General features: G+C 40.6%; 1 protein-coding gene across 3 annotated transcripts; it reads left to right on the top strand.

Moving 5' to 3' along the window:
- The first annotated feature begins 14,742 nt into the window (after positions 1-14,742).
- LOC105479988 (mohawk homeobox) lies at positions 14,743-89,708 on the top strand. 3 transcript variants are annotated; one of them, XM_011738360.3, is made up of 7 exons: positions 14,743-14,873; positions 17,101-17,370; positions 19,091-19,250; positions 25,628-25,781; positions 26,210-26,545; positions 87,025-87,058; positions 87,164-89,708. In XM_011738360.3, exons 2-7 carry the CDS (start codon positions 17,183-17,185, stop codon positions 87,348-87,350), a joined length of 1,059 nt encoding a protein of 352 aa, XP_011736662.1. In that variant the 5' UTR covers positions 14,743-14,873; positions 17,101-17,182; the 3' UTR covers positions 87,351-89,708. The 3 variants fall into 3 exon arrangements, with proteins under 3 accessions (XP_011736662.1, XP_011736665.1, XP_011736664.1); XM_011738363.3 differs by having other exon boundaries at positions 87,169-87,238; XM_011738362.3 differs by lacking the exons at positions 87,025-87,058; positions 87,164-89,708 and adding an exon at positions 73,362-74,448.
- Positions 89,709-117,908: the final 28,200 nt, after the last annotated feature.

Genomic DNA, 117,908 nt, shown 5'->3' on the forward strand with positions numbered 1-117,908 from the left:
CAATACAATTAGATTCAAGATGTGGGCCTAGATTTGACTCTAGTTTGGACAGACTGGTTCTGAATGGTGCCTTGAAGACAATGAAGATTTCAACTACGGATAGATTATGACATAAAAATTTATCGAATTTTAAAGTTAAAGCTCATTAATGTAGAAAACCAGGTTACAAAACAAGTTGCAAAGTATTTTCTCATTTACATTAAAATACAAACATATGTAAATCATCTGAATGAATCATTGAAATAGTATTAACAGAAATAATTCCTGGGTGGTAAGAATATGGTACTTTTATTTTCTTATTTTTGCTTATCTTATTTTCTAGCTTTCTTATTGCACATATATGGCTTCTGTAACAATAAAATTTATTTATTGGTTAAGAAACTGAAAGAATTGTGTGCTGAGGGCGGGAGTGCCACAGTTCAATGACATTAGGGTTTTAGACCTTTCTGAGACCTAGCGCTGATCAATGCAATCATTTTCAATGACTTTAAATAGAGAATTTGGATTAGCAGAACAGAGTTGAGTTATAATCAGCAGGTCCAGAGCCAGGTCAGCACTTTAACTCTTCGTGTCCACAACTGAAGTTGTCAGCATAGCCCAGATTTGCTGGACTCTTGGCTTTTATATGACCTCGAGCTCAGATTTTCATCTGGAAAGGACTGATAATGAGACCGTGTGCTTAGGGTATTGCCTTACATGAACAGATACACATGAGAGCCCTAGAACAATGCCTAGCATCTAAGAGCTCCATAAACATCAGCTCTTGTTCCTGTGATTGTTCTCTCTCACAGTGAAGGATTCCATTGTCCCCTGAGTCACTTAGAGCTGCAGGCCATCCTGGAGGCTCCCTCACTCCTCCCACAATGACCCAGTGGCATCTGTGGCTGCTCCGTTCTTATAGGAAGAAAACCAAAACAATGGACATAAGATACAGGCCTTCCATCATCTAGCATTTGCCCATTTATTGGCAGTCTTCTCATTTCACTTTCTGTTACGCATCCTAAGCTTCAGCCTTAAGCCACAATAATTTTTTCACCTTCTTGAGGATGTGACTATCATCCTCAAGGATATCTACTTTATAGTTATATAAAAGCAAAACACATATAAAACACTCTTCATCTGCCCCCTTCAGGTAAAGATGACATTTAACAGTAATTGAGAAAATAACTGCCTTCCAAAAGACACTTAGGATTTAGAAATGTGCCTTTCATTCCGTAATTTTGTTTCTGAAAATAACTTGTATTATCTATTGAAAAACTCTGATTTTACTTAAAAACTTGGAAAAGGAATTTTCAAATCTACTTTAAAATCTCTTTAAAAGTTGCAGGGAATATGATAGTCATTTTTTTAAATTGAAGTGCCACACTTTCTGACCAATTTATAAGAAGAACTGATTGATATCAAGGAAGACTTAAAAGCATGATCTCAAGCAAGCCCCTTTGTATAATTTGTGGATGGGGCGGTAAATATAGTCAGAAATCCACTTCTTCTGTATGAATCTATGTCTTGTCCTGAGATATCTGGGATTTTAGGGATGACAGCAGTATGAAAAATGAAAAAGAAAAAAGGATGCTAATGAGCAACATGAAAGTTTAGAACTTACTGGTAAAAGTAAGTACATAGTCAAATTCAGAATACTCTAATACTGTAATGGTGGTATGTAAATTACATGTATCTTTAATATGCAGGTTAAAAGACAAAATTATTAAAACTAACAATAGCTACAACAATCTGTGAAGGGATACATAACACAAAAATATGTAAATTGTGACCTCATAAACGTAAAATGGGAGTAAAAGCATAGAGCTTTTATGAAATCAAAGTTAAGTTGTTCAAAACCAAAAACTGACAAATGGGATCTTATTAAACTAAAGAGCTTCTGCACAGCAAAAGAAACCATCAACAGAGTAAACAGACGACCTACAGAATGGGAGAAAAGTTTGGCAAACTATGCATCTGACGAAGGTCTAATATCCAGCATCTGTAAGGAACTTAAGCCAATTTACAAGGAAAAAACAAATAACCTTATTAAAAAGTGGGCAAAAAGCATGAACACTTTTCAAAAGAAGATATATATGCAGCCAAGAAGCATATGAAAAAAGCTCAACATCACTAATCATTAGAGAAATGCAAATTAAAACCACAATGAGATACCATCTCACACCAGTCAGAATGGCTATTACTAAAAAGTCAAAAAATAACAGATGCTTGTGAGGTCGTGGAGAAAAAGGAACACTTCTACACTGTTGGTGGGAGTGTAAATTAGTTCAACCATTGTGGAAAACAGTGTGACTATTTTTTAAGTATGAAGCAATTCAAATTACATTGGTACAGTGTGACTATTTTTTAAGCATGAAGCAATTCAAATTACATTGCTTTCACTAAAAGTAGCCTTGTTGATAATATTAATAATTATTTATTGACATAATATTTTGGTGGGAACAAAAATATATTTGTATCATTAATAGAAAAACTTGTTTTAAAATATTGTTTATCTCATTGTTGCCTCTTTAAAAACCTTTCCATTTTTGAATGTTTTATAATTTATAAAATATATTAGCCCGGTTGTACATCTGTACCATCCATTACCAGTAAATGACTACATATGTATTAGAGCAGGCCGCCCCTAAATATTTTCTACTGATAAGAGTGTACAATAAAAAAAGTTTGAGGGCCATTGCTCCAGACCAATTGTCCTCAATGTACAGTTTGATAAATATCCGTATCAGCACCATTATAGAGCCTGAAGCCCAGAAAACCTGGCTTTGAGCATCTATAGTTGGGATGTGGAATCTGCATTTCTAACAAGTACCCACTGCTTAAGGTGGTTCAACGGCTTGAAAAGCCTAGCATTGAGGAAATAAAAAGCATGCCGTGCAGACCACGAGTGCCTAGGAATAAGGCATTCTACTGACAGCCATAGGCTATATACAGTGTCCACAGTCAGCAGTCTCCTTAGTAGTCTTACTGAATTTGCAAGTCCAACCTTAAGTGTATAAACTTCTTACCCTCAGCAAAGAAATTATTTCCTAAAGGATGATTCTGCAACAATTGGCTCCGTAAAAAATGTATGTGACATACATAGGGCTTTATAGGGACTGCTACAGACTGAGTGTGTCCTCTCAAATTCCTATATTGAAACTTATTCTCCAATGTGATTAAGCTAAATGAGTCCTCTGAAATTCATATATTGAAACTTAATTGCCAGTGTGATAACATTAAGATAAGTGGAGCACTTAGGAGGTGATTAAGTCATGAGGGTGGAGCTCTCATGGATGGAATTAGGACATTATTTCCTAGTTAAGGCCTTGAATGAGTGGGTTCATTCCCTTCCCATTCTTCTGCCATGTGAGATGCAGCAAGAAGGCCCTCACCAGACACCGGATGCTAGCACCTTGATCTTGGACTTTTCAGCCTCCAGAATCGTAAGAAAGAAATTTCTATTCTTTATAAATTATCCAGCCTCAGATATTTTGTTATAACAGCACAAAAGAACTAAGACAGTGGCCCTGCCATTGCAATTCCAGGGGCTGAATTATGTGTTAATCATTGTGGGATCATCAGAGGATAAACTCATGGAAAGGCTTCAGTTACTGCAATTTCTTTTTCATTAATCAGAGGGCCAAGTTTAATAGTTTTTTAAAAAAAAATAAGTAGATAAATAAACACTTCAAATAACCATGCCACCCTTAAACCCAGGCAAAAGGTTACTGCCCTGAATCCTTCTTTTAAAAGGTCTGCAACACACACACACACAAACACACACGCACACTCTACCATTTGGGATTGCGTGCCAAACAGGGCATAGTGCAATCTAAACCTAAATGTCTGCTCTTGTGACAACATCATTCAGGCCCACGGAAATTGTTCTACACATTGTTTGCTTTATGTCCTCATAGTAAAAGGTGATCACATTCAAATGTTGTAAAGGTTTGGGTTGCACTGCTGAGAACACTGGAGGTGAACACTGCAGTGAACACTGCTTCTGACAGCTGGGAGAAAAGACCAATTAGTTAACTCAACAGATCCACAGAGAGGATGAATGCAATATATCTTTGCCTCATGCAATATTGTTTCCCAGTAGTGCCTGGCATCGTTTTTTCTTGCTCATCCAACACGTGGTTCTGGAGGTATTCAATATTTAGCAAAGCTTTGCAATAGTTGCAACTGGTAGCAAAAGAACGTTTTGCAATATTAAATAATTCATCACACTTAAATCAGTAATTGTATAAATCTTGACAAATCAGTCAGAAATCTGATGTCAATACTTTGCATTGAAACCAGCCATGTATTGAACACTAGCAATGCAAATAATTTCATTTGTATAAAGATATTTTAAATTAATTTTCCAAAGATTAAATAAAACATTAGATTTATTTGAAAGTTTATATTCATTATTTTTATCTTTTAATTTTATACATAATTATTTTAGAATAAAAATAGCACTTCATAAATGACACATGAAAATGAATTTAATTTTCAAACCTGCCATATTTACTTTAATGTACATTCTTTATAAAAACATATTCATATTTTAAACACTTAATAGAATTGCATTTACTTGTAATCCTTCGGAACACAAATTATGAGAAAATATTGATTATAATAACACAATGTCTTTTGCTGAAATAGAGACAAGAAAATTAAATTTAATATAATAAATATATTTTATATTTCTTATATTTTATTACTCGTCTAAACACCGCAAGCTTAACAGCAAGATATCCAGACATGTGCAATAACAATTAAATCTGATTGCCTTTAACATTTTTCTAACCAAAGTCCTAACTTTCTATACAGTTTTTGATTTTCCAGCGAGATGGTATGTTCGTCAAAGTAGAAGGATGGGGCATATGTTACTTAAGTGTTTTAGCTTGATTTATAGGGTTTAAATATTTAGACATATGGTACGTGGGCGTCATTTGTACTCTTGCCTTAGGCTTCACAAATGTTAGGGGTAAGCCTGACGACGGTAACAAATGAAAACAAGACAAAACAAAACAAAACAGAGACAAAATAACCAACGAGGATCATGAAGTTTTAGGGCCACTGCCACCTTCCTCCTCAAAGCTACTGGTTTTCACCCCTCTTAGAATCAGCCACTTATAAATGTGTCTACTCCCACAAGAAAACAACATTTCAGGGTCACTGAGGCTATTCCAAAGCATGTTATTTTTCATTGTCCGGTGGAAAAGATGTTCTCCAGATTTCGAGAACCCTTAGAATATTCAGCAGCAATTGGCTTCTGGGTGTAAGCCCAGCCATGAAGATGAACATGAAGTGGAGCCTTTCTACCATGATGCTGAAGCTCTTAAAATCATCCTATTCCGGGTGACACTGACACTCCCCTACTCTCCACCTAGAAAAAGTGTCATATACAGAATGAAAAGCGAACATATTGGCATTGAGTTTCTACCTGTGAAGTGAGGAGTTGGAAGGTGTGTAGCTGCATGTTTAGCTGTGCCTGCAATTATGGAGACAAGGGTTTAGAGTTCTTTCTGTCTACCCTTCCTATATACCTTCAAAGAAGGGGCAGAGTTAAGTGATATAGCACATGAGCTCTAGGGTCTGCCTGACATGGTTCAAATCCCAGCTCCACTAGTCACCAACTTTGTGACTTAGGGTAATCCTATGCCTAGATGTCCTCTTCTACAAAACGGGTACTAAAGGGTAGTTGTGAGAATTACATGAGTTAATTGCCTAGAATAGTGCATGGATTCATAGGAAGTGCTTTGTATGTATTATGTATTTTTAAAATATACTTTACTATGTCACCATTTATGAGTCTGGAAGAGTAGTATCAGGACATATGTCTTGAGCTGCCTGCTACTGCAGGTCTAAGAAAAATTTGTGACATTTGGATATTGCAAGACTTCCCCTATCCTACACTTCAGGCTGTTTAAATTATACGATTAGGCCTGGCATGGTGGTTCACACTTGCAATCCCAGCAACTTGGGAAGCTGAGGCCAGGAGTTTGCGACCAGTCTGGACAACATAGCAAGATCCCACCTCTACAAAAAAAAAAATTAAAAATTAGCTGAGTGTGGTGGTATGTATCTGTAATCCCAGCTACTCGGAAGGCTGAGATGAGAGGATCTCTTGAGTCCAGGAGTTCAAGGATACAGTGAATTATGATCATGTCACCGTACTACAGCCTGGGCAACAGAGCAAGATCCTATCTCGAAGAATTTACATTAATAAATAAATAGTATGCAATTAATTGGCCTAATGCCTTTTTCCTTTTCCCTTTCTACTAGTCCAAACTCCTTTCTCAGCAGGATTTATGGTAGCCTACTCCATCAAAGCACTTTTAACAAAGATCAGTGAAAAGCAGGACAAAAAGATGCTCACGCCTGCTGCCTGGCCTGAGGTTCCCTGGCCCAGATACTTGGGCAAGAATTAATCTCTCTTGTGCAGAGAATGACTGGAACCCCAGGAATGACTTCACTGCCACCCATAACAAGTTTATGCACAGAACACCTCTGTTCCAATACATCTTTCCCTTTAGCACTTTTCCAAAACAGGGGTTTTATCAAAGTGGGGTGCAGTGAGGTAGGTTAGATAAAGGCACGCACAAGGAAGAAAAGTCACAAGCTAACTTCTGTGTGTCTACCATTACTGTATTTTTTTTTTTCTCAACGGAAGTCCTAAAAATCTTTCTTGAAACCCAGAAGTTTTTGGCATAACATTCAAAACAGCCTGATGTAAGAGGTGAAAATACTGTTTTTCAATCAGGCTCAAATTTCTAAAATAATGCTCTCTTTTTGCATGTTTTCGGGAAGGATGTTGGTAATATGGTTACAAAATTTTTAGCAGACACATAAAATGGTCATTCTATCATCTTTAAGCTCCCTCATGCATTGCTACAGATGACTTATAGATTTACTGGATTCAAGCAATCTTTATATCAGATACCCTAAAGCATTTTAGATGAGGTATATTTATTTTCCGGTGCTTTCTTAACAGGTTTGTAAGCTAGGCAAGGATCGTGTCTTTTAAATCAGATTTGATGCAGTTCTTGGCACAGAACTTCGCATGCAGGTGCTCCATAAATACTTATTGTTGATTATTGAAAAGAAAACAATAAAAAATAGCTCAAATTTTGTGAGTTTTTTGGGGTGGTAGTGGTGGGGTATCGGTCAGAAAACAGCAAGCCTTGAAAATTAATCAGCATTTTCCATGATTACATAAAACATAAGCATCAAAATCCAAGTACCAATACTGCACCTAAAGGCATATCATATCAATAACAAAGGCATATCGTATCATATCAATAACTAAGAAGTGGAAGAAAGAAAGGAAGAGAAGAAGGGAAGAAGGAAGGGGAGTGAGGGGAACCATGTAAGGAAGAAGGGAGGGAAAGAGAAAGAACGAAATGAAGGAAGAGAGGGAGGAAGAGGGGAAGAAAAGATGGAAAGAAGGGAGACAGAGAGGAAGAAAGGAAGGAAGGAAGAGAGAGAGGGAGAAAGAAAGGAAGGAAAGAAGGAAGGGGGAAGAGAGAGGAAGGAAGGACGAAAAAGAGGGAGAGGAGGAGAAAGGGAGAGAGAGGAAAGAAAAGGAGGAAAAGAAAGGACAGGAAAGGAAAGAAAAAGTGAAATAAAAAAGGAAAGGAAAGAAAGGAAAGGAATGGAAAGGGAAGAGGAAAGAAAAGGGGAAAGGAAAGGGGAAAAGAAAGGAAAAATTAAGATTTTTAAAATGAGCATAGCACCAAATAAACGTAAAAATAATTAGGCTGATTCTCTAAACACATGGAACACAGTCTCAGGAGGCAAGGGGAGGAAGCACTTTTTCTTCCCATCTCCTTTCCAGATCGCCCTGGTGTAGCAGCCTCTAGGCATCTAGAAAGCACTTTTCTTAAGCCCACCTGTGGCCACTGGGATCATTTTTTTTTTTTACAAGTGTCTATTACTTAGGGTAAAGACTAAGTTCCTTTAGCAAGGAAGCCCCCAAATACAGTGACTTAAATAAGGGGCATTTGTCTCCTCTGCAATGAGAGCTGAGTAGTGTAAGTCATAGGTCAGCAAACACAGCCCCTTCTCTGGCAAAATCCAGCTCATGGCCTGTTCCACCTTCTAAGGTAAGAATCACTTTTACATCTTTAACTGGTTGGAAATAAAAAATAAAAGGAACAACGCTATTGTGTGTGTATGTCTCTTCTCGCGCTGCTAATACAGACGTGTCTGAGACTGGGTAATTTATAAAGGAAAGAGGTTTAATGGACTCACAGTTCCACATGGATGGGGAGGCCTCACAATCATGGCAGAAGGAGAATGAGGAGCAAAAGAACATCTTACATGGTGGCAGCCAAGAAAGCTTGTGCAGGGCAGCTGCCCTTTATAAAACCATCAGATCTCATGAGACTTACTCACTGTCACCACTATCACAGGAACAGTACAGGAAAGACCTGCCCCCATGATTCAATTGCCTCCCACTGGCTCCCTCCCATGACACGTGGGAATTATGGGAGCTACAATTCGAGATAAGATTTGGGTGAGGACACAGGCAAACCATATCAGTAAGGATGAGAATGACATAAATTCAATCTTCAGTGCCATTCAATCAAGTCTTATAGGAAAACATCAACCCTCATTCCTTAACTCATTCATAGTCAAGTCTTGTCTACGGTTGCTTCTGCACCACAATGATGGAGTTCAGTCACCATGGGGGAGATCACAGGGCCCAGAAAGGCTTTGCTATCTGGCCCTTTACAGAAAAAGGTTTTTGGACCCAGATTAGGTTAGCCTGACAGCTCTCGCTGGAGTGGTCCATTCAAAGCCACAGGTTCCCTTTATCTTGTGACTCTGCTGTTTCTTAGGTTGTTATCTGCTCAGCTGACATGGTTCACTGCCTGTTATGGACTGATCTGTGTCCCCTCAAAAGTCATATGTGACACCCTAACCCCCAATGGGACTGAACTTGGAGACAAGGCCTTTAATGAGGTGATTAAAGCTAAATGAAGTCAGTCGGGCATGTTAGCTCACTTTGGGAGGCCGAGGTGGGTAGATCACTTGAGGTCAGGAGTTCGAGACCAGTCTGGTCAACATGGCAAAACCCCATCTCCACTAAAAATACAAAAATTAGGTGGGCGAAGTGGCAGGCACCTGTAATCCCAGCTGCTCAGGAGGCTGAGGCAGGAGAATCTCTTGAATCTCAGAGGCAGAGGTTGCAGTGAGCCTAGAAAGTGCCACTGCACTCCAGCCTAGGTGACAGAATGAGACTCTGTCTCAGAAAAAAAAAGAAAAAGTTAAATGAAGTTACAATGGTGGGATCCTACTTTGATACAACTGGTGTCCTTTTTTAAAAGAGGAAGAAGTAGCAGACCTCTCTCTCTCTCTCTTCCTCTCTCTCTCTCTCTCTTTCTCCTCCCCTCTCTCTGACCCCAGCCTGAGCACAGAGAAAAGGTCATGTGAGGACACAGCAAGAAGGTGCTGTCTGCAAGCCAGGGGGAGAGAACTCACCAGAAACCAACCATGCCAGCACCTTGATTTTGGACTTTGAGTCTCCAAAACTGTGAGAAAATACATTTCTGTTGTTTAAGTCACCCAGCCTGTGATATCCTGTGATGGCAGCTGGAGTGAACTAATACCCTGCCACATCCATGCTCCAACCCTTGGACACAGGAAGAGTTTAAAGGGGAGAGAAAGACAGCGATTTCCTTCTAAGCTTGTTGAGCAGAAGTTGCACACATCACTCCTGCTCACATTCAGTCCTTTGGTGAATTTATTCAGTTGTCCTACACATAGATCGAAAATGAAAACAGAGAAGATGGATTTGGGGAGGGTCAACCAAAAGCATGACACATTTTGGAGCACATATCGTGATTAAATTATTTAAAATCTACTGATTTCCTGAAGTCCATTAGGCTTCATATGTAGAGCCCTAATGGCCTAGGGACCAAAGTCTTCACTATTTTTATTCAAAAGGACACTTTTTGACAGAAAGGCAAATTGATTCTCAAGCTAGAAGAGTCTTCTGAAAGTAATTCTAGTATTTAAGTGTAAATGAACATTTTCAGGATGAAATATTCCGCCAGTTCCCGTCAAAGCCCCAATGTATAGTATATTTTCTTGTGTATAATACAGTGGACTCTAATTTGAGGTCACTGAAGATACTTTGGTATCAAGAGAAAAAATAGGTTGTTAGAGGTCACTGTCACATCAGGTCCTGTCTCAAGCAAGACCTGGAGTAGAACAAGACATTAACCCACTTGGATCTCAGTTCTATTGATTGCTTATTATGTGTATTTTCTGCACTTATACATAGCTAATGGTTTTTAAAATCATGGTGATACAGTACTTGCATTTCTGGCCAGAATGAATTTGACTCATATATAATCATTATCAAAGGTTCCTATCTTGACTAGCTGCTTTACGAAGAAAAAAAATTAATTCCCATTCCATGAAAAGTTAAACAAGGAGAGAAATACATTTTACTTTCAAACAGTGGGTGCTTTTTCATCACTTTTACAAATAACCTTATATCGCTTGTGAAAGGTTATCCCTTCTTTTTTACATGATGTTTTTGAAAAGCTATGTGCAGTCACACTGTGCTGTGGAAAATACAGCTGCTGGAAACTGCTCTCCTGCTTCTAAGCTGATAAATGACTTCATCCTAGAACACCATTGAATCAACCATCTCAATCTGAACCATAACTTATGAAGAAGCCAAGTGGAAGCAATTTTTTTAAGTATTAGATGAAAATACAAAAAGAAAAAAAAAAAAAACACCTTCTTAAGCAAGACACAAAAACCAGAATTCAAAGAAGGAGACTGACATACTGATCTATTTGCATTTAATCATTTTGTAAGACAAGGACAAAACAGGGAAAAGGCAAGCCACAGACCAGGTAACATATTTGCAACATGTAAAAATATATATCCTGAAAAAATGATTTATAAATAAGCATTGTAAATCAATAAGGCATCTCATAAGGATATAAGCAAAGGAAATTCAATTGAGAAATGCAAATGGCTTATAAAGGAATAGGTTTTCAAACAGTGTGGCATTATTTTACTCATCATTTAGGCAAACATGAAGATTGAACATATGCAATGCTGTGTGGCATGTGAGGAAATTGGAGCGTACATGTGTCAGCAGTGGTATAGGTTGGAGAAAAATTTGCAAGTATCTATCAACATTTAAAAACCATGTTTCCTTCAACCCCGAAATTCTATATCTGGGTAACTGTTTTCTAGAGAAACACGTATACATATATGGAAATAATCATATGCAAGGATGTTTGATGTTCACAATAGTGAAAATTGGAAAGACAGACATGTTCATAGGAGAATCGTTAAGTAGATTGTGGAGTCTCATGTAACAGTTTAAAAGAAGGAGTTACATGTATGTCTACTAATACACAAGTTCTTTAGGACATCACGGAATGAAAAAGCAAGAATTAGTTTAATACTCGGTGTGTATATGTACACTTATATACAGTCTCATTTAGCAAAGCTATAATTTATTTGTTTTATTCTTGTATGTAAGTGCATAGAAAAAACTTAAACAGATGCATATCCAACCTGCAACTGCCAGCTTTGGGTGATTCCTCTGCAGAATGTGATTGGGTGGAAGTGGCTGAGAGGCATTTTCACTTGTATTCCTCTTCGTTTGAGAGTGGATTTATGCAAAAGACCCTCCCTGTAAGGTGTTATTCATTCTGCATTATTTATGGAACTAAAATTAACTTATAAACAAAGCAGAAACATCTTGTGAGATACTTCGTGGCCACCCATTCTACTACTTAGCTCAGTGTTTCTGCAGCCGTATGTGTCACCACTTGTTCTGTTGTTCCCCTTACACACTCCAGTATGTATCTCTGCCATCAAACTGGCCACATGTGAGCTGAACCTGCTGTTTGTTCATTAACTTACTATTTTATGCCATTTGAGCAGGAAGTTGTAGTCATTCTCTGGTTTTGTAGTTTGCTTTATTGCTTATAAGTAATAACTGGAAAAAGGAGTTTTAAAACACTCATTATTTTCAAACACTTTGACCAATATTTATTCTGAAATGTCAGGGTACCTTGGTAAAATATCAAAATGCTAAAACTGAAGACTTGTTCTTTTTCTTTACCAGAAAGTAATAATTACATATATTTATAACTGCAGAGTCCAATACAATGAATTAATATTTCTTCCAAATGTTCTTACTTAACGTCTTTCTAGCTTTAGCAAAGCAATATCTTACTTTCACATTAAAAAAAAAACCACAAAAAACCTTCATAATAGTGTAAGGCAGTTTGTGGAAAACTTATTATTGTCATTTTATACTTTAGTAAATTCAGGCTAAACCAACGTCAAATTAACTAGAATTAAGATAGTTGATTCTAGTTAATCAGGGCTCAAGTCTTCTGATTTCTGGTCTAAGTTTTTAGGTGTTTTGGGTTTTTTTCCCCCCTGCATAAGGCCATCTTCCACAAACTACATATACTTTCTTAAATCTTCTAAAACTTTCTAAAACTGGAGGTTTTACTTCTGAGGATTATATATAGCATTTCATATACTGACATTGGATATAGCACAAGAAGCTGAGTAACATTTAATTTAGAAATAGGTGTAATTTAATTATGAATGTATTTGAACTGTGGGTTAAAACGAAGACAACACTTCCCTTTTGCATAGAGGATAAAACTTGTAAAAATAAAATAAATGCTCATTTGTATATTACAGAGGGATATTTCACACCATTTCACTTCTAGAATGGATCCTTCACTCTTCTTTCATTTTTAAATGGATTTTAATTATTAAATCATAGTCTAAGGGAATTACCATATGTTAATTTTTTAGTGAATTGAGGCTTACTCAAACGTATTTTATTCCTATATCAAATGAAAATTATTTTTGCATTAAGACTTTTGCTGTATATTTCATTTCAGAATTTAAGAAAACAAATATTACCTGTAAGAATATCTTAAATAAAAGCGCTCTAAATGCATTTTTAAATTGAGTAAATATAGTTAAGTACTAAAACAACAAAATTCATTTGTCCTATACTAACATGTACTATAGCATATAGCTCAAAAAGTTAGTAGAATACTGAGAAACTGCAAGTAACTGTATCATGCCTATTGCTTTACCTGGGACAGCTGACCAAAAAAATGTTTCAGGGGTGTGTTAGAGCTGATTTCATTACAATTGCTGGTGACAGCACCACTGATAGAGACCATAAAAGAGAAGATGGCTCTTTCGTCTTATGAAATCAACTAGATCTGCTTCTGTGGTGAAATTTGTTCGCTGAAAATTGATGGCTGAAACCTTAGGATTTACCCCTGTCTTTAAGTTCCTACAGCGAGGTCTGTAGACCAGAAGAAGCCTGTACTGAACTCACACCACAAGGGCAGCGCCAAAGACAAGATGCAAGCGCTGCAACAGCAAGTTATATAACAAAAGAGAACCGAGGACATCAGAACGTGCTCCAATGATACTTTGTATCTTCCTGGTGCGCAAAAATGTAAACCGGCCTTCCTTTATGGTTTACATTGTACCACTGCACAACGGTTTGCTATCGCGTAATTTGGTAGATGATACATATGAAATTTGAGGGTGTGATTAGTCTTTAAAATAATAGCTTTCGTAAATATTTTAACCACTTCTAGGCATCCCCGCCCCCTAAACACACACGAAAAGAAGATGCTAAGGTGGGCCACTGCCCCGGCTCTGGCCAGCCACATTTAGAGGGGAAAAGGACAAATGGTGCTATTTCTTTAAGCTTGGTGAGGGGAAATCTAAGTTTGTTCTTTAAAAAGGGCGAAAGTTCCCTGGGACCACAGGGCCGGCGGCGAGAGTGCAGGCAGCTTCGTTGTTGGCACCTTGGGGATCTTCTGGGCTGCCAGTAGCTCTGAGCTTGCAGTTACACCTAAACCGCCGATTTTGCTACTTATATTTGCAGTAATGCTAGGAAGCAAAGTATCATCAATTAGAGAATCTGGAAGCCATTCTCTCTTTGCCCTGTGTCCCAGCTTGTGATTCTTCTAAGTTCCATCTCCTTTGCCGAGTGCAGATTCCTGGCTCTGGCGCGCCTCCTCTTCTACACTCGGGTCACCGCGGGTTGGCCACCTGGGCTCAACTCACCCCATCCTTGCTTTCCCCCATCACTATACCCAGCGGCGAGGGCAGCCTCACTACTCTTGCCCCGGAGGTGAACGTGTGCCTGGCTTTGATTGAGACAACCAGGACCCCAGAAGCCCAGTGACATCAGAAAAGAGGCTCCTGGGCGCTAGCACTTTCCGCAATACGCTCCAGGGCTGTAGGTGCAAAACCAAGCTCTAACTTCCCTCCGAGAGGGAAATACAGGGCGCGTCACAGTGGCCTCTCCCGCCTAGCCACGCGCGGTGAAATTTCCGGCAATCGGGCCAGCTAAGACACGGGATTTGCACCGCAGTCTCCCAGCTTCTGGAGCCGGAGCCGAGAGCTCCCGGCAGCTTCTCCAATTTCTCTCCTAAAGTGCGAAGGGATAAGCCCCGTCTGCTCCACGCCTGCGAGGCCGGCGGATCTGGGAGCCGCGCCCGGCTCCGCAGGACTCGGCGGGCCCGGGGCTCCCCGGCAGCGGTTCCTCTGCTAGGGGTTAACAGCAGCCCCCGCGGCCGGGCGGGCGCGGATGCTTCCTCTCCACCCGCCCGGGAACGTGGATACTGCGCCCGCAGGATGTTCGCCGGCTGGGCCGCGCAGTCAGGAAACATGAGAAGGCCTCGCTATTCCTGTTCCCGGGCCGCGCGCGCCGGGCTGGGTAAATAAAGCCGAGACGACAGCGGTGGCGGTGGTGAGCGCGCCGGAGCCCGCGTGGAGAACATGCGGCGGGGATGGGAGTGCGCCTAGTCTCGAGGCGGGAGAGCCAGCCGCCCTGCAGCCGGCCGCCGGCCCCGCAGCCACAGGTACAGCCCCCGCGTCGCCGAGTCCCAGCCGGCTGCCGGGGAACGCCAGGCTCGCTCTGGCCCCTGCGCCCCACCTTCCCTGTGCCCCGGGCGCTGGTGCTCTCCCCGCCCTTCCCCCAACTTCCCTCCAAGGTCTGGTGGAGACGCGCTCGGGTGGCGGCCAAGCCTGACCCAAGGGCCTGCGCGGAGCCTGGGAGCCCACCTGGCCGCGCCTCCTTTGCTTTAAAATTATTCGCCGGCGTTGGGGGGAGGGGGACACTTCTGCAGGGAGTGACCTCCCCGGCCACAGTCTGGAGTGAATCCGGGTAAGTGATTTGAGAAGAGGCGCGGGTGGCCGCGCGCCGGAGTCCTGGGAGGGTCAGGAAGTGTGGTTCACACGCCCCCGGACCCCTTGCGACAGGACAGCGCTCGGACCTTTGCCATCGCTTGCCTCTGAGCCTGCTGCCTGCAGACCTAGAGCGCGCCGGTTGTCTGTGTCTGCGATCTCTGCGTGGGCTTGGGGCTGCCGGGGAAGGGTCCGAGGTGGCTAACCTCGTGGTGACTTCGCTAGGAAAAACACGTCGTCGCATCTAGGAGGACGCACTGGGGTGGCGCGGAGAAGGCCGGGCCAGGGAAAGGTGTCTTGTACAAATAAAGCAGCATGAACGCACATCCCCAAGGGCACTGACGTTAAAAGAAAACAGCAACGCTAGTCTTGACTGTAGAACAGGGGCTGCGAGCGCGGAAATTCTCTTTGACACTTATTGCCGAGGCTGTGTGCACACCCCAGGCACGTACCTGTCTGCGCGGGAGGACGCAGTCCTAAGGGACACGCGGCATCCAGCAGAGGTCTGACTTCACTTCCCTACGAACACAGACCGTAGCCGTAGTTTGATCGCGGTGGCCACAGTCCTAAATGTCACGCGTGGCCTCTGCTGCGGTGGCCGGAGGGCGGGGCGGGGGCGTTGGCGAGTGTGGGCACTCGGCGAGGCAGAGGGTGTGTGTGTGTGTGTGTGTGTGTGTGTGTGTGTGTGTGTATGCGCGCGCGCGTGTGTTAGTGGAGTAGCAGCCCATGCCGCGACTGGACGGGCAAAGGGGGCGCTGGCAGCGAAGCGGAGGCCGCTCGGAGGAAACGGGAGCTGTCCCGAGGCGCGAGGCGGGGAGATGGGGCGGGCGAGGGCGGCTGCGCGCCCTGGGGCTGTAACTCTGCGGCTCCGCGGCCGCGCGGACTTGCCCCTGACGCCCGTGCGCGGCAGGCAAAGGCTCAGGGTCTCCGCGACCCCAGAGGTGAGCTGCTGGCTCTCCCCGACAGTGGCAGCCGCAGCCCGGGAGGTGCGCCGACCAAGCTGCCTCCTGACCTGGGCTTCTGACACCTTTACGGCCTCTGAAAGGGTCCCCGGAGACCCCAGAGAGGAGCGAGTGTCAAGGGGCTCCGAGCCCGCGACTGACACCCGTGCTGCGGAAGAGAATGGCACTGATTGAGGGCTCTCGGGACCTGGGTCCTGGCGCCTTGGACCTTAGGACCATGCACGTCCCGGGGCGCGTTGGGGGATGATAGGAAGATTCGGGGAGAGAAGGGGGAGAAGTGGTGCTTTCGTCCTGACACCACTTAACTTTTCCCTGTCCTTGAACCCAACCTCACCCCGGGGGACCTTATCGGGCAGAAGATGCGGGGGTTGCAACCAAACCATCCACTATCTAGAAAACACGAAAATCCTCCAAATTCCGGTATGGCCTGGGACTCATGAACTGGGCCTTGCGGATGCGGTTGGCACATTATCCCAACTCTTCCCTTCCATCCAGTCCCTCCTGACGCCCCGAGATGGGGGTCCCAGAGGCTTTAGTCTTCTGCTGTGATTGAAGAACCACGCGCGGCCTCACGCCGGTCCCGGCTCCGCAGTCCGGAGTATGCCTCTCCCAGACACAAACTGAAACCCAGAGGCTCGTTTGGGAATTCGTTTCCTTTGCCTCTGCGGGTGAATGATTCCCGGTTGTAGTTCTGGGGAGTGAGGGGAAGGGGGGATCGATCGCCCAGGCAAGGAAGAGGGCAAGTACCTGTCCAGGGAGCCTGCAGGGGCGGGGGCGTGTAGCCAACTGGGGAGAGCCGCAGGGTCCCTGCCATTTGCGGCGGCGCCGCTCCTCCCCTCGGCTCTGCAGCCCGGCGACCCGGCCAAGTTCAAGGCCCAGGACCTGCAGGGGTCTAAGCACTCTCAGCCAGTAAGTAACGAGATGCACCTTCCTCTCCTAGAAGCCGAGCCCTGCTGCGGAGCTCCCGGCGGCCAAGCCCCGAGGCTCTGCGGCCGCGCAGCGCGTCCCTGCCACCCGGCACCATGAACACCATCGTCTTCAACAAGCTCAGCGGTGCGGTGCTGTTTGAGGACGGAGGCGCCCCGGAGCGGGAGCGGGGTGGCCGGCCCTACAGCAGTGTCCTGGACAGTCCTCACGCCCGCCCCGAGGTGGGCATTCCCGACGGCCCGCCCCTCAAGGACAACCTCGGCCTGAGACACCGGAGGACAGGGTATGCGCACTCCCGGGGGCAGGGGGCGGTGAGCTGTGCTGGGGTCCCGCGGCAACGCGGGCGGGTTGGGGGCAAAGGGCCCGGAGTTCCCTGGATGTGCAGGTCTGCCTCTCCAGGGCTCGCGCGTTCTCATGTTAACGGGCTCCTATCTCACAACATGAGGGATCAATTCGTCGGGGCAGCTCCAAAGAGCTTGGTGGAGACTGAGGGCGCCAGGAGCTGCCCCTCGGTCCTCGCTGCCTGGACCTCGGATTTGGGGGTTATTTGCCCCTCTCCGGACTGCGGGTGCCGGTGCGCGGCTGAGGGCGAGGAAAAAGGACTGAGCTGGGTGCAGAGAAACAGGCGAAGCCAAGTAGTCGGGGAGTCCCGGCTCAGACTCCGCGGACTTCTCTTCGGTCACCCCAGCCCCTCGCCAGGGCCCCGCGGCTCGCCTGGCCCAAGGAGTCGGGAAGGTAGCCTCCCCGCAGGGAGTCCCGGGCGCGCGCGCGGCTCGGCGTGGCCCGCAGCGAACCCGGAGGGGGAGGCTCTGGGCCTGCGGGGCAGGCTTTGGGTTTAGCGGGGTGAGGGTGATGCTGGGGGGCGGCAGCTTGCGGGTGGGCCAGCTGCTCAGACTGCCGGTGAGTGGAGGGCAGGCTATGCCCGGCCGGATCCCGGCGGCTTCCCGGACGCCCAGCTGGGGAGGGGTGGCAGTCCTGGCCGCCTCCACCTGAACGATTGCATCAGCTGCTTGTTCTGCGGCGTCGCTGCTTAGTAAAATAGAGATTCGGTTTCGTCAAAATGTTACTACCAGTCGCTTCGGGTGGAATTGCATTTCAAAGTGTTTAAAGAGGCAGAAACCCAGGACGCTCCGGCGCAGGCGCGCAAGCCTCGAGGAGCGGCTGGGCGCGCCGGCGGCCGCGCGCGACACCTCCCGGACCGGTGCGGGAGCGCATCGCCCCAGGCTACGCTCCAGGCTCCTGGCTCCTGGCTCCAGGCTCGTGGCTGCCTCTGCCTCCTCCTCCTCCTTTGAATATGCTTTTCCTGAGGTCTTTTTACTTTACCTGATGTGACAGAGCTTGCCGTACTTTTAACCCTCCCTTAGTCGGGAAACGGCCCGACAGTGTTTTTGGGTTCTGCAGCCTTCCTCCACAAACCACCACCTCCTTTGGAAAGTTTCCCCCTTTTCCTAAAAGATTAAAGGAAATAGAGAGCTTAAAGAGAGCGGGGGAGGCAGTGCTCCTTTGCTTTATTCCCTCTGTCCAGTCGGCGACCTTTCCCCTGACCACAGGCGACGGAAAGCCTCTGGGAGCAGACAAGAGATCCCCGAGGAAAGTTTCGAGAGCCAGCCACATACCCTGCCAGGCCTGCCAGGCCAGGGTCACTCGAGGGCGCGGCGCCAGCGGGCGAGGGAAGGGTAGCAGTTAGCCCCGCTGCCCAGAGCCGCGACTGGAATAGCCGTTTTCTTCAAATCACTTGACCTTCGTCTCCTAAACCTCTAACCTTGGGGTATTGAGTTCAAAATATCCCCCTACTCAAGATAAACCTAGCGAAATGACCTCCCCATCCAGAAACTTTGTGGCTCCCACTTCCTGCCTCTCCCAAACTCTGGGCGCGCGCGGAGCAGGGGCGCAAGGCAGGACTGCGCAGCTTGGATGTGGGGTTCGGACTCGGCCGGTACGTGGAGGGGCCGGGCGGGCAATCGTGTCGCTCACCAGGGCCTCCTCCTCTCCCCATGTCCCAGCGCCCGGCAGAATGGCGGGAAGGTGAGGCACAAGCGGCAGGCCCTGCAAGACATGGCGCGGCCCCTCAAGCAGTGGCTTTACAAGCACCGTGACAACCCGTACCCCACCAAGACCGAGAAGATACTCTTGGCCCTCGGCTCGCAGATGACGCTAGTACAGGTAATCAGGACTAATTAACCCCCTGATCCGTTTCCCGGCGAGGGGCTGAAGAGCGGGCACGCTTAGGGTTCGTGAGGCTCTCCACGTGGCGCTTCTACCTGGAGAGGGATGGAGCCGAGCTGTGGGAGTTTCTGAATTACTTCTCACCCTCATCCCTCAGTTCAGTGCGGATGCTCGGTGCAGGAAGGAATGCAGGAAGCGCTGTCAGGGAGGGAAGTGAAAAGTAAACTGCAGACTTATGAGAAGGTAACTGGGAATCTGGATTCAAGAGCCACATATAGATGAATCCAGATGATGCCATCTGCGGTGATTTTCAACATTAGTGAGCATCAGAATCGCCTGGAGGGCTTAAAACACAAATCGCTAGACTCCACCTCCCAGTTTCGGATTCAGCAGGTCTGGGGTGAGACCATCATTTGCATCTCTTACAAGGCCCCAGGTGTTGCTGCAGCTGAGGCTAGGAAGGAATCCCACTTTGAGAACCGTGCAGTGTGACACTCCATATTAAGGCCCAGTATTAAAGCTCAGGTACAGAGTAACTTTCAAAATTACCATTACTGACAGCTAGGAGTAGGGGATAGAAAGATAAGAAATGATGTTTGGATCAACACCCCCCCCCCCACTCCCCCACCCCGAAAAACTTTTTTTTTTTTTTTTTTAATAGGAAGCATCCTAAGCATTAGCTGCAATCCACAGCATTTTGCTCCTGATGCTTTTCTGCTGGGCTTAAGGAGAGGAGGCAGATTTCAGATGGTTGAGTTACTTTGCCAAGTGTGGAGAAATGGTGCTAAGTTTGTGTTCTCTGGTGAACAGCGTTACTTTACATTTGACTAGCTTTTCAAAACTGAATCTTACTGTTCACAAAACCACGATGTTGTAGGCAGTTATTATAAGAATTTTACACTTGACATAACCAAGACTTGGGGCAGTTGGGTCAGTAAAAGACAGAGATAGGCCTGGAAATAAATAATTCCAGATCAAATGCTTTTCCCATCATGTCATAATTTTTTTAAAAAAATAAATATGGTGGCTTGAACTTTCTACATGCAAACAGGCAAATTTATTCAGAAAGAAGAGGAGGAGGAGCTACATCAGGTGAGAAGTTTTGCACATTACAATAGCATTACCTGATTGTGAAAATTTGGCCATTCCACTAAATTTACAGTAAGCAGGAGCTCCAAAAAGAAAAAAAGGAACTAGTGGATAAAATAAAAATTGCTTTCCGGAGTATTTAAAATTTCCCTTTAGGAATTACTGGAAAGTTTGACAAGGTGTGAAACTTGACTTATAGTCAGGCTATCAATACTAGAATATGTAATTTCTGCTTATTTTCAGAATATAATTATATACAAAAACATCTGTTTCTTTTATATTATCAGGCAATGGTATTAATAGTGATTTGCTGCAGCAGTGGAGGGGAAAATTAATTTAGTGTTCTTGGCTTAATAACTGTTTAACATAGAACTATGAATCTTTTAGCGATTTACCAAAGTAGTTTCTAAATAAATTATTCCAGTCAGAAAAACCTGAGTTATGAAAATAAATAACCTATGTTAAAATTTCGTTTAAATAAGTATGCTATTTATTTTTAAAATACACTAATTTATAGAGTTATTTGAATATTTCACATGATGTCAGCAATGAAACACTAAGTTATTCTGGTTGATATAGAGCTTTATATTTAATAGTGGCTATTCTTTCATACAGAAAGCAAAAGAACATTTATGACATGTGTTAGGATGTTTTTAAATTACGAAGTAGCATTTGTCATTAGGAGAGCCATTTAAACTTTCTTATGTAGTACTTTTGTTGAGTTGCAATACAAGTAGTTGTAATTTTAAATTATTTGCCACCTGTAATGATAGTTCAAATACAAATAAAAATGCTTTTTACATTCAGATCTTGGTGACGCTATTACATTTTTAAAATATGCTTTACATGAAATTTTCATTCAAAACACTTTTTTTCTCTTACACTAGTCCTCAGAAAATAAAAATGCACAAACATATGTAATTTTAAGTGGGGTAAAATAACTTTTATAATAATAAATGACAACTGTATAATGATTTCAAATTTTATTATTCATGAAGCTGGTTTCTGAAGCTTTAAAGTGATAAATGGAAAAAATTAAAATGTATAGAATTACCAATGGATCTTATGGCTGATCCTATGGCTGATCATTGTTCAAATGCTATAGAAATACACTCTGGGCCGGGCGCGGTGGCTCAAGCCTGTAATCCCAGCACTTTGGGAGGCTGAGGCGGGCGGATCACGAGGTCAGGAGATCGAGACCATCTTGGTTAACACGGTGAAACCCCGTCTCTACTAAAAAATACAAAAAACTAGCCGGGCGTGGTGGCGGCGCCTGTAGTCCCAGCTACTCCGGAGGCTGAGGCAGGAGAATGGCGTGAACGCGGGAGGCGGAGCTTGCAGTGAGCTGAGATCCGGCCACTGCACTCCAGCCTGGGCGACAGAGCGAGACTCCGTCTCAAAAAAAAAAAAAAAAAAGAAATACACTCTGTACTCTCAAAATATAAACAGCTTTGTTGTGGAATAGTATAAAATGGTATGTGATTGGGGTTTGTATTATTGCAGGATATGGAACTTACCAAGGAACAATGAGTAGATGTTAATGCTTCCTCCTCTAATAATGGAAGTCTCATATTCCTGTGATCTGTCCACATACGATTTGTTAAAACTACTATGTTCCAAGATCCTGTCTCCACTGTTGACATAACTCTGTTTTTCGTTGGTACTGAGTGTGCCTGCTGAGATATATATGCTGTTATCAGCTATAAGGCTTATAACAACTGTTAAATATTCAACAAAATCTCAGATTGGTCCTTATTCATTATTCCAAGTGTTATATTACATGGTGTGGGAATGAAATGCTCAATATTTCAGTTGAATAGCTCAGAAGTTTGTTAATTCAGTGTGTTCAAAGATGGACAGATGCCAGTTTATCCCTTTGGGTGTACTATAACAATTGCTCTGTCAACATGATGAATGTAAACACCTTTGTTAAAGTAGGATGAATATTAGTTTTCCCTCCCAGCTTCGAGACAGTTGACCCTCTAATCTTTCACTATAAAATATGGGAGATAGATAGACAGATAGATACCAATATAAAATATAATTATATAAATTAGTCGTATCTAACTATCTCCCATATTTTATAGTGGAAACTTAGAGGCCCAAACATCTATACATATATACACACATAGCATTCAGTTTGACAGTAAAATTCTGTTCCAGAACCTATCCTTGGTAAGGAGACCTGTTTCATGTAAAATACAATTTGAAGAGAATATGAATGACAACCCGAAGGAATCCATAGTAGATTAAAAGTAGAAAATTTGAACCGATATTTTTACCTTCAGTGAAACAGATGGAATTTGCATTAATTCATCAAGAAAGTAATGCAAAACAAGAATATGCAAATTTGTTAACCAGCTATTTGCTGTTTGCAGGACCTACTGCAAATACACATTAAAGACCTTGGAGTGTATCTATCTGTTAGGTTGTACTGAAAAAAAAAAAAAAAAACAAAAAACCCCAGCAGAATACATATATTACCAGATTGGGTGGTGGTCAATTTATGAAATCAGTTTTGAAACAGTCTATATTAGACATCAGCAAATCTTTCTGGAAAATCACCTAATGTGTAACTATTATAATATGGTAAAAAATAAAAGACTATGAGTATATAAAACATAAAAGAGATATGACTCCTATGTATGAAAAGTTAGTTAATCCCCTATGACATTTAAATCATTTAAATGTTCCCCCATTTTTGTCTGTTAGAAGGATAGTGTAGTACTTTTTTTTAAATTAGAAGGCCATTGCATTTTCATTATAAGAAGAGTTTCATAAGAATTGGATTTTACACTGTACTATGTGTGGTTGCTGTGTGAAGATTTAAGGTTAGTCTGAATTATATCCTGTTTAGTAAAGAAAGTTACAGAAATGTTTTGGAGTTGAATTCTAGTAAATATGAATGATCTAGGGGAAGTTGCAGGCTGTACTCTGTGTGAAAGGAGCAAAGAAGGACAAAAACACTCTTGCTGGAGACAGTACTGGTCAACAGAGGGAGGTTAGTACCTAGTGTAAAGGATATTAACATTGCTGTAGGGAAACTTGGGCTGTATTCGCCCATCTTAATTTTTAGAGCTAACAAGGATATTAGGAACCATCAAATCCATTTTAGAGATGAAGGATTCAAAGTTCAGTAAAGTTGAATAACTTATCCAAATTCATACCGCATGGTTTTGGCAAATTCAGAACAGGAAGCCAGGTCCTTTTCCATTGTATGGTGATTATGGGATAACAGGACATTTATGAGGATTTGAAGGAGTGAAGTGATTAAATCAAAATGGTGCATCAATTCTTGAATTTGATGATAGTTGCTAAGATCGATTTAAGAGAACAGAATGGAAGAGAGGGAAGTTAGAAAGAGAAATGTTTCCAAATTCCCAGTTAGTAGTATAGTTGGATAAAGTAGTTGGATAAAGATTTTGACAGTGAGTTGAAGAATCCAAGGAAAGATTGAGAAATTTCATGAAGAAAGGGATCAGGCTCCATGTGCTTCCACAGCTAATGTTCACCGGTGTATCCCAGTTAATTATGTGTAGTTCTTTTCTGCTAGTCCTTCTGGGAGTGCAGAAGACAAAGCTTATTCATTCCTAGAACTTCACACCATGGCTAAAGTACAATAGTCACTCAGTAATTTTGTTGTCTGTCTGTAGAGAATGGGAAGGACTGAGAATTCGAATTCAGACTGAGAATTTGAAGCCAGACCGAATCATAGTCATAGTAACATAGCTTAGCAGGAAGAAGTGTTGATGAAGACTGACTTCTGAAATGCCATAGTGAGATTATATGTCATTGCATATAAATTTGAAAGGATAACTATCATTGCTTCAGGTACAAAGAAGATAGTACTGACTATATTGAATATTAAATACATATGGGAAACCCAGCATGTGTTTACCCATGAGGACAGGGAGAAAAAGTATAATTTGAGGGTTTTTTAAAAGTAGAATAATAAGAATTTGAGTAATGCACAAAAAATGTGTATTTATGGTATAAATCTAGAAAAAAAAAAAAAAGGAGAAATTTCCAGTACAAACACTGCCACACAAACCATTATAGTAATCTGGCCTTTCTTCAAAGCCTAGCTTAAATTCCTCAGTTTGGTCATGTTCTGGACCAAACTGGCAGAAAAACTTAATTCTCTTCCCATGTTTCATTCTTTTAAAGGCAAGTATTGCCCTTTTGAGTTTCTAAAAATCTCTGCACTGATGATAGCCTGATATTTTAGAAGAAATCTCAAGTACAAATCCAGTGGCATCTTCAAAAAAAGAATGGAAGTATCTTTTCTTTGTCTTGAAATGTTTCTTTCTTTGCCTTCAACTATTTGTCTAAGCAACACTTGACTTTTGGCTTAAAGTGAGGAGTTCTTTGGTTTATTTTCCTCCTCTTCACCGATGGCTCTGCCTCTGCTTGTTTTGCTAGCTCATCTTTTGGAAGCAAACAGGTCCCACCTTTTTCATCTCTAATGGTTTCCAAAGCTTGGTCTTTGACCCTGCTTTCATTCTTTCTACTCTTGCAACTTTGACAATTACCTCTGTGCCTTTTCCTCTTGAATTTGGTCATCCCCTCCCTTCAATCTCAGATACCACTTTTATTTTCTTACCAGACATGTCACCAGTATTAGCACCTCAAACTAGACATTGCCCAAGCCAAACACATCATTTTATCCTCAAAAAGTTTTATCTCTTTCCCCACGTGCACTACCTTTCTCTTGGTTACACAGGTTTGATGACTCAAGGTCATCTTTAACTCTTCCCTCTTCCTCAGCCCCTACAATTTCTCTGGAATTTCACTTCCATTTGTTCCTGTGTCCTCTTTATTGGGAATGCACTTCCCTTCCCTCTCAACCTGACCTATTCTGGACCTTCTTCAAAGCCTCACTTAAATTCCTCAAAAAGGCTGGAGTCACATATGAAAGTAACCCCTTTTTCTTTTGGACTCCTGTATCATTTTAATGTCTTGTATGCCATTCATCACATTCTTTCTTATATTAGCTATTTGTATACCCTCCTACTTCTCTGACTGGACTTTTCTCTTACTAGAATTTTTTGAGGTCAAGGCCTCTTCATTTTTCCTTATTCCACAAATACACTAAGTGCTCAGTGTCTGTAGTAAGCAACATGTTTGTCGAATGAATGAATGGATATGAATGTCCAGTATTCTTATGTCCTGAGAATATTTAATGATCAGAGGTGCTGAGAGAGGCTTAGCTCCTTTGTGAGAAAATAATTGCACCATGGATAATGTTTTCAAGTTTTGTTAATTGAAAAATAATACCTTTTTAGGTGTCAAATTGGTTTGCTAATGCAAGACGTCGGCTTAAGAATACCGTTCGACAGCCAGATTTAAGCTGGGCTTTGAGAATAAAGTTATACAACAAGTATGTTCAAGGCAATGCTGAACGGCTTAGCATAAGCAGTGATGACTCGTGTTCTGAAGGTTTGTTAATATTTTTATTTTGCTTTCTTTGTTTTGCCTCTATAGCAAGTTCACCATAATTGCTATTTTTAAGGTTGCTCTCACAAAATATGATGGTGCCATAACGGTTCTTTTTTATTGCATGAAGTAACTTCACTTTTATAATACTATAAATGACCAAAGGAATGATGGCCATTTCCTCTTGTTTATAGATATACCGTGTGTCAGAATAACATATTCAGTGAAATTCATTAAAATTAAAATACCATAAGTGAGAGATGACATAAACATTTGCTTTCATTGCCTAAAAATTAATCTTGAATATCAAAGATAATTTTATATACTTTAAATATATTTCCTTTATATATTTTTAAGGATTAAATATAAGAGTTGGGTGGCTGGGGGAAACTGTGCCTACTATCCTACTTAGTGATACTGTTCCACTGTAGATGGAGAAAATCCTCCAAGAAACCACATGAATGAAGGGGGCTATAATACCCCAGTTCACCATCCCGTGATTAAAAGTGAGAGCTCAGTCATCAAAGCAGGAGTGAGGCCAGAGTCACGGGCCAGTGAGGACTACGTGGCACCCCCCAAATACAAGAGCAGCTTGTTGAACCGTTACCTTAATGACTCTTTGAGACATGTCATGGCCACGAACACTACCATGATGGGAAAAACAAGGCAAAGAAACCACTCGGGATCTTTTAGCTCCAATGAATTTGAGGAAGAATTAGTGTCTCCATCGTCATCAGAAACTGAAGGCAACTTTGTCTATCGCACAGGTAAGCCCATGTTTTCTGTAGTAATTCCTGTGATACCTTTTTAAAGTACAATTAAAACTGCATCAGAGGGGTTTATTTTAACAGGTATAAAGGCATCAGATTATTCACATATTGCCCATAATTCAGTTTTAAAGCTTTCATTTTGTTTATAATTGCCAATGGATAAATTTGTTAGTAGATTATGGTCTTATTGAGAAATTTTCAGTTTTCGTATTAAAGATAAGAAGTTTTATTTTTCTATTTTTTAATTTTAATTTTTTAATATTTTTGTTTTGATTTTATACAAAAATTAACTCAAGATGGAAGAATTTTCATTCTTAATGATAATTTTAATCTTCATAATAACAATGTTTAGGGGAGGTATATACTGGCTTTTATGAATAATTCATAATAGAGGATAGTGCCAGATTGTGGCCAGTCCTGCAAATACTTTGTATTATGTCTTTTCTGTTAAATGCTTTGATTGCTAAATAGTGATGGTAAATGAAAACAAATTAATAGGGGTGCCAAGCTTTTGTGAAAGAAAAGTATAGGTCTGGCTTCCATTGCTCTGGAAATTTTACTCTCATTCCTGAAAAGCATAAGCAGGGCTGAAAGATAGCTTTTAAAATTTTACTTTCCTTCCAGAAATAAAGAATTGATTCCAACCTGTCCAAAACTTTCAGATAGAGTAGTAGGTTTGGTAAAAATTTCTATCTTGACTTCAGTTCCCAGAGAGGTTTGCTCTTAAGAAGTGTATGAGGTGACTTTCGAACAAGGAATATGCATGACCTACATCTACATCTGGTGTAGACAATCTGGGTCCTGAAAATGCCAGCAAATAGGATTTAGAATATTAGAGCTGGAAATAACCTCAGAAAGCATCTATAACAGGGACATTACATCACAGATAAGAAAACCCAGACCAAGAACACATAGTAGGTACTCTCCTCCAGATCTCTGAGTCTGCACGAGAGATAGGAAGAACATCACTACTATAATCACTATTATTATCCCAACTACTACCAATCATGTATACAGTAGTTACGGCACGCTAGGCCCTATGATATAAACTATACACATTTTACTACATCTTTTCTTCATAGTATCAAGAAGCTTGGTCTGTGAACAGTAGGGCTTTATTAAGAAATCTAAAGTTGCTCTGTTAATATACCCTGTAGATCATTTTGCCAGCAATCTGATTTTCAAACATCTACAAATATATATGAGACAAATGATCTACAAAGATTCAGAGAAAATAGCAATACATTTCTAAAGACTTAAATCAACCTCATTTTCTCTCTGCATTACCAACTCAAACAATAAAAACAAACTCTGAACACTCAGAAATACAGAAATCGTCTTATAAACAATAATTGGGTCTAGGAAGAAGAAAAAATAAAAGGAAATTTAGCCAATAAGGAAAATGAAGCTGGGCATGGTGGCTCATGCCTGTAATCCCAACACTTTGGGAGGCAGAGGCAAGAGGATTCCTTGAACCTAGGAGTTTGAGACAAGCCTAGGCAACATGGTGAGACCCCCATTGCTACAATTTTTTTTTAATTACCCATGCATGGTGGTGCATACCTGCAGTCCCAGCTACTTGGGAGGCTGAGGTGGGAGGACTGCTTGAGCCCAGGAGATCAAGGCTGCAGTGAGCCGTGATTGTGCCACTGCACACCAGCCTGGGCAACAGAGGGAGCCCCTGTTGCAAAAGAAAAAAAAAGAAAATGAAGACACTACATATTAACATCTAACTATTGTAACCAGAGAACTTGAAAGTAATTCAGAGTTTTATGAAGGTTTATTTTTAAAGAAAGGAAATCACATTGTTCAAATACAGATAATTGAAAAAAAGTAATAAAAAAACAAAAAAAGGTCAAATGGAAAGCTGAAAAACAAATAAGAGTTGACTCTTTTAAAACAGTAATAAACAAGCAAAAATCAACACAAATTAAAATTGGAAATTACAAAGGAGGAAACAGCAATCAATAAATAGTTATTAAACAAAAAAGGTTTTAAAAAATTATGATGAAGTACTATGCACAATTGTTTGGCAATATACTATATGTAAATGTATATTTAAATAAATTGGCATTCTCCACACAAAAGTTCATAAACATGAAAAGTTTTAAATGGCCAATAACTCACAAAAAATTAAGATTTTTAGTCAATCCAATTCCCAAAACACATGACTTAATTCATCCATTTTTTTTCAAACTTTGAAGAATTAATGCTTGTGTTTTATGCATTTTTCTGGAATGTATAAAGATATCAAATTTTTAAAAAAGTAAATGTTATCTTATTTCCAAACCAGATTAAGACTCCATAAAAGTCAAAATCTTTATTTATAATACTGATACTATGAAAATACCTGAGAAATATTTATAATGTAGTATTAATTGAAAAACAATTCAAAATTGTGGGAACAGTATAATACAGTTATAACAGTACAAATGTGCATAGGCAAATACAAAAAAATGACAAATACATTAATTTTAATGAGACACAGTAATTGGTAATTGGTAATCTTTTATTTAAAAATATTTTTCTTATAAAATATTTAACATTGTCTAGTAAAAACATAGGTTAATGACTATGCAATTTGCCCAGTGTGGTGAGTCTTCTGAAAATGCATGCTCTTTTCAAAAGTGACAAAATATAAAGCCAGAATGAATAGCACGCCTGTGCAGTTGATTCTTTTCAAAATTAAATGTCTCAGTGGCTTATTTTTATTAAAGCATTCCAAAGGCACTTTGTCCAATGTATGGACTATTCATTTGCCAATTCTATTTTTAAATAAAAGCCTATTTTTTTTAGTTATGGAAGCAAAGAGAAAGCAACCTAGACATGTAAACTTCTGGTTTTACACGCATGTGCATCAACTTAAAAAGGGCAGACTAAATGATTTGTTTTTATGGTTGGAGAATTAAGAAAGACTAGCAGCCTAAGACTGATCTGCTAGGTTTCAGATCAAAACAATCAATGGCTGTCTTCTGTGGGAATTGAGTGACAGCGTTGCTGCAGTTGTAGCTGGGTTACCAGGCATGTATAAATAGTAAAACCGGGGATTTCAAGAAATACTTTCTGAGCAACTGCTGTGGTTTTCTCTGGCATACAACCTTCTTCTGAATTCTTTCAATTCCATCTGGTTATATCTTTCTTTCCTCCCTCACCTAAATAGAAATTTTCTAAGTCTGTATTATCACCCCCACCCCCAGTGCTACAGTAGTACAAAGATTCTGAACTTTCAAATTTTTTAAAAGAACACTTTACAATTTATTTGTTTTTGTTACAATTTATTGCTAAGGAACTTTTTTGTTTGTTTGTTTGTTTGTTTGTTTGTTTTTAGATGTAGTCTCGCTCTGTCACCCAGGCTGGAGTGCAGTGGCGCTATCTCGGTTCACTGCAAGCTCCTCATCCTGGGTTCACGCCATTCTCCTGCCTCAGCCTCCCGAGTAGCTGGGACTACAGGCACCCGTCACCACGCCAGGCTAAATTTTTGTGTTTTTGGTAGAGGCGGGGTTTCACCTTGTTAGCCAGGATGGTCTCGATCTCCTGACCTCATGATCTGCCCGCCTCGGCCTCCCAAAGTGGTAGATTTACAGGCGTGAGCCAGCGCGCCCAGCTGCTAAGGAACTTTATCCATTTATTCATCCATTTTTGTTAGAGTGGCTGTTTTGTAATGAGTTTTATTAAATACATGGAAGCAAAATGCCAGTTGAGGCCAGGCACGGTGACTCACACCTGTAATCCCTGCACTTTGGGAGCCCGAGGCAGGGAGATCATCTGAGATCAGGAGTTCAAGACCAGCCTGGCCAACATGGTGAAACCTTGTCTCCACTAATAATACAAAAATTAGCTGAGCATGGTGGGAGTCGCCTCTAATCTCAGCTACTAGGGAGGCTGAGATACGAGAATTGCTTGAACCCAGGAGACAGAGGTTGCAGTGAGAGGAGATTATACCACTGCACTCCAGCCTGGGTGACAGAGTGAAACTGTGTCTCAAAGAAAAAAAAAGGCTAGTTGAAAGTTGGTATGAGAAAGGATAATGTATCACTGAATTTTATTTCACTTATTTTTATTAAATTCTAGGGGGCTGAAGTCTTATAGATTATAAAGTAGTAATCCTAATTGAAGATATTGCTAGAAACATCAAAGCAAATGCATACATATTTTTACTGATTTTACATAGACATTATTTCTCTGTAATCCAGTCTTTGGCTTCATGCCAGGTGCACAGCACACTCTCAATACAGATGGGTTGAAACATTTTTGACAGCAGTAGTTATACCATCACAATTGATCAGAATTATTAAGGTCATTGCATCTAAATGTAATTATTACTCAAAGGAAATTTAGTCACTCAGTGTCATCCATTGAATTAAGTCATCTAAATTAAAATTATAATTTGTTTTTATCATGTGAGCTTAGCGAATGTCAATTTTCAGATGTCTGACTGAGTGAATTTCCTTACAAACTGACCTCCAAGCCTGTAGACCTGGGGGTCATCTGCTCTGGGAGGTGCCAGGATAAGGACCCCCAGTGTAATATCCACCTTCATTCCTGTTGAGCCAGGTTCAAATTCTCCAGATGGAACCGTCTTTGCCACCTTACAGAGTGGGTTCTCACTGGAACCTTTCCTAGCTTGGATTAGAATTTGACTTTATCCTCAGAACCAAGCCTATGGCATATCTTTCTCTACTGAAGAGGAAAGAGGTTTCTAAGAAGGAGTAAATCAGGCAAGTCTTGAAATAAAACCTGTGGAGTTCCCCTTTTGTTTTGCTCGACTTGAAGACAAGTCCCTGTTGCATTTTTCCCTTTCACAGATCACAGATGATTAGTTTATAAAGGCCTAGTGCAGGCCAGGCCTGGTGGCTCATGCCTGTAATCCCAGCACTTTGGGAGGCCGAGGCCAGTGGATCATCTGAGGTCAGGAGTTCGAGACCAGCCTGGACAATATGGCGAAACCCCATCTCTACTAAAAATACAAAAAAATTAGCCAGACATGGTGGCGTGTGCCTGTGATCCCAGCTACTAGGGGGAGTGAGGCAGGGAGATCACTTGAACCTGGGAGGTGGAGGTTGCACTGAGCCAAGATCATGCCACTGCACTCCAGCCTGGGCAATAGAATGAGACTCTCTCTCAAAAAAAAAAAAAAAAAAAGGCCTAGTGCATTAGAATGGTTGCTCTATGAGCTCCATGGCTCTGTCAGTATAGGCTTCATAAATGTATCCTGCTCCCAAGAGGCTGAATGTTTAAACTTCATCTTGTTAAACTCTCTAAAATCTCTCTTAATTAGACACATATGGTATAAACCAAAGCATCTAGGCAGATAGGAGTCTTTTCTATGTTAGTATGAATTAATTGGGCTAACTTCCCATCGCTTGACGGAGGTGAATATCCCTGGGAAGAAATGAAGATTTTGATTGAGAGAAAAAAGAAGTCATTTATTGGTGCATGGGACACTTTGGGAGGTAGGATCCATTTGGATGTCCTGCTGCAGTTGGAGATGTGGAACGAAACGAGAGAACAAGGCATTTTGGTTACTGGGGAAAGAGGAACAAGGACGTAGAAAGTTTGGGAGGATAACAAGTCCAACTGCCATCTCCAAACCTTTTTTCTTGGCTCATAATGACCCTCAGGGGAGAAAGTGTTCTTTTTTCTTTTTCTCTCTCTTCCTGCACACTGTGTACTTCAGAATTTAAGCTGGTATCAGTAGTAAAATCTAGATATGCTCATGAGTTCAATAAACCATTGGATCTGCCTGGGCTTCAGGCTTAATTTATGGCATAGTTTCTTCGGAGAAATGTACTCTCCGTTCTAAACAAGCAATGTAACAAGGACCCTTCTGGGACAGAATCCATTGGTATATGAGGTGCTGCTCCTATGTGCACTCATTCCACGTGCAAAAATGATAATTAAGAGCCACTCCAAGAAGGCTCTGGCTTAGACTCACTGGAGGCCTGTGTTTGGTGCTGGCCACTCTATCCATGAAACCATATTTAAATGAACCAGAAGAAAGGTTTAAAAAGATGCCTTGGCAGATCTTTTTGAGCAGTGAATATTCCCCTGACAATATCTGTTTCATTCATTTCAGCTTTTGTTTTGGGGGGTAGCTTTAAAATAGTCTTACGGCGGCATCAAGAGCCATCTGTGTTAAGGGCCCTGCATCGAGTGCCTCGGTGCACACGCACGGTTTCTCTTTTGGGCTTTTGTTACCAGTAAGTCTACCTCGGACACTTATTTTCTTATTTTATTTCCCTTTCTCTGCTGTCACTTTCTTGGTTTTAGTGAAAGAATTAAGCTTTGCCTTTTTGGATTATTCCAGACATTCTTTTCCTGGCATGCAAATGACTGTTGATGTACTCCAGCAGAGAATAATAAAAGCCTCTATCAACAGTCCAGCGAGTGACATTTAAAGGATACTTGAAAGGTTGTCCAATTCCTTGTCTTGTACCTTACCTAACAAAGGCCATCTGGGAATGAGGTATTTCACATAAGTCCAATTTCCAGATAGCAGAAATTTAAGGACCAATTTAAAAAATAGAGAATTTTCTTCTCTTCTAAACTTACACTATTCAGCACAGCTTTGGAGAGGTACTTTAATGATCTTTCTATTCTCTAAACTTCCTCTTCCTTGTATTCCTTATATTCTGTTCCACCCTTTCAAGTCAGTAACCTCAGGGTTAATCACAATCGGAAACTTGCCCCTCACTCCTTTGAATAACGAGCCTTGTCTTCCTGACAGCCTTTTTAAAAGGGAACTTTTCTAATTACTTATTTCTAAGCAGAATCTTTTAAAATGAGATTTATACAAATGCTGACCCTTTGAATATGCATGGGCTTACTATAGAATTATAAAAACTTAAGCACTATTCGGAATACCATAGATTCTTAGCAAACGTTTATGAGTCATGGTAGAAGCAAAACACATTGGTGTGGATTCTTTCTGAAGTTCAAATTAATTTGATGTTTGAAAATCATATTTCTTTCCGGCTTCACTTGCAAAAATCCAAATGCAATTGTACCAGGGTTTCACCCATTGTGAAGAACTGAGAGATTAATGGCAGACAAGAAGAGAAAAAAAGAAGAAATATTGGCAACATGAGCTGTGTGCTGGCTCCTTCAGGGGTGGCTTTCCATTCCCTTTTCTTTGTTATTTGGTGTCACATGAGAGCCCGAAAAATCCTACATGTAGATAGATGCTGAGACTCGCACTTTCCTACTATATGGCTTACAAACAAATCGAAAGTATGAGGCAGTTTAGCCTAGAAACTGTACAGATATTTTAGGGTTGTGTTAGCTTCTGACATTTTTGTCATTTTACATTGTGGTACCTAAAAAAGATAGCAACGCTGATTTCATATTCGGCTGAATATGGGCAGATTGTTTTCCAAAATGCAGCCGCATCCTATCTCTTTCCTTTGGTACTGGCTCTCACTGCCTTGTGTGTATTAAGAGTTCCTGGAGACCCTGAAATGGTGTTGTATTAATTTTTATAATTCCCCTAGCGCTTACTACCGTGCCTTTCATGTATTTACTCTATAAATGTTTCTCAAGTGAATGAATTCATGTTTTGATGATTTAGTATGTCTGCGCCTTAAATCATAAAAAACATTTAAATTTACTTAAGTATATGTTGATCTGTGTTTGTGAAGAGAATAAGAGGAAGGGTCCTGAATAAGTTTGAATTGGTTTTTAAAAAGTTTTAAAAAGAAGAGAAACGTAAAGTAAAAACAAAAAGTTAAACAATGAAGCTGAAAACAATGAAATGTTTAAGAGAGTCAAAAGAAAAACATAGAAAGAATAAAATGAAACTAAATCGATTTTCAAGTAAAAGAGTAACTTCCAGAGAGATGCAAGGATGAAAAATGGAAAAAATTAGCTAGTTTAAAGAAAATCCACCAAAGAATAAAAAGCACAGCCGACAGACAAATAGAAACAAATGGAGCTTTTACAAATTTGACTTCACTAAGTAGTGGGATTTATTGTTTACCTAGTACCATACATAGCCTTGGAGGTGAGACTTAAGAAATAAAGCACAGATCTAAATCCACTCATTTAAACCCTACTGCCACCTTTACTGTCAGGGTTGACAAGAACCCTAAGTCAAACTTGTGACTTTTTAAGAATGACTATTTTTAGCTGCATATGAGACTAGGAGAAAGTCCATACAGAAATTTTACACTTTCTCTCTCATCCATGTGCAGGAGCAAAGATCCCGTACATTTTTGATATTTTCCTGTTAAGAACAAGTTACCAACCTGAAATTTTGATCTTGCAAAGCCATTCTCTGTATTTTGGCATTACCGTTCCACTGATATTTATCAGCAAATCGATCATATTTGACTTTCTGATACTCAGTGCATTTCAGACTTGCTTCAGTGGTCAGTCACATCCTGGGGCAGCTTCATAGAAGTCCTTGTTCATGTCACTATATTTAAGACTGTGTCAGTATTTCCATTAAGAGACTTTCTCATTCCCTAGGGCTTCTAAATAAGTCATAAAAAATCAAGCCAAACTCAAAGCTGGCATAAAGGGGTCCTTTTTTTTTCTTCTCCTATATATAAGGAATATAAATGCTTAACTACCATTAATTCTATATTTAGTTAGGTTTGTAAACGCTTTATACACTGACGAGACCAAATAAGATCCATTGATGCTTCTGTGGCCTAAGAGTAAAAAGAATTTCAAAAAGTTTTTACTGTCTGTGAAAACAACAAGACATTCTATTTAATGAATATAGCCCAATGAATATAGAGGTGGTTTCTTTTCTCCCTTCTTCTTCTTCTTCTTCTTTTTTTTTTTTGTTAGTTGCAGTTAGTTTTTTCCCTTCTGTCTCCCTATTTTGTTTCTAAAATTAAGAAGGTATTTTTCTGGGTTAAGATTTGTCTTGTTGATGTAACAGAATTTTTACACAGGGTAAATATGTGCTTTCTTCCAGTCCAGAGTTTTGGTACTTTTAATTTTGGAAGACTGATTTCTTGTTTTCTATTATAAATGATATCATTTATAATTGTGAGTTTTGAGGAAGTGAAAAAATATAATAATAAATGTGTTCACTTTGCCCAATTTCCTTCACAAAATTTGAATATTTTTCTCAGTTTTCAGTTTAAATGAAGGGTGGTGTGTTTAAATAACAGCTGCGTAATGAACTTTTTCTCTGTTTCCTCTTTGACAGCTTCTGTTACCCAATTTCTCTGTTTCATTGCACTAAACAGGTAAATAGTCAGGGATTTTTGTAAATCCAGCAATCAGCTTTTAAAGGATCTTCCAGATCAATCTCATATTTTTCAGGTTAGGAAATGGCTTTGGCCTCTATACAAGGCTCTGAAAATGTTCACTTTTGGCCATGAGTTGCTCTGTTGCTTGGAGATGTGATCCTGATCCTTTGTGTAGTAAGTCTAACAATTTTTGGCAGCTTCAGGCACTTAAACGACTTTTACTTACAAAATACTTAAATCATTAGTGTTGAACTTTTGAGAACTTGGAGTAGCTGTGTATGCCTTTCTAAAAATTTCTCTGTTGTAATAGCTAGAGTGGAAAGGTTTTTACACAAGTTGATATTATAAATTGTGGGTTGTAATAGTGATATAGTACCTAGGGATCATCTTTGGTTATTATGGGAAATAGAAATGGTTTGCAGAAGATCCCACACCATTAATACTGGTGGCCAAAGGTTTCTGCGGTGTGTATGTGTATGAGTGTGTGTGTGTGTGTGTGTAGTAGTAGTAGTAGTAGTAGTAGTAGCAGTAGCAGTAATAGAAATTGAACATAGTTGGAAAAACAAGGTCGCTTTTGAAGACGATCAGTGGCATCTCCCCTCCGCCTTGTACATAACACTGGAGACATTGAAGTTATTACCAGGAAGTGGCCAGAAACAATTTGAGGGATAACAACCCAGTTGGAAAGTGGTTTTGGGGAGATAGATTAGTCTCAGTTTCAAGCAGCAACACCACTCTACTTTCAACAGTTTGGAGTCTTCCCCAAAGTGAGTCAGTAACTTTTTCCAAGCCCAGTAGGAGGTGCTACAGGGTGAAATTCACTTTTAGCATTTGCTCAGGTCATGCAACCAAAAAAAGCAAAATTGAAGTTTAGATTTCACAGGCTCATGGATTTGGGTAGCACCTTAGCAATGGGCCATGATTCTCTTAAGCACTTTTTTCATGTCTTTCAGAATTGCTGGACTGCAGATAGGGGTAAAAACTGCCCCTTGCCCACTGACTTCAGTACTTTTGAGTGTCTTTGATACAGTGATGAAGACATACATCTTTTACACACTGTGTTCAATTTTTGGTCACTTTGTGTTCATTTTTTGATCACTTTTGGCCCAAAAACACACAATTTTGTTTTTTTGTGTGTGCTGTGTTTGTTTTAAATGAAAATTTTGATCAGTTTTCACTTAAATAAAGAGAACTTTTTTACAATGTGATTTAGAGAGGAATATTTTAGTAATACAAAATTAAAATGGAAAAGCAGAACTCAAACGATAATGAAACCTTTTAAAATGCTGAAAGGTGGTCAGAGACAACCATTCATAAAGTGATATTTCCAAGAAGCAGCTTGCTTCTTAAGTTTTCACATAGTTGCCTGTGTATTAAGAACTGATAGTCCCTTCAGCCGAGCCAGTCTCAGGTGATGGTGAACAAATCTCCCAGTATGGCAGAGACATTTCAAGTAAGAATGCCCTGTTCTGCCAAGACTGTCATGATACTAAAATGTACCCTTTTGCTAAGGGCCAAAATTCAGAGTCTCTCCTCCCAGTTTCTACACTGATGTAGACAACAGATGCACAAAAAGGCAAAGTGGTATGTCACATGGCTTCAGAGCAAGAGGATGGCTATCTGGCAAGGGAGAGAATTCCTTAAATGTTACTGGGGCTTACATTTCTAAATGTAAAATTCCTAGCCAGAAGCTATTTGGTGCCAAGTGTCTTTGCTGTGATGCCTGAGCCTAGCAGGAAACTGGATGGTTGCAATATTGTGGCTGCTGTTGGAATCCACACACCCCTTGCTAATTTGCAGCCAAGATTGAGTGATATGATTGTTTTCCATTTTTTCTTATCATTGTTTTGGTTGCATCTAATCTTGCTGTATTTTCTTCTCCTAGAATTCTCTTCTGAGTGCTAAATCTATCCAGATGGGTCAAGAGTTTCTTCATAACCTTGTCACTAGTGCAACTGGTCTTGTTTTAGTTTTGATGGTGTCTCCTGGGTTCATTTATTTTAGACCTTTTTAGAAATATGGCACCAATTCATATTTATGCGGCAACCCATGGGGACTCTGGCTTATCTAACTGTGTACTTTTTTCTTTCAGAAGATTTTGTATGTATATATTTTTCTTAAAATGTGCTTGGAAAAGTATAAACATAAATCATCTGGAATAGTAATTCTCAACTATCTTGAAAGGTGTTCGAGGACTATTTCATGGTTACTATGATTGAAGCAGTAAAATTTAGTTTATAGTTACAATAACTTTCCTCTCATTAGGAAAATATTAAAAAGCTCAACTTTATGATTTCACGACATATTACCAACCCTTAAATTCCATTCTAATCCCCACCCCCTAACACACACAGACTGGGTGAAATGCTCATAGGAAGCTCAGAGAAGAACCGTAGAGGCATATGACCCGTCTGTGCTATGTTTGACCTCACCTTTTCTCTCAGCTGCTTTCATAAAAATGACAGCATAAAGGTCTGGGCAGAGGCTGGGTTGAAGCAATACACATCGAATGTATATTTTGATTATAGTAAAGTTCTTGCTGCATCAACTTGTGATTTGGAAAATGACTTTGCAGGGCCCCAGTTTTCTCTCCAGCCAGCCTCCTTACCTACATGAAATTTTCCACCTGTAGATGAGACCACAGGAAGCTCTAATGTGGATAGAGCAGAGAGCAGTGCCTCAGAAATCAGCAGCTCTGTGTGTTGGCCAGATCTGTTAGCAACTGGGTATGTGTTCTAAGGCAAGTCCCTTTATTAATCATGGCTTTTGTCCCTTTAGCCGTAAAACGAAGATGTATGACAAGATAATCCATAAGTACCTTACACCTCTGAGAGAGTGCAATTCTGTGCAATGCATAGGGAGACAAGGAAGCCCACAGTTTATAGAAAGTCATAGCTAAATGCATATCACAATGTCTCTATTAGAACAGAACTTGGGCTCTGAGCCACAAGACAGGGACATTGCAAAGGAGCGTTGGGGAGCATGGCACCAGTAAACCTCCCTGGTGGCAGATAAAGGAATCTGCCCAGCGGGGGTGTTGAGCCCTGAGCATGGGGTAGGAGGCCAAGAGGGTAGATGTCACGTGTTTAAATCTGGCAATGTTTGCCTTATGTCATGTGTCATTTTTAGGAGATCTCTCCCAAGATTATAGAAGTATGCTGTGTTTTGCTTTTTCTGATAATTTTTATCAGAAGTGTATTTTCTGACATTTTTATTTTAAGTACATATTATATACTTATAATCTACCTACAATTTATTTTTGTAAATTATATGAGATCATGATCAGACTACTTTTTTCCCCACCAAATGAACAGCCAATTGTCCCAACACATTTTACTGAATACTTCTACCTTTCCTCATTGATTTGAAATGCTACCCTTATTATATACTGACTTCCTTTATATGTATACCTATTTCTGGACTCTATTGTATTCTATCCAACTATAACATATATTAATAGCATAACATTTTATTTCCTTTTTATTTTAAGTTCTGGGACACATGTGCAGGATGTGTAAATTTGTTACGTAGGTAAATGTGTGCCATGGTGGTTTGCTGCACCTGTCAACCCCTTACTTAGGTATTAAGCCCAACATGGTTTAGCTATTTTTCCTGATGCTCTCCCTAGCCCTGGACCCCCCACGACAAGCCCTAGTGTGTGTTGTTACCCTCCCTGTGTCCACATGTTCTCATTATTCAGCTCCCACTTATAAAAGAGAACATGCTGTGTTTGGTTTTCTGTTCCTGCATTAGTTTGCCAAGGCTAATGGTTTCCAGCTCCATCCAAGACCCTGCAAAGGACATGATCACATTCCTTTTATGGCTGCATAGTATTCCATAGTGTATATGTATCACATTTCCTTTATCCAGTCTATCATTGATGGGCATTTGGGTTGGTTCCATGTGTTTGCTATTGTGAATAGAATAGCATACCATTTTCGTGACTGTAGTTTTATTGTCCATTTTGATGTATGACAGGGTATGTCTACTTTCAGTGTTTTTTTTTTCCAAAATATTCTCATCTAGGTCCTTGAATTTATTTTTCTAGTAGAACTTTAGAATAAGTTTGATAATTCTATTTTTAAAAATCTTGTTAGAAGTTAATTTGGGATTTCATTGACTCTATATGTTAGTTTGGGGAATATTTTTGTCCATGATATTTACATCAAGTCTTCCCACTGAGGGCATGGCAGATTTCTCCATTTATTCTGGTCATCTTTTATGACAGTTGTTAGTTTTTGTAGTTTTCTTTATATAGGGTTGGCATATTTCTCATTAGGTTAATTTCTGTTTTTTTATTTATTGTTCTTATTGTTTCTGTTGCAGATGAGTTCTTTTCAATAATAGCTATAATTGATATACAGGAAAGCTGTTGCATTTTGTATATTTTTCTTATGTCTAGTTCCATTGTTCAAGTACACAAGTATCTCATCTTCAAATAGTAAGTTTTGTGTATTTACTCTCTTTTTCTTTCCCTTCCTTCCTCCCTCCATTTATTGTATCATGTTGGCCAGGTCCTACAAAACGTCATTGACTCACAGCAGTAATAACACACATTAATGAGAATTTGTCTTATATTTTACCATTGAGTGTAATGTTTGCAGAAGGTTTCTTGTGTAATCACTTTATTGAGTTAAGGCTTTCTCTTTCCATTCCTAGATTATTTAATAAGATATCTCCCTAACCATACACTTAACTGAATAGGTCATTGCATTTACGACAAACTGCTATTTATATAGTTTTTAAGATTGTCATCTAGTTGTCCTCTTTTCATCTATTTAAGTTATTTACAGTAGTACATTTCCTAATGCTTAATCATCCTTGAATTCAATATTCTTTTAATATATTTCTGGATTCCATTTATTAACATATTATTTAATAATTTTGCATTGAAATTCTTAACTGAGATTTATCTTTAGTTTTCTTTTTTTTTCTAATGGTCTCCTTGCACAGTTTTAGTATTAAAGTTATGCTAGGCTTATGGAATGAGCTGGAACATATTTTATCTTTTTCTACTCTAGGAAATTTTAAATAAAGTAAGGATTAGCTCTTCCTGATGCCTTGAAAGTTTAAAATAATTCACCTGTGAAAGGATCTTAGCCTGAGATTCCTTGGTTCTTTACTTTTCCTCTTACGTTTCTCATCTTTCTACATGTTCTGAACAGTTTCTGCTTTATCTTTCAGATTATTATTAATAATTTGGTCTTTAACTTTTCCCCCATTCATTCTTTAATCAACTTTTTTTTTTCTTTCTCTCTCTAATTTTTTTTTTTTTTTTTTTTTTTTTTTTTTTTTTTGAGACAGGATCTCCTTCTGTTGCCCAGGCTGGAGTGCAGTGGCACAATCATAGCCCACATCAGCCTCAAACTCCTGGGCTCAAACGATCCTCCTATCTTGGGCCTCCAGAGTAGCTGAGATTACAGGCATGTGCCACCATGCCCCGCTAATTTTTAAACTTTTTTGTTGAGATGGGAATCTTACTATGTTACCTAGGCTGTTCTGAAACTCATGGCCTCAAGCAGTCCTGCTACCTTGGCCTTCCAAAGTTCTGAGATTGACAGATGGGAGCCAGCATGCCTGGCCCTACAAATCAACTTTTCTACTGCAGTTTTTCTTTTAAGTTGGGTATCTTATTTTTATTCTCCAAGAACATCTTTTTTATCTTATCACTCATTTGTCATAGCAGCTATGATCCCTGTAGAGATCAGAAGTTACTAGAATCTCTACTCTGTACCTCTTAATGGCCTTAAAGCCTTTTCTAGGAACTCCCTTAGACAGGTCCCCTAACCTATTTAAAGAGTATTTGTAGCAGCTTTATCCTGGGGTTAGATGACCCGGAAAGCTCTCTGTGGACTCAGAGAGGAGGAAGAGGTATGCCCTAGCTCTTCTGACAGCTGTCTCGTATCTGATAACCTTCTTGATTCCCCTGGTAGGCCACTTATTCTCTGTGAACTGTGCACTTGGAACTGTGTGCCCTTTTGGGAGAGGCAGCTCACACTCTCCACGGTCTTGCCCTCCACCTGTTTTGAGTTGTGGTTCCCCGTTTGGATTTCCCCACCAACTTGATGCCATATGTATTTTCCTTTCCATGAATTTCTCAACTTTTCTGACTTGGCAATGGTGACTTTTATTGTTTTTGAGCCCCATTAAGCATGTATTTGTTTTCAAATTTATATTTTGCAATTTAATGAGATTTCAAGGGAGAAATTAATAAAGCTTATTCAGTACCCCCTCTTAAAGGGTGATTCCATAACATAGACTTTTAGCAAATGATTTTATGGTAAAAGATGTTTTCCTTACTTCCGAGAGGTTTTATGGAGAATTTGCACACATTCAAAATTAAGCATAGATTCTGAATATCAATGAATAATAAATACAGAGTAACTGTGCACACAATGGAGCAGTGGGAACTGTTGCAACATTCCTGGTAGGTTTCATGTACATAAACATGATGCGTTGTGATAGGTCAAGACTTCCTCAACTATGGTGCTGGAATAAAGAGATAACTATAATTTAGTTAAATAAAAAATGCCATAATTATAACATGGTGTATTATTATTTGGCAGCTGTGCACCTAATCTCTACTGTACTTTTGAAACGTGACTGGAGTCCAGGTGGATAATGTTTTACTGTGTCATGAAGCATGTAGCACGCTAGACCTGACTTTTATTTTTGTCCTTCCAGTGGAAAACTTGGTGTTTTGTTTGAGTGCGGACTGCTGGGATTTTTTAAAGTAAAACAAGGAGCTAAGAATTTCACTCCTTCTTGCCAATAGTTCCTTCAAGCAAAATTATCAATTAATGGAGCGTTAAATATCATATGCTTCATATTGTTTTTTTACCCTTTTGTACTTGGGTTATTTTAATAATTTTCAGCTAGTGCTACAAATTGACTAAATATTATTGACTATAATTGGCTATTATTGACTAAAATTATACATCAAAATAAAACAAAACCATGGCAGGGAAAAGATTATCATATTTGGAAAACATTTCAACAAAGTACATATTTAAATTTGCATATTTGGCTTATTGTGAAAATGTCAATATAGTTTTGCTTTCCCCTAATACCTTCATTATTATTTCTTCTTCTTCTTGATAATAATACAGTGCGTTGTCTTTGCTCAGAGCATTAGATTCTTCCTTGGTTTGTTCGACTGTGAATGAGCTGACTGAGTATTTCACCACACTTCTACATCCCTGAGCAGTGGTGAACTGACCATAGACTATTTTTCTATGAGTTTTCTTTCTTCCTTCAGGAACAAGTTTGATTGTTCATCTGTCAGCAGGAGGAAACTGTGATGCTTACATAGTAACGAATTTAAAATAAGCCACTGTTCCCAAGATCTTTCCAAGAGCAGCAAGCTTTCAGTGGAGTAACTAACATTTCTAGAGTTCTTTGCTTGCAGGGCACTTATCATCATTGTGTTAGGCAGTCCCTGTTATGCTGCACGGGTCTTTCCCTGAATTATAGAGCTAGTTCTCTGGTTCATCCTTTAAGGTGCTAAAATCACTCCGATGAGCTCGAGTTTTACATGTTATCACTAGTTGATCTCGCCACTGGGCAAAAATCATAAACAGCAAATGTCCAGACCTAATTTCTAGCAAACAATTGCAGCATACTCCTCCACCAGGCTTTCCCGGGGAATATGGGAATTTGAAGGGTTTTCTTTTCCAATGTTTCTGTCTATCCTGTTGGAGATGGTGATGGGCGGCGTCATCTCCACACACATATTCTATGAACATATTAAGTGAAGCCTCTGCAACTAAGAAGGGCAAAAGAAGTGCCGGACGTCCGGCCTGAGATCATGGCACCTACATGGCCAGGAACAGACAGCTTGCATGCAACAGTCAGGAATGCAGTATGTGGTTTCTGAATGCGTTAACAATGTCAGGTTGAAAACTGATGACTAGAATTTTAAATCAGAGAACAGTTTTTATGCATACGTATTAGTTTTCTCTTGCCGCATAACAAATCATCACAAATTTTGTAGTTCAAAACAGCACCCACTTATAAGCCCACAGTTCTGGAGGTCGGAAGTCTGGCATGGCATAGCTGGGTTCTCTGCTCAGGGTCTCACCAGGATGACATCAAGGTGTCAGTCATTCTAGGCTCTAAGAAAGAACCCATGTACAAGCTTATCCAGGCCAATGGCACAGCTCATTTTCTTGTGGTTATGGGACTGAGATCCACATTTCCTTGCCTCTCAATTTCTAGAGGCTGCCCAGCTCCCTTCCCTGTGGCCTCCTGGCACTTTCAAACCAACACCCGCATGTTGAGTCTTTCTCAGGCTTGAATTTCTCTGACTTCTCCCCCTGCATTCCCCCAGGAAAAAGCTCTGCATTTAAGAGTTCATGTAATTACATCAAGCCCATCCAGATAATCTTCCTATTTAAGGTCAACTGATTGATCATCTTAATTACATCTGTATAGTTCCTTTTAACATGGAATGTAACATATTAACAGATGTAATACCAGGTTGAAAAGTCATGAGGGCAAAATTCTTCTACCCCAGCCTAGATCATGCGGCAGCGGGATTTGGGTAAGGTTTTGCCCGTACAACCACAAATGTTTAGACAATTAACATTATGATGAGTGTGAGCTTATAATTATAAAGTATAAAAAATGTACTGCTTCAAATGCTTTTGGTATGGCTAATCTATAAATGGAGTAATCAAATTCTGTCTAAATAAGTTAGTTGAAATTTACATAATTATTTACACATGAGCACAGAAAACACGTGTTCTCTTTATCCATTCAGTCAATCTTGCTTTCCTTAAGGTTATTTGTATTTTATCTCATAACATGAAGTAGGCATTTTCACATGCAGGCCAGCATCAGGCAATTGACATGTGCCTTTTTTTTTTTTTTTTTTTTTTTGGAGCCGGGGGCAGAGTCTCACTCTGTCACCCAGGCTGAAGTGCAGTGGCATGATCATGACCCACTGCAGCCTCAACCTCCTGGGGCTCAGGTGATCCTCCCATCTCAGCCTCCCTAGTAGCCTGACAATGTGCTTCTAAGGTATCTGGCTAGATTATTCCCCATGGCATGATGAATGTTTATGACACATAATAATGGCTGCTATTTATCAAGCACTTCCTATGTGCCTGGCATTGTGCTATGTGCTACACTTGCAGGTATTATTTTAGTTAGTCTTTACAATAAGCCTATGATGTATATATTATTGTCCTTATTTTAAGGACGAGGGAACAGACTTAAATAGCATGTAAGCTCATGTAAGCTGAGATGTTGCAGAACCATGATTTGAACTCATATCTGTTTGACTCTAAAACCTTCTTCAGCACTATCTTTTACTTTTTCCCAATCCTGGGAAAAGATGGCAGTTTATTTTTGACAGATCCTTCTACCCGCTGTTATAAGTCTTCCTCTACCTTTTTTCCCCACTATGCCCAGAGCAACCTATGTCTTTATGCTATGCCCAGCCCCCAGCCCATCCCATAGGTCCTCTGTCTGCCCTTCAGTCTTCCGGAGTAAGTGCTTTTCCATCTGTCAATCGGTAACGACAGGTCCTCATCTCAGGCAGCTGATGTCAGTGAAGTATGAAAACAGCACCATCAAAATAGCTTATACCAGGGCATAATAATGACAAAAATAGCTGGGGATCCCTGTGCCAGGCACTGCACTAAGCACCCTACATGTATTTTCTTACTCAATCCTCATAATACCACACGAAGTAGGTACCTTATTATCCTCATTTCCCACAGGGAATTTTGAAAGCAGAATTTCTAAATCTCTGAGGGGATTAACTGTGTGAGAGAGTTTGCAGGGAGACTCCTTGCCTTCTCTGGGCCACCCTAATCCTTTCCTCATTCTAGAAGATTAGGATCAGCCGCATAGCACCCTCATCTTCAGTAACAGCCTTCAGTCTAGAATTTATTTCATCCTTCCTTCGTCTTACTTCAGATCCTTTCTCCCAGAGTGCCACTGTGAGCATTTGAGACTGGAGAGAATGCCATTAGGACCGAGCCTTCTCTGTAGCACAGGCCAGTGGCATTTTGGTCTTAGAATCCCAGGAGGGGACATTGAATATCTCTGTAGAGAGGAAAGGGACTCCAGGAATATAACAGATTGTCCAGGGCAAAGCAAGCATCTGCCTGCAGCAATTCTCCTGAGGACCATTGAGGCCAAAACGATGATAAAGGAAAGTACAGCAATTGCATGGAACAAGGGTTACAGGCTCCTTATTAATAGGGAGAGCTACTTCTTTGAAAGGGACAGCAAGTCTGTTAAGAAAACAGGACCGCAGTCTAATTCTTTCTTACGGCCTAAAGATCTGAGTGGTCTCAGGATGCCGAAGGCAGGAAAGGAAGAGAGACCCTGCCTGGGGTCTGGGGTCTCAGTCACTTCCCCAGGCCCTCAGTCACTGCCCCTGCCTGTAAATTTGACTTACACTCTTTACTTCACATCACTCTGTAAATCCACAGAAAATAAAGTTGCGCCTTGATTTTCAGAATAGATACATTTCAAAAACAAAAGGTTTACGTCTAATCAAGGTTTAAGGACAGCCCAGACACTTGGTGTTTTAAACTAACCTTGCCGTAAATCGTTTTGTTATATGTGCAGCATAAGTCCACCTCTGTTTCATAAGTTTAGGTTCTCAGATACTGAGTGTTTCTTACATTTAATGTTAACCAGCAATATCAACTTCCTTTGGTTGAGTCTGTCATTGTGTCAGCAGTAACGGCTACTAAAATATTACATCCTGGTTGTAAAATATAACTGAAATCACTGGAAAATATAATACTAAGTGGGCGAACTGTGACTACCATAGTTTGAAAACCACAAAAATGTTGTCTTGATGAGGAAGTGCATACTCTGTTTTTGATCAGCCTATATTAATGAAGATTGTTACTTTAAGAGAATAATTAATTTTTAAAAAGTCAAGTGCTTTCTCCAACAGTGGGACTCAATGACATTCCTTTAAAACAACTTTCACTTTTAATCCATCATTAAGGCCAAAGGTTTTTTTAATTTTTAAAAGCTTGTCCTTGAGCTAAAATAACATGGAACATTTTAAAACATGGCTCCAAGCTGCTCTACATACATTTTATTTAAACCACAGAGACTGCAGTTAGATTTCTCAGTGCCAGACAGACTGCAAATTATAACTGTAGCAGAAGCGACTATGAATTTCTGGATGTTGTAGTACCAGTGAGCCTGGTTGTTTTTTTGGAGCTGTTCCTCCCTTTGGGCTCTACTCATGAATGACTTAATCCCTGTGTCAGATCAAATGTCATGCCTGTTGCCATGCAGAGAAAAAGCAAGCAAAGCCTCTTTTTTTTTTTTTTTTTTTGTATTTGCACAAATTTGCTGTACTCGCCTGCGGAGGAGCAGGCGAGAGGTAAGAAAAGTCACAAAATAGAAGTTGTAAAGTGAGGCCAGAACACAGTGAAACTCCAAATGTTGGATATATGATGAAAATATCATCTAAAGCAGAGCACCATTGTTTATTATGGCAAGAAGAGGGGATAATATCCACGGTTGAATAGTAAAAATATTTTTACTAAGGTCATTTTTGTACTTACTATTCTGGTATTAGATTAGCAAACCTAATGCCAGATTAGATCTAATAATATCTTATGTTGTGTTGCACTGTGTACTGTAGAAAGTACCTGAACATCTGTTATTTTATTTGATCCTCATTATAACTCTATGAGGTAAAAATAAGGATAATTATTCCTGCTTTCACGCAGGGTGGGAGGGAGTGATCAACTCTTGCACAGCTACTTAATGGCAGAGCCAGAAAGAAAATTTAAGTCTCTAAGCTCCTGGTTCGGGTTCTTTCCACTCGATTTTACTGTGTTTTCCATCCTGGTTAAGTCAACTCAAAATAAAATAAAAAAAATCATTTAGAAGAATAGAACTCTCTAAAGCAGTGACTCTTCCTTTTGTACATGGACTGCTTTAAAAATTGGGTAAAAACTTTGGATCCTTCTTCAGAAAAATGCACATCCACCCCCTTAAACCCCCATAAACACACAGACACTGTTGTGTAGCCCAGATGGCAACAAGGGTATCTCTGATCCTTTCCATCTAAATAGCAATCCCATAGATACTTGATTGCACACTATGGAAGGTCGGACACTTCTGAAGACTTCTAGAGATGCCCAAGGGCTCTGTCTTCTAAGCATATGGTACATTTGGTGCATGAGTCGTGTTGCCATTGCACATATGTGCTCCCTGTTCCGCATCGCGTGGATTCAGATGTGAAATGTACTCCCTTCCTCAAATGCCAGAAGATCCCCAGTCTCAGAAAGCCTGTGCAGGTGGTACACTTGAAGGAAAATTCAGAGGGAGTGAAGGAGGACCTTCTATCACAGCAATTCGTATGACTTTATTATTGCTTTTTTTAAGAGGCAGAGCCTTGCTCGGTCACCCAGGCTGCAGTGCAATGGCACGATCACGGCTCACTGCCACCTTGAGCTCTTGGGCTCAAGCTATCCTCCCACCTCAGCTTCTCCAGGAGCTAGGACCAGAGGCATTCACCACTGCACCTTGCTAACTTTTTATTTGTAGAGACGGGGTCTTGCTGTGTTTGGTCTCAAACTCCTGGCCTCAAGCAATCCTCCCCCATCAACCTCCCAAAGTGCTGGGATTACAGGCCTGAGCCACTGTGCCTGGGCACAGCAGTTTATATGATTTCCTACAGACCACTACTTGTCTTCATTCTTTAGTGCCCTTTGGCCACCCCAATATGGGACTCTTCCCTGCCTGCTTCATCTCCCAGGGTCTCCAGCCTCACAGCACCTCACTGGCTCTACTCTTCCCCCTGCCACCCTTTCCTGTTACCTCCTAATCCCCAGTTGCCTCAAAATCCCATGTTCTTTACCTGTAGTGGAACCCAGGTCTCTCCAGCTTCAACTCCCAAAGTCTGTTCTATGCTCAGATCACTTATTGAGATGCTAAGCAAAGTTAAGAAACTTAAGGGGCTTTCTAGGTCCCCTTCCCCTTCCTTATAAGGCGTTTGGGACATTAAATGGTAGTTTATTTTCTTCATACACACCTGTTTATAATTGTAGGAGTTTCAAGGATTCCCTAAAACATCACCCCCCTGGCTTTAGAATCCCATTCGAAGACAGCAATGGGAGTGACTGGTTTTCTTGGATCTGTGAGTTTAGAGCTTTATTCAGGTTCCTCTTTGGAGCAGAGTTGATGATTAGGGACAGAGTGCTCTTTTGAGCACTCCAGAGCTGTATCCAAGCCAAGACAGCTGGTGTGGGGCACCACGGGATCCCATGCTTATGGTCCTGCTTGTCTCCTTCACCTGACCAGTCTAGAAGCAGGGAGTAGTATGGAAGCTTCTAGGAAAAAAGAAAACAGGTCAGTTGATCCAGCAAAAATCTACCTTGGTTCATGCTTATAGTCTACCTGCTTCTTTTCCTTTATGGAAAATGATACCTGTTTTATAAGAAAAAGTGAAGGATGGACACAGTTGTTCATGCCTGTAATCCCAGCACCCGAGAGCAGGAGGATTGCTTGAGGCTAGGAGTTCAAGACCAGCCTGGGCAACATACCGAGACCCCATCTCTATAAAAAAAAAAGTTTTAAAAATTAGCTGAGCATGGTGGTAGGCGCCTGTAGTTTCGGCTACTGGGGAGGGGCTGAGGCAGGAGGGTCACTTGAGCCCAGGATTTCGAGGCTGTAGTGAGCTATGACTGTGCCACTGCGCTGCAGCCTGGACAATAAAGCAAGACCCAGAAAAAAAAGAAAATAAAAAGAAAGAAAAGAAGGAAAGAAAGAGAGAAAGAGAGAGAGAGAAGGAAGGATGGAAGGAAGGAAGGAAAGAGAGAGAGAGAGAGAGAGAGAAAGAAAGAAAGAAAGAAAGAAAGAGAAAGAAAAGAAAGAAAGAAAAAGAAAGAAAGGAAGGAAGGAAGGAAGGGAAGGGAAGAAAAAAATAAAAATTAAAAAAGTGACAATTATGAAATAAGAATAGACAATGGCATAAAATAGTATTTTAAAAGTAGATCGTGCTTTTAGGAAAGAAGTGTTTTAAAATATTAGTATATTTTTAATTTGATTCAAGTTTGAAGCTATGTTATTTTGAGAGATGCATTCTTTTCCCAGTGATAAAGCTTCTCTTCTTGTTGATGGTCTGTGACTTTAAAGCACTGTTGTCTGAGTATTCTAGCACATCTAGTTTTGTTCATACCTGTGATTGGATAGTACAAAATAATTATTATCATCTTACTTGAAAAGTAATGACATGATTAGGCTAAGGTTGAACACGTTTCTAAAGGAAACTCTTGCCAGTCCAATGATATGACTTATAAATATAATTGGTAAGCACAAATGTTTAAAAACAAAAACTGGCTGAGCACAGTGGCTTACGGCTATAATCCAGCACTTTGGGAGGCTAAGGCAGGCAGATCACTTGAGGTCAGGAGTTTGAGACCAGTCTGGCCAACATGGTGAAACCCTGTCTCTACTAAAAATACAAAAATTAGCCGGGTGTAGTGACTCATCCTCTAGTCCCAGCTACTTGGAGGCTGAGGCACAAGAATCATTTGAACCCAGGAGGTGGAAGTTGCAGTGAGCCAAGATCATACCACTGCACTCCAGCCTGGGTGACAGAGCAAGACTTTATCTCAATCAATCAATCAATCAAAATAAAAAATAAAAAACTAGCAGAAGTATGGAGTTAGAGATAGACCAGAAATGGAATTAGACCCATTGCTAATTCTGAAGTTGTGTGGAAAATTTAGAAATTCTCAAATTAGGAATTGGCCCTGCCCAGGCTGCCCCCAGAGGAGGAGTCCCTTCTGTGGGCCTTAGGCTTTAGCTTACACTCTGATTGATCTATTGGAGGACATCGGGGAGTGTGTCCTTCTCATGCTAATGCAGAAACTAAAGATAAGCTGGTGAGAGGAGGAATCCTGTCCTTGTGACCAGTCAGTAATGAAACCAGAGGAGGAACTTCCTTTAAACCAGAGATCAAGAATAGGAAGCAGAGTACATGGCCACAAATCAAGCCCTAGCTCATCTTCAACTTTTTCATTGCAGGACAATTCTAGGAGTCTCTGCTTCCACAGGATTTCTTTAGGAAACTCTGATATCTCTGTACTTCTGAGGCATCCTCAGAATTCACTATGTCACTATGAGATTTAAGGGACAGCCCACAGAGTGGCTCACTTGTTCATTCTGCCTAGAGAGCCCTTAGAATTGTGCTGTTCGATATGGTAGCCAATAGCCACATGAGGCAACCCAGCACGTGAAATATGACTAGTCCAAATTGAGATACGTTTAAATATATGAGAAAAGAAAGCATGGAAAATATCTCATTGATAATTTCTATATTAATTACATGTTAAAATGATACTATTTTGTATATATTGGGTTAAATAAAATATTTTATGAAAAATACTTTCACCTTTTTCTTTCTACTGTAAGTGCATCTACTAGAAAATGTTAAATTACTTACATGGTTTGCATGTAGCTCACATTATAATTCTATTGACAGCGCTGCCTTAGAGTCATGGGGCTTGCCAAATGGTGGTGGTGGGAGGAAATTTATGGAAAGGGCTTTTATTCCAACTCAAAGAAGAGGCATTGAGAGGGAAGTCAGAGTTTCATTTGGCTTAAAACTGGCTGGTATCCCTTTAATCCCACTCCAGAGGGGCACAGAATCTTCATCTTCAGGAATCCCTGCTGTCTTCCTGGTCACTCACGCATGGGGAACAGAGCCACATCCTCAGATCAGCTCACCCTTGTTTTGTTATTGTTACCAGTCCTACCAGAAATCAGTGCAAAGAACTGGTTTGTTCCCCTCATAAAATGTCGACTACCCTACAGTACAATAATCCCTCCATATCTTGGGAGGCTTGGTTCCAGCAACTTACCCTGCTTCTGCCACCAGTACCAAAATCCACAGATGCTCAAGTCTCTTATGTGAAATGTCATAGTATTTGCATGTGACCTGCACACATCCCCCTGTATCCTTTAAATCATCTCTAGATCAGTTATAGTACCTAATACAATGGAAATGCTATGGAAATAGTTGCTATTTTTAATTTATACTTTTTGTATTGTAAACTGTATTTTTTATTTGTGTTTTTTTGTTGTATTGTTGTTTATTTATTTATTTATTTGCTTTTTTCTTTTGAGACAGAGTCTCGCTTTGTTGCCCAGGCTGGAGTGCAGTGGCAGGATCTCGGCTCACTGCAACCTCCGCCTCCTGGGTTCAAGTGATTCTCCTGCCTCAGCCTCCAAGTAGCTAGGATTACAGGTGCCCACCATCATAACTGCCTAATTTTTTGTATTTTTAGTAGAGATGGGATTTCGCCATATTGGCCAGGCTGGTCTTGAACTCCTGACCTCAGGTGATTCACCTGCCTCAGCCTCCCAAAGTGCTGGGATTACAGGCGTGAGCCACTGTACCCGACTGGTATTACTATTTTTTATTGTCTATTTTTTTCCAAATATTTTTCAATTCACTGTTGGTTGAATCTGCAGATGCAGACATGGAGTTCCAACTGTATAGATTCTGTCTCATTCATCCCTGGTACCCGACATATTATCTGGCATATAGTCGATTTTTTTTTTCTTATTTTTTGAGACAAAGTCTCCCTCTGTCACCCAGGCTGGAGTGCAGTGGCGTGATCCTGGCTCACTGCAACCTTTGCCTCCTGGGTTCAAGTGATTCTCTTGCCTCAGCCTCCCAAGTAGCTGGGACTGCAGGTGCATGCCACCATGGCCAGCTAATTTTTTTATTTTAAAAGAGATGGGGTTTCACCATGTTGGTCAGAATGGTCTCGACCTCCTGACCTTGTGATCTGCCCACCTCGGCCTTCCAAAGTGCTGGGATTACAGGCGTGAGGCACCGCACCTGGCCTATAGTTGATTTTTTGATGTGTTAAAGAAATAGAAAATGTATAGATGAATAAATGAACAAATAAATTAATGGTGCACAATAAACCATTATTAATTTCTGTGGGCTCAGGTATACGGGAGAAGGCTTTGTCATGGTCAGTGAGCTAAACCAGGGAAAAAAAGTGTGAAGTGAGACGTAAAGTACTTTTTACAAGGGGTGAGATACTTGCCAGGATGCACCGGTGGTCGCCCTGAGTTCTCTACAGCCAGCATCTCTTGTGATTGTTTGATGTGAATGCCATACTGGCTGTTAAATATTTTAATATTCTCTGATTGGAAGGATTTCTTAGTTTTTTGTTTGTTTGTTTTTTAATTAAATCAACTAAGAGAGGTAACAGTTTCCTTCTTTAGGAACAAAATGTAGAAGAACGTTATTTAGAAAATGTATGAAGGTTACCATTTCCCACTCTCCCATTATTTTAAGGATACAAAGTTGGCTTTGGTTTAACCTGTTCATTTCTGATAGAATAATGCAGAGACCTGTTTAATTTCATCTGCACGTGTATGACGTAAGTCACTGTACTTTCAAACAGAAGCATTTTTGTTTAGAGGATATAAGCTTCTATCTAGAAAAATATGCTTTTTAAAAAATAAAATGCCCTTAAAAACACAAATGGATTAGCTAGAGGAACATTTCAGTTTGGGTGGAAGGAAAGTTCTATTTTCCTTTCATTTTTCTTTGAAATGCAAAACTTACTAAGTTAGCTTTGCAGAATTAACCCATTCTTAGTGCCAGTGGATGCTAAGTGCTGCCGCCAGTAACTGTCAGAGAGGATGCAGCGATGTGGATGCAGGGCGGCAAACCTGGAAGCGGCTGAATTTTTATGTTGCTTTTATTAATACCTCTCCTTTCCACAGCTGTGCTGGGTTCCCACATCCTCATGTTGCCCCCTAATTACCCAAGACCACGACCTTGGGCATTACAAACCTGATTTCTTTAAGAGATACCCACATCCACTACTTTTTCCTGGGTTACCTTACCCAAGGCCAACTTTCCAAGTTAGGCACAGTAGCATGGTGCCTAGGGTCCACGAAAATGTTTCAATTTCAATTTTTTAATCAAACAAAAAATGAATATAATAATAATGAATACATCATAAGCCTGGATTATATGCACCTATATACCAATGCATTTGTAAAATATCATTTAAAATTTTTTTTATGTAGGAAAGGGCGCACCAAAACACAAGTACTAGAGCCTATGAAAGTCATAATGCAGGCCTGACCCCCACTTTTTTAATCCCCTGGGGCACATCGTTTTGTTTTCCAAAGGGACTGCTTTTTTGTCATCTGACAGTTTAGCATCCTAATAACATGCTGTATGGTAAAGTATTAAATTAATATCTCCCCATCAGTTCATTAATCTCTTAACAAATAATCATTGAGAATCCCTTCTGCTGTGAGTTGGGGCTGACGCAGTGACCAGGACAAACGGTACTTTGTGGTAGACGAGCATAGAACAAGGAAGTGTGCAAAATGCTACACGGAAATACAGCGTGCATACAGCACGGGACAGAGAGATCTCATCTAAGTACATCTTTAAAATATTTAACTTTTATTGTGTTCTTACAGAGATTCTGTATGGATTTAAGAGCAAGTATAAATATAGTTTCTTCTTTTCCCCTCTTTTATATAAAAGGTAGGCTATTCAACTCAACACCAAAAATCCAAACACCTCAATTAAAATGAGCAAAGGGCTTGACTACAGATGTTTCCAAAGAAGATATACAAATAGTTAATAAGCACATGAAAAGATGCTTAGCATTACCAATCATTAGAGAAATGCAAATGAAAACTACAATGATATACCACCTCACACCCACTAGGATGGCTATTGTTAAAACACACACACACACACACACACACACACACAGAGAGAGAGAGAGAGAGAGAGAAATTAACAAGCGTTGGCAAGGATGGGGAAAAATCAGGATCTTTGTGCACTGCTGGGATTATAAATGGTACAGCTATGGAAAACAGTATGGTGTTTCTTCAAAAAATTAAAATTAGAGTTGTCATATGATCCAGCAATGCACCTTCTGTGTACATACCAGAAAGAGTTAAAAGCAGGGACTGAAACAAATATTTATATACCCATGTTTGTAGCAGCGTTATTTATAACAATCAAAAGGTGGAAGCAGCCCAGTTGTCCATCGACAGAAGAAGGGACAAACAAAATGTGGCTTAAACAGGAAGGAAATTCTTTTTGTTTGTTTGTTTGTTTGTTTGTTTTTGAGGCGGAGTCTCGCTCTGTCGCCCAGGCTGGAGTGCTGTGGCGCGATCTCGGCTCACTGCAAGCTCCGCCTCCCGGGTTCACGCCACTCTCCTGCCTCAGCCTCCCGAGTAGCTGGGACTACGGGCGCCCACCACCACCCCAGGCTAATTTTTTGTATTTTTAGTAGAGACGGGGTTTCACCTTGTTAGCCAGGATGGTCTCGATCTCCTGACCTCGTGATCCGCCCGCCTCGGCCTCCCAAAGTGCCGGGATTACAAGCGTGAGCCACCGCGCCCGGCCAGAGGAAGGAAATTCTGACACACGCTCCAACATAGATATACTTTCAAGACATTGTGCTGAGTGAAATAAGTCTGTCACAGAATGACAAATACTGTATGGTTCCACTTGTATGAGGTACCCAGAATAGTCAAATTTATAGAGACAGAAAAAAAATGGTGGTCACCCAGGGCTGGGGGAGGGAGGAATGAGGAGTGATGGTTTCATGAATATCAAGTTTCAGTCTGGAAGGTGAAAACATTTCTGGAGATGGATAGTGGTGATGGTTGCCCAACCATGTGAATGTACTTAATGCCACAGAACTGCAGAGTTAAAAATGGTTAAAATGATACATTTTATGTTATGTATATTTTACCACAATTTTTTAAAGAAAGCCTTCATCAGAGCAATTTCAGATCATACAGGCTGCTAATGGGCTAGAATTATCTGTCTTTGATTTGGACTATGATGACTAGTGTATTTATCCCATAGCCAGAAAAAACAATAGTGATAGCCACAGTTTATACTGTGTCGAGATACTAACAATAAAAAAATTACTTTGTTTTACATTTTTCAAAAAGGTAGCATATGGCTGGACATGGTGGCTTACACTTGTATTCTCAGCACTGTGGGAGGCTGAGGTGATAGGATTGCTTGGGGCCATGAGTTTAAGACCAGCCTGGGCACCATAGCGAGACTTTGTCGCTACAAAAAATTTAAAAATCAGCCAGGCATGGTGATGCACATCTGTAGTCCCAGCTACTTGGGAGGCTGAGACAGTAGGATCACTTGAGCCCCAGAAGTTTGAGTCTGCAGTGAGGTATGACCGTGCCACTGCACTCCAGCTTGGGTGACAGAGTGAGATTCACTCTGTACAAAACAAACAAAAAAACAGATATATATCCCTTTACTTTGATATTTTAAATTTAATAATGTATGCTAGAGATGTTTCCATAATAGCACATGGAGAGTATTCACATTCTTTTTCTTACAGCCGCGTAGCATTCAATCCCAATTCCAAATCGCTCTCTGTAGGTTCGGAATCAGTTTGCACTCTAAGGATGAGAATCCTTGTTTCCTTACAGCCTCTAGATGCAGTGTCATGAAACTCATTAATTATTTTATCCATCTGATTGGTGAACAATGAGTCTGAGCATCTCTATATGTTTAAGGGTCGTTCATAATTCCATTTTCCCGTGCACACATATTCATACTGCTTTTGATAAGGACTCTCATGGATAATGTTTTATTAATTTGAACAGCTCTTTATGGAGGGAGATGAGCCTTTAATGTTCATTAACAAATATTTTGCCCAAGTTAGTTATATATCATTGTATATATTTATTTTAATGAAGATTTTTTTCCTTATGTAGCCATTTTGAAATGTCATTACACTGATTATTTTTTATAGCTTCTAGAATTTAAGTGATAGCGAGAACTTCCTCATTTTAAAACTTTAAAGGGAGTATTGTAAGTTTTCTTCAAGGATTTCTATGGTCTCAATTTTCACTTCACATCTTTCATCAATTTGGAATATCTTAGTTTGAGGTATAGTATAATATGGTGTGACAAAAATGTCCAACTTTATTTTTTTCCACACAGTCACCCAGTTATTCTAACACCATTTATTGGCCAATCTTTCTTGTCCTCCCTAATTGGAAATATCGTCTTTTAAACTGAGTTGGTCTTGTCTTTCTATTCTCTTCTATTAATTTTTCTTTTTACTCATGTTTCTGTCCTATGCAGTTTTAATTATGGAGGTTTTAGAATATGTTTAATGTCTGGTTGTGCTTATTCTTTCTCATTGTTCTTTTTTCATAGTTTTTCTAACCAGTCTTGCTTATTTTTGCATATTAACTTTAGGGACAACTTGTCTATTTAAAAAATCCTTCTGTTATTTTTAATGAAATTGTGTTACATTTACAAAGTAATTATAGAAAAATCAATATTTCTAGGATGTAGAATCCTCTTATCCAAACACTTGGTATGTCTGTTCATGTATTCTTGTGTCACTTTTAATAGTGTTTTAAGATGTTCTAAATTGGCCTTGAACATTTCTTATAAAATGATCCCTATGCATTTTATCTGTTTTATTGTTATAAGTGGGTCCTTTCTTCCATCGCATTTTCACATTTCTGTATATTAATATTGTATTCTGCTACCATCATAAATTTGTTTATCATTTTGGTAGCCTTTTAGTTTATTTTTCTGTGTTTTCTTGTATTTTACTATCCTCATAAATTTGCTTATCATTTTGGTAGTCTTTTTTTTTTTTTTGGATACACAGTCTTGCTCTGTCACCCAGGCTGGAGAGCAGTGGTGTGATGTCAGCTCACTGAAACCTCCGTCTCCTGGGTTCAAGTGATTCTTCTGCCTCAGCCTCCCGAGTAGTTGGAATTACAGGTGCATGCCACCATGCCTGAATAATTTTTGTATTTTTTAGTAGAGATGGAGTTTCACCATGTTGGCCAGGCTGGTAATGAACTCCTGACCTCAAGCGATCCACCCACTGCAGCCTCCCAAAGTTTTGGGATTACAGTTGTGAGCCACCAAGCCCTGCCAGCTTGGAAGTCTTTTAGTTGATTTTTCTATGTTTTCTAGCAATACAATCATATTTGCAAAGAGTGATGATTTTACCACCTCTTTGATTTTTTTTTTTTTTTTTTTTTTTTTGCCATAGATGTATTTCTCTAGCTTATTACATTGAATTCTATTTCCATTGACCTTAGTGGTGTTATGTAAGTTGCTGGCCTTTGGGTTTCAATCAATGCCTGCTCAGATTATGGTTTTAGACTTGGAGGATCTGGGTTCCAATTTTTCTCTCTGCCACTCACTGAAAAACATTAGGTGAAACATTTAACTTCTCTGATTTACATTCATCTCTATAAAATGAAGAAGGCAATACAAGTACCTACCTCCCAGGGTTGTTTCAAGGTTCCAATATGATAACGATGGAGAAAGCACTTAGTAAATGTGCTATATAAGAGTTCCTTGTTATTCCCATTTCCTCCTACAGAGAATGCTTTTCTACAGCACTCTTTTAGGAATTATAAAACTGGACTTCCTTTTGTGGTCCTGCGCCTTTTTGTAATTCCATTTTCTACATATACTCCAAGGCTGGAAAGGAAAAGTGTTTTTTGAACGATGAGCAAATTCCTTTGCTGACATTTAACCAAAATGTATTCCAAACCTGAAGCTTTTTGGAAGCCTAAGAAAATGTTGGTCACCTTCTTGTAAAAAAGTGAAATAAAAAATGTTTATGTACCTCGGCACTTCCTGACTGAGCTGGAAGTGAGTGCACTGGCATGTTGTTATTTTGTGGTGTTTCAGTTCTGGGAAAAATGAAACCAGAAAATATAGCAGATTTTTCGAGATTTTTGGTTGTGAAAAACTTTCCTCACCCCCGCCCACCGATCCACTTTGGTTAACACTGAGAAGGCCATGTAAGTTTGACTCAGCTGTAAGTCTTCTGCAAACTAATTCTGATCTGTGATCCTGCATTAAATTTCTTTCTCTTTCCTTCTCTTGCGTTAAATTTGGTCGAGAATGAACTGCATGTCTAGAGATAGGACAGTGGTTCTTCTTTCACCCTTAGACACAACACTGCCGCCTGATAGCCTTGACTGAATGTATAATAACTTCGGTATGTAAGATGTTTGTATTCCTTTTGAAAAATGAGCTTCCATAACTAGTTTCTGTGCGTAGTTTTGTGTCCTGGTCCAATCTGATAAAATTTGCAAATTTGCTTTTCCTTTGTAAGAAACCACCCAGCAAGTGGCTTCACTCCTTCAAGGGTTTTAGTTACATGTCAACTGCCCCCGCCCTGCACCTCCCATGCAGGCATCTAGCTTGAAAAGTAATATGTGTGGTCATTGGTATGTCCCTGTGTTTCCTAACACCACTAACCTTCCTATTTAGACAGCTCTCTCTCTTAGGACCTCGCATCCAGCTGGGAAAGTTGTTTTTCCAGCAGCAGCCGCCTTTTCCCTTGGCTTCCTGGCCTATCAGTGGCTTTGGGAGATGCTTCTGGCTTTGTCCGTGCCTGGCTTCAGAAGAGAGTTTCATACTCCCTCATTTTCCTGGATTCAGTTCTACAGCTAACTTTGAATAGGAGGAATTTGCCCTTTGTGGAAGGAGTGGAGATCAGTTTTGCATTGAAAGTTAATGAGGTCTTAATGTATTCTCTCCTGGAGATTGGTAGGAGGAGGACATTCTAGTCTCCAGATGGGCTGTGGATTCGTTTACTGACCTTAAAGAAAAGCACATTTGAAAACATTTTCCTTCTTTTTTTGTGTGTGTTTGTGTGTGTATATATATATATAAAATATACATGTACATTTGAAAACATATTCTTTCTTTGTGTGTGTGTATATATATAATATACATGTACATTTGAAAACATATTCCTTCTTTTTTTGTGTGTGTATATATATATGCACACACACACAAAATAACTCTGTAAACTTCTTTTTATATTATATATTTATATTATAATTTATATATAATATATATTCTATATATTATATTATATAAATATGCTATATATAATATAATATAAATATAAATATAAAATAACATATCAATATGTAATATATAAATATATTATTAATTATTTAAATATTAAAACAATAATTTTATATATGTATACCTGTATTTATAATATAAAATTTTTACATTATTTTATATCTATATATCTATATATCTAAATAAACATATAAAGATATTTATATTAGATATATAATAATATCTTTTATATATTATATATTTATACACTTTTATATATAATATATTTAATCTTATATACTTATGCATTTTATATATATTATATATAGTAAAATCTGTTGTATTTTATAATCTTATACATATATATAAAAAATCATCTTTTGTGACTCTCAAAGCTCAAACATAATGAGGTAAAATCACGTGAGAATGTGCTGTGTGCCGTGATGTGCACTGCTTCAGTTCTTTAGAGGGAAAGTCCTTTGAAAACCCTTGCTTGTTAAAACTTTAAGTAGCAGTTGTACCAACAGTAGCAGTGCCATCGTTTATGTTAGCTAACTTCACAGAGTGCTTATCAAAGCAGATTTAGTAAATTAGAATAAAAGTCAAAATAGAAACAATTAAGTGAATCCATTAAAAACTTAACCCCTTTGTAGACATAGCCTGAACTGCTAGAGGCATCCAGCCTAGGAAATTATTTGTGGCTACCTTAACAGACCACTACTTCAAATGAAGGGCTTCATCCCTAAGTTTATTCAATAATAAGATAGGTATATACACCTACTGTATACCCACAAAAATTAAAATTTTTTAAAAAAATTATAGAACAGGAGTCAGGGAAGACAACGTGTTAATTTTGGTAGGGGAAAATATTTTATTATTATATAAATTAAAATGAACAACCTAGGAAATGAGAGTATGTGCTTAATGGATGATTTTTCTCGTTAAGTAAACTTCAGAGGACACAAACCACCTTCCTCTCGTTCACTACTGTATTACTAGCTGTTAACGAAATGCAATGAAAATCTGTTGATTGATCGGTTTATTGATTGATCACTGGGGAATATAATAAGTACTTCCACCTTTGAAACACTCTTAGTTTAAAGAGGAAAGTATGTCTATCTTTTGTTATGTAGCTATAACAGCAAGCAAAGAAAGCATGAAGGGCCAGAATCAATTCTTGGGTAATGAGGAACAGGCTCTATTCAACGGAAATGGTTTACATTATTCCAAAGGCACAATTTTGCATTTAGTGTAAGATACAGTGGTAAAACATTGAGCTTTTGCTTTTTACTGATAGTGTAAACATTACTCCAAGATGTAGTCTCTGGAAATAATTTAGTTAACTCTTATTTTTATATGCATGTTCTCTTCTGGAGACTTGTTGCAAAAATTGATGGAAAGTTATTTTCTTTAAGTGACAGTTTGTTTACAGAAATTCCTTGAAATCTTGATGGTTATTGAAAAGACTGAAATAAATGTTGCCTGAAACTGCCTGTTTTAGGGCTACTCCACACCTTCCAAAGTAATACCATACTTTGTTAGTAAATCATCTAAAATCCATAAAGGTCATGGAGACTGCTCCCTTTGTAAAATGAAATATTTATGTTTCAATCCCAAAAACATATTGTGAACCATTTTGTTGTTTTAAGTTGAGGGTACATAGTAAATTATTCCAGAATTATGGAGGCCAAATGTCATTCCCTCCAAAAGTTTGTGTAACATCTATTTATCTGCAGGCAGATGACTGCTCTCTATAATCAGAGGCAGACTTTATCAAGTTAAGTCTAAGTAAACACAGCTGAACATAAGCAAGTTGGACTACAAGGTTTTTCTGAGCTTTGCCAATAGCATATGACCTTGAAGAATGCTGACTTCTTACTACAATCTGCTTTCCATGGAAAGAAGAATTTTTTTTTGGTTTCAAATTAACAAGTGATGATTAGAAGCTTGTTACGTTCTAATTTTTAGATGAAAGACAAATGAACATCACGCATGCACCCCTAAGACCATCTTTCTGAGGGAGTTATTCCCATGTCAGGGAGCTGAATTTAAACTAGGAAGGCGCATGTGGAAGCCAATTAAATGGAGTTTCTTTCTATAAGAAAGCCTTTTTTGTTGCTGTTTATTTGCATTTTGTGGGTTTTTTTAAAAAAAATTTTGTCTTTGTGCCATTTTGACAGATTACAACTGTGGTTCCATATGCCAATAGCAAGTGAACTTTATCGATGTATTCATTCTTCATGATGCATCTGTCCTCAATAGGAAAGGAGCTTTATGTTGTCATTGACTTTTGGTTTTCAATAGAAATTCTCATTAACTTCTCTGCGCTTTCCACAAGTCCCTTTTTTTCTTCTCCTTTTCTTTTTAACATACATGTGTCTTTTCAGTCACTGAATACCTCCTTCTTTTAGTCTAGTATGGAGTCCAATATTAAATTTTTAAGGGCACTTTGTGGCTAAAATAAAACTCCTATTAAATATTTCATGTCAAAAGGTGGGACTTTAAGTGAGAACTTTGGTAAAAGATGGATTAGTAGAGATTTGCCTTGAGACTTCTAGCTTTTCAATATTCTCTGACTGGCAGCTCGCCAGACAGATCCTCTGTTCTTTCTGTTTCTTCACTTAAGGAAACTATTACTTTCTGCTTCACCCTTTGGGTGTACATTTCTTTCTGAGAGTAAATAGAGTATGTATTAAGGATGTGTGACTAATAAATATTTTTAAATAATTCATCTTTCAAGACTTTGGCATTTTACACTTTTTAAAAATCACATGTTGAATAATATTAGCTGAGCATATGGAAAAATATTTAGATCTATGTGGTAAGATATTATACTGTAGTTAGATTTATATAAAACTCTTATTGATTGATTGATTTTCATACCTCTTTTTTTCTATATGCGACTGACTTTCCACATTAAAAGGAATGCATTGAGGAGAAAATATCAAAACACCCTGTCTTTCCAAATATGTTGCTAAGTAATTTCGCACCGCGGTTGTCTTTTTGCAAAGAGCTGCATCAGACATCTCTGAGTACATCAACAGCTACGCGGAAGGTCCTGAAGACACCACATACTCTCAACACATCCAAATCAAACACTTTATGTCCTGCATCCTTCAAAGTGAAGCTTGGCCTTCTTCCTTGCCCCCCTTCCTCAGACAATGCCATTGCCAATCACCCAGTCACCCAAGGCAGAAATCTGAGAAACATTTCAGACTCCCAGCTCCCATTCCCCCAACTCCATGTGGTCAGTCCGCAAGTCTCTCCTGTAAATATCTCTCGAATTTTGCCTTTCCATCCCCCCTGGCTACTCCCTTAATCCCCAGGACTCCTCACGTCTCCCTTGGGCTCCTGCCATGATCCCACCTGGCTCCTGCCATGATCCCACCTGGCTCCTTCAATCTGGTCTTCCACTAGGGCAAGAGGAATCTTTCCAACATCCAAATCTGATCCTATTATTTAAATATTAGCGAGTAACTCCCCGTGCCTGTCAGGATAGAGTTCACTTTCCTTATCTTGGCACACAGAACCACAAACCCCTCAATGTCTGGTCTCTGCTGATCTCTCTTGGTTCATTTTCCAGCTGTCCTTTCATATTCTTCATTCATTTCAGCTCAAATAAAAACTCAAACACTTTCCCAGAGGAGTCAAGACATTGCATTTTCATACAGCTCGTCCCTCTCCTTGGGCTGCTCCTCTCCATCTGTTCATCTCAGTAACTCCTGTTCACCTTGACCTTAGGCTGAGGCATTCCCATCTTTTCCACATCTTGGCACTCAGATAATGATAAACTTGGTTGGGAACACTGGCAAGACCAGGGCAGGCTGCCTGCTGCTGGAAGCAACTGCCTGGAGTCTCTTCCCTGCTGCCCCACTGGTGTCATCTTCTTTAGAGCAATTTTCATGACCACTGCCTCCTTACCCCTGCCATTGCTCCATCCCGCCTCTGTTCCCACCATACTTACTACAATGAGCTATTGCCTTTCATTCATCACAAAGTGAGCTTCTTTGTGATGAGATCCATTTGCAATTTGTATTTTGAGGGCCCGTCACAGTGCTCGGTATACAGTACACATTCAGTAAATGTTTGCTGAATAAACCAATGAACCTGTGAATAAGTAAACAAAGACAACATGGAGAAGAGCAAATTCTGTTGTACTTGAAATGAGAAGATCTGACTTCTAGTGCTAGCCCTATTGTTGACTAACAATTTGGCCTTGGACCTGTCAATGGGCTTTTCTGAGGCTCGATTTCCACATTACAAATTGGGGATTGTTTTGAAAATAATGTAAGTGTGCACAAAAAAGAAATGAGGTAAGTTGCAGGTTTGTGACTTGAAAAACACTCACTAAATACTGTTATTATCATCACAGGTTATATTAAGGTGTCCTGGCCCTTTGTTATATCAAAAAGGGGGAGAAAGAGACAACATTCTGCATGCAAAGTATAGTTTTCCATACAACACTCACAAAAAGATAATTTGGTTTTCATTTGAATAACTTCAGATACATTGTAATGTGATTACATGTTCCCTATCAAAGTGGCAGGCATCGAAGGATGACAACAATAATTCCAAGGAAAATCGAATATTCTTCCCATTCAGCAAGGCAGGGCGAAGAAGGTTTGGGATTGTCTGCCTATTTGTAAAATACCAGGATTATTTGAAAACGTATATACATTCTTGCAGCAGTAAATCTGAGAATTTGAGGATACCAAGTATACTGGTTAAGGATGAAGCAGTGATACAATTCAAGTCTTTTAGGTAACACGTGGTCACTTTGTGAAAAGGATAGGTATAACAGTTGTGAAAAGGATGGGTATAACAGTTAGATCCTCACAGAAAATTCTTACTAACAGATTAGAGAAGTAGCTTTTAAAAATTGGGAATTTCCAAAGGTGTCCCCCACATTCAAATGCCATACTCTTCTTGAGTAAGAACCTTTACATTTAAAACTTTTCTCCAAGCCACTAAGAGTAAAACACTGTCACATACCTATATGATTGAGTGGGTGATATACATATGATGCTAGTTCATGCACCAGCTCTAAAAGAGAAGAGCAGAAGACTAGCTGCTGACATAATTTTGGAATTAGCCTTGGTATGCACGTTCTCACTCTCGGTGAAGATTCCATCCTAATGTTTTGCATATTATGGCTAGTAACCAATTTAAGTGACCTTCTCCAAGGAGTCTCTAAAACTGGAATCTTTGTAATATGCAGCTTGTGCTCTTTTGATAATATTCCACACTCGAGCATCAGTCATAGACATAACATAACTGCCCTTGACCCAGCTTAGGTGATTCAAATACAAAAACTATTCTGGATTGTTGCGTTACTTGTTTTCTGTTCCGTTTCAAGATAAATCTTAAAAGTTTGCTGTCACTACAAAAACAGTATTTGCAATTGTGGAGTAATTATTGCTGCAGCTCATTGAACGTTACTGGGTACCCGGTGTCTGACAGTGACTACTTCTAATTTTCACAAGAGTCCCAATTGTTTGCTACTCTTGTATCTATTTTACAGATGAGAAAAAAAAAAAGACTCAGAGAGATTAAGTAACTTGCCCCAAACCTTTTTGAATAAAATCCCAGCAAAACTGGGATTCAAACCCCAGTCTCTGAGGTCCCAAATCTATTATCTTTCCAGTTCAACTTACTGTTCGAGGAATAGAGTGTGGTTAAATTTGTACTGATTAGCAGTAAACAGGTGTGTTTAATTCAAGATAAACAACAACGACAAAAAAGGCATGAATCCTACGAGAGAGCCGCCTTAGGAATTCAAATAGCTAATAGGTTATTATTTTTCTGTGTGCCTTTGTAACTACTAAAGTTAGCGTGGAATTTCCATTTGAATACTTCTTCAATTAATCATAAACTCCCAGTTCTAAAGTAACCTTTTGATACATGCTTCCAGCCCTTGTCCCACACAACTCTCATTACCCTTTTCTTCTTCAGTATAAAAATAATCATCTTTTTCCAACTCTGGCCCACTTTCTGCTTTTTCTATTTTCTTTATTATCATTATGATTAGTCATGTGAATAATTAATTAAATGCATTTTTACCTTTAGTAGGGCCCTTCCTCATCCCTCATCTCTCCTGTCTTTATTCTTCTCCATGAGCTCCTAAAAGTCAACACAAATACAGACTCCTTGCTCCTTTCACATTGGAAATAGTTTTCATTTTATGTGCATCTTCCTGTCCAAATAAGAGTCTATATATTAAGTTGCCTAACAAACCATCTATCTTGTAGGATGATTTTTATAAACCTCCTAAATTAAGCTGAAAATTGGCTGGATAATAGAACTAGTTACTGAGTGCATGGAAAATATGAGATTCTTTTCTTTTCTGTTAATCCTTACCGAGCATTTATGCTTATCTCCTATTCTTGTCTTGTGCTGTGGGCGGTGTAATTAACATTGCCCAGAGTCCTGCGACAGTGGCTCGCTTCTTCCTGTGTGTTGTGTCACGTCTTGTTTTCAGCTTCCACTGTGGGTGGCCTGGGAAGGAGCGTTTCTCCTTGTATGTTCAGTAGACGTCTTCAGCTCCCTTGGGTTGGGACTCATGTGCAAACCACATGCAACACAGACAGTGGCACACTACTGCTGGTCATTAACTGGGAGGGGTCTAACTGGGCCAACATTGAAAATAATAGAGGATGTCAGGAGCGATGGTGCTGGGGCACCTTTTGAGGCTCAGAGGTCCTCACAGTTCCTGGTTTCTTGTGAGAAACCTTCTGCCCTTGAATGCAAGGCTGGGCTATAACAACCCCTCTTGCTTCCACCTTCTGAGTGGTGGAAAAGTAACTGGAACTACCACACACCTGCAGGAGCTTGGGACTCTTGCAAGGAATGGAGGGTTTTCCTGGCTGTTGTTAAAAAAAAAAAGAAAAGAGGGCAATTTGTTTGTGCTTCTATGATGAAACTATGTGGTCTGTTTACTCTTCTGTAGGAGTGCCAGGCTTTTTTGTGTGATCCTTTGATTCAAGGCAGTAACTACTATCTGTTTCTCATTGCTCATTCACTATCTACTTCTGGATGCCTGGAGAGAATTTAGAATTGGGAGATTAAACTTTTTTTTTTTTTTTTGAGACAGAGTCTCACTCTGTTGCCCAGGCTGGAGTGCAGCGGCATGATCTCGGCTCACCGCAAGCTCCGCCTCCTGGGTTCACGCCATTCTCCTGCCTCAGCCTCCCGAGTAGCTGGGACTACAGGCACCCGCCACCACATCTTTTTTTTTTTTTTTTTTTTTTTTTTTTTTTTTCAGTAGAGACGGGGTTTCACCATGTTAGCCAGGATGGTCTCAATCTCCTGACTTCGTGATCCGCCTGCCTCAGCCTCCCAAAGTGCTGGGATTACAGGCATGCACCACCACGCCTGGCCTGGAGATTTAATTTTTAAAGCACTTTGGAGTATGTGTAGTATATTCCAAAACCAAACCCAAAAGGTATAGACAAATGGATCTGGTTTGTCCTGGAAATATCGTGTTTGCTTCCTTTTCTCTTTTGTACAGCTTTCTGCCTTTCTCTCTGTTTCTGTTGTTTATTTTTAAATTGGTAAGAGTATGTTAGTGGTCGTTAAAATATTACGTTTCTCTCTATAATCATTGTATTAGTCCATTTTCATGCTGCTGATAAAGACATACCCAAGACTGTGTGATTTATCAACAGAAAGAGGTTTAATGGACTCACAGTTCCACATGGCTGGAGAGGCCTCACAATCATGGCAAAAGGCAAAAGGCATATTTTCATGGCAGCAGGCAAAAGAAGATGAGAGCCAAGCGAAAGGGGAAACCCCTTGTGAAATCATCAGCTCTCGTGAGACTTGCTCACTACTATGAGAACAGTATGGTAAAGACCCGCCCCCATGATTCGATTACCTCCCACCAGGTCCCTCTCACGACACATGGGAATTGTGGGAGCTACAATTCAAGATGAGATTTAGGTGGGGACACAGCCAAACCATATGAGTCATCAAAAGATATAACAAAGAGGAGAAAAGATAAGAAAGAGCAGAAAATTGCTTTTAATCCCTCAGAAGTATTAGATTCATTGGCCATTTCTCTAAATCAGTAACTTTTAGTGACTAAAATATGTTTTCTTTTTTATTTATAGGTGTCTTATTTACTTATAACAATATGTGACATCTGTAATGCAATATGTATGGTCCATTGGCATTTAAATACATTTGAATCATGTGAACATGCCATTCTTTTGTACTTAAATTTCCATGAAATGGCCTTGCAAAAGTTTTCTGTGTATTCTACTTGCTCTTGCCTTTTCCTGGTAGTCATTCAGTTCTTGTTTGGGGGTATTTTTAAATCTAAGATCATCGTGGTGTTTGTTCTCTCTCTCTTTCCCTTTCTTTCTTTATAACTTCTTTGATCCATGCTTAAGTACTGTAGTTTGAATGTCTGGTGATGCCCACAAAAATTCCTCTCCTGCATATTACACTTCTTAACTCTGTAGTATAGATCCTCATTGTTTTAGACCTGCTACGTTTAATTTTTGGCCCTTGGGAGGAGTAGTCTCAGCACAGAATGACCCCACAGACTCTGGGGGAGGCACAAGCCCAGCTCATCTCTCAGCATACACACAGTCAAGAGTTGTTCTCAGATCTCAGGCTCTGTCCCTAGACATATATATGCCTTTGAGATGGCCACCGTTAGCAGTTTAGTCCTTTTCAGCCCTATGGTTCCAGAAGCTGATGCTATGACATTCTGCGGCTGTTCAAAAGCAAAGCCATCAGCAGGCCTACATAGGACCCTCTCTATCCTCCATCGCAATTCAATCCAGGATCCTAACCTCTGTGCTCTGCCTCAGTGGTTTTGGTCAAGCAGTTGCCAAGCTGTTTGTCTGGTGGATCTCTACCCCAGTCCCTGTTCCTCTTTAGAGACCATGTAGCTCTAGCTACCTCGCAGGGCTGCCCTAGAAATAACAGACTAAAAATAACCAAATACTCTGTTCGTAAAACCTCATCACTATGTCAGTGTATAATAAAACAATGCTCTGTTCTTTTTGAGGCAGGCCTGAATAAAATATTCCAAGAGCAGCAGAAACTAAGTTCACCTTAGTTTATAAAAGCTTATTATCCTACCCTAGAAAGAAATTCTATGTTAGGTTGAATAATTAGTTTTTGATGACCCAATGTGGAATACTATTTGTCACCTTATTTTCCCAAAGGAAAGATTAAGAAAAAAGTCAAAGACTTATAAAAATAAAAGGCCCTACCAGCACAGCAATTTTGCACTGGGCCAACATGTTTATTTTCAAAACAGAAAACACAGATCTCATGACAGTATATCATTACCATGGCTATTCCAGTTAGAAGAAGGAGGATGATTTGCATATTCTGAAGTATCTTGTAATACATCACAATGAAAATCTTGGATTCCTTTGTTCTCAAGTGTGTATTAGTAATAATTCTCCCTGATTTATATGTCATAGCATAGTAAAACTTACAAGAACTGGGCAAAAGTAATGCAAGTAAAGTGAGGTGTTTTACCACCTTACCTGACAAAAAGCATTTTTAGAGGTATTATATCCATATTTAAGCAAAGATAAACAATAAATAGTATTTTTGAAGTTGGAGTTACCGATTTCTGAGTGATATTTTCTTATAAAAGTGTTGTGTCTGCTATTCATATTAAATTGGAATCAAGAACTTGGTTTATTAAAACAGAATTACCATTCAACCCAGCAATCCCATTACTGGGGTATACAGCCAAAGGGAAATAAATCATTCTACCAAAAAGACAAATGCATTTGTGTATTCATCACAGCATTATTCACAATAGCAAAGACATTAAATCAACCCAGATGTCCATCAATAGTGGATTGGATAAAGAAAGTGAGGTACATATACACAATGGAACACTACACAGTCATAAAAAAGAGTTAAGTTATATCCTTTGCAGCAACATGGATGCAGCTGGAGGCCAGTATCCTAAGTAAATTAACACAGGAACAAAAAATCAAATACCACATGTTCTCATTTATACATGAGAGCTAAGCATTGAGTACACATAGACACAAAGAAGGAAACAATAAGCACTGGAGACTCCAAAAAGGTGGAGTGAGGGAGGGCAAAGGCTAAAAAGCTGCCTATTGGGTTCTGTGCTCACTATCTGAGTGACGGGATCATTCATACCCCAAACCTTAGCATCACACAATATACCTGTATAACAAACCTGCATATGTACCTCCTGAATTTAAAATAGTAGTTGAAATTATTACAAAAAAATCTTGGTTCATTCAATACAGGCTTAAGATGGCTGGTTGACCCTTGCTGGAATATTAGAAATCCAATAATATGTATATATATTTTACTATGACAAGGTAAGAGTGCCTTGTGCTGCTATACTTGAGTGAACACCAGGAATTCCAGCATAGTTCTTTACTAAAACAGTCCATTTCTAATGCTCCACACCATAGTTCTCATAGGGCAGCCCCTTCATCGTCAGCATCAGAACACCTGAGGAGCTTGTTCAAGTGCCATAGCCATGACCTACCTGAACACAATCTCAGAGATGGGATCCAGAAACCTTCCCCTTTGAAGACTTCCCCAGAGAATTTTATTCTCTTCTCTAGAGCATCCTAAGAAAATGAGTAAGAGGCCTGTATTAGTCCATTCGCACACTCCTATAAAGATACTACCTGAAACTGGGTCATTTATAAACAAAGGAGGTTTAATTGACTCACAATTCTGTGTAGCAGGGGAGGCCTCAGGAAATTTACAATCATGGCAGAAGGAGAAGCAGGCACCTTCTTCACAAGGCAGCAGGAGAGAGAAGAGTGAGCAAGAGCAGGGAAAACTGCCTTATAAAACTATCAGATCTCATGAGAGTTCCCGCACTATCACGAGAACAGCATGGGGGAAACCACCCCCATGATCTGATCACTTCTCACTGGATCCCTCCCTCGACATGTGGGGATTATGGAGATTGTAATTCAAGATGAGATTTGGGAACACAGGCGAACTATATCAAGGCCTAAGGTATGACAGGAGAGACCCAGTAGGGGGCTTAGTACCTTTGTAGAGCTTGGAGTGGCCCCTTGGCTAACAAAGGATGATTTGCACCCTGACTTCTTCAAGTCAGGAAGCATAGTGCCACAGCCCTTCCTATGTGCTGGGCACTGTTTCAAGAGCTTTCCATTTAATACCTCATTTTATCCTCACAGCAACCGTACGAAGTAGGTGTTACAATGATCCCCATTTTATAGATGGAAAAACCTAGATATAGTGTGCGTAAATAACTCCTCCAAGGTCATGTACTTAGTGAGTCCACTATGTTCCCATGGGCCTAGGACGAATCCAGTGCCTCAGACAAATACTGTATGAGCAGGTGGTTTTGGATCTATGAAATGTTTTTTTATTTTCCTCCCAAAAGATCAACTTGTTAGGGTTTTGTTTTTGTTTTTGTTTTTTGAGATGGAATCTTGCTCTGTTGCCCAGGCTGGAGTGTAGTGGCACAGTCTCAGCTCACTGCAACCTCTGCCTCCCGGGTTCAAACGAATCTCTGGCCTCAGCCTCCTGAGTAGCTGGGATTACAGGTGCACGCCACCACACCCGGCTAATTTTTGTGTTTTTAGTAGAGATGGGGTTTCATCATGTTGGTCAGTCTGGTCTTGAACTCCTGACCTCGTCATGATCTGCTGGCCTCAGCCTCCCAAAGTGTTGGGATTACAGGCGTGAGCCACCACGCCCAACCGACTTGTTAGGTTTAAGCAATTTATCAGTTACTTTTTTCTAGCAATCTCTTGTATTCTGTTTAGGTGGTAATCGTAGAAAAAGGATCTGTATGCCATTGAAATTTAATAAGTGTATATTTAATAGATTAATAGGAAAGGAACATAATCAGATGCTTCCAGTTAGCAAGAGCTGTCCCCAGTCACCCACACGTGGCTTCCTTCAGCCAGAACTGGTTCTCCTAGGCAGGGAATCTTTCTCTAGGAGCAGAGTTATTCTCATTGAAAAGTAGAGGTGACCAGTCTCTTCCCTTTTCTTTGGAGGTTACATTGCTTCTTGGTTTGGGATGTACATCCCTGGGCAAAATTTAGAGTAGATCTCTCAGCAAGATTTAAAGTGGAGAGGAGTTATTTAGTGTTCTTTTGGTCAAAAGGGGTCATGGGAGGACCACTAGACTAGGGGTGCTCTGTAACCTAGCTCCAGCCACCTTCCCACGGACAAGGACTTTTACCCTGCCTTTATTCACAGTTCTTTTTTAACTTATGCCCTTCAATACCATCAGCAGAAATCTTCCCCGTTTTCATTTCAAAGTATACCTCCACCCTAGTTTAGGCTTTAAATACTGTTCCTAAATTAAAAGCAGAAGATTGCAGAACCTTTAAACATAGAAATGTGTGAACCTAGAACACTGACATGCCAAGTACAGTTTTAAGGTTTAAGTTTATTAAGAACATTGAAGCATATTTGAAATGTAGAAGAAAGACTGGTAATAGTATTCATCTTATATCTAAAATGTGGGGGGTTTTTTCTAGTAGCAAATACAGCAGATGAACAGTGAGTAGAGAAACTGCCATTTGCTGATCTTGTGAAAGAGCCAAGAAGTTTGTGAGCGTCACCTCTCTCATTGTGTCATTTCTGGTGTTAATCATTCAGACAGGTTTAACACGGAGATCTCCTAGTCTGAAGTGTCATTTCTGGAGACGGTAATTTGAAGAATTTGTAAAGCATAGCAATAATATGAGCCAATTCAAAGATACACTACAGTTCATGTATCAAAGGAAAAATACTTTTTGATGGTTTTTTAGAGATACTGAGGAGTTTGAAAATAGATGGAGGAGCCAGACTTTCCAGATCATGAATGCACATTTTTTCCGTTTAAAGAGTCTTTTTTTTTTTTTTTTTTTTTTTTTGCTGAAGTCATATTAGTCGTTTGTAGCCTAACACCATGCAGCTGTATATTTATTAACAAGTCAACCCTTCCAAAACGGCAGTGTGGTAACTGTAAAGTGAATCTTGGGAGGAATAAACCTTGTGCTATAGAACTGAAAGGATGAATATCAATATTAAGATGTGGGGACAAAATTAAGGTTTAGCTAAGAAGCACTATAAATGCATTTAGGTTTCAGAACTAGTAGCCCAACCTGCATGTAAAAAGGAGTGCTTTTATAAACAATTAATGCTCTTTGCAACATATAAGCACACACAGAACTTATTCATGTATAGTTAGGAGTTCATTTTCTGAGACTTTGGCTGGAAATCTAGGTTTCATGGATGAAACACTTTGGGTAACATCTCCAATATTCCCCCTGAGAAAATGAAGTAACAAAATCCATTAGATACTTAAAGCTAATAGATATTCTTTAATGTGGCTCCAGGTCTCTTTGTCTTGGCATGTTGTGGTGTTTTGGCACAAAAGACCATCAGAAAAGCCATTTTTGTCTTTGAAGATGATAGATTCTGCACACTTAATCCATTAATCTGAGCTGATGGGCTTTTGCCCAGAGTTAAATATTTTCTCCTTACATAATGGTTTTCATATTAAATCATCGAATAACACTAATTTTTCTGGTGACTGCATTTCATTCCATTTTCTAGATGTAGAAAATTAAAGTGAGAAGGGAGGTAAACTTTTTCTTTTTTTTAACGAGGACTTCTATAGTGCTTGGTATATGTGCTCAAGCTGTTTTCTAAGTGTTTTATAAAATATGAACTCATGTAGTCCACATAACTACCCTATGACTCCAGTACTATTATCCTCGTTTAATAGGTGATAAAGATGAAACACAGAGAAGTCAAGCAGCTGGCCAGCTTGGCACGTGGATGCTAAGTGAGAGAGCAGGGGTGCAGCTCATGCTGTCTAGGTCTGGAGTCTGAGCTCTGACCATTACACTACACAGCCTCTAAGGCTCCCTCCAGGCCACCCTCGTGGAGAATACCAAGAGCCAAGAATAGAAACGAGAATACTTAACATTTCCAGATCCCCTTTCTGAACCCCCGCCGACCCTGGCCTCCCCATAGACTACATTCAAATCTTCAAAGTGAAATTTCAGGCTGAACGTTTTAAACTTGGGGAAGATGGAGCCTTTGAGATCACAGAGGAGCAATCTTGGAAGATGGGACTATGCTGAATGACTTAGCATCAAGAATATTTAATGTGCTTAGTGAATAAGATTAAAAGTGAATTGAAACATGATCATTGGGTGGTGTTCTGTTTATTCTGAACAGCTACTTTTAAGTTACAAGTCCCACTTCCTGCACCTCCACTGGCCCAGACTGATGGGGCCAGAAGAGCTGTGCATTTTACCAGAAAAAAGAAACATCAGGAAATGACTAAAGAGCCACCAGCCAGGGCAGTAGCTCCCTAACATAAGGAGCCAAGCAGCACTTTCACAGGTCTACCCAAGGCATTGGTACTCCTGCAGAAAGAAAGATGTCCTATCGTTGTTCTTAATGGAATTATAACCTAGCCTGAGAGCTTTGAGATATGAAATAGCCCCATCTTAACCAGGGAGCTCTTCACTATTGGTTCAAAATAGAGAGGTGTGGGCTGGGTGCAATGGCTCATACCTGTAATCCCAGCACTTTGGGAGGCCGAGGCTGGTGGATCACTAGGTCAGGTGTTTGAGACCAGCCTGAACAACATGGTGAAACCCTGTTTCTACTAAAAATACAAAAAATAGCTGGGCGAGGTGGTGCGTGCCTATAATTCCAGCTACTTAGGAGGCTGAGGCAGGAGAATTACTTGAACCCAGGAAGTGGAGGTTGCAGTGAACCAAGATCGTGCCACTGCACTCCAGCCTGGACGACAGAGCGAGACTCCGTTTCAAAAAAGAAAGAAAAGAAAAGAAAAGAAAGAAAGAGCTGTGGCTTTCAATTTTTATTTTCTGGCAGTAGCTAGTTGAGGGGACTATGCATTGACAGAAAGGCAGTTGAAGGTAAGGACCCTGTGGATCCAGGACATCTGGGTGTCATTAGCCATCAAGAGGGGCCAGCCCACATAAGCGGTGGCAGAAAGGAAAAGAATCTCTGGCCAGAATATGGAAGTCATGGCTGGAGGCAACGTTGGCTTTATTTTTGGAAAAGAGTTGGCCAGGCGCGGTGGCTCATGCCGATAATCCCAACACTTTGGGAGGCCAAGGTGGGCGGATCACCTGAGGTTGAGAGTTTGAGACCAGCCTGGCCAATGTGATGAAACCCCATCTCTACTAAAAAAACAAAAATTAGCCAGGCATGGTGGCAGGTGCCTATAATCCCAGCTACTCGGGAAGCTGAGGCAGGAGAATCGCTTGAACCCAGGAGGAGGAGGTTGAAGTGAGCCGAGATCACGCCGCTGCACTCCAGCCTGAGTGACGGAGTAAGACTGTCTCAGAAGAAAGAAAAGACTTTTCTTTTCTTTTCTTTTTCTCTTCTCTTCACTTCTCTTCTCTTCTCTTCTTTCTTTCTTTCTTTCTCTCTCTCTCTTTCTTTCTTCAAATTCTGAAATAATTTTAGACGCCTCTCATTCTTTATACTCCCAGGATAACTAATTCAGCTAGTCTATTACAAGAAGAAAAAAAATACTAAGTCCATCCATGAATATGGGGTGGGTTTCATTTTATTCATCTATTATTCATTATTCACTTCTCACCACTTAGAAAGCTTCCAAAGCTCTCTTATCTCCAGACCCATAAAATCCAGGCTTCTAATAACCCTTTTATCTTCAGTAGCCTTGACTTTCACCAGGCCTTAGTTGCAGTCTCTTCCTGTCATGCCAGAGTTTGAGAGTCAAACTCACTTTGGTCAGCGGGACTGGTAGAAGCAGTCTGGTCATCAACAAATAAGTGTTATGGGTTGTTGGGTGGTTTTCCTTTACTTCTTTTTCTGGCAAATATCACTTAGAATGATTTATCTTTACTCATTCAAAAGCTCTAACTGTCCCAAAGAGAGGATAACCACAAAAATTTCCTGTAAAAGTGACACAGCACTTCTCCTCTAAAAGTGACGCCTAGGAACTGTTTAGCAGTCATTCACTCAGGGCTATAGAGGAGTAGTTATAGGGATATCACACACACATCGATTAGAAATCACTCTACTGGGCCGGGCGCAGTGGCTCACGCCTGTAATCCCAGCACTTTGGGAGGCCAAGGCAGGCAGATCACAAGGTCAGAAGGTCGACACCATCCTGGCTAACACAGTGAAACCCCATCTCTACTAAAAATACAAAAAAAAAAATTAGCCAGGCGTGGTGGCGGGCGCCTGTAGTCCCAGCTACTCAGGAGGCTGAGGCAGGAGAATGGTGTGAACCCCGGGAGGCAGAGGTTGCAGTGAGCCAAGATCACGCCCCTGCACTCCAGCCTGGGAGACAGAGCAAGACTCCGTCTCAAAAACAAACAAACAAACAAACAAAAAGCAAAGCAACAAAACAAAAATCCAAAAGAAATCACTCTACTGAAAGTATAAAGAAGATCTCAAGACAACTTACTTGAATTCCCTATTCTACAATTTGGACAGATTCCTTGATATTACATATTAAATCATAAGGAGAAAAAAATCTGGTTTTGGTCTCTTTGTGGTCTAAAATCCTAGCAAAAAGTACAGAGAAGTTTAATCCGTTTTTAATAGGTTCTACTGCCATAGGCTTTCTATGTATACTATGCATTAAGTCTTGCCACGGTCTTTGCAGGTGGCTTTATTGACAGAGGTTACTTGGATAGTGCCATGCAGGGGTTAAAAACAAGACCTTCAGGGCCAGGGGACCTCGTGCTGAGTCTCACAGCTTGCAAAGGTGCAAGTTCCTGGACCCCTCTAAGCTACAGTGTCATTTGTAAATAAGGGTGGTGGTGCTATGACACAGGGTCATTGCAGGCATTTAATCAGATAACATTTGTAGAGTTTCTGGCATAGTGCCTGGCATAAGAATAAGCATACAATAAATATTAGCAGCAGCATTAGATTCTCATAGGAGCATGAACCCTATTGTGAACTGTGCATATAAGGGATGTAGGTTGTGAACTCCTTACGAGAATCTAACTAATGCCTGATGATCTGAGGTGGAACCGTTTCATCTCAAACACCCCACTCCCTGCTCTGTGAAAAAACTGTCTTCTACAAAACCAGTCCCTGGTTATTTTAAAGATAACTCCTTCTTGCAACATTTGCACTGCTTAATATTCAAGTTTAAGTTGGATGGAGCTGGATTTTGAATTCTTTCAGGCTGTTTCTATTTTACAGGCAAAACCCACTGCCACATTGGGAAAGGCCAAAGGGTAAATTACTGTCTTATTTATTAACAGAAGGTAAGGTGAACATGGAAGTTCAGTAGCAGGTTGTAACACATGTCCAGAATGATGCCATTTAAAAAAATGTGTATAATACTTGTTTGGAAGGCCATATATCCAAATGTTAATATTAATTATCCCTGATTGCCCCTTATTTTCTATTTTACACTTTTTCTTAGATTTTCTGCAGGGAAGCTGTATTACTTTCTTATTTAAAAAAAAAAATGCTATATATTTATGTGCATGCGTGTGTGTGTGTGTGTGTGTGTGTGTGTATATATATATATATATATATATATATATTTTTTTTTTTCGGACAGGGTCTCATTCTGTCACCCAGGCCTGAGTGCAGTGGCATGATCTCAGCTCACTGCAGCCTTGACCTCCTAGGCTCAAGTGATCCTCCCACCTCGGCCTTCCGAGTAGCTGGGACTACAGACACACACCACCATGCCTGGCTAATTTTAAAAAATTTTAATAGACACAAAGTCTCACCATATATGTTGCCCAGGCTGGTCTCAAACTCTTGGGCTCAAGCAATCCTCCCGCCTCGGTCTCTCAAAGTGCTAGGATTACAAGCATAAGCTGCTGTATCCAACCAATGAATGCTATTTATAAAAAGAAAGAACTGTATAGTCACTGTAGAACCAATTTGTAGAGGGGTGTGGAAGCCCAGCTTCAGTCTCCAGGTATGAAAAAGTAGAGATGGAGACTGTAGCCATGTGAGCAGGGAGCCCTGGGGATTGCTTGTGAGCCCTGGGGGTCATTTGGTAAGGCACTGCAACTTCACAGCAATTGGTATTTCAGAATCTTCAGTGAGGTTTTATACCTGCCGTACTCACCAGAGTCTTGTTCTTATCCTCAGTTGTTCCAAGTATGTGAATAACTCCAGAAACTGATCTGGTACCCCCAGAGGCTCTCTGGATTTCTGAGGTCAATAACACACTAGACGCAGGTTCTGCACACCTGCTATCAAAGTAATGGCCCCCAAACTTAACAGGTGTGCAGAAGCACAGTTTTCAAGCATCTGGAGCTCTGCCTTGCTTTGGATCATTATCACAGGCCCCAGATTTTTAATTGCTCTGCAAGGGCACTAGGCCAGGCCTCATGAGCAAGGTGAATATAGTCATGTGTTGCTTAACAACAGGGATGTGCTCTAAGAAATGCAAATGTATCATCAGGCAGTATCCTGGACTACAATGTATCCTAGACTACAAACCTGTACAGTAGATTACTATACTGACTACTGTAGGCAATCGGAGCCAATGGTAAGCATTAAAAATATGTATCTAAAAGAAACTACCATCAGAATGAACAGGCAACCTACAGAATGGGAGAAAATTTTGGCATCTACTCATCTGACAAAGGGCTAATATCCAGAACCTATAAAGAACTCAGTCAAATTTACAAGAAAAAAACAAACAACCCCATCAAAAAGTGGGCAAAGGATATGAACAGACACTTCTCAAAAGAAGACATTCATACAGCCAACAGACATAGGAAAAAATGCTCATCATCTCTCGCCATCAGAGAAATGCAAACCAAAACCACAATGAGATACTGTCTCACACCAGTTAGAATGGCAATCATTAAAAAATCAGGAAACAACAGGTGCTGGAGAGGATGTGGAGAAATAGGAACACTTTTACACTGTTGGTGGGACTGTAAACTAGTTCAACCATTGTGGAAAACAGTATGGCGATTCCTCAAGGATCTAGAACTAGAAATACCATTTGACCCAGCCATCCCATTACTGGGGATATACCCAAAGGATTATAAGTCATGCTGCTATAAAGACACATGCACACGTATGTTTATTGCGGCACTATTCACAATAGCAAAGACTTGGAATCAACCCAAATGTCCATCAGTGACAGACTGGATTAAGAAAATGTGGCACATATACACCATGGAATACTGTGCAGCCATAAAAAAGGGTGAGTTCGTGTCCTTTGTAGGGACATGGATGCAGCTGGAAACCATCATTCTCAGCAAACTATCGCAAGAACAGAAAACCAAATACTGCATGTTCTCACTCATAGGTGGGAATTGAACAATGAGATCACTTGGACACAGGGTGGGGAACATCACACACTGGATCCTATTGTGGGGAGGGGGGAGGGGGGAGAGATAGCATTAGGAGATATACCTAATGTAAATGACGAGTTAATGGGTGCAGCACACCAACATGCCACATGTACACATATGTAACAAACCTGCACGTTGTGCACATGTACCCTAGAACTTAAAGTACAAAAAAAAAAAAAAAAAAAAGAGTTAACAGAAATGGGACCTGATTTCCTTTGGGAATCTTATAATAATGAATACTTTAAAAATATAGAAAGTAATTCCTACTCACTAGAAGAAATGTTTTACGTATTAATTGGGTTTTCTCAAAGGGTAGAAAAGTAGTACAATGAAGTAAAAAATATATATATATGTATCTAAACATACCTTCACATAGAAAAGACACAGTAAAGTATGGTATTAAACATGGGCCCCTCACCCCCAGGCCACAGACCGGTAGCAGTCCAGGCTCCATAGCAGGAGCTGCATAAGCAGCTTTATCTGTATTTACAGCTGCTCCCCATCGCTCACATTACCATCTGAGCTCCACCTCCTGTCAGATCAGCGCTGGCGTTAGATTCTCACAGGAGCGCGAACCCTATTGTGAACTGCGCGAGTAGTTGTGCACTTCTCTTTCTTTTTTATCTTTTCTTTTTTTGTTTTTTTGAGACTGAGTCTAGCTCTGTTGCCCAGGCTGGAGTGCAGTGGTGCGATGAGATATTGGCTAACTGCCACCTCCACCTCCCGGATTCAAGCGATTCTCCTGCCTCAGCCTCCCAAGTAGCTGGGATTACAGGTGCCTGCCACCACACCCAGCTAATTTTTGTATTGTTAGTAGAGATGGGGTTTCACTGTGTTGGCCAGGCTGGTCTCACACTCCTGATCTTGTGATCCACCCTCCCCGGCCTCCCACAGTGCTGGGATTACAAGCACGAGCCACTGCGCCTGGTTGGTTGTGCGCTTCTTATGAGAATCTAACTAATGCCTGATGATCCCAGGTAGAACAGTTTTATCCTGAAACTGCCTCCCTCCCTGGTCTGTGGGAAAATGGTCTTCCACAAAACCAGGCCCTGGTGCCAAAAAGGTTTAGGACTGCTGGTAAAAAATAAAAAAAATATGCACTTGTATAAGGCACTTACCATGAACGGAGCTTGCAAGGCTGGAAGTTGCTTTGGGTGAGTGAGTGAGTGAGTGGTGAGTGAATGTGAAGGCCTAGGACGTTACTCTACATCACTGTACACTTTATAAACACTCAACACTCAGGCCACCTTACATTTATTTAACAATTTTTTTCTTCTATAATAAATTAATCTTAGCTTACTGTTACTTTTTACTTTATAAGCTTTTTAAAAAAACGTTTTGACTCCTTTGTAATAACACTTAGCTTAAAACACAAACACATTGGACAGCTGTATGAAAATATTTTCTTTATGTCCTATTCTGTAAACTTTTTCCTGTTATTAAAATTTTTCATTTCTTATTTTTACTTTCTAAACACTTTTGTTAAAAACTAAGCCACAAACACACACATTAGCCTAGGCCTGCCCAGGGTAAGGCTCGTCAATATCACTGTCTTCCACCTCCATGTCTTCAGGGGCGATAACACGCACGAAGCTGTCATCTCCGATAATAGCAATGCCTTCTTCTGGAATTCCTCCTGAAGGGCCTGCCTGAGGCTGTTTTACAGTTAACCTTTCTTTTTTTTTTTTTTTTTGAGACGTAGTCTTGCTCTGTTGCCCAGGCTGGAGTGCAATGGCGCAATCTCGGCTCACTGCAACCTCTGCCTCCTGGGTTCAAGCAATTCTTCCGCCTCAGCCTCCCAAGTAGCTGGGATTACAGGCACCCGCCACCACACCCAACTAATTTTTTTGTATTTTTAGTAGAGATGGGGTTTCACCATGTTGACCAGATTGGTTTTGAACTCCTGGCCTCAAGTGATTCGCCCACCTCAGCCTCCCAAAGTACTAGGATTACAGGCGTGAGCCACAGCGCCCGGCTACAGTTAACTTTTGAAATATAAGTTGAAGGAGCACACTCTCAAATAACAATAAAAAATATAGTAAATACATAAACCCAGTAATATAGTCATTTATTATTACCAAGTATTATGTACTGTACATAATTTATGTGCTACACTTTATACATTTAGCAGCTCAGTAGGTGTTGTTGTTTGTTTGTTTGTTTGTTTTGCAATGGCGTCCTGCTGCGTCACCAGACTGGAGTGCAATGGCGAGATCTTGGCTCACTGCGACCTCCACCTCCTGGGTTCCAGCGCTTCTCCCACCTCAGCCTCCTGAGTAGCTGGGATTACAGGCATGCAACACCATGGTTGGCTAAGTTTTTGTATTTTTTAGTAGAGACAGGGTTTCACCATGTTGGCCACGCTGGTCTTGAACTCCTGAACTCAAGTGATCCACCCGCCTTGGTCTCCCAAAGTGCTGGGATTACAGGCGTGAGCCACTGGGCCCGGCCTCAGTAGGTTTCTTTACACCAGTATCACCACAAACACATGAGCAATGTGTGGCACGACCACATTATGATGTCACTAGGTGACAGGAATTTTTCAGCTCCATTATAATCTTCTGGGCCACTGTCATATGTCTGGTTTGTCACTGACTGAATTATCGTTAGGTGGTGCACAACTGTACCTTCTTTTATTGTTTTAAAATATGAGTGGCTTCTTCTTCCCACTCAAATAATCCTAGTGGACTGTCTTTGTTTTCCCCCTTGGCTGAGCTATTTCAGTGATGATTTCTCACTGACTCATTTACTTCCCTTTCCGTGATCTCAAAAGTTTTTTTTCTTCTACTCCCTCCATTTTAATTTAGGGAAACATATATAATTTTTCGATTGTTTAATTTAAAAACCTGAATTCTTAATCTCGCCTCATTTTATTTACATTTCAGTGGCATATGTGAAACAAAAACATTTTTCCCTTTAGGGCCTATTTATTAAATTTTTTAAAAACCTCAGAGAAAAAGATTTGGCCACATTTTTGTCTCTTTTTATGGCTACAAATATAACATCGGGAATATACATCAGAATTGATGTGCTTCTGAGTTGCATTTTTCACAGTTGGCCGCAGAGCTTTTTGCTCAGATATCTCGAGTTGCATTGGAACTGGGTTTTCTGTATAATTTTTTTCTCTACTTAACCGTAGAAGGAAACACATGTCCAAACTGAGGATAGCCCCACTTTAAGTTTCAACATGGTTTGGGTTTTGCAGCATCCAAGATTTTCCTAACTACACACCTCTTTTTTTTTCTTTTCTTTTCTTTTTTCGTCTTAAAACACGCTCTTTTGGCTGGTTCAATAAGCCGTTCCTGCCAACCAGTTGCTTTTATGGTAATTGACAGCGTAGCTGATTTTTGGAACCTTGGAATCTAAAGAGGCATTTTAGCTCAGACTTTGGAGAGGCTGAGCCAAGCTACTTGCAGAGTAAGAGATACAGCCGAGCCAAATGTGGGGCAGTCAGACCCTGAGTCTGTGCATGCTAATGAACTGCTCTCAAGAGTCTACATACCAGGAGCTAGCTCCAACTTGCGTTTTCCCTCTTTCAGCAACATGCACGATCCTTCCCTCTCCTGTCTGATTGTTTCTGGAGCTACTAGGTGCCACTTCTCGAGTGGAGCCGGTGAGACCACCTGTCAGCAGTGGACAGACGTGTCAGGACCCCCATGACCACCAGGGGTGGGGTACACAGACCCACTGCACCTCAAATACTGACCATGAGCTGAAAAGACACAAGACACAGCACACTTGAGCCAGAGAAGAGCTGATAAGTTTTTACTTCAAAGGGAAAGAGCATAAGAAAAAAAAAATTACAACATTAATACAGCCAGTTAGTATAATGAGAAGATTGTAAATTTTCTGAATTCCCCTCAAATGATATCAGTTCGCTAAAAACTGTGACATTTCTCCAGATTTCATCTTAGCACAACAAATAGAAAAAAAAAAAAAAATCTCCCCAGTCTCCCAGATCTTTCGAGTCCTTGCTTTCCTAAAAAAAAGCACAAATGTTTCAGAGTCAAAGGGCTCTGTTTGCTATCTTCCTTTTGCCGGTTTGGCTTTTCTGGGAACCAGCACACATTACTCCACAGGAGGTGGCTCTTGGACTACAAAATACCCAAGTGACACTGGGCAGCCCACCAGTAACAGCCTCAGGAAAAGCGTGCCCTTCTAACATCAATTCATTTTTTGAACTAAAAGCACTTTGGGCACAGAGACTGCCCACCCCCGGCACTTCCCAAGTGGTGGTAAGCAGCTTTTCCTTGTGGATTTCAGTCTTTGAGATTGAGTTTTGTTGTATGCAGTTTTCACACTGACTACTGATAGAGAAGCAACATGTGTCTATTCTCCATTACTTTTTTTTAAATAGAAATTCTTTTTTTATTGTATTATTCTTTATGTTCTAGGGTACATGTGCACAACGTGCAGGTTTGTTACATAGGTATACATGTGCCATGTTGGTTTGCTACACTCATCAACTTGTCATTGACATTAGGCGTTTCTCTTAATGCTTTCCCTCCCCCAGCTCCCCACCTCCCGAAAGGCCCCAGTGTGTGATGTAAAACAATTTTCTTCTGTTACTGGAAAGGAACCCAATCCATACCTAGTGACATTGAATGTGCCCATCTGCCTGAAAAATAAAATACAGAATTCAGTGTATTGAATCCTGTGTAGTACATTGTTGAGATTTGTAAAACCTAATTAAGAATACCTGCATGGGGATTTGAGTCTACGTTTTTGCACTTCAAAGGTATTTTCATAGGCACCAAAGTGTCAAACACATACACCCAAAGAGTAAGCAGAATTTTATAATTTCACAGTTGGCTGTAGTAAACATGTTTCTCAGTGGAACAACTCCAAGGAGTCAGCCACAGGGAGTGCTAGCCACAGGCAGGCGCTCACGATGCTGCAAGACATGCAAGTCAACTCCTCATCCTAAATAGAGGCTCTCCGTGGACCTGAGCCATGAATTACATCTTCTCCTTCCACGTGCAGGCTCCATACATTGATGGCATTGATGCACTGACAGGTTCTGTAACCCATAACGTATTTGATAGGCACAGGCTTTCTTCTTGTGTGTGCAGTAACCACTCTGAGGTTGACAGTTCAGGTAGGGAACCGGGTTCTGGTCTCCTTCGCCTATGTGAGATGGCTTCATCTGGGAGCCAGAGCGTCAGTTACATAGTCTTCTCTAAATTATGTTTTGTTATTTCCCTAACGTTATTTAAGCCTCATGGAACTTACTCTGCTTTTGCCAAGTCTTTCCATTGAATAAATATCTCCATAACCTATTGCTTCACTTTGGCAACAGAATTGTTGCAATTTGTGGGCAAAATGGAGCAAAGGCCTAACTCATTTTTTTTTTCCTCTGTGAAATGTGCAATTTGCTGGCTTTCCTTCTCCCAGACGAAAGCCTTGACTTGTTCTCTGTTCTGGTAGCACCTTGTCTCTGTCCTCACTGAGTGAAGATTTACAGATAGGAGAATAGAACTCGATAAAAAATGACTTCACAGATACCGTGGAGACTTGTTATCCATACACAAAGTCAGTAATCATAAATAAATTAGGCCATGAAGTGCTCAGAATTGTGCCTGGCACGTAGTAAATGATCTGTAAATCAGTAGTATCAGAGTTCTGTAAATTACCAATGATCATTCTTTTCCTGCATTTACATGAGTTACTTTATAATTGCAAAACTATGGAAAGTAGCAGAGGTATAGCTAAGCATCCAGGCTGACCCTGTAAGAGCCAGAAGCTGGCAGAGCTGCAGAAGGTAACGATCTAACTGTTCACAGATCCAATTATTTCCCCCAAAGGATCCCTAAAACCTTATAAAATGCCGCCTGAGTAGTCAGTGAAAGGAGACCAAGGGAACTAACACTCGTTGTTCCATTCTGGGCCAGACACACATGATCTCATGTGTTCTTCACAACCACTTTGCCATTTGTTCACTAAATGCTTTTGTTTTGTTTGTTCGCCTTGTTTATTTAAGTTCCTTAGGTGAAGGGTTATGAAAAGAGCTCAGAGTGACCCATGATTGTCTCGTGGTCTACACCTTAAGGCTGAACTCAGGATATGTCAGCAGGCTTTCCCCATTCTTTTCCTTCAGACAGGGTATTGAAGCTTGGCTGCCTCATGGTCATGTCATTTGTTTTCTCTTGACCACCTCTTCCCTGGGAAATTTTGCCCTGCTTAGACTATATGACGATCATGTTGATGTTACTCTTCTCAAACCTCTTCTAGTTCTGTGACTCTCTTAGAGCTCAGAATTGGAAATTAGGATGCATTTCCTAACTATCCTTAAGCAGTGTAGAGAAAAAGAAATTGTGAGAAATATTGGGTTGGCGGGGATGGGAGGTGGGGTAAAAGGAAGGGAGAGGACTAAGGGCAGGAAAAGACAGTTTTGTAAAGGCCATAGAACTAGCAGAGGGCCTTGCATCTTCCAAGTTTCCTGTGTGGAGCACAGTGCCACCTGCAGTAGCTCCCCGGTAATATTGATTATTGTTGTGGATGATGATGGGGATGAAGTGGGGCTCACCCACTGACTGGTTTTGGAGTCTCAACCCTACTCCTTTGCTAGGACGCCATGCCAGTAGCCTATCTACCACCCCCCTACATCTTTCCCTTCAGTAGGGAAATTTTTGTGTTACTCATACCAGATTCTTTTAGCCTAAGGAGCTCGAGAACCCATTTTTGTGGGTTCTTTATATTTATGTGGTGTTGAGAGACATTCGTGTTCGGAGTGAAGCAGCAAATCTAAACCAAAGATGTGAGTGTAGAAGCAAAAGCTAGCATCCTAACTTTCATTTCCTGCAGCAGCAGGAGGAAGCGTTCTTTTGGAAATTGAGGACTGGTGCCTGCTTCTTCTAATAAATATGCCAGGAAATCCTGTATTGCTATCGCCATTGGGTCTGTTACTCATTTGCTAACTAGCAGAGGGAACTATTTGCCCATCCTTTGTCTGAAATAAATGTGTGATAACTGGCCAGGCACGGTGGCTCACACCTGTAATCCCAGCACTGTGGGAGGTCGAGGCAGGCAGATCAGGAGGTCAGGAGTTCAAGATCAGCCTGACTAACATGGTGAAACCCTGTTTCTACTAAAAATACAAAAATTAGCCAGGCATGGTGGCAGGTGCCTGTAATCCCAGCTACTCAGGAGCCTGAGGCAGGAGAATTGCTTGAACCCGGGAGGTGGAAGTTGCAGTGAGCCGAGATCATACCATTGCACTCCAGCCTGGGCAACACAGCAAGCCTCCTTCTCAAAAAAAAAAAAAAAAGAAAAAAGAAAATTTGATAACCATGAAATTATAGAATCATTGAGCCAGAAGCACCCCCAAGTTTGTCTAGAACCCCCAGTTTTTTATTTTAATTTTCTTAGAGACAGGGTCTTGCTTTATTGCCCAGGCTGGAGTGCAGTGGCACAATCCCTGCTTACTGCAGCTTCAACCCCTGGACTCAAGCCATCCTCCCACCTCAGCCTCCTGAGTAACTGGGAATACAGGTGAACACCCACCATACCCAGCTATTTTTATTTTTATTTTTAGTAGAGATGAGATCTCACGATGTAGCACAGGCTGGTCTCGAATTCCTAGGCTCAAGCAATCCCCCTGCCTTGGCCTCCCAAAGTACTGGGATTACAGATATGAGCCACTGTGCCCAGCCAAAACTCCCTGATTTGATAGTTAGAGAACTGAATCCCAGACATTGTGGGAGGTCATAATCTGCCCCCAAGTTACACTGCAGGTGGATAGTAGGGCAAGGCCAGAACCTGGCCCCAGGCACAGTCAGCACTTTTTTCCTTATGCTGCTTGTCTCCTGATCCAAAAGGCCCCAATTTCTCAGAGTAAATAACTTCAGATTATTGTATAGCTATGAGAGCTCCCTTTTATTCTTTACTACCCACTGTCATCTTATTTCTGCCCCTTTGCAATTTTTTTCATCTTAATACAAACTGCTTTATCTTTATTAAAAGCTAACTAATTTTCAACTATATTTCCTGAAGAACTTTTACTTCTGGTCATTAGTGATGAAACTCCTGAGATGAGAAAAGAAAGGAAAAAAATAAAAATAACTGAATTTTTGCTTTTCTTTACAGACACTCTGGAAAACGGATCCAATAAGGGTGACAGGTGAGCAAAATGTTCCCATTGGCCGTGCCTGCTTTTCAGCGATGACATTTTCAATGCAAACTGCAGTGAGTTTGATCGTTTACTTTCTGTTTTGCTTAACTCCAGTGCAGCTAACAGAAAGGGACCGAGCAAAGATGACACGTATTGGAAGGAGATCAACGCAGCTATGGCCTTAACAAATCTTGCACAGGGAAAGGACAAACTGCAGGGAACTACCAGCTGCATCATCCAGAAGTCGTCCCATATAGCAGAAGTAAAGACTGTCAAAGTGCCGCTGGTGCAGCAGTTTTAAGAGCTTGTTGCTTTTCAGATCCAATGGATGTTCTTTCCAGTGTTTTCGTCAACCCTCATCCTAAGAGCCGAAGCAGGGATGAAAATGACTCTCTCCCAAACCTCTTCTTATTTTTAATTATCCCAAATATATCATTTAGTTGCTTCTGTAAAAGACATATAAATTATAAAAAACTCATTTTAATCAAAAATATTAACTTATTTTATGTTACTCAAACTATGCATAAAATGTCTGCATTACCATTACAGTAAGTGCCTTGCTCCCAAAAATAAGCTCCAACGTGGGCATAGTTGAACAGCTATGCCTCAAAATGCCAACGCCATATGCTTATTAGCCTGTGTGCATCATTCCAGATGGACCTAATCATTCCAGGACTGAAACCAGAATCGCTGAAAGCCCTTGAAATGCATTCAATAATTCACAAGTTAAAACTTGGATATCTGTTCAGCCCAAATGAAATCTTCCTTTTAAAAAAAGTCTACAGTATTGAAAATTGTTCAATGTGCTTTTCAGAGTGACAGTGAGACTTTTATGCATGTATCTTGCCTGCATATCTGATATGTTACAAACTTCCAAAATTCAAGGTGCAGCGATCCACATAACGTTGTACATTTAAGAAGTGATTCCTTCAAGTTAATTTAAAATTTCAATGAATACATGGTGATCAGGAAAACTTTTTTTCAAGCACTGTTGGAAAGTACCACAAAGCCCTTTAGAATTAATCTGGATTTTTTTCCTCAAGTTCTGCTGAAGTTTAAAAAAAAAAAAAAAAAAACTTCATTATATAAATAACTCAAAATTTTCCTGTGTAAAACTAAACCTGTAGTTTTAAAACATAATCCTGTTTGCATTAGAGCTCACTGTCTTTTTGTGATGGAAACTGTGTTCATATGGTATGACTAAAAATCTTTTATTTGATTCGTTTCAAATTACAATTGCTGATGGACAATTTGTATTGCAGCGAGAACAAGAGAATGAAAGAAATGTATCTCTGTGTGGCTATACATACACATACATAAAATTGATTTTTAAATTTAAAACATATGGAAAACAAAACATTGAACAGTTTGAATTTTGCCAAGTTGGACATTAATGTAAAAGTGAAGTGAAATCGTGCATTGAAAGAAAACATTTTGTTTCTAAATTAGACTACCATTGAGTGAGAACAATCAATATCAAGAAAGAAGACTATCTTTCTCAACTAAACAATAATATTCTAATCAGCTTGGGAAGACTTGAAACTTGAATAAACAGTGGAAATGCCAAATATAATAGAGGGTATGTGCTACAGAGAAGTAAAAACGGTTTGACTCTTTTATGATGGGATTTTTTTTTTCTGAGTATGTAATCTATTTTTTTTTAAACTGGAAAGCATTTTTGTCAGTGTGAATGAGGGTCAATAGTGTAGCCAAGTGGTGACATTTTTCTTTATTTTGCAAAATGCTTTTAAAACCAAAGGCTGCTCTAGTTGACGGACAGTATCAGTCTTGATATAAATTGTAGGACACTTTTTCATGTAACATAGCATTTGGGGATTGGATTTATTTAGTGTAATGAAGATAATTTGATATAAAAGTATTTTGTGTATATATATATTTTTACTTTGTTTTCTAAATTGCTGTTTGCAGTAACAGTAAGCGCAAAGCAAAATATATAAGTTATGACTGTATGATCAGATGAAGTATGAGTTCTTTTGGTTTGCATCCTTAAATAGTTAGAGATCTCTGATACAAACTTTGGAATCTTTACAAAACAATTTTGCCAAAATGTGAGCATGTCAATGAAAACTAAAGACAAATACTTCACTCTTTTTCATACTATTATAAGTTATTCTGGTATTAAATATGTTAATAAAAGTGTTTTTGTTTTGACATATTTCAGTTAGATGAATGAATGCTGGTTGTATTTTATTTGAATGAGTCATGATTCATGTTTGCCGTCTTTTTTTAAAAATCAGCAAATTTCTTCTCTGTTATAAATTATAGATGACAAGGCAATATAGGACAACTATTCACATGATTTTTTTTAATACCAAAGGTTGGAAGATTTTATAATTAACATGTCAAGAAGACTTTATAATAAGCACATCCTTGGCAATATCTCCAATTGCAATGACTTTTTAATTTATTTTTTCTTTTGCTGCTTTAACATTTTCTGGATATTAAAATCCCCCCAGCCCTTTAAAAGAATCTTGAACAATGCTGAGCCGGCAGCTGAAAATCTAACTCATAATTTATGTTGTAGAGAAATAGAATTACCTCTATTCTTTGTTTTGCCATATGTAATCATTTTAATAAAATTAATAACTGCCAGGAGTTCTTGACAGATTTAAAATAAAAGTTAATTTCTAGACCTCAATGATCGTATGGATTTTGTTTTCCTTTGAGAGCTGAGCAGGTAGATGAAGCAGTAGAACAGACGGGCCCATTATATGCAGCAATTCTCCTTAGACTGTTAAGGGATATGATATGGGAGTGCTGCATTTGTATTAGGTTTGAATTTCATCACCTTAGGCCACCAATCCAGCTTTTAAAGACTGAGGAAAAGGGAGTGTGATGCTGACTATTAAAATACGTACCTTTAAAATGAGCCTTTTCACATAATACCTTTTCCCTCACTAATACAATTAGCATTATTTGTGGTGTGCTCCGCACTGGAGAGAAAACCTTGGCTTTGAAGCTAGACAGAACTACCTTTGAATCTCAGCTTTGTCCCTTACTACTTAGTCATTCTTACCTAGTTTCTTCATCTGCAAAGTGGGAGTAAGGAGCTATACCTTCTAGAGTTTGCAATAAGATTGAGATAAAATACAGTACATAAAGTGCCTACCACAGTGTCTGTCCGATAATAGGTGCTTGGTAGCTGGAACGTATTATTATGTAGTTACAATTCCTCTCTCCAGGCTTTATGCACAAGAAAGTAGAAAGATTTAAAATGAATGCAACCTAAGAAATGGGTAGTTTAACAAACAGCTGTGGAGAGGGGGAGATGCCTGACAAGGAAAGCTGCTGTGCAATGGTGAAAGTTGGTCTCAGAGTTAGAAAGGCCTTCAAGGAAGATTAGTTTAGCATCGTCACTTTGAATTTCCAGGCAAAAAGCATAAAGCGTTGCAAAGTTAAGGCAGAACAGACATTCCAGCAGAAAACACGATACATGCGGTCGCGTCCTTCTTTGGGATAACCAAGAATTGCTTTCCCTCTATTTGTCCTGCTTGATACTGTTGAAGATGGCTAAGAAAAACTCAAGCTGCTGCCTGTGTTCTCTGTCTGCTCCAAGTAGCAATGTTTAACAAACAGTGGCAACAGCCATAGCCTGCTTTCAAACTTATCCAGCTCAGCGGTGTCACAGCATGTAAATAAACACAGAGAAGCAGAGCAAGCCCCCCAGGCCGTCCTGCCAGGGATGGCATAGGCAAGTCATGCCTTGGAAGGCAGTGTGTTGTGGTGGTAAGAACCTGGGCCGGCATGCTCTGGCTTTGCTACTTCACTTCTTAGTACCTTTGGGGAATAAGCATAAGCCTTCTTTCTATACCCATTGTTTGCACCTATAAAATTAGATCTGTGAAATTTACCTACTCCAACGATCTGTTGTGGGGAGTCAATGAGGCAGTCGATATGAAAGCACTTTACAAACTGCATGGCGCTGTACAAATGTTAGCGATTATGACTGTATTCCACACAGCTCTGAAAGGCCTCATGTCTCACACTTTTTGGCACTATAAACTGTGGCTTCCGTGAAGCATATAGGACCCCTCGACTCTGTCAAATATGTGTTAGGGTCACCAACATTGGGTCCTTGTGAGCACTAAGAATTTCTTGGTCCTGTTCTTTTTTTTTTTTTTTTTTTTTTCTTGAGACAGAGCCTTACTCTGTCACCTAGGCTTATGGAGTACAGTGGTGCGATCTCGGCTCACTGCAACCTCTGCCCCCTGGGTTCAAACAATTCTCCTGCCTTAGCCTCCCAAGTAGCTGGGACTACAGGTGTGGTTGTGTGCCACCACACCTGGCTAATTTTTTATTTTTAGTAGACACAGGGTTTCACCATGTTGGCCAGGCTGGTCTCGAACTCCTGACCTCAGGTGATCCACCCGCTTCGACCTCTCAAAGTGCTGGGATTACAGGCGTGAGCCACCACGCCCAGCCAGTCCTGTTCTTCTTTGTAACCATTATGATTAGAATTAGAAGATAGATTGCCACACTGCAGGAATAGAATCCTGAGTTCACTGCTCCGAGCTTTGGGACCCATCTCAGAGATGGATTAAAACTTTGGTTTGGGAGAAGGGTGAATTGGCCACAATAAACTTTTCCTCTCAAGGCGAGGAAAAACAGATTTCTGAGTTTGGAAACAAAACAAAATGCTGAGGTGTTTTTACATTTTGCACAAATGACTCCATGGGAATTCACCCCATGTAAGATGGTCTCACTAGGTCTTCTACAACAAATTGTAACCCAAAGCCAGTTTCTAGAAATTTGACCTACACTGAGTCTAATCTGACAGATATTCTTGACTTTTAAACAAAATTTAAATTTTAAATTACAAGTGTTTTAAAAAAATATAGATGTAATTTATGCTAATTGCAGAAAAATGTAAACAGTATAGAAGGGTAAAGAGGAAAAGCACCTACATGAGGATCTATTATTTTTGGATCTATTATAATTTATTTAGCAGATAGCCCACTGATGAACTTTTGGGTTATTTTGAATTTTTAATTATTATAAACTAGTGCTACTCAAAGTGCTGTTTCACATTGGAATAAGGAGCTTGCACCAAAATGGATTTCTTTCTTCATCAAGAAAGTCTTTCTGTAAGAAAAAAAAAAATGTCAGCTGAATGTACAGTGCTCTTAGCAATGTAGTTGATTCACATTAAGTAACACTGATAACAATGATGCAGGTCCGGCACAGTGGCTCACACCTATAATCCCAGCACTTTGGGAAGCCGAGGCAGTGGATCATTTAAGGTCCAGGAGTTCAAGGCCAGCCTGACCAACATAGTGAAACCCCATCTCTACTAAAAGTACAAAAAAATTAGCCAGGTGTGGTGGTGAGCGCCTGTAAGTCCCAGCTACTCGGGAGGCTGAGACAGGAGAATCGCTCAAACCCTGGAGGCGGAGGTTGCAGTGAGCTGAGATTATGCCGCTGCACTCCAGCCTAGGTGACAGAGTGAGACTCTGTCTCAAAAAAAAAAAAGAAAACAGACAAACAAAAAACAAAAAAACAAAAAAAACCCACAAACAAAAAAACAATGACTCAATGAACATTCTTACGCCTATGTGTCTTCAGACACTTATACATCTATGGAATAGATAGCTAGAAGTGGAATTAATGGGTCAAAAGATAAGCACATTAAATTTTTTGATGAATGTTACCAAATTAGTATTTTAAAATTCTACCAATTTACACTTCCAAAAATAGGGTATGCCTGTTTTCCCTCAACCTGGTCAAAACATTGAGTAGTAGTAAACTTTTCAATAGTTGACAATGTGGTTGATAAAAATGATGTCTCAACATTGTTTTAACTTGTGCTTGTTTAAGATGAGTGGCGCTGCACTTAAGCTTATTGGTATTTCTTTTCAGTAAACTGCTTGTTCATGTTTTTCTTTTTCTTTCTTTTTTACCTTTACTTGTCCATTTGTAAGTAATTTGTATGAGTTCTTCGTATATTAAAGAAAATTTAGTACTTTGTCTGTAATATATGCTATAAGTGTTTTCCCACTTTGCTAGGATTTTTTTTAACTTCACTTATCATATTTTGAAATTCAGAAGGTTGAGCCTCGTCTGTGTGTATATTTAGGGTACATAGGATGCTACTGCATCTATTTGGCCATCATAGAAGCAGTGTCATGTGGTAGCTCAGAGCATACACTCTGGAACCAGACTGCTGAGGTTCAAGTCACTTCTCTTGTGCTTACTGGCTCTATTACCTGGCACAATACACTTAACCCGTCTATGTCTCAGTTTCCTCATCTGCAAAAGATGGTTGATAATAATATCTACTTCTTAGTGTTGTGAGGATTAAATTAATTATATATAAAGTACTTATAATGCTACCTGGCATATAGTTAGTGCCAAAATTGTAAGAAGATTCATCCATGTTTTCTACTATCAGTTTTATTATTTATTTTTGTATATTTAAATCTTGTATCCATTGGCGATTTATTTTGGCTAAGAAGTAAGCTAGGTATCTGGCTCTCTCCTTGATCCTCCAGCAAAAGACAACCTAGCTGGCTGTCTCAAAACCGTTTACTGGATAATCCACTGATCTCAGTATTTGCTTCTGAGCCCTCCTCAGGCCCTTACCATAGTACTGAGTATAAATCCTTCAATATCATTCTTCCTCAGAATTTTCCTGGCTCTTTCTACATCTTAACTTTTAGGGATATACATGATACATTATATTATCAAATCCCTACTGCCCCCAAAATAATGTTGGCATTTGTGGAGTTCATGAATATATAGATGAGTTTATACTTTGCAATGTTGAGTTTTATTATTCAGTTTTCTCCTTTCATTTGATCTCAGTAGAGTTTTAGTTTTGTTTCCTATTTCTCATTAATCTCATTCATTGGTGTTTATTTTTGTCTTGCATCTGTCAGTGTAGTTTTTCCATTTTTGTTTAATCTTAATTATCATTTGTTTGCAGACAAACTATTGGTTTTTTAATATTACTTTTGTTAGCCAGACACTTAATTAGGATTCTTTTTTAAAAATTAATATTCCATATATTTCACTTGAACTTTGAGGTATACCATCATGTTATTTCCAAATAATGAAAATTTACTGATCCTTTTCTAATATTTATACCCTATTCCTTTCCTTTCCTTGTGGTATTGACTGATATTTCCAGAACAATTTTTCATGACAGAGATGGTAAGCTCTCTTGTGTTTTTCCTCACTTTAATGGAATCACTTCTAGTGTTTAAATATTTATGCTGTAATGGATATTGATTTGAGAATTATTCTTTTTCATATTTTAAGACAATATTATTTCATTCTGGATTGACTAAAATATTATATTATAAATGGATGTTGAATATTTTCCTAAACATTTTTTATTAAATTATAATGTAAAAAATTTGCAAGCCATAAATGTACAACTCAACAAATTTTAACCTAGAGAATATAATTGTGAAAGCAAAACCCAGATCAAGATTAGGACCATTATAAGTGTTCCAGAAGCTCCTACCCAGATGTAACTATTTTTCTGACTTCTGCCTAGTTGTGAAATTAAAGTAAATTGAATCATAGAGTTACATTCGTATTTCTATCTTTTTGATCAATATTATATTTGTGAGATTCATCCATCTTGTTGCATGAATTTATTCTTGTAGCATCCATTCCTCTTTATTGCTATATATAATTGCATCATTATGTGAATATAAAACAAATTATTTATACAACCTCCTGTTGATGGATATGTGGGTTTTCCATTTGGGGCGCTATGATGAATAACACTTCTATAAACATTCTCGTATGTTTCTTTGGGTAAATTCATGTATGCATTTCTGGTAGACTGGAGCTAGACTTTTTGAGTTACGTTCCATTGTAGTGGATATTATCAAACAGTTTTCCATGCTGGTAACACCAGTTTACATCTCCAAAGCAAGATATGAGAGACCTAGTTGTTCCATAGACTTGCTAATTTTGGTATTTTCAGATATTAATGTTTTAGCTTTCATAGTAGATTTGTAGAGGCATCTTATGATTTAACATTAAGAACAAACTGATATTGTTTAATATGAATATTTAATTGATATTTAATTGGTGATTTTAATATGTCATATTTGGATATTGTGGCAGTGCCTGTTCAAGTTTTTTTTTTCTTTGAGACAGGGACTTACTATGTCACCCATGCTGGAGTGCAGTGGCACAGTCACAGCTCACTGCCTCAACCTCCCAAGCGCAGGTGATCCTCCCCCATCACCCTCCTAAATAGCTGGGACTACAATTTTTTTTTATTTTTTGTAGAGTCAGGTTTTTGCCATGTTACCCAGGCTGGTCTTGAACTTGTGGTCTCAAGCAATCCGCCTGTCTTGGCCTCTCAAAGTGATTGGATTGTAGGCATGAGCCACTGTGCCCAGCCTCAAGTTTTTTTCTAATTTATACATTATAATTGTACAGATTTATGGGATACAGCTTGATGTTTCGATGTATGTATGTTGTAGAATGATTTAATAAGGGTAGTTAGTGTATCCATCACTTCATGCATTTATCATTTCTTTGTGGTGAGAACATTCAAAAGCCTCTCTTCTAGCTATTTTGTAACATGCAATACCTTACTGTTAAGCATGTTACCCTCCTGTGCAATCAAATACCAGAACTTATTCCTCCTAATTGTCACTTTGTACCCAGTGACCAACCTCTGACCAGCCTCTTCTTTCCCCCTTCCCTCTCCAGTCTCTGGTAACTACTGTTCCACTCTCTGTTTCTATGATATGAACATTTTTTTAAATGGACTTCATATATGAATGAAATCATGTCTTTCTGTGCCTGTCTTATTTCACCTAATATGGTGTCTTCCAGGTTCATCTATGTTGCAGCAAATGACAGGATTTCATTCTTTTTTATGGCTGAATGTGTGTGTGTATATATATGTGTGTGTGTATGTGTGTGTGTGTGTGTGTGTGTGTGTGTGTATATATATATATATATATATATATATATATATAACATTTTCTTTGTCCATCCACTTATTGTTGGACACAGTTTGATTCCATATCTTGGCTATTATAATTAGTGTTCAATAAACATGGAAGTGCAGCTATCTTTTTGATATACTGATTTTATTTCCCTTGGATATATACTCAGTAGTGGGATTGCTGGATCACACGGTAGTTCTGTTTTTAATTTTCTGAGGAAGCTTCATCCTGTTCTCCATAATGGCTGTACTAGTTTATAATTTCACCAACAATGCATAAGTGTCTCTTGTCTCTACATCCTCACCAACACTTGTTTTCTTTTGTGTTTTTGATAATAGTCATTTTAACTGGAGTTAAGTGGTATCTCCTTGTGGTTTTGATTTGCATTTCCTTGATAATTAGTGATGTTGGGCATTTTTCTACATCCCTATTGGCCATGTTTAGGTTTTCTTTTGAGAACTGTCTTTTAAAGTCTTTTGTCCCCTTTGAAATCAGATTATTTTATTTTATTTCTTTTTTTTTTTTTTTTTTTTTTTTTTTTTTTTGCCGTTGAGTTGCTTGAGTTACTTATATATTCTGGATAATTATCATTTCCCCAGTGTGTGTTCTTTGATAAGTACTGACTATTTGGATTTACACCAGTGACTGTTCAAGATTTTTCCCCACTCTTGCATTGGGTTGTTTGTTCTTTACTTACTTATTTTTAAGTGTTCTTTAATACATTCTGGATATGAATCCTTTGTCAGGTGTGTGTGTGTGTGTGTGTGTGTGTGTGTGTGTGTGTGTGTGTGTGTGATAGCAAGCATCTTCCAGAAAAATATCCTGCTGCAACTGAATCTCCTTAAATGCATTTGTTTGATTAATTATTTATGGTCAAGTTATAATAGTTCTCCTCCAATGGTTCCGTTTCAGTAGAAACTGCCTATCTGGGATATTGTGTTTTATTTCTCTCTTCGGCTGCTCAATCACCATTTTTCATTGCATGCACAAGACTTTCTTCAATTTGAAACCTAAGTCCATCTTAAGCAGTGGAAATCCTATGAGTTAAGGGATGGGGCAGATACTTTCAGCCCTTGTGATCAGGAGATAGACCAGCTGACAAGCTGTACTTCGTTGTTAAGGCACCAAGACATATCCCTTCTGCTCTCCAGGCTGCAGAACTGCAAATGGAAGAAGAACTTGGCCAATTGCTCAGCAACCCCACAGCACTTTGAGGGTCAAGACTTCATACGGTCTAGTGCTGCCTTCTTCTCAGAGGCCTCTGTATTTTCACAAGTAATGCTTTTTCTAAGAACTTACAACTTGATGCCCATTTTGGGGTTCTCCTCTACAGCAATCCAGGTTCTAGTCTTGACAGAGGGAAACTAACACATGATCTCTGTCCCTCCCTCCTCCCTCTTCTCCTCTTCTCCTTTCTCCTACATCTTTCCTTGCAGAGCCAAGTCCTTGGTTCAACTCCACAGGCTCTGCCTAACAACTTCAAGAGCAGCTTCCCTGAGGTAGTTGAATTGGAGCTGGGTTTGAGAGGCAAGGCAGTCGAGGCACACAAAGGTGGCCATTTTCCCAATCTCAATTTCTTAAGCTACAAGCCTTGAATCCTCAATATGAAAGGTGACGTAACCAGAACTTTGATACTTCCTCTATTCTCACATGTCATTTTTAACACTTTCTTGTTAATTTTACATTGTCAGTATTTATGCTACTTAAATTATTATCTGAAACTATAACTCTTACAGTTACTGAAATAGGTTTGATGCTTGTTGGGAATACTTCCATAAGCTGCTTCCCCTTCTTGAGGTCTCTATTTTGATTTTTCTTTTGATTAGATGGATGTTATCATTAATTTTGTTTCTAAAGTTTATCATGTGGATGTTCTATTCCCTCACATTGAAGCTGTCTTCTTTTCCCTTATATACTCCCGATAACTTAACTAGGTATCGAAGTCTGAGCTTTTACTTTTGCTTTCAGAACTCTTGTCATCGCTCCACAACGAACTGAATATTGCTGTGGCAAATTCTGACGTCAGCCTGATACGTGTCTGCTGGGTTGTTTTGGCTTTGGTTTTGTTTTTGTCTTTGCTTTGCCTGAGGGCACATACAATTCCTTATTTAAACCTAAAGTTCACTCACTTACACAGGATATGTCGTGGATCTACAGACTGAAATCTGGAAAAAAATTATTATATCTAAATTTCAGGAAAAAAATTGTTATATCTAAATTATTTCCTAAGTTCCTTTTTTTCTGTTAGTTTTCTCAACATTGCCAATTTGCTGTATTCGTTTATTCAACTGTTACTTATTGCATACCTACATTTGCCAGGCACTTTGCTAAAAGTGTTGGGTGTTCAATAATGTGAACAAAAAGTGCAGTACAATTCTCTCTCGATCAATCTCCTGCCTCTCTCATACTTATTTTTAGCAGTATCACATTTTCATGGTATTATTTTCATGTCTCCTGATTTTGCTTTGGCTTTGTTTGTTTATTATCTTCCATTTCTTCCTTGTCCTTAGGAGGCTCACTGTTGTTATTCTCCCCTCCGTGCTTGTTCTCTCTTTCATCCCCTCTTCGAGCTTGCTTTTCAAAATCTATTTCGTCTTTAACTTTTTGGAGTATATAGAGTAATATCTGTCAGAAATTTTCTTCTTTCCTTAGAGAATTGCTCTTCATGCAGGTTCTTCATTTGCTTTTTCCTTGTTATGTTTGCTCTTCTCCTCCTTGAGAATAACATTCAAGTCTCACTTTTCACCCTTTATACTTGCTAACACTCTTTGCTTAAAAATAGTTGTGGGGGTGGGAAGGGCACAGTGTCCATGGTCGGACTTACAACAACACCATGCTCATATTTCTTAGCAAATCTCTGTCTCTGCGTGAGGATAGACCTCCCCTCTCCAGGCTGGGCAGATCTCCCAGGCAGGAATTAAAGAGGCTTACAGTGAAGTGTGGTAGTTCTCACAGATTATTTCTTTGTTCACGTGACTCAGTTCAGCAATTGCAAATCTGATTATTGTTTTTTCTGTTGTTTCAAGCCTGCCTCACTTCTAGTCAATTTTGAGGATAGAAAAAAATAAGCCTTTCAGCCCCACTTTTCCTTCCAATTCTATGTTATGAAATTAAACTCCCATTGGGATTTAGCCCTTTTCCTGTGGTCTACTCATGACTCAAGTCCTTGTCTTTCTAAGTCAGGGATTATTAGTTGAATATTTTAGGATTTTGTTTAACTTACTTTTAGAGCAATCTATACGCTTCTTGAGATGTAGAAAGGCATGTGTCAACTCTTACATTCTCTCTCAAGTTAGTCAGAATTTCACTGCATGGTACAGATACTCTTATGCTGTGGTTGGGTCTACACCAAGTTTCATCAAAGATGAAACTCTGCCCTCTGTTTCTCTTCTTGTTGTGCTTGTGGAAGGCTCTAGCAAAGGGCATAAGGTAAGTATAACTTTATGCTATCGTCTCCTACCAGAAGTCTTGGGGCAAATTATAGTCTTATTATTTTTCTTTATTCTGGTCTTAAAAATTCCAGTTCTGGGCCAGGCGCAGTGGCTCAAGCCTGTAATCCCAGCACTTTGGGAGGCCGAGGCGGGCGGATCACGAGGTCAGGAGATCGAGACCATCCTGGCTAACACGGTGAAACCCCGTCTCTACTTAAAAAATACAAAAAACTAGCCGGGCGGGGTGGCGGGCGCCTGTAGTCCCAGCTACTCAGGAGGCTGAGGCAGGAGAATGGCGGGAACCCGGGAGGCGGAGCTTGCAGTGAGCTGAGATCCGGCCACTGCACTCCAGCCTGGGCGACAGAGCGAGACTCCGTCTCAAAAAAAAAAAAAAAAAAAAAATTCCAGTTCTGACTTTTTTTTTTTACTTTCTTTGCTAGATTTGTACAATTCTTAACACTTTCTCTTTTTTTTTTTTTTTTTTTTTGACCTGACACTACCATGTTACCTTCAAATGATTTTTTTCTTCAAACAGCCTCAGTCATGACTTTCCTGGTATGTCACAATACCCCCCTGAGGTCAATAATGAAGGCAGTAGCTATGAAGTGATAACCTCTATTTCCTGTTCACTTTCTCACAGGCCTTCAGCTTAACTGTGTGCTATAAAATCTCTTCAACCAACAAGCTCAACCATTTATCACTATAGTCTTAACTACCTCTGCTTTTTGGATATCTTAATTCCCCAAAGGACTGTCAACTTAACCATAACTACCTAACAACTGCCAAGCCTCACTTTATGAGCTGCTGTTGAGAGTTTAGCTATTTAAGGCTGATTTTTAAAAATTTTTATTGGCACTTCATGGCATTTGCTTGATTTACACTGCTGTAAATAACCACAATTAGGAAAATTTCTTTTCCTTTAAGGTATGGTAGGCAAGGATGAAAATGGATCCTGAGTCATCTTTCTCCATATAGTTAACTCCCTGCCAGTGCATTCTTCCAAGTTTGCCCAAGCTCAAAAGGTCAAATGTGGTCAGTTGTCGAGTGGGTAGAGACCTCCTTGGAAACCAAGAATGGATCTGTTAAGGTAGAAGCTTTTTTCTACCCCACCCTGAGCTGCTTAGGGATCTGCTCCTTCACCAACCCTTTGGTCTTAAAACAAATGCTTCAATTACATTCATAGCTTCATGCATCTTATCAGGTATTCTGAGTTTTTGCAAAGGTATCCAAAGTAGGGGAAATCCAGTGGTTTAAAAAAAGATATTGGCTGCGTGCGGTGGCTCATGCCTGTAAACCCAGCACTTTGGGAGGCAGAGGCAGGCGAATCACTTGAGGTCAGGCATTCAAGACCACCCTAGGCAACATAGCAAAACCCCATCTCTACTAAAAATACAAAAATTAGCTGGGCATGGTGGCACACACCTGTAGTCCCAGCTTCTCGGGAGGCTGAGGCGGGAGGATTTCTTGAACCCGGGAGGTGGAGGTTGCAGTGAGCCAAGATCATGCCACTGCACTCCAGCCTGGGTGACAGAGCAAGACTCTGTCTCAAAAAAATAAAATAAAATAAAAGTAAAGTCAATTATTACTGAGACATAAAAAAGAATGGAATTCAGATACATGTTACCACATGGATGAACCGTGAAGATATTGTGCTAAGTGACATAAGCCAAACAAAATGATAGATGTCTTATAATCCCACTTAGATGAAGTAACTAGTATAGGCAAATTCATAGAGACAGGAAGTAGATTCAAGTATACCAGGAGCTGGGGGAGGAGGAATGGGGAGTGATTGCTTCATGGTTGCTGAGTTTCTGTTTGGGATAATAAAAAGTTGTAGAAATAGATACTGCTGATGGTTGCACAACATTATGAATGCAATTAATGGCAGTAAATTGCACACTTAAAATTAGTTAAAATGGTTTATTTTAGTAAAGTAATGTATTACTTTGAAAAAAAAATTGTCAAGAAGTAACTTTAGGACTTTTGATTCCTCCAGACTTACCTTCTGGGATACAGTGAGTAAATGCACATCCTGGGGCTCTGCCGTGGGATCCCAGTCGTTCAGAATGCTGAGACCCTTGACTCCCTCGGTGGATCACAGTCCAACTCATTATCTTCTTCACCCTCTGAAGTTGCTCCATTCCTCTCTCCTCCTTCTCTCCCTCCCTGAACAGTCTCACCCCACGTTCCTCTGACTCGTTCCTCCATCGTTCTCAGATCCTCCTCCCCTGCCTCGCTTCTTCTTTTTTTTTTTTTCCTTCGAGACAGTCTCACTCTGTCACCCCTGCTGGAGTGCGGTGGTGCCATCACAGCTCACTGCAGCCTCGACCTCCCAGGCTCAAGCGATCCTCTCACGTCAGCTTCCCAAGTAGCTAGGACTACATGCATGCACCACCATGCCAGGCTAATTTTTCCATATTTTTTTTGTAGAGATAGAGTCTTGTTGTGTTGCCCAGGCTGGTTTGGAACTCCTGGGATCAAGTGATCCTCCTGTCTCGGCTTCCCAAAGTGCCAGGATTACAGGCATGAGCCACTGTGTCCGGCCCCTGTCTCACTTCTGAGTCTGAATGTTGCCAAGCAGAGTATGACCATTCCTGCTAACACCTGCTGAGATTTAACAAAGCACACTCACCACTTCTGTGCTGCCACAAAGTCCTTCAGGGCAGAGCCCACAGCTCCTCCCACTCTGCAGCCCTTCCTGAGCAACAAAACAGCACCTGGACTACGTGGTCAGCCACAGCCTGGGCCCCACCGCCTGTGCAGAAAACAGGCCAAATCTCTGGAACCAGCATACCAAACCACCAATTGGGCTGCTGACCACTTTGACCCCTGACCCAGCCCTAAAGCCCTCAAACCAGGTGGAACAGTTTTCTTTAGCTTCACCAGCAGAAGTAGGCGGCAGGTATAGGAGGACCCTGGTAAAGGCAGGGACGGGCAGGAGCAGCTCGTGGCACCAATCCGCAAAAATGGAGAAGCGTTAAGTAGTGTTTAAAGGAAACATTAGGTCTGGCACGCCCATGCCTGTAATCCCAGCACTTTGGGAGGCCGAGGCCTGTGGATCACTTGAGATCAGGAGTTCGAGACCAGGCTGGCCAACATGGTGAAACCCATCTCTACCAAAAATACAAAAATTTGCTGGGCATGGTGGCAGGCGCCTGCAGTCCCAGCTACTCAGGAGGCTGAGGCAGGAGAATCGCTTGAACCTGGGAGGCAGAGGTTGCAGTGGGCCAAGATCACACCACTGCACTCCAGTCTGGGTGACAGAAAGAGACTCTGTATCAAAAAATTAAAAATAAATAAATAAATGAAGGAAAGGTTATTCCTTTCCCTAAATGCAGCAGAGGTGGGGCAAAGCAAATGCCCAGGTGAAGGCAAACGCCAGGGCAGGGGCAACAGCCAGAGTAGAAAAGACATTAGGCTGTGTTGTGGAGTTGAAGCAAAGCCACCCATTTGTATACTAAATGGCAGTCCAGGATAGAGGTGGGCAGAGTCCAAGACAACACCAAAAATTTGGGGGAATTCCACATTAATTCCGGAATTTGGTCATTAAGCAAACTGATTTTTAGTGAATTTGCCCTCATTAAATTGATTTTCAGCAACAGCATTTGTTACGCTAGTAGAGCAAGAGAAAACTAGGATGCCAATATAGTTACTAAATACAAGTGATATTACCTAGTCATGACGAATCATTCCAGGCTCCAGTGCTGAGCTCCACGAACTCTGGAGAAGTGGAATATGATTGCATGCATCTGCTCAAATTCGCTAAGAATTATCAGAGGAGGCCGGGTGCGGTGGCTCATGCCTGTGAGTGGCTGGATCACCTGATGTCAGGAGTTGGAGACCAGCCTGGCCAACATGGTGAAACCCCATCTCTACTAAAAATACAAAAAATTAGCAGAGCATGGTGGTGAATGCCTATAATCCCAGCTACTTGGGAGGCTGAGGCAGGAGAATCACCTGAACCCGGGAGGCAGAGGTGGCAGTGAGCTGAAATCGCACCACTGCACTCCAGGCTGGGAGACAGAGAGAGACTCCTTCTCAAACAAACACCAAAAAAGAATTATCAGAGGAACTTTCACACGAGCAGGTGAAGGTGGAGAGAAACAAAGTGGCCAAGCTTAGGAGGCAGAGTGGGCTGAGCAGCCAGGGTCAGGCAGGAGCATAGAGGGGTACTGCTTATTAGCTTAAGAAAAACATCATTAGGATGGAAATTTGCTACTGAAAACCAGGCCATCGTATATCATGCAATCCAAAGCCAAATACGTTGGGAGGTTTTTATTTATCTGCTGTCTGGAATTTTCCATACTTTTGCCATTGACCAATGGAGAAACAACCTCAGCTTTAAGCTGGCTCATTAAGGCCTTTCAGAAAAGAGCCAGTGGATTTAGCATCTCATCCCAGAGGGAAGGCTCTTGATCACATTAAAACAGAACGGAGCTGGCTGGCTGTTTCCTGCACTGCGCTGTTCGATGAAAGTGTTCAGCACTAAAGTCTCTGGAATTACACTTCACTTTCTTTTCTGCCATTATTATTCCCAGAAATAAGCTACACAGGCACATTACATCTCCACCTGGCCCCCACGCCTGTTTTACTTTCTTACTCCCTTTTAAATCTTTTCTCCCGACCCTGTATCTTCCCTTTCCTCTCTCTCCCTTTTCCTCTTTATGTAGCTTCTTGATCATTTGTCTCCAAGTTGAAATCAGAGCTCTTGTACTAAAAACAAACAAAAAGCTCAAAAAAGCAAAACCAGGATCCCAGGTGTAAAAACGTTCTTGTGGCAACTCCTCTCTACCGTATTTGGGTAACCTGCAGAATGAAAACAGCATTGTGTCATGTTTCAATATGGTTTCACTGTTGAAGCTGCAAGGGTCAGATTGCATCTCCCAACGGTAGGCAAAGTCTCTCTGGAAAGACCGTGTGATTGATTCCTGGACCAACTTCTTTAGGAGAGAAGTTCAAAGCTCAAAACGGAGATTGGAACCCAGAGCGGGGACCCAGGTAGGCATGAAGGAGGGCTGTGCTTTTCTCGGTCAGACATCATGGAATCTAATGTCTGGGGGATCACCCTTGAACAGCGGATGTGAAATACGGCACTTTCAAACTGACACCTAGAAAATGAAGTTGAAAACAAGACTGGATTTGCTACCTGAGTCCACCTGGAGATGTGACCTTTGTACTGCAAGCTCTACCTTGCAAGGCAGATCACCTATATTTTTAATATTTTCAGAATGTATTCCCCTCTGGTTATCTCCATCTGTGATTAATTTTCTTCACCTAGCCAACGAAGTAATTTCTTTGCCAGGGTTTAGGTCTGAGTGTCTTAGGAGGCATGTGTCCTCGAAGCCACCAGCATGACCCTACAGAGGAGAGACTGTGGTAAGAACAGACTTGGAGTTTCTCCCAAAAAGGAGAATCCCCCCGCCCCATTTTTTTTTACTTTTTATTTCCATAGGTTATTGGGGAACAGGTCGTGTTTGGTGACATGATTAAGTTCTTCTGTGGTGATTTGTGCAGTGACTGGATGAGATTGGAGACTATTATTCTAAGTGAAGTAACTCAGGAATGGAAAAGGAGAATCTCCTTCTAATGCTAACTTTAGTGTCTTGGTCTTACTTCATGTTGGAAGTTGGTATTTCTTTGGCCTTTCCCTGCTCAATTCACTTAATGGTCTCCATCTTCCTTTCCAAAACATTTGCAGTCAGTTAATTTTTGCTCAAGAGAATTAACTCAGTTAAAAGAAATCATGTACTGTTGTAGCCAGTAAACCCACCCATCTCTCTCTCTCTCTCTCTCTCTCTCTCTCTCTTTCTCTCTCTCTCTCTCTCTCTGTCTTTCTCTCTTTCTGTGTGACACACACACATACACACACACACACACACACACACACACACACACACACACACACACAGAATCTGCAAGTGGGGTATGCTGCCACCAGGTGGCGTAGTACTTTAACTTTGCTGTTAAAAACCAGAAGTTCTAAAACCGTGGTCCCGATCACCTTTGTCAAAATGAACTGAGATAATTGTTTAAAACATGAACTCTCATTTCTTGTCCCAGACCTACTCAGTAAAATCTCTGAGGATGAGACTGAGGAAATGTTTGTTTGTTGAACAGTTCTCAGGTGAATCTGAGTCACAACTGGTTTTCAGAATTTCTGATACAAGCTATGATACATATTTATAATTTTTTTGCTTAAAATTCAACTGATTTTTCCTTAAAGTTCCCTTGGCTTCGTAATAAATCTCCCATCTTTCATTTATCAAAATATAGAACTTTGTACTAAGTTTACATAGATGACCTCCAAAATGATCTTCCTCCCTCAGAATATTTTTTTCCCTTTTCTCTTCATTCTGGAAAAACTTCTTAAGCTTGTCTTCCATATTACTAACATAGTTTTCTTTTCCTTTTTTTTTTGAGATGGAGTCTCACTCTGTCTCCCAGGCTGGAGTGTAGTGGTGCAATCTCAGCTCACTGCAACCTCCACCTCCCAGGTTCAAGCGATTCTCCTGCCTCAAGCTCCTGAGTAGCTGGGATTACAGTTGCACACCACGATGCCCAGCTAATTTTTGTATTTTTTGTAGAGACTGGGTTTCACCATGTTGCCCAGGCTGGTTGTGAACTCCTGGCCTCAAGTGATCCTCTTGCTATGGCCTCCCAAAGTGCTGGGATTACAGGCGTGAGCCACTGCACCAGGCCCCATATTACTACCGTGGTTTTCTGAGATATTAATTCAAATCTTTTATTTCGTCTTGTATTTTGTAGTATTCCTTCCTTGTTCCATTTAATATATTTTTTAAAATCTCAGTTTGGTGACTTATTTCAATCGTATTTCATAGACCACATGTTTTCTTAAATGTTAGTAAGAGCTCATAGCAGATGCTGTCTAATATTGACTTCTTTTTTATGCAACAAATCTTTTACAAAAGTGTGTTCCCATTGCCTTTTGAGTATTATATTTTCCTTCTTACATTACAGTTTATTCCTAGGACCTGTATGAATCAGAGTACAGTCAGGAAAACAAAACGCACTAGATAGTTGAAACTGGGAAGCTACGTACAGAGAATTGGTCACAGAAGTGATGGAGGAGATGAGAGGTCAAACAAGGATGTTGAGGACTGGAGAGACAGAGGAGACCAGGAGCCAGGACACCGTGAAGAAGATGGGACCCCCATGGGCTGGCCTCGGGGAGCTGAGACCACAGAGGGAGAGACAACACTTAGGGAACTGGAGCCATGAAGGAGACATGGCCACTGCCCAAGGAGCCTTCCGATAAAGAGAGGGAATGTCCTGGCTTCTCCCTCCCTCCCACCCTCAGCCTCCAATGGGCCAGGGAGCCTGGGACACAGAGCAGGGAGAGAGCAGAGGAGGAGAAGCAGAGGGGAGCCACCTCCATCATGCTGGCTTGCTGGACTCGCTTCCTCTCCACTCTTCTGTGAACAATCAGCGTTCTCTACTGGCCTAGTATTTGGGCTGAAAGTGAAACCAGCTCCATTTTCCAACAAGCTGAATGCCCATAGAACTGAAGCTTGAGAAACTTACATTTGCACAATGAGATGCACCTGCTGCTGCTTCTTGGCCACTCCTCTTCCTTACCCATCTGACACAGTTTGGCTGTGTCCCCACCCTCTTGAATTCCCACGTGCTATGGGAGGGACCCAGTAGGAGGTAATTGAATCATGGAGGCAGGTCTTTCCCATGCTGTTCTCATGACAGTGAATAAGTCTCACAAGATCTGATGGTTCTATAAGCAGGAGTTTCCTTGCACAAGCTCTGTCTCTTTGCCTACCGCCATCCATGTGAACGTGACTTGCTCCTCCTTGCCTTCCACCGTGATTGTGAGGCCTCCCCAGCCACGTGGAACTGAGTCCATTAAACCTCTTCTTCTGTATAAATGACCCAGTCTCAGGTATGTCGTCAGCAGCGTGAGAACAGACACCATCCCTAATGCCTGTTTTCCCACATGTGGTTATGATGAGATAGACCCCTCACTTGACCACCTGCTGCCTGATGACCACCTCCTCTTCCTCACCCTTCTTGTTGTCCTTCCCAGCTATATAAACCCTTAACTTCCATCTGCAGGGAGGGAGGGGTTTGAGGTTTTGCTCTCATTTCTCTGGCTGTTGTCACCCGAGAAAGCCTTCTTCCATGGCAGTACTCATTGTCTCCACTATTGGCTTTCTGTGCAGCAAGCAATGGGACGTAGACTGAAGCCCTGGTGTTTGTAACAACAGAATGCCTCTCCGATGCCCTTCAGAAGGTGCCTGCCATTCCTAAGCAGGTGCAATCCATTAACTAGAGGAATGAGGTAGGAAGTTGGGGGTTCCCTGGCAGCACATCTCCTCTCTGCTTTAGGGGAATCTGCCCTTCCAGTGCCAGCTGCTCTCACTGATCCTCCTCCTGGGCCTGTGGCTGCATCATCATGGCCCCACTGCCTCTGCCTCTCCAGGGGCAGCTCCCCCCACATCCAGCCTCCCCCCGAGCCTCCCCACCCAGCCTCCCCCAACATAATCTCCCCGCCAGCCTCTCCACCCAGCCTCCCCCCAGTCAGCCTCTCTTTGCTTGGCCTCCTTCCTGATGTTGTTGCCTAAGAAACTTCCAAAAGCCCAGCACTGACCACTGCCTGGCAGGGCTCCTGGAGCCCCGCGCTTTACCCTGACCTATCCTCCTAAAAGATGATGTGTTGAAAGAAGATCCTTACTCCTGCTGAGGAGGCCTCATCCTCCAGCACTGCTAGGGGGTTTCTTCATCTGGACCTGTGGTTTGAGCCTCCCTTACAATGGCTGAAAGTCCTCTAAGAGGGTGTCACCTCTCTGTCTCATCATCTGTCCTCACACTTGGGCCCAGCAGACATTCATGGAGTTTGAGACCCTCTCTATTTCTTTCCTGCAAGGCCACCACAGCCAGGGACCCTGCAAGGCTCTAAGGACACAAATGAACAGGACAAAGCTCCTGTCCCAAGAAGCTCATGGCCCCACCAGGACAGCAGGCAAATAAAGAGGCACTCCCAGAACAGAGGCAGGGCCAGGGAGGGTGGGCAGAGCATGCAGGGTGTGCAGGGAGGAGGGGCATGTCTTCCCACCTAGGGGTGGCAGTGGTCCAAGGAGGCTTCCTGTGTGGGTATATCTAAGAGTGGGCCAGAGCTCAGGAGGTGACAGGAGTGAGTAGGGATAATGTCAGACAAGGGAGGTGCAGGGAAGGGCCTCTAAGGTAGAAGGAAGAGCACGAGCAGAGGTCTGGAAGTGGAAGAAAGCCAGGTGCATGTACAGCCTGCATGGCAGGGAGTGCGTGGAGAGTTGAGAACAAGGTTGGGAGTGTTTTGAGAGATCTGGGAGCTGTGGCACCAGATTACAGAGGGCCTTGCATGCCAACTCAACCACACTCTAGGCTGAGGGAAGGGGCACCCAGCGAACACGTGTCACAGCATCCCATTTGTCTTTTAGCAAGAAATTACCCTGGCTACAGTAAGTAAAAGGGAAGCCAGTCCAAATACTGGAAAACTGTGGCTATAGTCAAGGCTAGGGACAAAGACATCCCAGACTAGGTGATGGCAGAGGGGACAGAGAGAAGAGGACGAATGGCTTAGGAGAAATGACAGCACTTGGTGGCTGACTGGGTATGGGTGTCAGGGAGAGAAAGAGAGCCATACTGAGGCCTTTCTGACTTGGGTGACTGGAAGAATGAGAGGAGAACTGAAGTAGTGAACATCGATTGCAAACCAGTAGGGTAAGGGTGGTTTCATTTTTGAACTTGATGAGTTTGAGACATCTGCAAAAAATCTGCTTGATCTACCTGGCTCTGGAGTGCAGCAGCTACCTACGAAATGTAAGGATGCTGGCTGAGCTAGATATACTGATGTTCAAACTAACGATCTTCCATTACTTTATAAACTCCACAGTGTACGATATAAGTGGCAAAGAATACTGAAAACACTCTGTAGTTGACCCTTGAACAACACAGGCTTGAACTGTGGAGGTCCACTGGCAGCTGGATTTTCTTCTGCCTCTGCCACCCCTTGAGCAAGCAAGACCAGCTCTTCCTCTCCCTCCTCCTACTCAGCCTACTTAACATGAAGACGATGAGGATGAAGACCTTTATGTCCCAACAAAAGCAAACTCCTTTTTTTGTTGTTGTTGCTCCAAATGCTACGACCTGAAGAATGGATGTAGATTGAGATATCAAAAATCTCAGAAAAATATATAATATATTTCTATATCTCTGTATTTTTTTTATTTTTATTATTTAAATTTCACATTCCTTTTAAAGTGGTTATTCAGTCAGTAGCTGCTGAAGGAGGCTCCTCTGCTGGACCTGGGGGTGGGTGTGGGAAAATGCAATAATTTTTGATGAGATGGATGAAGGACAAGAAGTGAGTTCTGTCAATTATTGTAGATACAATTTTCTGATTAAATCTAGAAAAACAAGACCTTTATGATGGTCCACTTCCACTTAGTGAATATTTTCTCTTCCTTATAATTTTCTTAAGAACATTTTCTTTTCTGCAGCTTACTTTATTGTAAGAACACAATGTATGATGCATGCAACCTACCTACAAAATATATATGGTTTTCTTTCTTTCTTTCTCTTTCTTTCTTTCTTTCTTTCTTTCTTTCTTTCTTTCTTTCTTTCTTTCTTTCTTTCTCTTCTTCCTCTTTTCTTTCTTTCTTTCCTTCTTTCTTTCTTTCTTTCCTTCCTTCTTTCTTTCTCTTCTGCTTTCTTCTTTCTTTTTTTGACACAGAGTTTCACTCAGTCACCCAGGCTGGAGTGCAGTGGGACGATCTTGGCTCACTGCAACTTCTGCCTCTCGGGTTCAAGAGATTCTCTTGCCTCAGCCTCCTAAGTAGCTGGGATTACAGGCATGTGCCACAATGCCTGGCTAATTTTTTGTATTTGTAGTAAAGACAGGGTTTCCCATGTTGGCCAGGCTGGTCTCAAACTCCTGACCTATAGTGATCTGCCCGCCTCAGCCTCAAAAGTGCAGGGATTACAGGCATGAGCCACAGCATGTAGCCAGCCTACAAAACATGTGTCAATCAACTTTATGTTATTGGTAAGGCTACTAGTCAATAGTATACTATTAGTTAAACTGGGGGGCAGTCAAAAGTTGTATGCAGGTGCTTTGGCGCCCCAATCCCCACATTGTTCAAAGATCAACTATATTTGAAAATGCCCCACAATGTTGTTTCCAAGATCGTGACAGAGACACAGGTTAGTTTTAAAGGAAAGGTCTTTGAGTAGAATATCTTGTAGGAACATGGGTCAGCAGGTCACTTGGAACCAGAAGACAGATTTAAAACACATCGTGAGGGTAGCAGACTTGCCAGCCTGCACACAAACCCGTGGACCTGGCTGGTGTCTCAGGAAGCTCTGCCTCACAATTACTGAGCAGGACAAACAAGACAGTCTCCCTGAGCAAACGTGGCCAAGTCAGGAGCTGTGACATTTGGTCTCTATCAAAAAAGCCTCCAGAGAGCCCAAAACTCATTTTGAGCTGTTTCATAGAGAACCCGTTCAAGGAACATGACTGGCCTCATACAGCACCTTTAAAATAACAGCTTTAAAAGTTATAGCTTAGCTGTAAACACTAAGGAAAACAGTGCTCACAAATATTTTTTAACCAATTTCCAACAGAGCATGGCCTTATGTAAGTACCCGAGTTGAAACACTGTTCTCCTTCTGTGAGGAGCTATGGGGCCTCCTGCAGACATGAGCGTGTGCTCAGGGCATGGTTCTTTGCAGATTTTTTCATGAGCAAAACAGAACAGGAATTCTCCACATCACTGTTCATGTGAAATATTCTTTGACTCTGTGTATCAGTCTGTTCTCACCTTGATATAAAGAAACACCTAAGACTGGGCAATTTATAAAGAAGAGGTTTAATTGGCCCATGGTTCTGCAGGCTGGACAGGAGGCATGATGCTGACATCTGCTCAGCTTCTGGGGAGGCCTCAGGAAACTTACAGTCATGGCAGAAGGTTAATGGGAAGCTGGCACGTCTTACATGGCTGGAGCAGGAGGGAGAGAGCAAGGGAAGAGGTGCCACAAACCTTTAAACAACCAAATCTCGAGAGCACTCTTTCATTATCACAAGTGCAGCACTGAGAGGGAAATCCACCCCCATGATCCAATCACCTCCCATCAGGCCCCATCTCCAACACTGGGAATTACAATTTGACATGAGATTTGAGCAGGGATACAGATCCAAGCCACATCACTCTGTTTCATGAAAACATACTAGAATGAAAGTCATGGTAAGGTGAATATGGATTGACCACTGAAATACCATTCTTTCTTTTAAAAAGTAATTATTGAGAATTTACTAGATCCCAGGTACTATTATAGATACTGTAGAAAAGAAGCTAAACGATAAGATTTTTGTTCTCCTGATGTTTACTTTCTAATGCACAGAAAAAGAGAGTAAACAAAGAAACAAATGAAGAAAACCATTCCAACCGGTGCTGAGTGGGATAAAGTACTATAAACGGGGCCGGACACAGCGGCTTATGTCTGTAATCCCAGCACTTTGCAAGGTCAACACAGAAGAATCACTTGAGCCCAGGAGTTCAAGACCAGCCTGGGCAACAGAATGAGACCCCATTTCTATTTTTTAAAAAAATCAAAAATTCAGCTGGGTGTGGTGGCACACACCCGTAGTCCCAGCTACTACAGAGGCTGAGGTAGGAGGACCTCTGGAGCTTGGGAGATCGAGGCTACAGTGAGCTATGCTCACACCACTCTACTCTAGCCTGGGTGGTTTTCTGAGACTGTCTCAGAAAACAAACTACAAACGAGGGGCAGGGGGCATATGGAAGAATGTAATATGAGCTGGGGTAGGCTGTGCAATTAGAATAGTCAGGAATATTTAGTTCAAACATTTCACTGAGGAAATGTTTGAATTAAACCTAAATGGTGCTGGACACAGTGGCTCATGCCTATAATCCAAGGGCTTTGGAAGGCTGAAGCAGGAGGATTGCTTGAGGAGTTCAAGACCAGCCTGGGCAACATAGGAAGACTCCCATCTCTTAAAAAATAATAATAATAATAAAGATTAGCCAGGCATGGTAGAGTGTGCCTGTAGTCCCAACAACTCAGGAGGCTGAGGTGGGAGGATGGCTTGAGTCCAAGAGTTTGAGGCTGCAGTAAGCCGTGATCACGCCATTGTAATCCAGCCTGGGTGACAGAGGGAGAACCTGTCTCAAAACAAAACGAAGAAAAAAACCCACCCAAATGACACACAGGAGCCATGGGAAGAGCGGGGTTTGAGTATCACAGGCAGGAAGACCTGGAAGTGCTCAAGCTCAGTGCGTGTGTATTCTAGAAAAAAAAGAAGATCCAGTTAGGAGGAGCTCAGTGAGTGAGAGGAGAGTGGTAAGACAGGAAGTCACAGAGGTGGGCAAGACCAGATCCTGTAGATCTTTATAGCCACAGTGCTGAAAATTAGATACAGAACTAGGAGACTATTTGGTGATGACAACTGGACCAGCCAGAGCCCCATAGGAAATGAGAGGCCCCTTAAATGAGCTTCTGAAAAGAATGCAATGAAGGGTTTATTTTAAAAGCAAGGTTAAGGGAATTAACAGGGGTTGCTGAAGATTCAGAACCTGGGAAGGATAAGAACACCTTTAAAAAGGGTCGGGCATGGTGCCTCACGCCTGTAATACCAGCACTTTGGGAGGCTGAGGTGGGCCGATCACTTGAGGTCGGGAGTTCAAGACCAGCCTGACCAACATGTTGAAATCCTGTCTCTATAGAAATACAAAAATTAGCTGGATAGTCCCACCTACTCGGAAGGCTGAGGCACGAGGATCACTTGAACCCAGATGACTGAGGTTGCAGTGAGCCAAGATGGTGCCACTGCACTCCAGCCTGGGCAAAAGAGCAAGACCTGGTCTCAAAAAAAAAAAAACAAAGGCTGGGGGTTGGTGGTGCAGAGGTAGTGTAGTGAGAGCTAAGCCATAGTGGAAGGATCACTCAACAGAAGATGATGTCATAGAAGAATGCAGCCATGGCTGCAGGGGGTTGCAAAACAGTGAGGGAGGAGGTGATGGGGAGAGAATATCCCACCTCTTTCTGTTCCCACCCTCCCGTCTCCTGCTAGTGCCTTCCATTGGCTGAACCCAACCAAAGCCAGAGCAAAAGGGTGGCCAGATTATGGAGTCCCCATGGTCATTATCCCAGGGCCAAGATTTGGCAGAAAGGGGGGATTTGGGGTTGGGGAAAAAGGGAAAATGACCTGGTCCGATGTTAGCTATTTATAACAGCTTTTTGAAAAATACATTTAGGGGATACAAGTGCAGTTTTATTGCATGGATGTATTGCAGAGTGGTGAAGTCTCGGCTTTTAGCGCATTCATTACCCAAATAGGGTACATCATCCCCATTAAGTAATTTCTCATCCTCATCCTGCTTCCCATCTTCCCACCCTTCCTAGTCTCCAATGTCTATTATTTCGCAATGTATGCCCGTGTGTACATATTATTTAGCTCCCCGTTATCAGTGAGAACATGCAGTTTGACTTTCTGTTTCTGAGTTATTTCACTTAAGATAATGGCTTCAAGTTCTTGTTTTGTTTTGTTTGTTGTTTGTTTTTTTGTTTTGTTTTGTTTTTGAGACAGAGACTCACTCTGTCGCCAGGCTGGAGTTCAGTGGCACGATCTCGGCTCACTGCAAGCTCTGCCTCCTGGATTCAAGCGATTCTCCTGCCTCAGCCTCCCGAGTAGCTGGGACTATACAGGCGCCCACCACCACGCCTGGCTAATTTTTGTATTTTTAGTAGAGATGGGGTTTCACCATGTTGGCTAGAATGGTCTCAATCTCTTGACCTCGTGATCTGCTTGCCTCAGTCTCCCAAAGTGTTAGGATTACAGACATGAGCCACCACGCCCAGCCAATGGCTTCAAGTTCTTTCCATGTTGCTGCAAAAGACATGATTCTATTCTTCTTATGGCCAAGTAGTATTCCATGGTCTATGTGGAATTTTTTATTATTCAATCATCCATTGATGGACACTTAGATTGATTCCATAGGTTTGCAATTGTGAATAGTGCCACAACAAACATACAAGCACAGGTAATTTGATATAATAATTTCTTATCCTTTGGGTAGATACCCAGTAGTGGGATTGCTGGATTGAATGGTAGTTTTCTTTGTAGTTCTTGGAGAACTCTCCATACTGTTTTCCACAGAGATTGTACTTGTTTACATTCTCATCAACAACATACAAATGGCCCGGAGTGGTGGTTCATGCCTGTAATCTCAGCACTTTGGGAGGCCGAGGCAGGCAGATAACCTGAGGTCAGGAGTTCGAGACCAGCCTGGCCAACATGGTGAAACCCTGTCTCTACTAAAAATACAAAAATTAGCCAGGTGTGGTGGCACACACCTGTAATCTCGGCTACTCAGGAGGTTGAGGCAGGAGAATCGCTTGAACCTGGGAGGTGGAGGCTGCAGTGCGCTGAGATCATACCATGGCACCCCAGCCTGGGCAACAGAGCAAGACTCTATCTCAAAAAAAAATAAAAATTGTATAGGCGTTCCCTTTTTCTCCACATCCTCACCAACATCTGCTATTTTTTGACTTTATAACAGCTTTTCCAAAACAGCAATATAAATACAGCACAGAAAACATCCACCAATGTTCTAACTTACTCTACTTCCCAGTAGAATAAAGAACCAAACTCACTATGCAAGGAAACCCACCTAAAACGCAAGCGGGGTTCACAACCTCCTGTTTGTATTACAAAGAGAATGAGGTTTGCTCTTTGAAAAAAAATTTTAGTTTTCTATGACATTTAATGATCTCTAAAATCAATCTGCAGGTATTTATTACATCCAAAGAATGTCATAAAAATAGGTCAGAAAAAAATGTTCTGATTTACTGGGATTTTTCCAATGCAGCCCTACCATAGTGTTGGGGGTCATCCTTTCGTGACTTAAGAGAGGTCCTTCTTTGTTCAACTTTTCCTATAAATTCTTTCCAGATGACTCCAGGTCTTGTCAGTCTCCACACACTCCAATTCATCTGTATGATATTCTTTGCCTATACCTTGTAGCAAGGTGGGTAAGAGTGAAAATTCTCACTGCCACCAAACTGCCTGGCACATACAAGCAAACACAGAGAAACAACACAGCACAATGTTAAAGTGTATGTGCTTGGCCGTCAGCCCGCCTGTGTCCCTGGCTGGTCCACCTACTTAACCAAGTAACCCTGGGCAAGTTGCATTACCTCTTTGTACCCTGGTTTCATCATCCATAAAATGAGTGATAATAATAATACGTGTTACATACTGTCGTTATGAGGATTGAATAAATGACAATTTCTAACAGTTTCAAGCAGCATCTGGCCTGGAGTATGCACTAAAATGCTCTCCCCTGTGCACAGAAGGCTTCCTGTAGGACACACTCTAGTATACCACCTACCTCGCTGCCGTACATATGCCTGGAAGTCCATTTCCCCCATATGGGATGGAGAACTCCCACAGGGTACAAACTGAGTTCCAGTCTTTTCTGAATCCTCAGCACTCACATCACTGCCTCATCTCTTCATTCCACAAATAATTACAGAAGGCTTACTGTGTGCTTGATGTTTCTAGAATCTGCTTCTAGTTTGGTGACCAGATGAACTGCATCATTGCATTTTTCTATAATTGTCTTATGGGTATAATACGTCTTGTCTTTCCAAATAGATGTGTAATGTTCTGGAGAAAAGAGGTAATATCTTAAATTTGTCTCAATTATATTTAAAGATATCTATAATTTTTATTTTTTCTATGAATCGCCCTATTTTGCCAAAGCCAGTGAAAGAAGTGCCAAAGTTAACAATATTGTATTTATACGTCAATAACTTTTTACACCTTTTTCTCTTCAATAGAGGAGATAAAGTGTACATATAAACAACTGTCATACAATATAGAAAAGACTGAGTGCTGGGTAAAATGCAGAGGGGATTCAGAAAACAGCAGAATTACTTTTAGTTCTGTACTCATTAACTCATTAAAGTTAAGTACAAGTAATAGAAAGCATTATGTTAGCTTAAACATAGAAAAAAAGGATATATGTTCAAAAATATACTCATAGAATTCAAGGACAACTGGGCATTACAGGACACCTGAAGCAGGAACTGGCACACTGAAGAAGTCCTTCCATTTTGGTACAACTGAAAACCATCATCTTCACTTGGTACAACTGAAAACCACCATCTTCACGTGCATCTGTTTCATTTCTTTCTTTTTCTTCAGGTTACCTTTATTGTCTCTCTGCCCTAACGGCACTAGGGTTTATGTGGTATCATTCTAACCACAGCTGACAATAACGGGCCATCTCTTAGTTTGAATTCCAAATCTTGTAGAATTTAACAGACCTGATTTAGGGCCCGAGAAGGGATGCCAGTGAGCCGATCAGAGCTCAGAAAAGATGTGTCTTCAGGGGCTCAGGGATAACTTTGTGGAGGAAAAGGTTCTGGAGCCTCAAGGAGGATGTCTGTGCCCTAGAAAGAAAAGTATCCACGTGCAAGACTCTCCTCCACTACTTGAGGTCATTTGGGATTCCCCAGAATAAGAGTCTGCTAGAGGTGGCTTCATACTGGCTTCCAAGAACCAATTGTTAAATTTTCAGGAATTTTCTGATCAGTTGTTAAACACAGCCCTATTAAAAATTAAACTATATAAATTCATAATTAGAAACAATATTAAAAATGAAAGTAAAGCGAGGCACCCATCCAGTAATCCCAGCACTTTGGGAGGTTGAGACAGGAGGATCACTTGAAGCCAGGAGTTCGAGACCAGCTTGGACAACAAAGTGAGACCCTGTCTCTAAAAAACATTTTAAAAAATTACCTGGGTGGTATAGTGGCATGTTCCTGTAGTCCCAGTTACTCAGGAGGCCAAAGTGGGAGGATCGCTTGAGCCCAGCAGTTCAAGGCTGTAGTGAGCTATGATTACATCACTGTACTCCAGCCTGGGCAACAGACCAAGACTCAATTAAAAAAACAAAACCCCATCAAAAAGTGGGCAAAGGATATGAACAGACATTTCTCAAAAGAAGACATTCATACAGCCAACAGACACATAAAAAAATGCTCATCATCACTGGCCATCAGAGAAATGCAAATCAAAACCACAATGAGATATCATCTCACATCAGTTAGAATGGCGATCATTAAAAAGTCAGGAAACAACAGGTGCTGGAGAGGATGTGGAGAAATAGGAACACTCTTACACTGTTGGTGGGATTGTAAACTAGTTCAACCATTATGGAAAACAGTATGGCAATTCCTCAAGGGTCTAGAACTAGATGTACCATATGACCCAGCCATCCCATTACTGGGTATATACCCAAAGGATTATAAATCATGCTGCTATAAAGACACATGCACACGTATGTTTATTGCGGCACTATTCACAATAGCAAAGACTTGGAATCAACCCAAATGTCCATCAGTGACAGACTGGATTAAGAAAATGTGGCACATATACACCATGGAATACTATGC

This window comes from Macaca nemestrina, chromosome 9 (genome assembly GCF_043159975.1).
Source record: "Macaca nemestrina isolate mMacNem1 chromosome 9, mMacNem.hap1, whole genome shotgun sequence".
In the NCBI taxonomy this organism is placed as follows: domain Eukaryota; kingdom Metazoa; phylum Chordata; class Mammalia; order Primates; family Cercopithecidae; genus Macaca; species Macaca nemestrina.

Bases quoted from the DNA above. Each gene is read 5' to 3' on its own strand.
- LOC105479988 (XM_011738360.3), top strand. From the start codon at position 17,183: ATGAACACCATCGTCTTCAACAAGCTCAGCGGTGCGGTGCTGTTTGAG. The intron at 25,782-26,209 runs GTTTGTTAATAT...GTTCCACTGTAG, and splicing joins TGATGACTCGTGTTCTGAAG to ATGGAGAAAATCCTCCAAGA. The intron at 26,546-87,024 runs GTAAGCCCATGT...TTTTCTTTACAG, and splicing joins CAACTTTGTCTATCGCACAG to ACACTCTGGAAAACGGATCC.